Source organism: Podarcis vaucheri (assembly GCF_965113315.1).
Source record: "Podarcis vaucheri genome assembly, chromosome: 13".
NCBI lineage: Eukaryota > Metazoa > Chordata > Lepidosauria > Squamata > Lacertidae > Podarcis > Podarcis vaucheri.
This window is the reverse complement of record NC_138751.1, coordinates 20,017,502-20,155,947: the sequence shown is the minus strand read 5'-3', so window position 1 is coordinate 20,155,947 and position 138,446 is coordinate 20,017,502. Positions and strand designations below refer to the sequence as shown.

Here is a 138,446-nt window from a genome sequence, read left to right as displayed (position 1 = left end):
ACAAACACAGTAACAGGTCACACTGAGAACCTGCCCTTCTTTGAAGTTTCTTGGTGCTCTGTGGAGTGAATTTTGTTTGGCTTTTAGCAACTTACTTTATTGGGAAATGTACAGGATATTAAGAGAAATCCAGGCATGAACTTAGCCCCAGTTTTGGAGGAAGAAGCTAAATGTGTCAGAGAGAAAAGACTATCTGCAAACAGCAGGGTTTCGATTGCTATTCCAAGAACATTTAACAGACAAAGGGGGGAAGAAGCTTCTGGTATGTTGTTAGTGAAATGGTTCATTAGGTGGGGCTGGGAGAGAGAGGGAGGAATGATAACTAGATTTCTAGGGTTGCGATATTATATTCACTTACCTTTGAGTAAGCCCCACAGATTTCAACAGGGTTTCCTTCTGAGTTTTCATTTGTTTCGTTAAAAGCATTTCTGAACCGCCAAACCTTCATCCAGTTTTCTGGGGTAAGACACTTACCCCAAGTGCATTTTTCATGGTACAGATTACACATAAGTAAACCTACAGGGTAGCCCTACTAGAACATGGTTACAAATTGTCGCCTCCATAACACCCCCAAACTTTAGTCAGTTACCATTTCTTGTTTACTTCTGGAAACAAGCGTAAAATGTCCCAGAAATGCATTGTATTTTGCCATTGCATTACCCCGGCCAGAGTCAGTGGAGGCTTCTCCATTTGGGCAATTGCCTTTGGCCAGCAGCTACTCACCTGTGTTCTTACTTCCATCCAGCCCAGGGAGTGGTACTGCCTTCCAGCTTCCTCCTCCTCAGTGCTGCCTTCATAGAATTCAGCAGGAAGGAGGTTTTGGAGGCAAAACTATAATTACTTGGGCCTTTCTGCTATTGGTTCTGGCTCCACCTGCTGTTAACCTCTCCACCTTCTGACCTACCAGTCTCAGCAGGCTCCAGCCACCACTGATTGGTGGACTTCAAACAGTCTTGCCTCCCCCCCCCAAATAATCCTGGGAACTGTAGTTTGTTCAGGGTACTAAAATCGCCAGGAGCCCCCTATTTCTTTCAAAGAGCTACAGTTCCCAGAGGAGTTTAACCACCTTCCTAGGGAATTCTGGGAACTAGCTTTGCAAGAGGATGCATGGAGTTCTTTGTCACCAGCTGAGTGGTTAAATACAAGTTGCCAGATAGCAGCTGCTTTGTACATAGAGCCGAAAAAGCTACAAAGGGAACTGTGTTGGACTGCCCTCTTACATATTGCCCAAAGGCGAGTCATCTAACACTCAGAGAGCGGGGTGGGTTAATTTGTATATTTAGATCATGGGTAGGCAAACTAAGGCCCATGGGCCAGATCCAGCCCAATTGCCTTCTAAATCCGACCCGCGGACAGTCCAGGAATCAACATGTTTTTACATGAGTAGAATGTGTCCTTTTATTTAAAATGCATCTCTGGGTTTTATTTGTGGGGCATAGGAATTCGTTCATCCCCCTCCCCAATATAGTCCGGCCCCCCACAAGGTCTGAAGGACAGTGGACCGGCCCCCTGCTGAAAAAGTTTGCTGATCCGATATAGATGCAGATTTAGAAGAGAGAACTACAATTGAAACAGAGGTATGTCACACCATAGTTGAGAAGACTGGTCCAGGTGATCTATGCTCCTGCTTAGTCTGCTCTCAAGGTGGTCTCCCTGCTTGTGCCTCTTTACCTTTAAATCAGACTTGGACCAGACCAGCCTCTGAATAAAGGGCTGTCCTATGGAGAGTAGGGGACATGACCATCATGGAGAATGCTCTGCGCTCCCCCTCACCACCCTTTTTTTGGCACTGGTTCCATCTTTGTCCCACAGTCTTATTTAAAGGCCTTATTTAAAGATTGTTAGAGTGAAATGCCGGAAGGTGTGCAGCACTGCGCAGAAGTGAGTTATACCTAGATGTGTGTGTGATACATGCATTTCGGCAGGAAGAAAGTCACTCCAGGACTGGTAATACACAGTACAGTGGTACCTCGGGTTAAGAACTTAATTCGTTCTGGAGGTCCATTCTTAACCTGAAACTGTTCTTAACCTGAGGTACCACTTTAGCTAATAGGGCCTCCCGCTGCTTCTGCCATGCGATTTCTGTTCTCATCCTGAAGCAAAGTTCTTAACCCTAGGTACTACAGTGGTACCTCAGGTTAAGTATTAAATCTGTTCCATAATCCTTTAGCTGAGCTACCACACACACCAAGCACCCCTCTAAGGTGCCAAACCTGACATCACCTGTCCTGCCACAGATACCAGGAAGGTGTTACCTGAAACACAATACTCCAGACCCAAAACCCATCTCCAATGTGGAATGCAACCCTGCCTGAACAAATAAAGGTGTCAAGGGATGTCTTCCTGACAAAAGGGTATGTAGATATTATCATTGACTTGTGTGAAGGTGAATACTTGCACCATGCATGATTGACAGGGGCATGTCAGAAATCACAGATGCCTAACACCACCCCCTTTCTATGGCATGTTGGTGATGTTCTGATGACGCTGTCCCTATTTTATGGGAAACTTTAGAAAACTTGAAAGCTTCATGGTTCTTCTCTCTGCATGCTTTGAGGGTTTGAACCTTTGTTGAGACAAATAAAGATCAGGCCTCCTGGCTGCTGTTTGATTCTATATTTGCTTGGCTGTGTGTGTACTGCTTGAACCTGACCGATTCAGGAATCCGCAGGAGGAAGTTGGGAAAACGCTTTAAGTATAGTGCATCCCAAGAATTTGACTTTATCAGTGTGCAAAAATTCTGGGCTTCTCTATTAATTTCTATGGGGAGCTCCCTCTTCACGCTAAAGCACAAAAAAACCTCATGGCAACCGGAAGCTCTTCTGTAGTCCTCTCTTCCGTGGGTAGGCGGAACTTTACGGATCAGATCGTGTTGGGAGGAAGTTGTCTGAGTGACAGCAAAGCGGACCACTAATATTTGCTATTCGACAGGGAAAACGGCAAATAGATCAGGCGGACCAATAGAAAGCGCTAGCATTTTGGCGGGAAATTTCAAATGTCAGGATACTTAATAAGAGACGGTAGAGGGAACATTAGTCCATGGTGCCCCCGCTCCCCAGCAGCTATTAAAACGGAATAAAACAGCGACTGGCACCGTTGCCCCTGGTGTGACGAAGATCCAATAGAAACTGAGGAAGCGGAGAATTGCTGGCGAAGAGCAGTGAATGGCCCAATGGATGCCGGAAATGTGCATGAAGCATTGATAAGCGTCTTATTTGGCCAATGACAAGCCAGGTGAGGTGGGGCTTCTTGGTGTGGGCGGCAATAGTTATTTGACATCCAGTTATCCAATGGGAAAGGCAAGATGTTTCTGGAATTCCAGCGGCCATTGAGTTGGGCAGCGGTTCTTCCCAAAGGGCGCGACTGAAGGAGGAACATACGAAAATTTGACAGACACCAAATTCTCCCAATAGGGGGCTGGGGAACCGGGCCGCGTCCTCATTCGACTCTGTAAGGCGGGAGCAACATTTAACAGATACCAGCTTCGTCCAATCGGCTGAGGGGCGAGCCCCCTCCCGTGAAAGGCGGGAGTCTTCCCGGCCTAGTCGATCCAATAGGAGCCCGGGAGGGATTTTGAGAGGCACTTCCCTCTAAGCCAATCAAGCCCTGAACATGCGGGTGGGAAAGCGGGGCAGGCAAGGCTTCGCTCGAGGGGCACAATGGACGCACAACGGGAGGGAGGCGGGAGCTAGCTTTGATTGACGGCCCCGGCCGCCCAACGGCGCGTCGCGGGAACCGGGCCTGGGAGTGACAGGCTTTCAAAGCGGCAAATGGCGCGGGGAAAGGGGAGGGCGCGCGGCGTGATGCGGTCGCGGCAGCGATAGCCGCCGAGAGTGAGAAACAGGAGCGCGCGAGCAGGTAGGTGAGCGGAAGAAAGAATGAAAGGGATCAGAGCGGCGGGGGGGGGGGGGAGAAAGGAATGTCCGTTGGGGGGAGGCCTGGCGCGCGCGGGCTTCGGTTGGAAGGGGAGGGATGCGCGCGCGTCCGGGGGGGAGCGGTTCTAGGAGGGGAAAGAGTCTCCCCAGCCCTATTTCCCTCCCAATATGTGTGTGTGTGTGTGGGGGTCCTTGTGCGTGGGGATAAGGTGGTTGTGAGGAGAGAGGAGGCTGAGGTAAAAGCGAGGGCTTTTCCCTCGCAGTTAGGGCGGGCACTCGCCTCGCCTCGCCTTCTCTCACCTCACTTTTTAATCCTAAATCTTAACTGCCCCCCCCCAAACAAAGACTCGCACGAAAAGGACTCGCCCCAACGCTTGTCTTGTCCCAAGTTCCAGTCTTCCTTTTAAAAAAAAAGTCTTTTCCCTCGAAGAGCTAAAAATGCACCCCCCCACGTGCCCTCTCCTCTTTCATCCTAAAATGCCCCCCCCCACACACACACACTGTCAGGAAAAACTAAGAATACCGAAACCCTGGAGAGCATCCTCGGCTCCCTATTTCCTTTTTATTTCTTCAGTCTCCCTGAAACACTGAGAAGAAACCCCTCTTCCCCACATTTCCCTGCCTTTTGCCCTGTATTGTGACACCTTTTCTTTCCCCATTTCCAATCCTAATTACTTTCCTGCCTTCTCACACATATCTAGGACACTCACGTCCTTCCCCCCCCCCTCCTGCCAACTACAATCTGAAAGGAGGACTAGAAATATAAACAACTGCTCTATTACAGAGCTTTCCACACTTCTCATGTTGGTGACGCACATTTGAGACGTACATCATTTTGTGACACAGCAATTCAGTTTTACTAGCAAACCGGAGGTTAAACTAACCCCTTTCCAGCCCCAGGAGGAGCATGGGGAGCGTTCGCACAACACACCTACACACTGCAGCTGACACACTTAACGTGTCATAACACACAGTTTGGAAAGCTCTGCTGTATTAGTTAGACCAGGGGTAGGCAACCTAACGCCCATGGGCCACAAGCGGCCCACGGGGGTCATTTAACTGGCCCACGAGCCTCCCATGAACCAAGCCATCTTCTTGGCAAGTCCCTGCGCGCTGCGCTAAACCAGCATGGCGCGTGAACTCGCTTCTGTGGTGCCGGAAATCGCGTCTACGCATGCTCAGACGCCAAAAATTGCGCCTGTGCAGAAGTAGACACCGGAAATCATGTCTGCGCAGATGCAGAGGCTGGAAATCGCTGCTGTGCGCACTCACATGTGCATGTGATCCGGCCCACGGAGGGATCTCCGCTGGAGTGAGCCGGCCCAGGCGAGGTAAACCTTGCCGACCCCTGAGTTAGACAATTTGTCTGGCCTAGTTCAAGGCAATTACCTGGCCTCAACCCATCAGGCTTCGGGGCCAGAACACATGATGCTAGCACTGACTGCCCATGTAAGTGGTCTGCGCAAGGTGCTTCTTTCTGTGTGTAAAGTTACCATGTGTGGCAGCCTGTTGGCTTTTTGAGTTGTCATGCCCACAGTGACTGCCCTGAGCCAGTGAAGTACTGTTGTGCTAACTCTACAGGTGAGTGGGCCTATCAGTGTGGTAAATACGCTTATGTGGTTAGCCACATGAGGGGACACTTAGGTTACTAATTGGCAGGGTGGATAAAAAAAATCAATGATTTAAATCTTTTTTTTATCGGCTTTTTTAAAATTTAAATTGGATTTTTAAAATAAAATGCTTTTGAAGGATAATATTTTCTAAAGATAGTTTTCTATTTAAGTTACCTTATAGTACAAAGGCCATTCATCAGGAAATAAGAATTTGTTTTAAGTTTTTCATGTGTGCTAAAACTCAGTCTAAGGTTGTTGTTTTTTTTAAAAAAATTAACCACATCAGTTAACAAACATGGATACATATGCCATAATGTTAGAGTTTTAGTTAAATAAATTGTGGGTGACCTGATGGGATACCTGCCAAAGTCTTCAAAATGGGTAGAATTGAACTTGCACAACAACTTCACAAGCTCATCAAAAAAATCTGGGAGAGAGAAGAGATCCCAGCAGAATTTAGGGATGCCAAAATCATCAATCTCTTTAAAAAACTATTGCGGAAACTATTGAGGCTCCTCTCTATTAGCTGCAGCTGGAAAAATTCTTCCAAGGATCTTAGCAAACCATCTCTTAACAATATCCAAGGTGACCCTTCCTGAGTCCCAAAATGGTTTTCAGCCTTCTATGGGGACAATGGACATGATTTTAACCGCTCGACAGCTTCAAGAAAAATGCAGAGAGCAAAACCAAGCCCTGTATATGGGGTTTATTGACCTGACTAAAGGCTTTTGACACTAAATCGTAATGCCCTGTGGACTGTCCTTCTGAAAATTGGCTGCCCAGATAAATTTGTGAACATCATTCAGCTCCTCCATGATAATATGACAGCAACAATCACAGATAACAATGGCTCTCAAAGTGAACCATTCACAGTGGGATCAGGTGTTAAACAGGGTTGTGTTATCGCCCCAACTCTGTTCATTATTTTCATTGCCATGATCTTACACTTAGTCGAAGGGAAACTCCCCACCGGAGTAGAAATCATATATCAAACAGATGGAAAGCTCTTTAATCTGAGCAGGCTGGAAGCAAAGAGTAAGGTTACTTTAACTTCTGTCATAGAGCTTTAGTATGCTGATGACAATGTAGTGTGTGCGTGCTCAGAGGATGACCTCCAAACCATCCTAAATATCTTCGCAGAAGCTTATGAAAAGCTTGGCCTATCGCTCAACATCCAAAAAACCAAAGTGCTGCACCAACAAGTACAAAATAACCCCTCTGCAGTGCCACAAATCCAACTCAATGGTGTAACATTGGAAAATATCAATCACTTCTCCTACCTAGCCAGTTATCTTTCCATAAGGGCTGACAATGATGCCGAAATCCAGCATCACCTGAGCTCTGCGAGTGTGGCTTTCTCTCAATTGAAGTGCAGAGTGTTTGAGGAACGGGACATTCGCAGGGAAACCAAAATGCTTGTTTACAAAGCTATTGTACTACCAACCTTACTGTATGTTTGTGAAACATGGACCACTTATAAATGTAGCCAACTCCTTGAAAGATTCCATCAGTGGTGTCCGAAAAATTTTACACATCACTTGCGAAGACAGGCGAACTAACACCAGTGTACTGGAAGAAGCAAAGATCACCAGTGTTGAAGCAATGATTCTTCAACATCAACTTCGTTGGACTGATCATGTTGTGTGGATGCCTGATTATCATCTTCCAAAGCAACTACTGTATTCCAAACTTAAAAATGGAAAGCATAATGCTGGTGGTCAACAAACATGTTTAAAGACTCTCTCAAGGCAAATTTTAAAAAATGTAGTACAAACACCAACAATTGGGAAACACTTTCCTGTGAGCACTCCAATTGGAGAACAACCTTTACCCAAAGTGTCATGGGCTTTGAAGACACTCAAACTCAGGATGCAAGGGAGATACAGTGGTACCCCGCAAGACGAACGCCTCGCAAGACGGAAAACCCGCTAGACGAAAGGGTTTTCCGTTTTGGAGGCGCTTCGCAAAACGAATTTCCCTATGGGCTTGCTTCGCAAGATGAAAGCCCATAGGGAAATCTCCGGGACAGCCGGACTTCAAGGGAATCCCTTGGCCCCCCGCCGGACTTCCCGAAGCTCTTTTGAAGTCCGGCGGGGGTCCAAGGGATTCCCTCCCAGCCGCCCGCCTTTAGAAGTGCTCGGGGAAAGCAGCGCGCTTCGCTGCTTTCCCCGAGCGCTTATAAATGCGGGAGGCGGTGAGGGAATCCCTTGGTCCCCCGCCGGACTTCCCGAAGCTCTTTTGAAGTCCGGCGGGGGTCCAAGGGATTCCCTCCCAGCCGCCCGCCATTAGAAGCGCTCGGGGAAAGCAGCGAAGCGCGGTGAGGGAATCCCTTGGCCCCCCGCCGGACTTCCCGCAGCTCTTTTGAAGTCCGGTGGGGGGAGAAGGGCTTTTCTTCCGACCCCCAGCCTTCAGAACAGCCTTCTGAAGGCTGGCGGTGGGAAGAAAAGCCGTTCTCCCCCCGCCTGCCTACATAAGAGGTTCGAGGAAAGAGGCGAAGGAGCGCTGCCCCTTCACCTCTGTCCCCGGAGCTTGCCGTTCTCCCCCCGGCCTGCCTTCAGAAGAAGTCCGGGGACAGACTGTCCCCGGACCTGGTCTGAAGGCAGTCTCCATAGGAACGCATTAATTGATTTTCAATGCATTCCTATGGGAAACCATGCTTCGCAAGACAAAAAACTCGCAAGACGAAGAGACTTGCGGAACGAATTAATTTCGTCTTGCGAGGCACCACTGTACATGCTAAGAGGAAGGCACGCTTGGCAAATCCACACCATGATCAACTCCTGCCCAGAAACCAATGTCCCCACTGTGGAAGGACGTGTGGATCCAGAATTGGCCTCCACAGTCACTTACGGACTCATTGTTAAAACCGTGTTTATGGAAGACAATCTTACTTGGCTACAAGTGATCGCCACAGAAGATGATTGGTGGATGAAGCTTGGATACCTCAGAAACCCTCTGTTAGTTGCTTGCTTGGCGCTTTGAGAGCAATCCTTCACCTCTGTTATGAGCTAGATTCCATGGTTGATGGAGCTCCAAGCCTGCTTTCCAGATAGTCGTCTCTTGCTTTGGATACTTTTCTGAAGCACTGGGAGACAGTACAATACCTGAGTCAAGAATGAAGTGTCTCTTACATTGTAGAAATTTTAATGTCCTATGGAATGTGTCCCCTTCATGGATCACTGCCTTGCCATGGCGAAGGGGCTTGAATAACTCAGAGAAGCTATGAACTATGCCGAGCAGGGCACCCAAGATGAACAGGTCATAGTGGAGAGTTTGGACCAAACGTGATCCACCTGGAGGAGGAACCGGCAAGCCACTCCAGTATCCCTGCCAAGAAAACTCCATGGACAAAGACAACAGGCATATAAAAGTTATGACGCTGGAAGATGAGCCCCTCAGGTCGGAAGGCATCCAACATGCTACTGGGGAAGAGCGGAGGACAAGTGCAAGTAGATCTAGAGCTGATGAAGCGGCTGGGCCAAAGCCGAAACGACGCTCAGTTGTGGATATGCCTGGAAGCGAAAGGAAAGTCCAATGTTGTAAAGAAAAATACTGCATAAGAACCTGGAATGTAAGAACCATGAACCAGGGTAAGTTGGATGTGGTCAAAAATGAGATGGCAAGAATAAATATTGACATCCTGGGCATCAGTGAACTAAAATGGACAGGAATGGGCGAATTCAGTTCAGATGACTATCATATCTATTACTGTGGGCAAGAAACCCGTAAAAGAAAAGGAGTGGCCCTCATAGTCAACAAAAGAGTGGTGAAACTTGTACTGGGATGTAATCTCAAAAATGATAGAATGATCTCGATACGAATCCAAGGCAGACCTTTTAACATCACAGTAATCCAAGTTTATGCACCAACTACTGGTGCTGAAGAAACTGAAATTGACCAATTCTATGAAGACTTGCAAGACCTTATAGAAGTGACACCAAAGAAGGATGTTCTTCTCATTATAGGGGATTCGTATGCTAAAGTAGGGAATCAAGAGATAAAAGGAACAACTGGCAAGTTTGGCCTTGGAGATCAAAACGAAGCAGGGCAAAGGCTAATAGAGTTATGTCAGGAGAACAAGCTGGTCATCACAAACACGCTTTTCCAACAACACAAGAGACGACTCTACACATCGACATCACCAGATGGGCAGCATCGAAATCAGATTGATTATATTCTCTGCAGCCAAAGATGGAGAAGCTCTATACAGTCAGCAAAAACAAGACCAGGAGCTGACTGTGGCTCAGATCATCAGCTTCTTATAGCAAAATTCAAGCTTAAACTGAAGAAAGTAGGAAAAACCACTGGGCCGGTAAGATACAATCTAAACCAAATCCCTTATGAATACACAGTGGAAGTGAGGAACAGGTTTAAGGATTTAGATCTGGTGGACAGAGTGCCTGAAGAACTATGGATGGAGGCTCGCAACATTATACAGGAGGCAGCAATGAAAACCATCCCAATGAAAAGGAAATGCAAGAAAGCAAAGTGGCTGTCCAACGAGGCCTTACAAATAGCGGGGGAGAGAAGGCAAGCAAAATGCAAGGGAGATGGTGAAAGATACAGGAAATTGAATCCAGATTTCCAAAAAATAGCAAGGAGAGACAAGAAGGCCTTCTTAAACGAGCAATGCAAAGAAATAGAGGAAAACAACAGAATGGGAAGAACCAGAGATCTGTTCAAGAAAATTGGAGATATGAAAGGAACATTTCGTACAAAGATTACCATAATAAAGGACAAAAGTGGTAAGGACCTAACAGAAGCAGAAGACATCAAGAAGAGGTGGCAAGAATACACAGAGGAATTATACCAGAAAGATATGGATGTCTCGTACAACCCAGGTAGTGTGGCTGCTGACCTTGAGCCAGACATCCTGGAGAGTGAAGTCAAATGGGCCTTAGAAAGCACTGCAAATAACAAGGCCAGTGGAAGTGATGGTATTCCAGCTGAACTATTTAAAATTTTAAAAGATGATGCTGTTAATGTGCTACACTCAATATGCCAGCAAGTTTGGAAAACTCAGCAGTGGCCAGAGGATTGGAGAAGATCAGTCTACATCCCAATCCCAAAAAAGGGCAGTGCCAAAGAATGCTCCAACTACCGCACAATTGCACTCATTTCACACGCTAGCAAGGTTATGCTTAAAATTCTACAAGGAAGGCTCAAGCAGTATGTGGACCGAGAACTCCCAGAAGTGCAAGCTGGATTTAGAAGAGGCAGAGGAACCAGAGACCAAATTGCAAACACGCGCTGAATTATGGAGAAAGCTAGAGAGTTCCAGAAAGACATCTACTTCTGCTTCATTGACTATGCAAAAGCCTTTGACTGTGTCGACCACAGCAAACTATGTTGGGATACTGCCAGGGAGACAAAGTCCATCATGACCCCAAGCCGTCTGCCGGACGATCCATCGATCTCCCGTAGGCACGCAGTATCAGCAATTAGCGACATGAGATTCTAGAAAATATCTTGCCACATTCCAGAGCTCATGCACACTCTATCAGCAGATAATTCACAGCAAAAGTCACACTCAGGAGAGCATTATTTACAAGTTTTATTCAGCGTTGATCAGAACAAAGAAAGACATGACTGCCTGCTTCAGTGTCTCCAGACACAGAGAGAAAACGAAAGCAATAGGAAACATAAACATCCTGTGAACAGGAAATACGCAGACTCTGTGACTCTCAAAGCCTGCTCCCTTTTAAGGTGAAACGGAAATATCCTAACAAACTTTGGCAAGTTCTTAAGGAAATGGGAGTGCCTGATCACCTCATCTGTCTGCTGAGAAATCTCTATGTGGGACAAGAAGCTACAGTTAGAACTGGATATGGAACAACTGATTGGTTCAAAATTGGGAAAGGAGTACGACAAGGCTGTATATTGTCTCCAAGCTTATTTAACTTATATGCAGAATTCATCATGCGAAAGGCTGGGCTGGATGAATCCCTAACCGGAATTAAGATTGCCGGAAGAAATATCAACAACCTCAGATATGCAGATGACACAACCTTGATGGCAGAAAGTGAGGAGGAATTGAAGAACCTTTTATTGAGGGTGAAAGAGGAGAGCGCAAAATATGGTCTGAAGCTCAACATCAAAAAAATGAAGTTCATGGCCACTGGTCCCATCACCTCCTGGCAAATAGAAGGGGAAGAAATGGAGGCAGTGAGAGATTTTACTTTCTTGGGCTCCATGATCACTGCAGATGGTGACAGCAGTCACGAAATTAAAAGACGCCTGCTCCTTGGGAGAAAGGCGATGGCAAACCTAGACAGCATCCTAAAAAGCAGAGACATCACCTTACCAACAAAGGTCCGTATAGTTAAAGCCATGGTTTTCCCAGTAGTGATGTATGGAAGTGAGAGCTGGACCATAAAGAAGGCTGATCGCCGAAGAATTGATGCTTTTGAATTATGGTGCTGGGGGAGACTCTTGAGAGTCCCATGGACTGCAAGAAGATCAAACCTCTCCATTCTGAAGGAAATCAGCCCTGAGTGCTCACTGGAAGGACAGATCCTGAAGCTGAGGCTCCAATACTTTGGCCACCTCATGAGAAGAGAAGACTCCCTGGAAAAGACTCTGATGTTGGGAAAGATGGAGGGCACAAGGAGAAGGGGACGACAGAGGACAAGATGGTTGGATAGTGTTCTCGAAGCTACCAGCATGAGTTTGTCTAAACTGTGGGAGGCAGTGGAAGACAGAAGTGCCTGGCGTGCTCTGGTCCATGAGGTCACGAAGAGTCGGACACGACTAAACAACAACAACATGGAATGTGTTCCTAGAATGTATCAATCTTTGTGTACTTACTTAAATGTGTGTGTGTGTGTGAGAGAGAATAAATCTGGTAGTCCAAGTTTTCTTTTTTTAGAGATCAGTGATGAGGGGCTGAAAAATTTCCAGTGTTTTGTTGTTGTTATTATTATTATTGCAGAAAAATTTCCATTAGTATACATTAGTAACAATGAATGGGTGTCAGTTGCAAATATCATACAATTAAAGTCCAATTTTAAAGTTTTTAGTTTGTTTATTAAATGCAAATAAACATTCTGAATTAGATCATTCTTGAAGGCATCAGGAAATTCTCTGATGCAAATTAACCTAACTCATTTTCTCTCTCCAGAAAATCTACAAATGGGACTTGGTAGCTATTCTACTGTAGCTCTGGCCGACCTTTGCTCAGCATTGACCTGCCTGGGAGTTGTTTCTTCAAAGGCAGAGAGTTGTATCCCTGAACAAAGCAATGAAGTGATTATAGTCTATTTCTAAATGTAGGTCATGACTGCTGTCTGAAACGACATGTAGTGGGCAGTCAATGAGATGACCTCAGGTTCCTTTCTGAGCTGTATTCTGGAGATCCTCATGTACAACCAGGAAGCTAGTGAGTGACTTAAACTCACATGTTATTTTTGCTTGAAAAATTTATTATACATAAAGAAGTTAAGTGTCCCACAAAGGCATCAATGCATGTTCCCTTGGTGGAAAAATCCTAAATGGAAAAGTAGCATTTTATATTGGCACATAGCAACTGTGCAGAATTGTTGGCTGAAAAAAAGTTGACATCAGTTCCTAGCTAGCAGTCATTGTTCAACCCCTTCTCTTTTGGTCTCTTGTTGTTTGGGAACAAGTGTTCCTTTATCAGTGTCCCTGGCCCTCTGGAGAGAATGATACCCAACAGCTTGCATCCCTTTCTGTAAGTAATCCAATGTGCTCTGGTTTCAAGAAAGCAAGAAACAGCTGTACTCTGTCACAGCTTCCTAATTTCTCTGTGCCCAAGCACAAATGAGGGGAATTCTTTCCCTTCTTTAAGCCCTCTGCATGTGCCAGAGGATTTGGGGTAGGAATGAGTCAGGCTAGTAAATCAAGCTAATATCTGTAGGCCCCTGGTGAACAGTGCCTCTTTCCAGGGAGATCCATTGGATATTCCTTCGTGTGCTGTTGGATTGATGTTGGCTAAATACATTTAGTGACCCTTGCTATGAGGAGCATATTCCCACAGAAAGTTCTGGACAACTGATGTTCTAGAGTTGACTATAGTATACAACCATTTTGTGTATTTTGAGAGTATGTGAGGTTTAGTGATTTCAGGCTTTTTTGGGGTGATAGATTTTATTGTAGTATGGTTTTGTCGGCTTTTTTAATTGGAAAAAGTTAAGTATTCAGTGTTTACAAGAGGGGCTGTGTAGAAATATAACCTTTATAAAGTAAAAATATTTGAGTAGGAGGTTTTAAAGCTGATTTTGGGGGTGAGGAGGTAACAGAGATATGAGGTTGGATCGAATAGATTGGAGACAGAATTCCTGGCATGGTGGATTTAATCAAGTCTCTTATATGAGTTCCCACTTAAATAGGATGGCTTTAATAAGTGTCACATGCAGACTTTTCTGTAAAAAAAATACTATGATTGCAGTAAGACCAGTCCATTAAAAACATGTTTTCGTTAATCACTTTGTTGAATAAAGATTAGCCCAACGCAATCTAATTTTGTGGTTTATTACAAATGTAAATAAAGTCTTGCTGAGCTTGTAGTTCAGTTATAATGATTACAGTTTACAGTACCTAGCAAAAAAAGTGGTTACTGAGAATGCTATATTAATGTCATGAGCATATTGGAAAAAGAATAATGTGAATTTAAATAAACCTGTGGGCAGATCTGCATGCACATGCATAGGGAAACCAAAGATTTCAGAGAATGCAGATGTGGTTTATGGTCAAAACGTGTTTCTACATAATTCATTACCTTCTTTAATCTGAATTTTGGTAACTAGGGGTGGGAATTACGCACTGACCCCAACTTTCCTGTGTGTGTGTGTGCATCTTTGACTCTGTCTCCCTCTCTTGCACGTAGCACAGCTGAGTACAGCATGGTTCTGGAAGGAAGATGGGTTCTACTCGTGTGACTGCCAAGGAGCTATGCGAAATTGATGATCTAGCTACAACACTAATTCTCGACTCCTACCTCGGCTTTAAGACCCATAAGATGAACGTAAGGTGAGGGCCTAAGGTCTCAAAGACCCAAGAAGATTCCACTTGCAACACAGGGCAAAATAGAAATTGAGGGGGAGTGGTGAAGCTTGGGATTGAGGGGGAAAGCAGTATGTTTCAAAGCAAACCCAACTCCTCTCTCTTTCTTATCCCTTCAGCCCACTCCCAGCCATCAGAAGAAAGCACCATTTGCGGGAAGCAGTAGAAGCTTTCCGGAAGCGCAAGGACCTAGACATGGCATATCAGGCCTTGATGCAAGGTGGATGGGCCTGCCAGTACTTTGCGAAGCGGAGCCGTCAGCAGGAGGCTGCCTTCAAGACTCATGTACAACTCTTTTACCTCTTTGCTATTTCGGGAGAGGGAGGGTGAGAAAGATGTCAAAATCTGAAAGTGAGCATGGGAGGGATTGTTTTTGCTTCAGATATGTGAAAGAGCCCTTGGGTCGTATTTCACAGGAACCTTTACACCAACAGAGGTCATTAATTAGCAATGCTAATCCTCAAAATAGTTCTTCATGACACATACCTGCTGACACTGCTAGGTCAGTTAGTCCAGACACTCCACAAGTGATAACACTGAAATTCTTGATGTATCCCTCCAGCAGTTTTATGTTGCAGTTTCCCTTTTAAATGTGGATTTTAAAAAAATAATATGAGTGGCAGTTTTGGCTGTCTGTTCTTCTCTGAAGCACTTTCTCTAATGTCCCACTCCCCATCAGATCCTTTTTTTGCTCCGGCTGATGGAGAGGAAGACTATGATAACTCCTTGGTTCTTAGGAGAAGCATTGGCTAGACTTCTGATGAGGGGGTAAGCAGGGAGCCAGAATTACTAACTAGGAGCCAATTGTTTATCTCTTTTCTACAGATATTTCGTTACCTTCGCATCTTCCTTCCTGAGAGTGGTTTTGCCATCAAGCGCTGTACCCGGTATTCCCTGGAAATAAATGGTGCCCGTGTGGTTGCTACAAAATCATGGTAGGGTGGTGGTGGTTTGACACCCTTTCCATGTAACACCCTTCCACTTGCTAGTATTATGTAACCTTATATGGCTTACAGTAATGATGAAAACATTGAAATGCAATTTATAAATCATAAAAACAAGAACAAACAATGCAACAGAAAATAAAAACCATCTCAAATCCTCAAGCAATATCAATAGTATTTTAACGCAATTCTAAAAGTTTAAATTAAAACATTTTTTTTAAGTCCTGGGAAAATAAAAAGCTTTCCAGCTGGCACCAAAAACCACCAGGAAGATCTTTTTGGCTAGCAGTTGCTCCAGCTGACAAAGTGTGAAAGTGACTTAAGCAGATGTGCAGCGCAAGGAGCCCAGGGGCACCCCACTCCATCCAATGAAATCCTAAACTCTTAGTAAACTAAATAGAGCAACAACAACAAAAATGCAGGTAGAATGCAAGCAGGGGTGTAGAAACTTTCCAGTGTTTTGCACTGTTGGTAACATGTATGACTATCTCCCTCTTGGACAGAAGTTGTTGGTGTTCTGGAGGCTCAATGAGCTGTTGATTCTCTGGGAGAAAGTTCTCAAAAAGGCCCTACAGTGGTACCTCAGGTTACATACGCTTCAGGTTACAGACTCCGCTAACCCAGAAATAGTAGCTCAGGTTAAGAACTTTGCTTCAGGATGAGAACAGAAATCGTGTGGCAGCGGGAGGCCCCATTAGCTAAAGTGGTGCTTCAGGTTAAGAAGAGTTTCAGGTTAAGAATGGACCTCCGGAACGAATTAAGTATGCAACCAGAGGTACCACTGTATTCCCAATCTATAATGCAGGGAGGGAACTAATATTCAGTAAAGTGAACTTACATTTGCCCACCATTCTCACCTACTGTACACTTATGGGGAGCATGACAGCTAATCTATGATGCTTGTGTCTTTCTCCCTGCCTATAAGGAAAAAGAATGACAAACTGGAGCTCCTGGAGGGTTATATTACAGAGCTAACAGAGCCAGACGAGAGTCTCCTGCGGACTGGTGAAAATGACTTCAGCATCATGTATTCCACACGCAAACAGTGTGCCCAGCTATGGCTGGGGCCTGCAGCCTTCATTAATCATGGTATGTGAAATGTGCAGCTGGTCCTGGCTCTGCCTCTGAATCGTTGTTCCATAGATCTTCTCATAACTTCTGCACCTCCCAGAGTTGTAGTGTCCTACAGCCCTTTGACTCCATCTCTGCATTTTGTTTTTCCATTAATTTTACTGTTCATGTGGGCATACAATGTAGACTATGAATTACCATAATCTATCTGATGTGGGTGGGGGAATGAGGAACCAGGACCCCTGCCGTATTAGCAGTTCCCTACTTGGGGAACTTTTGCACACTTCCAGTGCTGATTTACATTTTGTTTAGGCAACATGGCTGCTTTTCTGCTACTCTAATTATAATACCAAGGTCTCCATGAGTGTTATTGAAAGCAGTAAATAAATGTGCAAAGGTCCAAGTAGCTTCTACAGAAGAAATCCAGACATGGCGTAGTGTCATCCATTTAGATCCATCATAGTTGCTTTCCTGTATGCATGAAACATACCATAACTGCTGGATGTGATTTATGTGCAGGTATAGCAGGTCCCAGATTAACACCAGAAAGTCCCTTTCAGTATGGAATGAAATTGCAACAAATTGTTTTTTAAAAATACTTTTACTGAAGAAAACAATTAAACCAATGTACAGTGGTGCCTCGCAAGACAAAGTTAATCCGTTCTGCGAGTCTCATCGTCTAGCGGTTTTTTCGTCTTGCGAAGCAACCCTCTTAGCGGATTAGCGCTATAGCGGTTTAGCGGCTATTAAAGGATTAGCGGCTATTAAAGGATTAGCGGCTAAAAGGCGCTTAGCGACTTAGCAGCTTAGAAAAAGGGGGGGAAGCGGAAAAAAATCGGAACACTCGCAAGACGTTTTCGTCTTGCAAAGCAAGCCCATAGGGAAAATCGTCTTGCGAAGCAGCTCAAAAACGGAAAACCCTTTCGTCTAGCGGGTTTTCCGTCTTGCGAGGCATTCGTCTTGTGGGGCACCACTGTATGTCCATAGAGTATCTCATTATAGTGCAAATTAAAATATTGAATTCAAAGGTGTCTGTTTAACTGCCTAAATCAGAAAGAACAGATATTCAATTCCTTCAGTTGAGTTTATCAAACTTCCATGTGTTTGTCTTGGAAGACAACACTTTTTGTTTCATAACTGTTTTTAAATTTTTCAATAAAGTTTGTAAAGGCAAACAAAAAAACCAATAACTTCAATCTTAGCAGCTTGTGGGACCCATCAGAAACCAATCCATAATAGAGAGGATCGAATAAGGTTTCCAGTACTCATTCCAAGCTGCTTGTAAAAGGTTCCTTTTCTAAATCTGGTGCATATTTTGATTTTTAGTATACACTTCCTAAGGATTCTGTCTATTTTGGTGAGTACAGGAAGAATGTAAGGAGGATTGGGAATGAGTATTAAGATAAGTGGGGTGTAGGAACAGGTTTGCTTAAGATGTATATTTATTTTTAATTAGCTTTCAAGTTGGTAGGCTTTTTGTTGGAATTAATTGAAAAGTGAAGGAATTGGTCATTCCAGTGAAGTCTAGGGTGCAATCAGTAGGTACATTCCATAGGAAACTGACTTATAGCAGTCAGACTATTTGATCATTGGTCCCAGCATTGTCTACTCTGACAACAGTTCTCCAGAGTTCTTCCCACCATCTACTACTACCTGGTCCTTCCAGCTGGAGGTACCAGGGACTGAACCTGGAACTTTCACTGAGCTATGTTGGGTCCCTTCATGAAAAGGCCAGTAAGAATTAGTTTTTTAGATTGCTTATTTTAGCACCCCATTTATGTGACCTTGAATGGAAACTTCTTTCCCCTCCCCAAGAGTTATTAATGGCTGAAAAGCCTACCCTTTTCTGGACTTCAGGTAACTAAGATCATGTGATCACTGAAACTGGATTTAGTTCTCTGTAGAAGGCAAGAAAAATCCTACACAGTGCAGTTGAAAGTCTCCTCCCTCTCTGAAGCACACTGTTTTGTTCAGCTCCCCATTCCCCAGAGGCTTTGGGATTTCAGCAGGAGCATCAAGCTAGTCTTCACAACCTTAGAAGGCTAGAAAGCTTAGAAGCTTGCCTTCAGAAAAAAGTGAGAGCGCTTATTGGGGTACTATGTTTAGACCCCACACCTGCCAGGACATGATTTGAGGGTGCACGATGCAGTCACCCTCCTGAAGCGAAGCAGCTTTCAGTGTGACTGGTACATGGATTGATGTCTGGCTGGGAACTTAATGAATGCTGCCGTGTTATTTCTTGACGGAAGGCTGGAAGGAGGTTAGGTTATTAGTGAAATGATAATTTACCCCAACTTGTAATTGCTTTGAGAGAAAGCAGGATGCATTGTTGAAAAGCAGCAGCATACTTTATCTTTATAACTTGTCTCTGCTTTTTTTTGAAAATCTCTTTCCACTACTGCCTATCCCCCACCCCATATAATTTGTCCCTCACCGTGGAACCTCTCAGACTGCAGGCCCAATTGTAAGGTAAGTCATTTTGGCTTATTTCTAGTAGAGGTGGCACTCCTTGTTTAAAATTCTGAGGCTTCGCATTTGATACAAGCCACACAAATTCATTCCTAGAAATCATTTATTATTGTGGCGTTTGCTTTGGGTGTAGGATATGTTGGAAGAGGTTGGAAAAGGAAGCAAGTAATACCTTGTAAATATTTGGGAGAGGAAGGAAGCTGTATGACTTACAAAAGTTCCCCCTGCTGAGTCCTGGCAGTTTCTCTCCTACTGCTTCTCCCACCCAGTTTCTCTCCTACTGCTTCTCCCACCCAGTTTCTCTTCTACTGCTTCTCAGGATGCTGAGTTTCAGCCATTGCTTCACCATCATAAAGGCTAGAAGCATGACCCTCATTCCCCATAGTTCAGGTCTAGAAAAAAATAAATTTCTTTGCCTCTTTTCATACTAGCGTGCTGTTTCTGAGAAGTGCCTAGAAGCCCAGTGTCAGGAATTTCTGTGTCTGCAAATAGAGTCTTGTGAAAATAAGAGCTGGGTCACTTGGGATTTCTGAGAGGGAGGAAAGAGGAGGAGTCTGCTTGTTGTCTCCCTCCACACACCCCCAGAGAGCATCCTGAACCTCTACATTTCTGGGTTTTTCCCCTGTTTCCTGCTGTTCCTTCCCCTTGTACATTGTTTGTCTCTGTACTGCAGTTTGTCCCAATGGATGGGAACACTGCCTGCGTCAAGGTGCTGCGGGACATTGAGCCAGATGATGAGATCACATGCTTCTATGGAGACGGCTTCTTTGGAGAGGACAATGAGTTGTGCGAATGCTACACTTGTGAAAGGTGAAGGCTGTGGGCAGTGAAGTCTTAAGGAATCTCAACTGGGGAATGGGTGGTATTTCTAGTGGTTTGATACTATTACCGTGCCTGTGAGTTGCAGACTGTCCAACTGCTCAGGTACAGAGAAGCTCCATCCTCAAGGGATAGGAGCGCTCCTGGGGTTGGTTGCTAGGTAGCACAGTTTGGATGGCAGCTATTTCCTCCTGGGCCGTCACATAACCTTTTAAAGAGCAACAGCAGCACCTAAGGATTGGGGGAGGATATTATACATACTCTTCCACAGGAGATCAGTGAATGATCTGATTTGTCCCCTTTCCCTTTTTCCTTCCTCCTTCCATAAAAGCCTATAATGGTTGCTATGTCTTGATTTTCCCTTATTGTTGGTTTTCTTGTAAAACCAGGCTTCGTGGGTGTGGGTGTGGGTGTACATTTATACACATACATACAAGCCAGAGTGAACTGCTTAGTAAATGCAGAGCTCCATTATTGTGCAGTTACACACCTCACCCAATTATCGACTGTTTCCTCTTTCAGGAAGGGGGAAGGAGCCTACCGCCTCCTGAATCAAACACCTCCACAATCTACCTCAATCAATGATAACTATCTGCTCAGAGAGACAGATGGCCGTCTACAGCGGTGGAAACGTCCGTCATACAAGCTGGCCCGACTCAGTGTGAAAGTGGGATGCAAGGCCCGGCGCAGGAAAGCAAAAATACATGGTGAGATGTATAAGAGTTGACTTGCTGAAACAAGATTTTGTGGGTTGCAGTTCTGTAAGGTAACATGTGGCTTGAGCATCTGCTCAATGTAGCCTTGCAAAAGAGATGAGCCTGCTAGTTTGCACCCATTTTCTCCCTCCCATGCCTCATCAAATTCAGCACAAGAAAAATTACTCTAGTGCTATTACAGTGATCTGTGGGGTGAGGAAAAAGAGTAGCGCTTTCCCCTGAGTTGAAGTGGTGTTAATAAATCTTCTTTGGTAGACACATGTTTCACATCCACACGTTCTGTGAGTCTCATGAATTAGGGCCTTTAGACAGTGGCAATAATGCATCTTAGTAGATTTACCCAGCAACTAAACATTCACACAGGTTTTTTAAATGGGGTGCTTAGTGTGTGTGTGTGTGTGTGTGTGTGTATAAATACACACACACACACACACACACACACACACGGAGAATCAAAATACAGTGGTGCCCCGCAAGACGAAATTAATTCGTTCCGCAATTTTTGTCGTCTAGCGAATTTTTCGTCTTGCGAAGCACGAAATCCCATAGGAATGCATTGAAAATCAATTAATGCGTTCCTATGGTCAAAAAAAGTCCAAACAAAGCCAAATTTGGTACAACAACAGTTTATTAACTGCTCTTTAAAGTCACACATACTGTAAAGAGCAGTTCAAAAATTTAAGGGAAAATAAATTAACTTTATAAACAAAACATGTCTTTGTTTTTAGTCAAAGAAAAAAAGTCGAGACGTTTTCGTCTTGCGAAGCAAGCCCATAGGGGAAATTCGTCTTGCGAGGCAAATCGCGAACGGAAAAAACTTTCGTCTAGCGAGTTTTTTGTATTGCGAGGCATTCGTCTTGCGGGGCACCACTGTATACAGTTGCAACACTTTAATGGGGAACAGCTAATGATGTGTATATTTTGGCAGTGGGGAATAGCTCAGCAACAATATGCACATTTTTTTTGGTTTGGGAGAATTAGCTAAGTATTCATGACTAAGCTAACACACACACATACAAGAAAGAGCAAGGATACAGGGTGTAAGAGGAGGAGTGAGAAACTGGAGGTGCACTAGCCTGCTCTTTCTCTCTGGGCCCACTTGTCAGAGCAGGTCTCAGTAATGCATAACTGGGCAGGGAGTACCAGGAGGTGGCTTCTAAAACAGTCACACACAGCACTGAAGATAGGAAGAGGGAGCAAATGTGGAGGCTACATTTTGTAGAGGAAAGATCTCCAGATTATAGTATATGTAGCAAGAAATAAATTTCCCAGCCATGGTAGACAATCCTGAAGAAGTGGAACTGGGGCATATAGCTCCTGGATTAGGTAGGAAATAAAGGGACAAACAGACAAGCCAGAACCCTGAAAAGGGACTTCTGAGCAGCTGGCACCAGAATCTCTACTTCAGCAAACAGGGATCCAAAGAAGCAGGAACCAGGAGAGACTTGAAAAAGCATTGAGCAGCTGCACCAAATAGGGAACCTGGGAGGCAGCAAAGGAAAAGCATGGGGAGATAACAGTCAGACCCTGGGTTCTGTGCAGGCAGCAAGAGTGATTTCAGCAAGTCAAGGTGACCGTGTAGTACCAGAAGTATCTGTGAAGCCTAGAGTTTATATACCCTCAAAAACAAGAGTTCCAGAGCAACTGCAATTCATGGATTTTGTTTTGCAGAGAAAAGTGGTGACACTCACTCTTCAGCTAGTTTTAATTAGTGGTCACATTTCCAGAGGGGGCCCCTATTGTAATGATAGCTGATGGTATCGTATTGCCCAAACCCATGTACTGTGCATATGACTTGCAGTATCACCTCTACTGAGGTGTCCAATTTAACTCTTAAAGGTACTTTTCAGGCAAAGGGTCCAGTGGTACCACTGCTTAAATAGGTTACAGCTTGGGATGGATGGTGTGGTGGGGAGCATTGCTCTTAGGGCTGACCTCCCTTCTCTTCCTCCAGCTGCTCTCCGCAGATCCGCCTTTCGTTGGTACCTGAGGATACTAAAGCCTTTATGTATCCCCCTGCACAACTGCTTGGGCTGCACAGCACGTAGCTGCAAGCTCAGTAAGCAGCCACTGGTGCATCTGCAATGCTGCCCTCCTTCCATGTTCCCTGCATCACATCTCCGCCGCTCTTCGCGCAGGAAGAGCAGCCACTTTGAGACCCAGCAAAGCTTCTTCTTCACAAGGACGTACAGTAGACCTGAGAGCCCGAGCTGGGCAGACCAGAGCGACTTGGTGGTGAATCTTGGCAAGAGAGTTCCCCTGCACTGGGAAGGTTTGCGCAGAGAAGCGGTGCGTGGGATTGGTGAGAGAGAACCACATAGCAGCAACGGGGAGCTTAGCCAGGGGGCAGAGGAGCACTACACAGGAGATGTGAAGAACCCCGCTGAGATCATGGGGTCTCATGGATCAGGATCTGGGGAACTATACTCAGGGGACCAAGAGATCCTTGGCTCTACAGGCTCTTCCTCCTCCGGCCAGGTCTTATGCAGAACAAGGAGCATGACCCGACGCCAAACTTGGGCTTTGCCCAAACCCCAAGTCTCACTATCAGCAGTAGACCCCAAACTTTCCCAGTATGCTCATGTCCGCTTGGAGACCCCCCTCTTTAGAGGCAGGCAGTACTGGCAGCAGCCCCCACCAGACAAGGGGAAGGAGGAGCCGACAGAGGAGCAGCATCCCCCAAAGCAAATTGTTTCCTTTCCCCCTTTTGTGCCACCCAAGCGGTTTCGACTGGTCGTAAGCCACGGCTCCATCAACCTTGAAGTGGCCTCCAACTCCTGTGAGGAGTTATCTTGATCTGGCTGGTCTCCAGCTCCCTCATCTGCTTGCGGAAGCTTGATCCTTGATAAGCCAGGGCAAAACCCACCAACCAGAATTTGCCTGAAAGCATCTGTTGACTTTTCCATCTTTGTCCCAATCACCTTGTATGGGGGTGAGAAACCATCGCTTTTGTTCTGTTGTGATGCTCACAAAGGGCTCAAGGATATATCTGTGCTAACAACACCATCCTGTGTTCCATTTCCTCTCGTTCTAAAGCAGATTTACTTTCCGTTTTTCCTCTTTCCGGGGTGCTCCCTCCATCACACTTGTACTCTCACTTTCCTTTTTAGAAGCACCCTCCACAACCAGGCCAAACCTTGATCCATTACCCCTGAAACTTAAGCCATATAGCAGGCTGCATGGATGTCTGGGATTGACTCTCCCTGTCATCTTACCGTGGAACTCCGCTTGCTTTCTCCCAGGCTCCTTTCACCTTTTGACTCCAGGTATCCCAATGCTCTAGTTTGTAGCAGTTCAACCATGGAACTACAGACACACATGGTGCTTTTGCTGTTTGTTGCCCCTAAGGAGGTTGTGAGGCTGGTGAGAGTGAAATGACTGGCGGGTAAAGGAAGCCTACATCTAATCAGGGAAGCCTCTTTAATTCTTTGTAAGAAAACCAGCAACCAGAAGTGCACATGCGCATGCAACCCATGCCTATTCAGCCCATTTAGCCTGATGACTGCTGTTTGCTTAAACAAGTTTATCTAGGGAATTACTCTTTCTTCTCTCCTCTTTCTCACTTTCTACCCCCTCCCACAAACTGCTTTTTAGGTGCCTACTGTTACAAGACATCCACTTTTCTAGTTTTTAAAGCTGCTTTTGTATTAGGTCTGTCTTGTCTCTCCTCCCTGCTGGGGCTTTTCAATGAATGTGTACTGGGGCTTTTTACACTGTTACTGACCTTTAAGGTATTCATGTTTTTATACTTAGATATGGCTGAGGTTAAATGGTTTTTTAGAATACCAGTGAGTTTGATAATTTTATGCAAATATTTCACACTGTAGTCAAATGGTAGAGAATGAAATAATTGAACTTTCCTAGCTCCGATCAGAGGATTCCTTGGCTCAGGGGCATTGTGATAAAGGACCTTCTTTCTGTGAGGTGCTGGCTTGGACTTGATAAATGGTTCTTACACATGTAGTAGTGGCTGGGTTCAGTTCAAATGTCATTGCAGTACAGTAAATAGATCATCTGTATTTTTGACCTGTGGTCCTGTCTGGCAGTTCTTGGGATTTCCAGCCGCTTTCTGAGCAACATTCAGCGGGGTACTTAGAAATCTAGTTGAAGATTAGCTGAAGATGAGAAGCCAACAGGTGGGCTGTATTGCAGCCAGTCTTTTTCGGAGAATGCTTGCTTCATTTTGCAGCCATTTTCATAGCGAGATTTGTGGTGTTGACTTTGGAAAAATCCATAGCCAGGAATCAGCAGGACCTGCTTTAACTTTCTCTTTTCTCCCTTCTTCGTCAGTTTTGTTTCCAATTTGGTGCATTTCAGTCTTAATGCCTTCTCCATATAACTTCTGAAAGAGACAGATGTGCATCTGTGAGCCACTGCTGTTTAAGGCTGCAATTCTATGCACACTTAGGAGTAAATCCTTTTAATTTGGTGAGAGTTCCTTCTAACTGTGGATAGCATCTGTCTTCTGGATGAGTTTTTGAGTTCTGAAACAGAAATCTGTCTTTAGAGCTGCTTCTAGAGTTTTGCTTGGTATCTGTGTTGGATATATATTATAATCCAGACCTTCTGTTTTTAATAGTTCTGCCAAGTACCAGTACTGATTTTTTTAAAAAAGTGATATTTAGGCCTTTGTAGGTAAGAGTTTCAAAAGCACAACTGCAGCTAGAAGGAGCTGTAGCTGCTCATTCTGTCACAATAAGGAAATTGTATTTATAGTGCAGGGATAATATTTTGAACTTGGTTGTGTGAGTGTGAGGACTTAGCTGTGGAGAAGGGTATTTTCCTTCACAACAAAAAGGCTGAAAATCCACAGACCTTCAGTCATGAGCATTTTCATTAATGGATCTGAGAGGGAGTCCATTATCTGTGTTGTGGAGAATGTTGGTAGATACTTGCAACTGCATATTCATGTGAAGGCATGATAATTTTGTTAAATAAACAAAAACATAAGAGAAACTTGCACAACTAGGTAACATAAACAACACTTTCTTTCATATATCTTTATGCTGGTAATTTGAGCTGTTTCCACCATCATTCATATTAATCTGCAAAGTTGCCTTTGTGCACATTCTCTATTCCACTCAACTTGAACTTCACATATGTATATACAAAGTAGAGCTGAAAAGTGTCGGTCTGTCAAAGCACACTAATAGTGTGTTGCTCATTAAAACAGTTGATATACAGCTGAAATTGCACATCTTTTCCTGCTCTCTTCAGTTCTACTTTATGTATGTTAATACATATTTCAGACGTTTTCCCCCCATTACTTCTCTAGTTGTTTAATACCAGTTTTGTTTGTTGTGGACAAACAATCCCAGTAACTACCTGCCTTCTCAGTAGTCACGCCCACCCTGTGGAACGCCCTCCTGTTACATGTCAAGGAAATAAACAACTATCTGACTTTTAGGAGACATCTGAAGGCAACTCAGTCAGATGGGCAGCTAATAAATTATCATCATCATCCTTATCCTTAATTGTTTAGGTACAGTGACTTGTGGTGCAAGTTATGTGGTTTATGGTGCTCATTTTGTGCTGATATGTGATTCTGTGCCAATAGTCTTGACACAAATTTTCACGTTACTATGAGATAGTAATCCTCTTGTTTGGAGAAAGAGTATGCTTCATCAGAACATACTACCAAACATTTACAGTAATAATATTGAGAAATATTACGAGGTGTGCATTTTCACTTGTATATCACTGTTTGTGCTAAAAGGGTATCTTTTTTTCCTGCCCCTTGCAGCTGATTTTGGCCCTTGCTGCTGGGAGCGCCCATGCTTCCTTCCCTGTCTGCTACTCTTGTCAGTTTGTGTTGTTCCATGTTTAATAGTAGCGGATTAGTGCACAGCCTTTAGGTAGTACTGCTGGGGCGGGGTGGGGTGGGGTGGGGTGGGTAAAGAGAACGGAAGGGGGTGAGATGATCAAGGGCTTTGTGTTAGGGAAAGGTTTGGGGTGGGAAGGGTGGATGTTGCTAGCCAGGACACTGAATGCTCCTGTTGGAGGACAGGCTGGGGCTCAGTTTTCACCTGTTGGTGCCTCATGTTTACCCATCTTTTAAGGTGGATTTACTCTTTAAGCTACCTCGCTTTGAGAGGGGGGGCATCAAGTCATCCCTTTAGGCTCTGTCTCTGATCTTCTTTGCTTTCAGTCCTGTGTCTGTTGAGTCTTTTCTCCATGGCTTTCACATGGGTGGAGGGTTGCTTGTCTTTAAACCTCAAGAGTGGTGAACCCAGTTTTCTTTGACTCTTGCATCCTATCTTAAACAGCTTCTCTGTCTCATTCCCATAAAAAACTTTGTCATAGCTAGCCCTTGTCATTCTGCCTCTGCATACTTCACTCTCCACACACACACCGACATACCCTTGTATGTTAGCATTGCTTCTTCCATCTTCTGTAAGGTTTATAAAGCATGCTTTTGGCCTGGAGCCAATCTGTTGTCTTTTCAAAAGAAGACCCCACCTCCCCTAAAATTGTGCTCAGGGAGGTGTCAAGGCACCTTGACCCTTGCCAGGGATGGAGGATGAAGAAACTGTGTGAACTGCCCTGAAATCTTTTGATGAAGGGCAGTATATAAATTTAATAAATAAACAAGCTAGGCACTGGGAAAGGTCTCTGGATGGCCGGGTTCCTCAGGGAGTAGTGGAGTGGAGAGCTTTAGAATATCACCATCTACTCTAATATTTGCAGTTTTGAACTGCAGTGTGTCATTTATAGAACTTATCTCTTGTGGCACGTTAGCTGCTAACTCCAGCTCAAAATCTCCTTTATAAGGGAATGGATTGCTTATGCCATAGTATACAGCAACTAAAGTGAAGCTTATGTCACTGCTCTACCTGCCTCCTCCTAATTTCCCCAATGCTTTTTAGGGCTTTTCCAGCACTTGTTCGTTCACTTTAGGATTAGAGTTTTTTATAATGAACTTGGGCAAGTCTGGATTTTTTTTTTTATTTTCACAAGAAAGAAGATGCTGGAGTGTATTCAACAGGGCTATATGTACTCTGCAATAAAACAAATATCTAGGCCAACATAAACCAAACTCTGAACCTGTATATATTGTGAAGATCCAGTTTTCCTACTGTTATTTTGTTTCTGTTTTGTTGGTCTGGACTGTGTACGGTCACTGGAAATTTTGAATAGGCTCCCTCCCACCCACTCCACCTTTCTGGCTTTTGATACTTCACATACTTTCAAACCTGTCATCACAGCCTTAAGGTCTAGAAACTTCCATGGAAGAGATCAGCTTGGCTTGCACCCAGTCTCAGATTTGGCATGTGCAGGATGATGCTGGAACATGTACAGTCCTGGCTTAGGAACTGGGAGTGGGTGGGGGAGGAAGGGGGCCTTTTTAATAGTGCTATATTGGAGAGGGTGGTTGGAGGGTGCTCTTGACTCCAGGAGTGGGAAGCTTGAGGCCTCAGGATAGTTCCTATCCCCGTGATCAGGCCGGTATCCTGTAGGGGCGTGAAGGCAGAAACTTGTGGTTTTGTATTTTTCATGGTGTGTGTATGTGTGTATTAGGGGAGCGTAATACTTTTTAAAATACTTGATTGGAATAAAGTCTTTTAAAGCTATTCCTCTGTCTTGGTGATGTGGCACTTAGTGCATGAGCAGGTCAATTGCAAGAGGAGATTGTAGTTGCATTTGCTGTTAACAGTTGTTTGCAGAGTATTGGATCATTTCAAAAGGCATGGTTCATTTGTCTTAAGCCTGGCATTCTCCAAGGGTAAAAAAAAAAATGCTTTTCTAAAAAATGGACTGGTTGATCAATGGAAGGATCAATAAATGCTTTTTAAAAAAAACAAGAAAATGGACCCAATAAACTATGAATGGCAAGAACTAGCAGGCTTGGCGTATTACTTCCCTACTTCCAGAAAACCCTGTAACTCTTAAGCACCTTTCAGTTTGTGGGCAACAGTACACTGGTTACAAGCCCAACAACACCAGACTCTTCTACATTCAAATGAAAGAGGGGGAAAAGATAAAAATGGAAATGAGAAAAGCATCTTAAAATGAATTACCAATCATCTCACCATTTGCACCATTACTCTGTAAAATTCTAAGAAGATTGGACTCTTAAAAACTTGGACTTTTCCCTAGTTTATAGATATATGATTGTTCTATGTGCAGCCAAGGAAGTATCTTCACCTGCCTAGCTCAGCTGTGAGCAACAATTTCTTTTGGCAACTAAGGTTTCTATATGAAGCAGTCCTTGATGACTTCTTAGTCCCAGGTCATAGGAACTGTCATTTCAAGTTAGGAATAGCAGAGTCGAGAGAGGTAGTTGCTTGCAGCATCTGAACTCTCTCCTCCATTTGGCTATTTACCGCCAACTCTCCTGATGCAAGGAGGAGAGGGAGGGGAAGACAATGTCAGATGCTGCCTTTTGCATTTGTTGGGCTTGTTCTGTTTTTTTAAATGCTTGGTTTGCAGACACCATATTTACATTTGATATGAGCTTCTTTGAGCGCTGCAGTTGAAAAGCGAAAGATAAATCTTTGACATAGGTAAGTAAATAAATAGAAACCTAGTCTACTCCTAGCATGGCTTATATTTTAACACTTGCTGGATCCAGGAGTTCAGGAGACTTGATTCAATTCTAACACTTGCTGGATCCAGAGATTATAGCTGTCTGGCACTCACAAACTCATAACAATGCAAATATTTCTGATGCCTTTTCAGCTTTCAGGTTTTAAATAAAATGCACACCTGTAATACAAACAGCCCTGTTATCCCAGAGTAGTCCAGTAGAGGGTGCCGTTGGACCATTTGAAAAGCTATTTCGCTTTTCTTTGTTTCACGTACAAAAGTACATCTGCTGCCAGAGAAGAGGTCTTTCTTCTGCACCAAAGCATCTAGTGATTTTTTTTGTTAACGACTGAAATTTGTAACCACACAACATGTGATTGGGAAAATGACAAGGCAGGCATTTTATATTGGATGCTACCTAAACTACAACAAAAACACACTAAATTAAGCACTTTTTTATATGAATAAGAAAGAAATAGTCCATACTTATGAGACACAATAACTACCATGTATTTTGTGGCTCTGATTCAGTCTGGATAAGCGGAATTCCATTTTTGTGTGTTAATTTGGCTATGAAAAAGGTGGGTGTTCTCTTTAAATGGAATTTGTGGGGAACTGGAATGGAGTCCAGCTGCTGTAGGCTCTTTCTCTCAGCCCAGCACCCATATGTGGATCTTTCTCTGCTTTTAAATAACATAGACTTATATAATATAGCCGACTCTCAACTTACGCATGGGTTACATTCCAAGGATAGAGCATAAAGTCGAAATTGCAGAGTCAAAAAACACTCTCTGACCACTGTTTGACCACTGGCTAGCTCCCCATGACACCTGACATGTGTTGATAAAATAAGCAGTGCTTGTACACATGAAGCAGCCTTAAAATGTTTGACCCCAGAACTCGGGGCATATGCAGCATCTCTGTAAAGTCTTGCCTACCGACCCTCCCTGACTTTGTCATGGGCCAGTGTGGCATAGACACAAGTTTGCGGGACTGTGGCAGGAGGAGCTGCTCGCTTGGTCCTTAGTGAGTTGTGGTTCAATACAGCGTAGGAGACTTCAGCAGGGTCTGCTTCTCGGTAAGGTTCTGGGGCCTACAGAGTGGGTCAAAAAAAGAAGAGATTAAGCTTGCAATCCAGGGGTAGATGATCATGTTAGACTACAACTCCCATCATCCTGACTATTGTCCATGTTGCTTAGGGCTGTCAGAGTTTGGAGTCAGGCAGCATCAAAAAAAGGGACACATTGCATATCCGTGATGTAATCTTAGATTAGGTTACAAGAGACTTAGTGCCACTGACCATAATTTATTTACTAGGAAAAAGTGCCTGGCATTGCCAGGGAATTCTTAGAAACAAACCATAGATTTTTAAATGGACAATATAATTTGTTAGTTTTAAGGCTGTGTAGAAGCCCCAGCCTGACCCAGGAAACATGTGATCCGGATCTAGCCCTGAATCAATATGTAGGAGGGGCGAATGTTTAGATTTTTAAGAAGGGGGATGTGGGAATGAAACACTGCACGTCTTTTCTCCTTCCTCCTACCCACACTGGAACAACAGGGTTCACACCTGCTGGGTGTCTGGTATCTAAGTGTTGATGAAAACTAATTTCTCCGGCTGAGGAACTGTCATGCCCAGTTTGGCAGTGATATCTCAAGGGGTGTCTGAATGCATAGAGCGCAGGCAGACAAACTACTTTCCAAAATGCATAGTAGATTGAGCACAGCCACAAAGGCAGCTTTGAAATTTAATATTAGGAATCAGGCTGAGTGAGACACGAGTCTAGCCTTCTACCATAGCTGTCAAGTGTCCCTTATTTGAAGGGACAGTCCCTTATTCCAGCGCCATGTCCCGCTGCTGTCCCTTATTGATGGATGTCCCTTAAATGATGTCCCTTAAATTTCAAAGGAAGCAGCCAGCCAGGGAGGAGGCCGGCTCCAACTGTGTTGCTTGGCTGTGTTGCTCACCCAATAAGAAGTCTAAGAACGACTGGGGGGGTGGAGCTTGCATGCCTTGTGTGGGGCTAGTTAATGCAAGCTGAGGGGGGGGGATTTGAATGCTGGACGTCATTTTGTTGCACGTGCTGCTGCAAACTTTGCAGGGCAAAGCCAGGCCGGGGAGCCATCTTAAGTTGAGGCTGCATAGGCCTTATGGTGCATGTGATTCAGATTCTATTCAATTGAACCTCTGGTTACAAAGTTGGTTGGACAGTGTTCTTGAAGCTACCAGCATGAGTTTGACCAGACTGCAGGAGGACAGGAAGACTGGAGTGCCTGGAACAGGTGAGGCTGCAGGTCCCTTATTTTGGCTGCTGGTCCCTTATTTTCAAATCTGTAAGTTGACAGCTACGCCTTCTACAGCTTGTCCTCCAAACGCTTTGAACTACAACTCCCATGAACCAGATATTGGCTATGTTGACTGGGGTCTGTTGGAGTTGTAGTTCAAAATAACTGGAAGGCTAGAGGCTTCAGAAGGTGTTTCCCATGTCTGTTTCATCCCCAGTAAGAAGGATGGGTTGGCGCTGATTAATTAAGAATGTGATAGCTCTGCTGAATCAGACCAAAAGCCCATCTAGTCTAGCATCCTGCTTCCCCCAGTTGCCCATCAAATGCCCACAAGCAGAATGAGCACAATAGCCCTTTCCCACATAGGATACTGATGTTTTTACTGTACATTGGCATTGCTTGGCCACGAAACATGGACTATTAAAATATTTCTAAATACTGTATGTAAAAAATGGAGACATATGCTTTTCTAATAATAGAGTTGGGATTTAACAGGAAGTTCACAATCATGATAAAGGTGTTTGTTCCTAGGAATTTTTCTTACCGTGTTCATTGTTTGAGGCATTTCATTGGCAGTGGAACCTGTAGATCAGATAGATAATTATGAAATTAGCTGCCTTGTCGATTTCAAATTAGAATTAGCAATACTGATCATTCCCTGCCCCGTCCCCCAAAATGTTAAACTTCCTCTTAGTGGAGGGAGCTTCTTGGGCCATAAATACTCTCCAAGATTACCAGTGAGGAATGCTAGAAATTTTATGAAATGGAAAGTAATCCACACCCGCCCCCATGGAAAAATAAATTCCACAGCTATATTTCCCTGCAGCAATTTTCCATTTCTATAAATAAATTTGTTTCATTAAAAAATTAACAAAAACTAAAAATAAATAAATAAAAGCCAAGTCATATAATGCATGGATACAATGTAAATATATTTGTGCAACAGGAATGGATTCAATGATGCCAGTCAAATATTAGTTTGCAATTAAACTTTCTTCAGGTGACTATACCTAGGAAGCACATATCATTAAGCATTCTGATCTATCATGCTGAAATCTGACTTGAATCTCAATAAAGGGAAGTGTATGCTATTGAGTTAGATAGACTTGAAAAAATGTACTGATGTGCCAATAAAATAACTTTGAGTAGGGAAGGACTGTTGCTTAGTAGAAAAACACACAGTTACATATTACAGCTTAGCCTCCACACATTCACACTTTCTGCCTTTCAGCCTTCCGGGCACTAGGGGGCAGTGGCCTCCTGTCTCCCTGCTTTCATTTAGCTTAGTGAGAAGGATGTCACAGTCAGAATGGCATGTTGGCTAACAGCTGCTTTCACCATGAGTTGAAAGTGCACAATTTGGCAAGAGAAAGGAGAGGGCAAGTTTTACATTTATGCGGAAGCATGCATAGGATTAGTCTTTGCAACACATTGGCTTCATTTCAAATGAGAATTTACTTATTCTAGTAATCACTGAATGGTTACTTAGCTTTTTTTCAGTTTAAACATGTGCAGGATTGCACTTTGCACTGTAAGGCAAGTGCTGCAAAAGCTCTAGAATTAAAATTTCACATTGAAACTTTATTTGCAGGTATAACGACACCCCCCCTTTAAAGAAGACTCTTCTTTTATATGGGGCCAAAAACACACAACACATGTGCAACTCAAGGTAGCAAAATTTTTCCGCATTCAGAGGTCCACTCACCTTTTCTTCTTTTCCTGTACAGTACAAAGATAAGCAGGAGCAGGAAGAGGAGAAGAAGGAGAAGGCCTGCTGCAATGCTGGCCCATATTATTGTCTTGGATTCTTCAGGCATATCTGCAAAATAATTCATGTTTTGAGTGCCAGCACTGTGGATGTTTTAACTTAGCACCTGCAGGCCGTGTCAGAAGCTGAAACAAACCTGCTGTCATAGAATCATAGAATTGCAGGGTTGGAATGGGCCATGTGGGACATCTAGTCCAACCCAGGCAGGGGTCACCAACCTTTTTGGGCACAAATCAGAGAAACTGGCATGGGCAGCTCACAACCAAGCACACACTGCAACCTATTCTACTGGACACAGCTTTTGGAAGCCTAATTTCAATGGAGGGTGGGAAGGGATACTGCAGGCACCGTGTTGCTGACCCCTCATCTACAGGTGAAACTCGGAAAATTAGAATATCGTGGAAAAGTTCATTTATTTCAGTAATTCAACTTAAAAGGTGAAACTAATATATGAGATAGACTCATGACATGCAAAGCGAGATACGTCAAGCCTTTATTTGTTATAATTGTGAGGATCATGGCGTACAGCTGATGAAGACCCCAAATTAACAATCTCAGAAAATTAGAATATTAAATGAAATCAGCAAAATAAGGATTGCAAATAGAGCAACATTGGACCTCTGAGAAGTAGAAGCATGCATATGTACTCAGTGCTTGGTTTGGGCCCCTTTTGCATCAATTACTGCCTCAATGCGGTGTGGCATGGATGCTCGCAGCCTGTGGCGCTGCTGAGGTGTTATGGAAGACCAGAATGCTTCAATAGCAGCCTTCAGCTCTTCTGCATTGCTCGGTCTCATGTCTCTCATCTTTCTCTTGGCAATGCCCCATAGATTCTCTATGGGGTTCAGGTCAGGCGAGTTTGCTGGCCAATCAAGCACAGTAATTTTCTGAGATTCTTAATATTATTATGATATTATTGATATTCTAATTTTCCGAGTTTCACCTGTACTGCCACAAGCCTCCCCCAAGTTGATGCATTTGATTCCAGCTCCCATCATCCATGGCCATGCCCGTCACCAGTATTGAGCCAAAAGGACCAGTAATCTGACAATCAACTTTGTTTGGCTATCTCTTTCCAACTTCTCAGGCAGAGCAAGGTCCTGAGAGTCTTTCTCCTGGTCAAGTTGGGACACTCTGTGTGACTAACATGGGATGCAAATGATAATATGCCCTTTCGAACGCAATCCCATTTCATTTCTGATCCTGCTTTTAGAGAAGTCGTGCCGGACGGAGCCTAAGAATCTGCTTCCCCTCCTCCCTTGCAGTGTGAGTCTCAGGCCCCTTGAAGCTCCTGCCTCCTCCACAACAGGGAGCGAGACTTGGACGGCAGGGGAAAGACAAGTACCCACCCAATCTTCTCACCTCTTACAACCAGCTCCGTGGCATTACTTGGCTCTGACCAGGCAAAGGGATTTCCCCGGCGGTGATATTGGCAGGTGTAGTTCCCTTCATCTTCCAACCCCACGTTGAAGAAAGGGAACTCGGCTCTGTTTCTCTCTGACTCCGTCACCTGCGATGTTATCAGTTCCCCGGATCTGTAGAGGGAGAAGTTCAGACCCTTTTCTGGCCCCTGGCACTCGATGGTGATATTCTGTCCTGGGGAAATATGTTCGTCGGGTAGCACTTTGATGGAGGGTTTGGACAGGCTGGGATCTGGGTGCAAATAAAACACTGTGAGAATGGTATGGAGGGAAGTGGCTTGATATTCTTCCACACACTCTGCTGCTTTTGATCAGATCAGCAGAAATATCTGCAAACTAGAACTATGCCCTTTTAAAATGTGGCTCTTTTGGGGGGTAGGTGGGGGTTATTTGGGTTACTGTCTTTATTTTCATTTTATATATGGTGATCTTTTTCTGTGAACCGCCCTGAGACCTCTGGGTATAGGGCAGTAGGTAAATTCAGTAAACAAACAAACCAAACCAAACTGACTTTTAACACATAATTAAAAAGTGCTTAGAATGGCTCTTTGCTTATGAAAAAATGGTTGTACTGCTACTGTTTTGTCTTTAGTTAAAAATGTCTAGAGCAGCTGTAGAAAATTATTGGCCCTCCAGATGTTACGGACCTACATGCCATTTGCTACACTTGCTAGGACCCAGTAACATCTGGAAGGACAAAGGTTCCTTCATAGTCTGCATATATCATCTATCTATCTATCATCTATCTATCTATCTATCTATCTATCTATCTATCTATCTATCATCTATCTATCTATCTATCTATCTATCTATCTATCATCTATCCAAAGTAATAATCATAAATAAATAAGAATAAAAATGTGCACCCCACCACCGAGATCATTCCGTTGTAACTATCCAACCTCCCAAAATTTCAACACCTCTTGCGATGGTTTGACCCCTTTCTGTTTTAGACCCTTTTGTGACAATAGGAGGATGTATTTTGAACCTTACTTATTCTGTTGATGTGTCGGCTGTCACTGAAATCTGAGCACAGTTCAACGAAGGCTGATGTGAAGCAATATCTACATTGGTAGAGACCCCCTTGGAATTCTTGGGCATTGTCAAAGGCAAACACAGCCTCCTTTGTTGCTGTTTTCTCTGTCAGTTTTCTCTGCTGCCTATTTGCACCCACTTGTATAAACAAAGAGAACAGCCTTGGTAAGTTGTCTTCTGCCTTGCAGCTGATTTTGACATTCCCCTTTTCGGCAAGCATTTCAGCTGAATTCACTGCGATGGAAGGCTTGGGATGCAGCTTTCCTGCACATGGAAGAGAACAAGGGTGGGATTTCAAAGAAGCAGTTCAGCCTTCTCAAATCAGTCCCAGGCAACAGACTGTCATATGGGAGAGGTTTGCATGTTCTGGGAGAATGCAAAATCCCGAGGATGGATCGGAGGGTAAAGGTTCATAAGATCTTGATGCTTCTAAGTTTTTTGTTTACAACTTCAGTTTAGAGATGGGTGACCTGGCACCTTCCACACGCCTACAACACCCATCATTGGCCAGGCTAGGTGGGAGACGGGTTCCTGAGAAGAGTTACTGTTTGCTGCAGTTCAGTGTGGCAGATCCAGGAAATCTTATAAGCTGAGTTACTGTACATTACTGTTGCCTATCTCAATGAACGCTGTAGAAAGAGTTAAGAACCAAGTATTTGGGATCATTGGTCTTATCTGCATCTACACTGAATATCACGTGTATCTAACTGTGTGATTGCAATTTTTATTTAAGACTCTCAGTGCTTTTTCCTGGAGGTACTTAAGGGCACCCAGTATTGGCACCTTTTTGCCCCGGTACTAGCACCCTTTTGCCCCCTCAAAGAAAAGCACTGGTTTAGAGATTAGGTGGAATTTATGGCAATATCTAGTACTAGTGGAGAACTCTTGATAACAACAACAACAACAACAACATATTTTTTTATATCCTGCTCATCTGGCTAGGTTTCCCCAGCCACTCTGGGCAGCTCCCAACAGAATGTTAAAAACACATTAAAACATCAAACATTAAAAACTTCCCAAAACAGGGCTGCCTTCAGCTATCTTCTAAAATTCAAATAGCTGTTTAAGTCAGATAGTTCTCTCTTCCCAGCTGCTTCTGCTGTTCTTAAAGTCATGATCTGGGAAAGGCTGCTAGGGCTGGAGGGAGGGCTGAGGCAGGCGGAAAAAGCCATTACTTGATGGCCAGCATACTGTCTCTCTATCTCCTCCCTCCCCTTACATGTCAGTTGTGAAAATAGCATAAAAAGGCTAAGGAAGGCTCTCACCTTTTATGAAGACTTTGACAGGATCACTACGAAATGAGCACCGTTGATCATAACTTAAGCAATAGCTACATGTATAGGTTCCGCCATCTGAAGCTCTTGCATTGGCAGTCTGAAATACAGCTGCACCCCACTCACTATTCCAATATGCTGAATCAGGAATTCGTGAATCTTTGTGAAGATAGTAGATTGCAGCGTGATGGTAAATACTTGCACACCGTAAGATGATATTTCCCCCCGGGCTGACCACATTTGTGGAAACCGCTGAGAATGAAGGTTTAGGGTAAAGTTGTTCTGGACCGAAACAGGAGAACAAAGGTGAGATTTGGAAGATGGATCACCAAAGAGGAAGACAAAAGAAGGCCCTGACTTTACCACATGCTAATTTGTATGTAAAGATCCACATTTATAAATAATTACTAATTTTTAAATGAAAATGCATTATTTCCACCCTAGTGGGGAAAACTGGTCAGGTGAGCTGTGTGTCTGCTCATTCCACTGTTCAACTGCTCATGGTGGGTGGGCAACTTCAAGACCCCCTCCTGCTTTCCTTTCTTATGGTTTTCAGAACTGAACTTGGACAGCTTTTGAAAGAGAGGACTGTCCTCTGTAATGGCCGCCTCATTGGCCTATCAGAATGAGTGGTAGAAGGCACTCTCTTCTACTGCATCTACTTGAGCTTTGTCATGCAAGTTCCCCCAGGGGCCAACCAGATGTCTGTGGGGAGTCCAGGAGCAGGACTGAGAGCAGCAGAGCATTCTCCACACTTGTGATTCTTAGCAACTGTTATTCACAGGTATCCTGCCTCTGGCCGTGCAGGGAGAAGGTTGCCATCATGTCTAGTTGCTCAGTCTAAGGTTACCCTGGGGAATTGCATTTTGTGTGTAGATTGTCTAAGGCAGGGGTGTCAAACTCAAATTCATCGGGGGCCGCATCAGCAGTTTGGTCACCCTCAAAGGGCCGGTTGTATCTGTAGGACTATGTAAAGGACATGTAAAGTGGAGGTTTCCTGTGTAGAACGGCCAGCACCGCTAGAGGGCAGACGTTCTCTGGCTTGTAGGCTGCCGTGCATGCGCTGAAGAGGCAGCTTTCTTGTGTCAAAAAAAGAAAGAAAGCGAGAATAAAAGGTGAAGGCTGGTGGCCGGCGGCGGCTACACGGGCCACATGACGAGGTCTGGCGGGCCGGATTCGGCCCGCGGCCCTTGTGTTTGACACCCGTGGTCTAAGGCAAAGGAATAGGGATGGGGTTCATACCATGGATAACATGGATTGGTATAAAATATAGATTATGAAATAATATGCAGTTGTAAATGTTGACAATTGGACCCATGGAGCAGGTGGGGAGAAGTCTCGAGATTCAGACTAGCCAAAGGTAATCTGTTCCGGAAGACCGTTCGACTTCCCAAATGTTCGACTTCCAAAACGTGCAATTGCCAGCTGGCAAAATCCATTGAAAAATGGGAGAAACACACCTCGGAAGCTGTTTGACTTCTGAGGTGTGTTCGAAATCCATTCATTTCCAGGTTGTCGTTTGAAAGCCGAAACGTTCGACAAACGAGGTTCCACTGTATAGTATATCAATATGCATTTGGATTGTTACAATTTTATTTTTTGTATAATCAAATTATTATTGTTTTTTAAAAAAGATTACCTAATTGGAAAAAAGAAGTAATAATAATAATAATAATAATAATAATAATAATAATAATAATCTATTATTTATACCCCACCCATCTGGCTGGGTTTCCCCAGCCACTTTGGGTGGCTTCCAACAGAACACTAAAATACAACAACCTATTAAACATTAAAAGCTTCCCTGAACAGGGCTGCCTTCAGATGTCTTCGAAAAGTTTGGTAGTTATTTTTCTCTTTGACATCTGGTGGGAGGGCATTCCACAGGGCGGGTGCCACTACCAAGAAGGCCCTCTGCCTGGTTCCCTGTAACTTGGCTTCTCGCAGGGAGGGAACCACCAGAAGGCCCTCTACGCTGGACCTCAGTGTCTGGGCTGAACGGTGGAGGTGGAGACGCTCCTTCAGGTATACTAGACTGAGGCCATTTAGGGCTTTAAAGGTCAGCAGCAACGCTTTGAATTGTGCTTGGAAATGTACTGGGAGCCAGTGTAGGTCTTTCAAGACCAGTGTTATATGGTCTCGGTGGCTGCTCCCAATCACCAGTCCAGCTGCCGCGTTCTAGATTAGTTGAAGTTTCCAGGTCACCATCAAAGGTAGCCCCACATAGAGTGCATTGCAGTAGTCCAAGCGGGAGATAACTAGAGCATGCACCACTCTGGCAAGACAGTCCACGGGCAGGTAGGGTCTCAGCCTCCGTACCAGATGGAGCTGGTAAACAGCTGGCCTGGATACAGAATTGACCTGTGCCTCCATGGACAGCTGTGAGTTCAGAATGACTCCCAGGCTGTGCACCTGGTCTTACAGGGGCACAGTTACCCCATCCAGGACCAGGGAGTCCTCCACAACCATCCGCCTCCTTTCCCCCTAAAACAGTACTTCTGTCTTGTCAAGATTCAGTCTCAATCTGTTAGCCGCCATCCATTCTCCAACCGCCTCCAGACATTCACACAGGACCTTCACCACCTTCACTGGTTCTGATTTGAAAGAGAGGTAGAGCTGGGTATCATCCGCATACTGATGAACACCCAGCCAAAACCCCCGATGATCTCTCCCAGAGGCTGCATGTAGATGTTGAAAAGCATGGGGGAGAGGACAGAACCCTGAGGCACCCCACAAGTGAGAGCCCAGGGGTCTTAACACTCATCCCCCCCACCACTTTCTGAACATGGTCCAGGAGAAAGGAGTGGAACCACTGCATAACAGTGCCCCCAGCTCCCAGCCCCTCAAGACGGTCCAGAAGGATGTTATGGTCGATGGTATCAAACACCGCTGAGAGATCCAGCAGAACTAGGAAACAGCTCTCACCATTGTCCCTAGCTCCCCAGAGATCATTGACCAGCGCGACCAAGGCAGTTTCAGTCCCATGATGAGACCTGAATGCCAACTGGAAGGGATCCAAATAGGGATGGGAGGTTCCTATACCTTTAATATTTGTACAGATCAGAGAAGGTTTGGTAGGCCTCTGTGGTGATTATGCAGATGTTAGGAAGTCGGATTTGGTTATGGGGGAAATAATTGCAGTTCGCTCCCATTCTGCCCCCATCCATCTCCCCCTGGGCCCTTGTTCATATTTATCACCCAAAGAGACTCACCTCCAGAGATCTGCCACTGTCCAGCCAGCAGGAATCCTGGAAAGGAGAAGATTGCATTAGCGGCAATACAGCTGAGCAGCAGGAACCACAACTGGGTCTCTGGTCCTTCCACCCGGCCGTTGCACAACCCTCAGTCCCTTCACCCTTTCATCTGAGATACCAACCGATAAAGATGTTGAAAGAGAGCCTCATGATGAAGGACCGCCTAGCCCTGTGGTCCAGTGTCCTGTGTCTCCCAAGATGTGTGCTGTCCCCAGAATGAAGATCTTGGAGGGAGGCTGCAACATGGCTCTGCAACACTGTTCTTCCCTTTGATGTGCACATACTCTGCGATGCACAGCTGAGCAGTGCTGGAAGTGCCTCGCAAGCCACTTCCCTTTTTCCCTACTATGCTGCAGTCATATTTTGCAAAATCAGCTTGGAGCAGATCATGTGCTTTCATATATACTTGCAATATTGGAAGGGACCACACGGGTCATCTAGTCCAACCCCCTGCAATGTAGGAGTTTGCTTGTTTTTTGCCCAAGGTGGGGCTCAAACCCACAACCCTGAGAATAAGAGTCTTGTGCTCTGCAACTGAGCTATCCTTAGCTGCGTTCTCCTCAGAGGTTAACTATATCACCAGAAGCCTTTCTGTTACGAATTATAGGTACCAACATTCCAAAGGAACAGAAAAGACTCTTTATGTACGCGACAACAGCAGCATGGATGCTACTAGCCCAGAGACAGAAAGAAGGAATGGCAAACTAAGATGTTAGCCTAGGCTGAAATGACAAAACTGACCAGAAAACTTAGAGACCAAGAAGACAAGAAATTCAAGAAAGAATGGGAGAAGTTTATAATTTATTTAGGAGACCACATCTGTAAGCAGATGAAAACATTAGCAGGATTTTAATCTCACTTGTAATGTAACAACTACTACGGACGATATGGATAGATACAAAGCATAGACTATGAAATAATTTGTTGTTGCTTAGTCATTTAGTTGTGTCCAACTCTTCGTGACCCCATGGACCAGAGCACACCAGGCACTCCTGTCTTCCACTGCCTCCCACAGTTTGGTCAAACTCATACTGGTAGCTTCAAGAACACTGTCCAACCATCTCGTCCTCTGTCGTCCCCTTCTCCCTGTGCCCTCCATCTTTCCCAACATCAGGGTCTTTTCCAGGGAGACTTCCCTTCTCATGAGGTGGCCGAAGTATTGGAGCCTCAGCTTCAGGATCTGTCCTTCCAGTGAGCACTCAGGGCTAATTTCCTTAAGAATGGAGAGGTTTGATCTTCTTGCAGTCCATGGGACTCTCAAGAGTCTCCTCCAGAACCATAATTCAAAAGCATCAATTCTTCGACGATCAGCCTTCTTTATGGTCCAGCTCTCACTTCCATACATCACTACTGGGAAAACCATAGTTTTAACTATATGGACCTTTGTTGGGAAGGTGATGTCTCTGCTTTTTAAGATGCTGTCTAGGTTTGTCATTGCTTTTCTTCCAAGAAGCAGGCGTCTTTTAATTTCGTGGCTGCTGTCACCATCTGCAGTGATCATGGACCCCAAGAAAGTAAACCTCTCACTGCCTCCATTTATTCCTCTTCTAAATGTTGACAATAGGACCCATGAATGGGATGGGGGGGGGGGGAGTCTGAAGGTTCAGAGAAATCTCATTTTATGGCTATGTATTTGATAGTGGAATTAATTTACATTTGTAAAATAAAAATGGTTTCAAAAAGAGACAGAGAGAAAACTAGATCACTTTTGGCTTTCACTGAGTTCGGTAATGTTATTTGCTCAGTTCAGAAAAGCACAACCAAAAAGATCGGGGTGGAGTGACTCCTCTATGTGGGAAGGTTGCAGCATTTGCGACTGTTTAAAGGGAGAGGTGACATAATAGAAGTTTATAAAATTACACACGGCATTGAGAAAGTGAGTAGACACCCCTCTCACACACTAGAGCCCATGGACATCCAAGGAAGCTGAGTATTTGAAAATTCAGAGCAGATAAACTGCTTCACACAGTGCATAGCTAAACTATGGAACTCACTGCCACAGGAGGCAGTGGTAGCCGCCAACTTTGATGGCTTTAAAGGAGGATTGGACACACTCATGGAGGGCAAGGCTTTCAGTGGCTACTAGCCCTTATGGCTGAGATGATGTGGGTGGCGCTGTGGTCTAAACCACAGAGCCTAGGGCTTGCCGATCAGAAGGTCGGCGGTTCGAATCCCCATGATGGCATGAGCTCCCATTGTTCAGTCCCTGCTCCTGCCAACCTAGCAGTTCGAAAGCAAGCAAGTGCAAGTACTGTAGCTAAATAGGTACCGCTCTGGCGGGAAGGTAAATGGTGTTTCCGTGCGCTGCTCTGGTTCGCCAGAAGCTCCCTTGGCCAATAAAGCGAGATGAGCACCGCAACCCCAGAGTCGGCCACGACTGGACTTAAGGGTCAGGGGTCCCTTAGCCCTTCTGGCTATGCTGTTCCTCTGCTGTCAGAGGCATTATTCAGGCAGCTCATTACAGAATCCAAGCCAGCTTTCTTTGGAAAGAAGTGGACAGGAGGTATGCCTCTAAATACCAGTTGTTGCCAATAGCAAATGGGAAAGTGCTGCTCCCCTCATTTCTGGCTTACTGGCTTCCCACTGGCATCTAATTGGCCACGGTAAGAAGAGCAGGATACTGGGCTTGATGGGATTGGCCTGATCCAGCAGGCTTGTCGTATGTGGTTCTGTGGCAGGGGCAAGACGAAGAGAGCGGGAGAACCAGAATTCTCAAAAATGCCTCAGAAAATTAACCCAGAGTATGAGTGGCTGCCACAGTGGTGAAGGAGCCTGGAGCTAGCAATGTTTCCCTCCCGAGTTTGCACATTCTCATTTGACTAATCCAGGGCCTGTAGTTACAGGAAGACAAATGACTGCATGTGTCGCCTTTCGTCTGCCACAGGCCCCCTTACCTAATCTTACAGAAAGAGGATCTCTTCATAGGACTGGCGTTTGCGTTTCCCCTGCCACTCCTCTTCCTGAGGCAACTTCCTTAATATTTGACTTTCCCCAACATGACACAGCATTGGAGATGTGACTTTTTTCCTTTTTCAAAAATTGTATTTTATTGATTTTCATTTACAAATGAATTGGATCTGAAAAAGGAGAAAAGAAATATCAACAACAACAACAACAACAACAACAGGTTGGGAGTACAGAACCATCACAAAAATGGGAAAAATATAACAGGAGCAATGCCAGCTGTGGTTCACTGGATATACATTAGTGGGATGAAAGTAATATTCCTTAATGTTCGGTGTGTTGCTTGTGGCTGGAAGCCATGCTTGATGGTTTGTGCATATTCAATAAAAGTTTGTAAGGCTGTTAGTTTGTCCTTAAGTATAGAATCCCATATCTCTGACATTCAAGCTTCAAAGAGATTTACATTGAGAGTCTTCCAGTACATGACCATTCTTAATCTGGCAGCAGCTAACACATGGGTAATAACATTTTACACTTTCCTTGGGCATCTAAAGGAAAATAAGATAACAGTGCTATTGTGGGGTCTGATTCCATAATCTGGTTTATGGTCTGGAGAACCTTTTCCCAAAAGGGAACAATCTTTGGACAGCACCGCCACATGGTGTAGAGTAATTCCAGGAAGTTTGCAATCTCGCCAGCATAATGGAATGAGATTTTGGCTGATTTTATACCATGGGATATGTGCCTTGAGGACCAGGACCATTCTTGGCTGCTCACATTTTGATCTTTCAAGATGTGGCTCCTCCTCCCCCCTCCCCAAAAAAACTAGAGTGGCCAACTGTAGGAAAAGGAAGTTGTGGCTACCATAATGGTAAACACACATCAAAAAAATGCTGCAGCTGCTGAAGGTTCCTCTTCTACACAACCACTCTCATAACCAGAACCCTAGTCTTCTCCTTTGCCAGCGGCTCCACAGCCTGACTATTGTTTCTAGGCAAAATGGCATTGAAAACATCTGTGGCTGAAGCCTCACAGTCTACAGATTTATCTGAAGTCAACAGTTGCCCGTGTGTGTGTGTGTGTGTGTGTAAAGACCACCTTGCTGTCATTTCCCCAATGGGGCTAAAGTTAAATGAACCTAAGCAGAACAGCCTGAGGGATTCCACCAAACAAACATCTTTCTTGATAGCTGTGAAAATCGGCCAATATGAAACCTAGAAATTTGTATATACAGTCATACACTGGATCCCGAACACCTTTGTACTTGGACATTTGGGCTCCTGAACGCCTCAAACCCAGAAGTGAGTGTTCCGGTTTGCAAATGTTCTTTGGAACACGAATGTCTGATGGGGCTTCTGCAGCTTCCGATTGGCTGAAGGAGCTTCCTGCAGCCAATCAGAAGCCGTGCTTTCGTTTCCAAACGTTTTTGGAAATTGAACAGAGTTCCGGGACGGATTCTGTTCAACTTCCAAGGTACGACTGTAGTCTACAGTTCTATGTTTTGCGTAAGGTAGTTTTGAGGTGTACTTGAAATGTGACAAATCTCTACTATCATTTCCCCCGGCAACCGATCCAAGTCTTTGTGGTTGCAGAGAAACAATCCATCTTCCAGCACAAGGGAAGATTCCCACCAATACGTAGTTTGGTGGGAGAGTGTGGAAGGAAAGTTATTGGTTGCCATTTGGCTAAGAAAGTCCATGATAATGGTGGACAAAGGACCCCCCTACATAAGAACCAGGGAGCTGGGAGATGGGGGTGAGATCCTTGTTTGGTATAGATTGCATCCAGTAACCAAACTGTTGGATACAGGAACAGGATCTGGAACAGGGTGGTGGTTTCTATGGTATTCTTCCATTTTTCTGTTGATATCATTTTCTCAGCTGTTCACTTTCAGTTATTTAATTATGTTGGCTTATTAATATTGTTTCATATAATGTTTAATTTAGACCCTTAAATTAGGGGGGGTTTTTTGCATGGTTTTACACTATGGTTTTATGGACTGATTTTTACGTTCTTATTTCTACTTTCTAATATGTTTTGAGTGGTTATACTTATTGTTTGCTTGACATTCTGTGAGCCACTTTTGGGCACAAGCTTGAGGGCAGGTGGCAAACAACGGAACAGATGATGGTGAGGGACCAAGTCTTGCTGTTGCTACTCCCCTGTCTTCCCATAAGGCCTCCGAAGGCTTTTTGGTGCCTGAGGCATGTGAGATGCTTAAAAAGACTCCCCAGAAACTGCTGGCAGAGCCAGGCTACCGTACATAAGTCAAATGAAAAGGACCTTTCCTGCAGGTTTGCTCTCTGAAAATATGGGGTGCAGGGAGGAAGAATGGGAAGGAAATGGCATGCTAGGTTGGAGAGTAAAATATTCAAAGAAAGTATTCATCAGAGCTCAAAGCCAAATGAGGTAGGATGGTATTTCCCAAGGCTGACTGTTTCCTTTTTTCCCTTCCCCTTTGAGGACTGACAGTAATTAACCTAAGAATAGCCCTAGAATTAAGGAAACCAAAAAGAACAGAAAGGGCAGAAATGAAACAGAGAGAGAGAGAGAGAGAGAGAGGGAGAGAGAGAGAGAGAGAGAGAGAGAGAGAGAGAGAGAGAGAGAGATATTTCTTGAACTGGGACAGAGGAAGAGAGAGTTGCCCATCTAAGCGGATGCAAGACAGACCAAACTCAAATACTGGGGATGTCCTCAGAGCAGGATGCTGAGGCTAAACATTGTGGCCCGAGACCAGAGCTTTGCTGTGGTCGCTGCTGCTGCTGCTGCTGCACTTTCCCTTTCAAACAAATAGAAAAGGAGCTGCCTCTTCTATCGCTGCTGCCACAATGCTTATGCTCCTCCTGCTGACTGGGTGCTGGTTTTGACCTTTAAAGCCCTATGCAGCCTAGGACCCACGTACCTACGGGACTGCCTCTCCTGGTATGCCCCACGGAGGACCTTATGGTCCACAAATGACAACACTTTGGAGGTCCCAAGTCGCAAGGTAGTTAGATTGGTCTCAACTAGGGCCAGGGCCTTTTCAGTACTGGCCCTGACTTGGTGGAACACTCTGTCACAAGAGACCAGGGCCCTGTGGGACTTGACATCTTTCCGCAGAGCCTGCAAGACAGAGCTGTTCTGCCTGGCCTTTGGTTTGGACTCGGTCTGACCCTTATGTTTCCCTCCCCTTATGGTTTTGATCTATGGGTTACTATTAAAATGAGGCTGCCTTTTAAATTGTATTTTTAACCTGTATTTTAAATTGGTTCCCCACCCCCATTATGGTTTTATTGTAATTTTACTGGTGTTAGCCGTCCTGAGCCCGGCTCTGGCTGGGGAGGGCAGGGTATAAATAAAAATTTGTTGCTGTTTTTGTTCAGTGCTCGCCCACAGCGAAGGGTGGAATTGAAACTCAAGAAGAAAATTGAGTCCCTGCAGATGTAAAGTACCCAACAGATTATGTCAAACTGTAACTTGTTAGCATACCAGGCCAAGAGGAGCTAAAGAAACTCAAAACAACAAAATCTGAAGTGTTCTGGAGCCCTACTAGTGAGGTGAGCCTACACGTGAAAGACCAGTTTTCTGAAGGCAGATTAGAAGTCTAGCAGTTCATGTTTCTGGAGGCTGAGCGAGAGGAAGATATGTTTCAATGTTTCCCTGAAGGGTGTACAATGTCCATCAGCTTGGCAAATAAATGTACCTTTGTGATTTGCATGTGTTACAGTGACTTTCAGTTTGAAAATTAAGTTACATTTGAGATTCTGTTCCAAACATAGTTGCAAGTATCTATTACTGGGTTACAGGGTAGTTTCAGGCAGAAGCGGGATCTATATCATCTGCAAAAGTTCACAAAGGGAGCGGGGGAAAGAATTTCCAATTCGTTTTGTCATCTATTTTCCTTTTTAAAAAGCTGTGTTTCCATTTATTGCATAGGAGAAACAGTGATAGAGCTTATCTGGCATAAATCAATACCTTCCTCTTTCAACTGGGCACCCCACAGCGTTGACAGAAAAGCCTACTTAGCTTGTTAGCGCTGTCAAATGACCGGGATGCTGTAACGCTGGTGGCCTGTGGAGGCGCTGTCTGTAATGTAAATTAATGGCTTGGGATTTCATAGGAATAATACTTCAGGTTGTATAAAATGGGGTTCATGAGTGAATGGTGGAATTTATAGAAATGGCTATCTATTTCTGTGAGTGAGATGTATTTATCTACATGTATCGCAATATGTGCATGGAGTATAGTGATTTTTTACAACAATAGCGACCCTACTCTACCAAACCAGCCTCGCTACTATCCAAATACTCTCTCCATGTCCACATCCAACTCTCGCTCCAAGTGCAACTCAACTCCAAACTCAGGTGACTCTCTAAACTTCTCCCATCTGCTTTCAAACTCCTTTGCAAACTCCGAGCCAATCACCACTCACTTCCAACATTCCAAGCAGACTCCCTCCCCTCCCCAACCCAACACATACCTTAATTCATATATTATACTGACCTACACATTTACCAAATATAAATTTCCCATAATTAATCTAATATTATTACATACATATGCAATATTATTTACATAAACACCAGAAAATCAAGAGGTGCCCTTGGATTAAATAAGAACTTAACACAATAAATGCATTTATTGGATATGTTAATGTTACCAGATTTTTTCCAATGAGTCCAGGGACACTGTTCAACTTCCTATTAAATAGATGGATTTTGTAAGGGGACTGATTTGTAAACCCGGGGACTGTCCCCAGGAAATGAGGACGTCTGGTAACCTTAGCATATGTACAAAAATATTGTAAACAAGTAGAAACATTGGCAGGCTTTGACTAAACCAGGGGTCAGCAGCCCTTTTCCACCATCCCTCAGACCATGTGGTGGGCCGGACTATATTTTGAAAAAAACAATGAACGAATTCCAATGCCCCACAAATAATCCAGAGATGCGTTTTAAATAAAAGGGGACATTCTACTCATGTAAAAACACGCTGATTCCCGCACCATCCATGAGTCGGATTGAGAAGGCGATTGGGTCCCCGGGCCTTAGGTTGCCTACCACTGGTAAACACTTGCAAATAGTTAAAATAAGGTAAAGTTTACGGAAGGAAATTTGAACTGAAACAATGAAAACTGTTGGTATGTAATTCAGATAAAATAACAAGCATAAGAAAAAAGAGGTTTAAGTATAATTATGCAGAATATATATATATATATATATATATATATATATATATATATATATATATTTTCAATGAACTAGGAAAGGAAATGGAGGCAAGTCAGGAGGTTAAAGAGAACCTCTGAAAAGATTATTTTTGTTTTTTAAAAATTTATTTCTTATATTTTTTATTTTAGTTCTTATATTCCATGTTGGATATTTTGCATTTCTCTTTTTTTCTCTTTTTTCTTTTGGATCAAAAATAATTGTTGAATTTGAAATTGTAAAACCAATGAAAATTTATTTTCAAAAAATTAAAAAATAAGAACTGAAAGGGATGCACTACATCATAATCTCATACGAACATGTGGTTTTATCTAAATTATTAATAAGAGAGGACTCCCAGAAGATCATACTTGAAAGTGATCTGCCCAGAATTATTCTGATGAGTTGTAGGGAAACAAGCAGTTTTCTGCATGTTTTGTGCTTTCTAGGCCTGCACTTCTCACCATAGACATATCTTCCTTGGCAGAGGCTGAGAGAAGCTTCTGTCCCTTCACAAATGAAATTATCTCCTAGCACTAAACCATATATATATGCAAGACCTTCTGCAGATGAATGCAGGGCATGTCCACAGCTAGATTGCCTGCACATGACTTGGGCAATGTTCAGATTCAAGGCACCAGTGCTTATTCTCATCCCATCCCTGTTGTAGAACAGCTCAGCCCTCCCACAGCAGATATTTGGCCCATTCATCAATCTGATCTCTGTTGGGTGTGAAATGTTTAAAGACAGATTTGTTCCTTCACCTCCCACGTTTCTCCTCCTATCTTTTTATTGCCCCCGCTTAGAGGAGCTCATCCAAACAGACTGTATTGAAACGGTGGTTGGTTGGTCCTTGTGAAAGGCATGAGGAAGCCATGCCTGGATCTGAGCACTTCTCCAACAATGTGAGATATTTGTCTGTTGCCCGTGCTTCTTACTAGGGGGGCATGGTTTGCATTTTGTTAAAATAACCTTTTACTAACCCAAAGATTCATTTGGATTTCCCATCCACAATTTCTAGAATGCATTAAAAAATTGGGGGTGGGGGGGTTACATCCCCAAATTCAGGACAGCAGAGGAATTTCTACCCTCTTTTTTCTTTCTTCACAAGTTTTTGCCATTGCGGCAGCAAGTGTAGCAAGTCTGCCAGGGCACGCTAGGGCGTCTGGAAGGACACTCCTTCCCCTTGTACACCCTTCCACATGGTCACATACACCAGCTACACGATAAACTGTTTATGACAAAAAATAAACCTTGTCCCCGGCCTTTGCCAATTAAACTTGGAATACATTGGTACCTCGGGTTACATACGCTTCAGGTTACAGACTCCGCTGACCCAGAAATAGTACCTCGGGTTAAGAACTTTGCTTCAGGATAAGAACAGAAATTGTGCTCAAGCGGCGCAGCAGCAGCGGGAGGCCCCATTAGCAAAGTGGTGCTTCAGGTTAAGAACAGTTTCTGGTTAAGAACGGACCTCCGGAGCGAATTAAGTACTTAACCCGAGGTACCACTGTATTTCATTTCATTTCCAGACTCAGGGCCGTCTTACCCATAGATGTTAGTGGTGCGGGGTGCCAGGGCACCAAGGTTTGGAGGGTGCCAGGTGAGAGTCCCGGGAACACTGAACGAGCACGCTGAGTGAGCGAAGGTGCATGCACAGCTTCCGCCGAGCGTCAGCTCATTTTTTCCCCTTTTAGCCTGTAGGCGCCAAATTCTGCAGAGTGCCAGAAGGCTAAAAGGGAAAAAACCCAGCCAACGCTCAGCCGCACACACCCTTGCTCGCTCAGGGCAGGCCCGCTCACTCGGCGTGCTCACTCACCCAATGGGTTGAGGCGCAGGCACAGGCAGTGCCTCTCCTGTTAGCTGTCTTTGAGCCAGGCATCAGGGGCCACGGATCTCCACAGGGCTGGCTCCCCCGGCCCGCTCATCACCCTCACCCACCTCCACCATGCAGTGCTGCACCCAGAGCCTCCGCCTGCCATGGCCACCGCAGCACCAAGCGACCAGCTGAGCTGGGAGGTGCCTCATCCAGCCTCCGCCTCTTCCCTGCCGGAGGAGCCCCAGCCGTTGCCCACCTCCTCCAGCCCCACAAAGCTGGGCATGGCACGGGCAGCGCCGTCCCGTCCCAAGAGGCTCCCTCTGCTGCTGCTGGTCTTCCCTCCCTAAAAAAAGGAGGCCAACAACTCTGGGAAATGGGGGGGGGGTATGCTTAAGAAGGCCCTGTCCAATCTTTGTAAAAAAAGCTCAAAAAAAGCACAGAAAACAGAAGCCTCCAGTATTCTCACCCTACCCCAGCCCCTTCCGAAAAGATTCCTTGCTGATATCACAGAATAGAAATTTGGCCTTCAGATGAACAAGAAATGAAACCAGTCTCTATGGGATTCCTGTGGCTTTGCTTGTCTCGGATGCCTCAAGGAAGGGTCTTGACTTGTGGAACTGAGTTGAGTCAGAGCTTCTCAGCCTTGCCTGCTGCACATGAACTCAGCCACGATCAGCACCAAGGAAAGCAGGACCAAGCCAGCAACGCCCAGGCGGATGATGATCTCCATGGATGTAAAAGTGTTTGCTGCAGAGTGAGACAGAGAAGAGTTACTACTCAATTGTTGGTTGTGATGAAGGCAGGGTGGGGAGGGAGATGGTCTCAAGGCTGCGGCCCTCAGCATACTTAGCCCCATTGAGTTCAGTGGGACTTACTTCTGATTTCTAAGAACATAAGAACAGCCTGCTGGATCTACCTGCCAATGGAAGCAGTCTTCTAATCTACTCCACTTGCCTTTTCCTTCTGACTAGAGCCAGAGAGATGATACAAAGCATACTAAGTCTGCAAGCAGTGGACCAACTGACAGCTCCACTAATAGGATGGCAGGGATACATGTTGCGTTTCAGTTTTTTATGTCACTGCAGGAGCATCCAAAAGTGGTCAGTTTGTGATTGGTCACTTGCTGGGTGTTCCGTTCAGAATTACTGGTCCATAATGTGGGCTTGGAATTTCATTGACCAATGGATTGGTTGGATGGTCCTGGCTGAAGAGAGCAGAAGGTCAGGTTCAGCACTGCCTGGGGGTCAGCTGGGAGGCTCAGTAACTCGATCCAAAGTCAGTTCTCATAAGAAAACCCGTTGTTTTTAAAAACAATATTTTGTTAAAAGCAAAAACTTCACATGATTACACAATTCAGGACTGCTCAGAAGCCAAGAAAATAACAAAACTATCTTATCTAGCTGGCTGACACAAAACACGCAAATTGTAGCAGGCTGAGCAGGAAAGCAAAATTCAGTCTAAGGTCCATACAGGCACTGATCATCCCTTCAGGATGAAAGCTCCCTCATACCAGCCCCAACCCAGATTTAATAAATATCTGCAGATTTGTTGTTGAAGGTTGTAAATAAACAACAACTGGGTCTATATGTACAGATGTTACAGATGTACTAGATGATAAGGCAATGTTACCATGAAAAGGGGGAGGGTGTTAGTATTGTAATGTCTCATTCTCACATTGCATAATGTTGCGGGTTGCCTTTAATTACTTAATTGATGTATGAGTATGGGAATTATTTAAATGTCTCCTCCCTCTCTCCTCTCTCTCTGCTCCTCTGCTGAAGAAGATGGATATGAGAGTTGTCTTGTTGTTTTGTTATTTGCTTTATAAATAAAACCTTTGATGTTACTATTTCAACCACAGTTGTGTCTGCTGCATTCTGCTGTAAAGGACTGAGTTTACTATCTGCAAACAGGCATTTAATGCTCACAAGCCCAGTGTTCTTCAATACAGTGGTACCTCTGAATGAATTAATAAACTTTATTACGGTCACAGACCAGGATAAAAAAACAAACAAACATATAAATAAAATAGCAGTTAGGGTTGTTGTTTTTAACTGATAACTGTTGGAGCAAATAAGGACAAAGAAACAAGCATAGGATAAAACATCTGAATAAAATACAAGATTAAACACGGATAATGGATGGATAAAAACTGATAATTAAAAAAGATAAAAACTAAAAACAAATAAAAACATGCAGTTAAAACAACTGTAAGAGCATGAGAACTAAAAGATTTGCAGTTAAAACAACTATAAGAGGCTGCAGAGTAGAAGGCTCTGAAATAGAGGACACTCACAGCATTAGAAACTGATGTGCAAATATGGTTAAAACAGACAATTAAAACAATGTACAACAATAAATTTAGTCACAATGTGCAACAATAAACTACCCCAGGGAGTTGACTCAGAGTCACCCATGGAACCGAGTTTGGGAATTTTCATGCCGGACTATTTTGAGTTGGGCGATTGTCTGCGTCTACAGATATGCACTCAGAATCTGGCGACCATCCAGGTCTTCTTCTGGACTTTGCCTAACAGCAAAAGGTCAAATCAAATTTCTGCTTTTGTGGGAGGTCGGCGAGCCTCACCAGTAGGGGATCAATGAACTTACTGCGTGCCTCTTTGTAAAAGGGACATTTAAAGAATAAGTGTTCTGGGCTTCCTATCTCTCCCAATGGACAGGTGCAGAGTCTCTGGGCATAGGGGACTTTTCTAAAGGCTCCATTCAGGACCGGCGAGGGAAGAGCTGCGCTTCTGGCAAGTGTAAAGGCCCTTCTTGCATTTCTAGATACGAGAAAGAAGAGATATGCTGCCGGTGCGGCTATATATCTCTCGATTTCTCCAATTTTATAGTCAGGGCACCTTGTGCAGTCCTGTTGTTAAGCATTTGCTTAACATCAATATACAAATGGTACCTCTGGTTACATACGCTTCAGGTTACATACGCTTCAGGTTACAGACTCCACTAACCCAGAAATAGTACCTCTCTTCAGTTTCAGGTTAAGAACGGACCTCCAGAATGAATTAAGTACTTAACCCGAGGTACACTGTATGCCATTACTCAGGAGATTAGTTGACAAAGAACACAGGTGGGATGTGACTCTTATCAGGGAAGGCCAGCTGCACAGCAGAGATGCCCTGGGATAACAAGAGGACTGGGCCTCACAAAGATGGAAGGCTTTGGAGAAAGCTCTCCTGGAGAAGAAAGAGAGCTGAAATGCGGAAGGTGGAACATCTGCAACTGTATCACTGCAAAATAGGAAACTTTTCTCCTGCTTTTGAAGAAGTCGTGCAGACAGAGACTAAGAATCTGCTTCCCCTCCTCCCTTGCAGTGTGAGTCTCAGGCCCCTTGAAGCTCCTGCCTCCTCCACAACAGGGAGCGAGACTTGGACGGCAGGGGAAAGACAAGTACCCAACCAATCTTCTCACCTCTTACAACCAGCTCCGTGGCATTACTTGGCTCTGACCAGGCAAAGGGATTTCCCCAGCGGTGATATTGGCAGGTGTAGTTCCCTTCATCTTCCAACCCCACGTTGAAGAAAGGGAACTCGGCTCTGTTTCTCTCTGACTCCGTCACCTGCGATGTTATCAGTTCCCCGGATTTGTAGAGGGAGAAGCTGAGACCCTTTTCTGGCCCCTGGCACTCGATGGTGATATTCTGTCCTGGGGAAATATGTTCGTCGGGTAGCACTTTGATGGAGGGTTTAGACAGGCTGGGATCTGGGTGCAAATAAAACACTGTGAGAATGGTATGGAGGGAAGTGGCTTGATATTCTTCCACACACTCTGCTGCTTTTGATCAGATCAGCAGAAATATCTGCAAACTAGAACTATGCCCTTTTAAAATGTGGCTCTTTTGAGGGGTGGGTGGGGGTTATTGGGTTATTGTTTTTATTTTTATATATTGTGATCTTTTCTGTGAATCGCCTCTGGGTATAGGGCAGTATATAAATTCAGTAAACAAACAAACAAACAAACAAACAAACAAACAAACAGGGAAAACAAACGGACTTTTAACAAATAATTTAAAAAATGCTTAGAATGGCTCTTTGCTTATGAAAAAATGGTTATACATAGGGACTGCTATTGTTTTTTCTTTAGTTAAAAATGTCTAGAGTAGTTGTAGAGAATTATTGGCCCTCCAGATGTTACGGACCTAGATGCCATTGGCCACACTTGCTAGGACCCAGTAACATCTGGAAGGACAAAGATTCCTTCATAGTCTGCATCTGTCTGTCTATCATCTATCTATCTATCTATCTATCTATCTATCTATCTATCTATCTATCTATCATCTATCATCTATCTATATCTATCTATCTATCTATCATCTATCTATCTATATCTATCTATCTATCTATCTATCTATCTATCTATCTATCTATCATCTATCATCTATCTATCTATCTATCTATCTATCTATCTATCTATCTATCTATCCAAAGTAATAATCATAAATAAATAAGAATAAAAATGTGCACTCCACCACCGAGACCATTCCATTGTAACTATCCAACCTGCCAAAATTTCAACACCTCTTGCGATGGTTTGACCCCTTTCCGTTTTAACACTACAAATTCTACAAACACCTTCCTGCAGCTTTCTTCAGAAGATTCCAAGAGAAGAAGAAGAAGAGTTTGGATTTGATATCCCACTTTATCACTATCCGAAAGAGTCTCAAAGCAGCTAACATTCTCCTTTCCCTTCCTTCCCCACAACAAACACTCTGTGAGGTGAGTGGGGCTGAGAGACTTCAGATAAGTGTGACTGGCCCAAGGTCACCCAGCAGCTGCATGTGGAGGAGCGGAGACACGAACCTGGTTCCCCAGATTACGAGTCTACCTCTCTTAACCACTACACCACACTGGCTCTCAGAGCCATGCACACCACACTCCCTCCTTCAATCCCAGCCAATCTGGAATATTTTATTCTATGCAAATTCTCCACTGGATGTACAGATGTTGAAAATGCAGAACACTCCCATTTTAGACCCTTTTGTGACAATAGGAGGATGTATGTTGAACCTTACTTATTCTGTTGATGCGTCGGCTGTCACTGAAATCTGAGCACAGTTCAACGAAGTCTGTTATGTAGCAATATCTACATTGGTAGAGACCCCCTTGGAATTCTTGGGCATTGTCAAAGGCAAACACAGCCTCCTTTGTTGCTGTTTTCTCTGTCAGATTTCTCTGCTGCCTATCTGCACCCACTTCTATATACAAAGAGAACAGCCTTGGTAAGTTGTCTTCTGCCTTGCAGCTGATTTTGACATTCCCCTTTTCGGCAAGCGTTTCAACTGAATTCACTGCGATGGAAGGCTTGGGATGCAGCTTTCCTGCACATGGAAGAGAACAAGGGTGAGATTTCAAAGAGGCAGTTCAGCCTTCTCAAATCAGTCCCAGGCAACAGTCTGTCATATGGGAGAGGTTTGCATGTTCTGGGAGAATGCAAAATCCCGAGGATGGATCGGAGGGTAAAGGTTCATAAGATCTTGATGCTTCTAATTTTTTTTGTTTACAACTTCAGTTTAGAGATGGGTGACCTGGCACCTTCCACACGCCTGCAACACCCATCATTGGCCAGGCTAGGTGGGAGACGGGTTCCTGAGAAGAGTTACTGTTTGCTGCAGTTCAGTGTGGCAGATCCAGGAAATCTTATAAGCTGAGTTACTCTACATTTCTGCTGCCTATTTCAATGAATGCTGTAGAAAGAGTTAAGAACCAAGTATTTGGGATCATTGGTCTTATCTGCATCTACACTGAATATCAAGTGTATCTAACTGTGTGATTGCAATTTTTATTTAAGACTCTCAGTGCTTTTTCCTGGAGGTACTTAAGGGCACCCAGTACTGGCACCTTTTTGCCCCCTCAAAGAAAAGCCCTGGTTAAGAGATTTTGTTGAATTTATGGCATTCGCAATACCAGAATGAACAAAGATCACGTCATTTCTGTAATATCTAGTACTAGTGGAGAACTCTTGATAACAACAACAAACAAGCAAAAACAACAAAAACAACATAAACATTTTTTTTTTTAATATCCCGCCCATCTGGCTAGGTTTCCTACCACTCTGGGCAGCTCCCAACAGAATGTTAAAAACACATTAAAACATCAAACATTAAAAACTTCTTTAAACAGGGCTGCCTTCAGCTATCTTCTAAAAGTCAGATAGCTGTTTAAGTCAGATAGTTCTCTCTTCCCAGCTGCTTCTGCTGTTCTTAAAGTCATGATCTGGAAAAGGCTGCTAGGGCTGGAGGGAGGGATGAGGCAGGCAGAAAAAGCCATTGCCTGATGGCCAGCATAATGTCTCTCTCTCTCTTCCCTCCCCTTACATGTCAGTTGTGAAAATAGCATAAAAAGGCTAAGCCAGACTCACCTTTTATGAAGACTTGGACAGGATCACTATGAAATGAGCACTGTCGATCATAACTTAAGCAATAGCTACACGTATAGGTTCCGCCATCTGAAGCTCTTGCATTGGCAATCTGAAATACAACTGCACCCCACTCCCACTTCCAATATGCTGAATAAAGACTTGGTGGATCTTTGTGCAGACGGTAGTTTGCATCTTGACGGTAATCACTTGCACACTGTAAAATGATATTTTCCCCCAGGCTGACCACATTTGTGGAAACCGCTGAGATGGAAGGTTTAGGGTAAGATTGTCCTGGACCGAAACAGGAGAACAAAGGTGACATTTGGAAGATGGATCACCAAAGAGGAAGACAAAAGAAGGCCCTGACTTTACCATATGTTAATTTGTATGTAAAGATCCACATTTATAAATAATTACTAATTTTTAAATGAAAATGCAGATTAGGAAGATGGATCATCTACAAAAGTCTCACCAAAGAGGAAGACAAAAGAAGGCCCTGACTTTACCACATTCGAGAACCAAGGCACGACAGTAATTACTAATTTTTAAATGAAAATGCATTATTTCCACCCTAGTGGGGAAGACTGTGGTCAGGTGAGCCGTGTGTCTGCTCATTCCACTGTTCAGCTGCTCATGGTGGGTGGGCAACTTCAAGACCCCCTCCTGCTTTCCTTCCTTATGGTTTTAAAAACTTAACTTGGACAGCTTTTCAAAGAGAGGACTGTCCTCTGTAATGGCCGCCTCATTGGCCTATCAGAATGAGTGGTAGAAGGCACTCTCTTCTACTGCATCTACTTGAGCTTTGTCATGCAAGTTCCCCCAGGGGCCAACCAGATGTCTGTGGGGAGTCCAAGAGCAGGACTGAGAGCAGCAGAGCATTCTCCACACTTGAGATTCTTAGCAACTGTTATTCACAGGTATCCTGCCTCTGGCCGTGCAGGGAGAAGGTTGCCATCATGTCTAGTTGCTCAGTCTAAGGTTACCCTGGGGAATTGCATTTTGTGTGTAGATTGTCTAAAGGCAAAGAAATAGGGATGGGGTTCATACCATGGATAACATGGATTGGTATAAAATATAGATTGTGAAATAATATGCAGTTGTAAATGTGGACAACAGGACCCATGGAGCGGGTGGGGAGAAGTCTCGAGATTCAGAGTAGCCAGAGGTAATCCATTCTGGAAGACCGTTCGACTTCCAAAACGCGCAATTGCCAGTCGGCAAAATCCATTGAAAAAATGGGAGAAACATGCCTTGGAAGCTGTTTGACTTCTGAGGCATGTTTGAAAATGGAACTATTCACTTCCAGGTTGTCGTTTGAAAGCTGAAACGTTCAACTTCTGAAGCGTTCGACAACCGAGGTTCCACTGTACAGTATATCAATATGCATTTGGATTGTTACAATTTTATTTTTTGTATAATCAAATAAAAATTATTTTTTTTTTGAAAAACACCTAATTAAAAATTAATAAATGTACATTTTGACCAAAAAAGAGAGAGAAAGAAATAGGGATGGGATGTTTCTGTACATTTAATATTTGTATAGATCAGAGAACGTTTGGAAGGCCTCTGTGGTTATCATGTAGATGTCAGGAAATCAGATTTGGTTGTGGGGGAAATCATTACAGTTTGCTCCCATTCTGCCCCCATCCATCTCCCCTTGGCCCCATGTTCATATTTATCACCCAAAGAGACTCACCTACAGAGATCTGCCACTGTCCAGCCAGCAGGAATCCTGGAAATGAGATGATTGCATTAGCGGCAATACAGCTGAGCAGCAGGAACCACAACTGGGTCTCTGGTCCTTCCACCCGGCCGTTGCACAACCCTCAGTTCCTTCACCCTTTCATCTGAGACACCAACCGATAAAGAGGATGTTGAAAGAGAGCCTCATGATGAAGGAGCACCTAGCCCTGTGGTCCAGTGTCCTGTGTCCCTCAAGATGTGTGCAGTCCCTGGAATGAAGATCTTGGAGGGAGGCTGCAACATGGCTCTGCAACACTCTTCTTCCCTTTGATGTGCACATACTCTGTGATGCACAGTTGAGCAGCGCTGGAAGTGCCTCGCAAGCCACTTCCCTTTTTCCCTACTATGCTGCAGTCATATTTTGCAAAATCAGCTTGCAGGAGATCATGTGCTTTCATATATACTTGCAATATTGGAAGGGACCACACGGATCATCTAGTCCAACCCCCTGCAATGTAGGAGTTTGCTTGTTTTTTGCCCAAGGTGGGGCTCAAACCCACAACCCTGAGAATAAGAGTCTTGTGGTCTACCAACTGAGCTATCCTTAGCTGCGTTCTCCTCAGAGGTTAACTATATCACCAGAAGCCTTTCTGTTACGAATTATAAGTACCAACATTCTTTTGGAACAGAAAAGACTCTTTATGTATGCGACAACAGCAGCACGGATGCTACTAGCCCAGAGACAGAAAGAAGAGAAATGGCAAACTAAGCTGTTAGCCTAGGCTGAAATGACAAAACTGACCGGAAAACTCTGAGACCAAAAAGACAAGAAATTCAAGAAAGAATGGGATAAATTTATAATTTATTTAGGAGACCACATCTGTAAGCAGATGAAAACATTAGCAGGATTTTAAACTCGCTTGTAATGTAACAAATACTACGGACTATGAAATAATTTGTTGTTGTTTAGTCGTGTCCGACTCTTCGTGACCCCATGGACCAGAGCACGCCAGGCACTCCTGTCTTCCACTGCCTCCCGCAGTTTGGTCAGACTCATGTTTGTAGCTTCGAGAACACTGTCCAACCATCTCGTCCTCTGTCGTCCCCTTCTCTTGTGCCCTCCATCTTTCCCAACACCGGGGTCTTTTCCAGGGAGTCTTCTCTTCTCATGAGGTGGCCAAAGTATTGGAGTCTCAGCTTCAGGATCTGTCCTTCCAGTGAGCACTCAGGGCTGATTTCCTTAAGAAGGGAGAGGTTTGATCTTCTTGCCATCCATGGGACTCTCAAGAGTCTCCTCCAGCACCATAATTCAAAAGCATCAATTCTTCGGCGATCAGCCTTTTTTATGGTCCAGCTCTCACTTCCATACATCACTACTGGGAAAACCATAGCTTTAACTATACGAACCTTTGTTGGCAAGGTGATGTCTCTGCTTTTTAAGATGCTGTCTAGGTTTGTCGTTGCTTTTCTCCCAAGAAGCAGGCGTCTTATATTTTCATGGCTGCTGTCACCATCTGCAGTGATCATGGAGCTCAAGAAAGTAAAATCTCTCACTGCCTCCATTTATTCCTCTTGTAAATGTTGACAATAGGACCCATGAATGGGATTGGGGGGAGGGGAGTCTGGAGGTTCAGAGAAATCTCATTTTATGGCTATGTATTTGATATTGTAATTAATTTACATTTGTAAAATAAAAATCGTTTCAAAAAGAGAGAGAGAAAACTAGATCACTTTTGGCTTTCACTGGGTTCGGTAATGCTATTTGCTCAGTTCAGAAAAGCACAACCAAACAGATTGGGGTGGAGTGACTCCTCTATGTGGGAAGGTTGCAGCATTTGCGACTGTTTAAAGGGAGAGGTGACATAATAGAAGTTTATAAAATTACACATGGCATTGAGAAAGTGAGTAGACACCCCTCTCACACACTGGAGCCCATGGACAGCCAAGGAAGCTGAGTATTTGAAAATGCAGAGCAGATAAACTGCTTCACGCAGTGCAATGCTAAACTATGGAACTCACTGCCACAGGAGGCAGTGGTAGCCGCCAACTTTGATGGCTTTAAATGCAGATTGGACACACTCATGGAGGACAAGGCTTTCAGTGGCTACTAGCCCTTATGGCTGAGAGGATGCAGGTGGCGATGTGGTCTAAACCACAGAGCCTAGGACTTGCTGATCAGAAGGTCGGCGGTTCGAATCCCTGTGATGGGGTGAGTTCCCATTGTTCAGTCCCAGCTCCTGCCAACCTAGCAGTTCGAAAGCACGTCAAAGTTCAAGTAGATAAATAGGTACCGCTCCGGCGGGAAGGTAAACGGCGTTTCCGTGCGCTGCTCTGGTTCGCCAGAATCGGCTTAGTCATGCTGGCCACATGACCCAGAACCTGTACGCCGGCTCCCTTGGCCAATAAAGCGAGATTAGCCCCGCAACCCCAGAGTTGGTCACGACTGGACTTAAAGGTCAGGGGTCCCTTAGCCCTTGTGGCTATGTTGTACCTCTGCTGTCAGAGGCAGATCTGGATCTTTCAAGATGTGTCTCCTCCTCCCCCCTCCCCCCAAAAACTAGAGTGGCCATCTGTAAGAAAAGGAGGTTGTAACTACCATAATGGTCACAGCTGTGTAAAACATGAGAACTTTCGTAAGCACACATCAAAAAATAAAAAAGAGAACTTTGGTAAACACACATCAAAAAAATGCTGCAGCTGCTGAAGGTTCCTCTTCTACACAACCACTCTCATAACCAGAACCCTAGTCTTCTCCTTTGCCAGCGGCTCCACAGCCTGACTATTGTTTCTAGACAAAATGGCATTGAAAACATCTGTGGCTGAAGCCTCACAGTCTACAGATTTATGTGAAGTCAACAGTTGTGTGTGTGTGTGTGTGTGTGTGTGTGTGTTAGTTAAATACCACCTTGCTGTCATTTCTCCAGTGGGGCTAAAGTTAAATGAACCTAAGCAGAACAGCCTGAGAGATTCCACCAAACAAACATCTTTCTTTATAGCTGCAATAATCTGCCAATATGAAACCTAGATATTTGTATATACAGTCATACATTGGATCCCTAATGCCTGTCAGCATCGCCCTTGAGCAGTTGCCACCAACTGGACTCACACACTTCAGCCCCAACTGGGCTAGGCGAGCTGGGCAGCACTTCCAGAGACCACGTTCTGCACAGGAACAAGTCAAAGTGCTGTGGACTCACAGCTTAGAGTTGTGAGCACCAGATTCACTTCCACAAGAAGACAATCGTCGCACAGCAGAGTATAGCAGAGTATAGCAGAGCATAAACGACGCGGAGAGCAGCTCTGTAGAATAATTACTTTTATTCTATCTATAACTATCATACAAACTATATACAGAGCTAAATGGAGTCTAAGCAAAAATGCTGAACTGCACTGAGTGTCTGCAGCTGCTCTTAGCAGCAACCTTATCTATTCACACAATCTCTCTCTAACACTCAGTCTCTCTCTCTCTTTGATGTGTGGCTGGAGCCGAATAAGTAGAGAGCAGGAACCGCCCCCTCCTCTCTGGAGAATCAGCAGAGACATCAGCAGATTCTTGGATATGGGAGGGGTGAAATCTCATCCTCCCCCATTTCATCCAACCATTCAAGAATCTAAACATAACTGCAATTTGCACACACACTCCAAAAGTTGTTCTCTGCTTACAACCTTGGTAACATATCTGCAGGTATCTCTCTCCCCCCTTATCTAAGACACTTTAAACAATACCATTAAACAATTACTGTAACCACTCTGTGTTCATTAGGAAAGAGTTAAAGCATAAACCTCAATCTGCAGTTTACACAAAATACACACTGTGAATACACAAATGAATAAGCAGCTTCTAGAAAAAATTTCACACACGTTTCTTCCTCTCTGATACAAAATGACATTGCTCATTTAGGCAGATTTAAACAAACCATTTTTAACTTAAACACACACTTGCTCCTTTAATCCTGATCCTTCTAGCATATTATCCATGAGCCACTCTGGGTCAGGTTAGGAAATAAATGCAGCGTTTTGTGCTGTTACTGTCAGCACACTTCATGCCTGGTTTAAAAACCCCTCCAGAGTTGCTTGTGACCGTAGCCTTAGCGAACTCTTCAGAAAACCTTTTCGGTGGTACACCCTTGGTTGTTCTCTCGGAACTCTCTGATCCTCTTGTTCTGGTGTCTCCTCCTCTTTGAGAGAATGGGGAGCTAAAGTATATGAAGCTGCTAAGTCTGAATCAGCGACAGACTCTCCTGAGGCTTTTGGGCTCTGATAATCTGTGCCATCATCAGGATTTACACCGGCATCAGAACTATCAATCACATCAGAACTTGCCTCCCTCTTAACTCTCTTTGCCCCTTTTGCACCATTATCACAAATGGGATGGCACTGAAAAATGCCAATTCTGTCCCATTTTGGATTGTAATCAATACTCCTGGTCAGCCTTATGGTTTTCGTGTCTGTAATCAGGACACAATAAGACCCTTTCTCGTACCCTAGGAAAACACCATGTTCAGTTTGTCACCCTGCGAGGTGTGCACCCAAACCTTCGATCCAAAAATTTAGAAATGCTTTAAACATGGCTTTCTTTTGTGAAGCATCTCGTATGGGGTGCAATTTACAGCAGACTGATACCTCCTGTTATACACGTAACAGAAAAATGAAAGAGCTTCGGCCCAATAGGGATTGGGCAGCCCCGAATCATGCAACAGTGTTCTGATTCCTTGTTGCAGGGTCTGGTTTACTCTCTCACATAAACCATTCAGCCAGGGTGATCTGGGCGTGGCAACCCTATGCTCAATGCCCTGTTCAGAAAGAAAAGCCTCAAACTCCTCTGAACAAAACTCTCCACCCCTGTTGGTGAAAATACAACGTACGTTCTCATTATGTACATTCCTGAGCCATTTACAAAACTGACGAAACTTGGTAAAGGCTTCAGACTTTTTCTGCAACATATAGACCCATACATATCTCGAATAGGAGTCTATCAACACCATAAAAAACCTTGAATTGTCTCTAGAGAGCGCTAGAGGCCCCACTAAGTCTGCATGAATGACTTTGTATGGTTTCTTGGCCTCTCTCCCAGACTCTGTACCTTTGGGAGCTTGCCTTGCCTTACTCTCAGCACAAGAAACACATTTCATGTAGCAGGGACATTCTTTCAACCTCATACCCTCAACCATATCAGGCATTTTTGCCACAGCCTGGAAATTCAAATGCGCATAAACTCGGTGGTAATAATGAATACATTGGTCATGCAACTGTCGCGTATTCCACGCGGCGTTTTCAGCAAAACACTAAGAGTTCCAGGTTTTTCTGTGCAGTCCTTTTTTAATGTGAGCTATATACAGGATATATACAAAAGAAACAGTCCATACAGAGTACTTACAAATGAATACTCTCCACCACAGCACCACCACACTACAGCACAACCACCACACCCCCTGTTAAACAGGCTTTCCTTTTTAAAACAGGTGATAGCCAATTACACTAATCACACTCCTGCTGAGTCACTCTGACCCAGCAGAGTATTGCATCATCCTGTTGAAGCCTGCAGACTTATCCAGTATCCTGCGAATCCCAACACTCCTCCTTAAGTCAAAGGCTTGAGACCCAATAATTTTCTTAAGTCTCGAAATCTAGGAGCATCCAAACATTTTGTATACAAATCTGCCACATTACATTTTGTGTTACAGTGCTGTACCTTTAACACATTTCTTTCCAAAGCATTTTTCACATTTCCGTATCTTATCGCAATATGTTTACTCTTGCTCTTAAAGTTCTGTTGGTTAGCAAGCTGTTGTGCAGCCATGTTGTCGCTTAGCACAGTGATTGGCATTTCAGAAGGTATTCCAAGCTCTTTTGTTAGGCAAGCAAACCACTCTATTTGTGATACACATTCGCTTATGGCTGAGTACTCTGCTTCACAAGTACTTGTGGCAACAAATGTTTGTTTCTGGGATTTCCACTGAACCAGGGCATTTCCAATATATATGGCATAGCCAGTGATAGACTTTCCATTTTCTCTGTCTCCCCAGCTGGCATCAGCGTATGCATACACTTGCTGATCATATCCTGTATCCAGCACCAGTTTGTAATCTTTTGTGCCTTTCAGATACCTTAGGATTCTTTTAAGTGCTACCCAATCTCTCTGAGCCGGTTCTGCACTTCTTTGGCTTAACATGTGCACTGCCAATGTTATGTCGGGTCTTGTCCAACAACTTAAATATAACAGAGAACCCAACAGAGAATGAAACGCTGTTGCATTCTCACATTTTTGCCCTTCTGGTTCATTTTTGTACTGGGTAGTTATGGGAGTGTCAACTTCATTTGCCCTCTCCATTCCATATGTCTTCAGTAACTTTTCAATTTTTTCCTTCTGATTCAGAGAGTAAACGCCCTCTTCATTTCTCTGAACCTCTACTCCTAAGTAATTCTTAATCTCTCCCAAATCAGTTTGTATTTGTTACCTAGGCTATTTATAAACCAAGATACTTGCTTTTGTGCAGTTGTTATTAGACAGATATCATCAACATACAAAAGTAAATAATAAACACTTCCTTGCACCATTGCTGAGTATAAACAGGAATCAGCCAGGCTTTGTTTGAATCCCATCTTTTTCAAAGTTGTGTCTATGCATTCATGCCATAGATGTGCACTTTGGTGTAAACCGTATAGTGCCCTTTGCAGTTTTAACACCATACTGTCTTTTTCTAGCTCATAACCTGGTATTTGCTGTAAATGTAAAATAGGAGCATTTAAATATGCTGAGGCAACATCAAAATGATTAACTTTTAACCCTCTCAGACTTGCCATTGCTAAAACTGATTTTACTGTTTCAGCCTTTGCTGTTGGGGCAAACACTTCATCATAATGTATCATTTTCCTCTGTGTAAAACCCCGTGCAACCAACCTGGCTTTCCTCTGACAACTACCATCAGACAGCTTTTTCACTTTAAAAACCCACTTACAGCTTATGGGTTTTTTCCCTTCAGGCAATTCTGTAGGTACAAACACATTGTTGTTTAGCAGAGAGTTATACTCTGCCTGCATTGCCTTTAACCACGCCTATTTCTCTAGAGTAGGTAACTCTTGCACTTCTTCAAAGTTTTCTGGCTCAGTTACACAAACCTGGTTTATGGTGGCTGGGAACCCATAACGGTCTGGAGGTTGACCTTTATTACTTCTTGCAGACCTCCTTGGTTCATTAATCTCACCCCCTGGGCTACCTTCAGGACTGCTTTTGGGGTGGATAGACTCTGGAGATCTACCTCCTCCTGTCCCTGTTGCACTTTCTTCTCTCCCCTGTTCCATGCTAGCAGCTGGAGAAAAATGCTCAACCTTTACTTCCTCCCTTTCAGTTTCTCTGGGAGAGCTGCCAATTCTTAACTTTGTTTCAGCTGCCTTATCAGGTATGCTCGGCAGTAAAACTTTTTCTGGCAGCAGGTTTGCATGTATCTTGGGCCAATTTCTTTGCTCATTAAAGCTGGCTGATCGACTATAACTCAAAAGGTTTTTATCATCTTCAAACCTGTAGGCTTTCGTACCACTTTCATACCCAAGAAATAGCAACTGCTGTGCCCTTTTCCCACCTTTTCTCCGGTTTTTCACAGGTATGTCAACACATGCCTTTGTCCCAAAGATTCTTAAATGTTGCAAACTGGGACTTTTGTTATAGAGAATTTTATAGGGTATGTCATCTAGTACCCTTGACCACAAGCGATTCCCAATATAATTCGCGGTCTTAATACTTTCAGCCCAGTACTTAACTGGAAGATTTGCATCTGCTAACAATGCTTTCATTTGTGTCTGCAAGACACTCCTCTACGCTCTGCTACTCCGTTCTCCTGAGGCGTGGCCACATTGGTAAGCCTATGTTTAATCCCTTGGGTACGCAACCAGTTTCTTAGGGAGTTTGCCATAAACTCCCCTCCCCTGTCTGACTGAATAGAGCACACCTTTTCACCAAGTTGCCTTTCTACCCTTCTTACCCAGAACTTCAAAGTTTGGGCAACGTCAGACTTTTGCTTTAATGGATAGACCCAGCCAAATCTAGAAAAATCATCCACTAGGATCAAACAGTACTTGTTGTGGGAGACACTAGGTGGAAAAGGACCAGTTACATCAGCATGGATCAACTCCAGTGGTTTTTTGGTTTCTCTCTGGCTTGCTCTTGCTACTGGGCAAGCCCTGCTTTTAACCTCTTTGCAAATATTACAGTCCAAGTAATTATCACAACTTTTTATGTTTTTCATCCCCCCACACAACTCCAATGTTTTGTTTAGCACCTTATAGCTAGCATGAGCCAAACGCCTGTGCAGGAGATGAATACACATATCATGGGTCGGGACATTTTGCACATTTGCAACCTTAGATTCACACTGCAGTACATACATATTAGTTCTAAGGCTAGCATTTGCCAACACTGCCCCATTTTGCTTTATCTGGCACTGGTCTCCCACAAAATTTACTTCAAAGCCTGCTTTTGCCAAATCAGGAATGCTCAGGAGATTGTTTTGCAAACTAGGCACACACAACACATTCCTGAATGTGTGTCCCAGCTGTGGGAACACAACCTCCCCCTCACAAACCACATTAGCTTTCTGGCCCGTAGCAAGACTTACATGTTTTTTGTTTGAAGCCCTAGCATCAGTTAGCAGTCCTTTTCTTTTACAGAAGGTTTGAGAAGCTCCACTGTCCAGAACCCACAGTTCCTCATTTTCTTGACCATCTGCAGACACCCAAGCGGTAGACTCCCTCTGCTGCCACTTGTGCTTCCGCTGTTTTTGTTGTTTTCTCGGGCAGTCCCGCAGCAGATGTCCACTGGACTTACAGCAAAAACACCTTTTTACTTTGTTGACCACCGGCTGGTCTGCAGCAGCTCCTCCTGGCTGTTTCTCCGGCTCCCGACACCTCTGCTCTTCCCGGCTGTTGTTCCCTCTGGGATGCTCCAACAGCTGGGCTGAGGTCATCTTTCTCTCTGCACGCCTGTCCTCCTCTGCATACAACCGTCCGGTCACGTATTCCAGAGTCAGCTTATCAGTCTCTACAGACTCGAGGGAGTTGACCAGCATATCATAGCTGTCATCAAGGGAACTCAGGACTATAAAGACTTTGTCCTCTTCCCCCACAGGCCTCCCTCTTAAGGCTAGCTCCTGGAAACAGCCTGTTAGGAATTTTAGGTGGTTTACCAGGGAGTCCCCCGGTTTCTTCCGACACCGGTACAGTCTCCTGGTCAGTGTTATCAGTGAGCCAGCTGTCTCTCACACATGGACAGCCTTGAGCGCATTCCACGCCTCACTTGCCGTCACCTTATCAGCTACGTAGACTAGCTGGCTATCGTCCACTCCAAGGATGATCGTAGCCAAAGCTTTCTCATCCTTTTCAAGCTGGGCCTCTGCTAGTGCCAGCTTTTCATCGTCGTCCTCATCCTCCTCAGGGGGCTGCGGTGGCTCTTCCACCACTTTCCACAGGCCCTCACGCTTGAGGAAGTATTGCATGCGGACCGACCAGATGCTGTAGTTCGTGGCCGTCAGCTTCTCTAACAACACACCAGTTCTGGACTGCTCCATCCCTGTAGCTCACCTCTCCAGCACCCACGGCTAGATAACTGCCACCTGTACTCTTGCGCAGCGGAAGCGTGCTGGGCCCATAACCCTGTCGCGTATTCCACGCGGCGTTTTCAGCAAAACACTAAGAGTTCCAGGTTTTTCTGTGCAGTCCTTTTTTAATGTGAGCTATATACAGGCTATATACAAAAGAAACAGTCCATACAGAGTACTTACAAACGAATACTCTCCACCACAGCACCACCACACTACAGCACAACCACCACACCCCCTGTTAAACAGGCTTTCCTTTTTAAAACAGGTGATAGCCAATTACACTAATCACACTCCTGCTGAGTCACTCTGACCCAGCAGAGTATTGCATCATCCTGTTGAAGCCTGCAGACTTATCCAGTATTCTGCGAATCCCAACAGCAACTTCTCATTCTTATCTACAGATAAATTGCAACACTCTTTCTGAGTTGCTTCAGCAGTACTCGTACCTGTAACAAAAGGCAATTGGTAAAGACCATTAACACACTTGGCATATAGAATGAGCTTGCCATCTCGACGAATTTCACAACGAGATTTAGCAAACACCACCTTAAACCCTTGTCGATCAAGCTGGGACACACTCAACAAATTGTCCTGAACATGAGGAGCATACAGGACATTCTTAATTGTTGCATTCAGGCTCTTTAAAAACACAGTTCCCTGAGCCAAACTCGTGAGAACAGTCCCATCTGCTTGATGAATTGCTTTCTCTTGCTTCTCAAGCTGAACAAAGAGACTTTCATCATTAGTCACGTGGTTGGTACAGCCAGAGTCGACAACAAAGAAACTCCGCTCACGTTGACTGGAGCAGCGAGAGATCAAAGCCTTTGAAGTAGCAGGTGCTTGGGGATTTCGTCCTCCTTCCCCTGTGCCTCTGAAGTTTCCCTTCTTCTTTGAAGTTTTCTTGCTGCACTGGAAACTCAAATGGCCTTGTGCTCCACACGAAAAGCACCGCTGCAACTTTAGTGCTTTAACAGCAGTTTCACTTTCCCATGCTGCTGGAGATTCAGGCACATTTTCAAGCACATTTTTAACAGCACAGTCCCAGCTTTCTTTAACAGCCTGTCTGCGATCCCACTCATTCAAGAGCATGCTAGACACATAATCTTCTGTTAGCCGGTCAGAAGGGCATCGTAGAAATCTGGGCAGCTACTCCATCATAAGACTCATCTAGGCTATTGATCATCAGCATTGCAAACATAGCCTCTGAAATAGCCAGGTCTCGCTGAACAAGGTCCTGTCTGAGACATTTTAACTGAGATAGATGGCTAGGCAAATCACCACCTTTCTCCAACTGCAACCTGCACAGCTTCTTGAAGAAAATCACACTGGAACCAGCATTTTGCCTCAAATGCATATCTCTCAGCTTATGCCAATATGCCAAACAGCTTGTGCAGTCTCTTAACCCTCTAAGTTCACCAACAAGTGGTCTGAAACACTCAAAACAATTGTCCCCCGGGCTTTCATGTCTGCAACATGCCACTCAGTCCAATCATCATCATCCTAGAATCATAGAATCATAGAATCATAGAGTTGGAAGAGACCACAAGGGCCATCGAGTCCAACCCCCTGCCAAGCAGGAAACACCATCAGAGCACTCCTGACATATGGTTGTCAAGCCTCTGCTTAAAGACCTCCAAAGAAGGAGACTCCACCACACTCCTTGGCAGCAAATTCCACTGTCGAACAGCTTATCGGGAGGGTCATCTTCTATCGTGTGAAACAGCTTCTCCCTCTGTAAAAGCGCTGTAAAATGCCCCAGACAGCATAGGTCTCGGGCGTGAGGAGAGGAAAGGACAGAGCCATCTGGCCAGAATGTGCACAGGCCATGTCTGCTATTACTTAGAACAAGACACTTCCCTCGTGCAACACAGATAGAGCCTTGGACTCCTTCAGCCACTCTCTCTCCCGCTCAGAGCACAATTAACAGGCAAACAGGGATGCTATCTTCTTTCTTTTGCAGTCAGCAACATACCTCCATAAATCAAGCAGCAGCAACAACAGCAACAGCGGCAGCTTGAACACTCTGCTCCAAAACAGCTCTGCTTCTGGGCACCACAAATCAGTCCAGCATGCAGCGTCCGTTCCACCATCCAGCAATCAGTAACAAAACCCTCTGGCGAGAAAGAGAGAGAGAAAGCTATTTCTTGAACTGGGACAGAGGAAGAGAGAGTTGCCCATCTAAGTGGATGCAAGACAGACCACACTCAAATACTGGGGATGTCCTCAGAGCAGGATGCTGAGGCTAAACATTGTGGCCCAAGACCAGAGCTTTGCTGTGGTCACTGCTGCTGCACTTTCCCTTTCAAACAAACAGAAAAGGAGCTGACTCTTCTATTGCTGCTGCCACAATGCTTATGCTCCTCCTGCTGACTGGGTGCTGGTTTTGACCTTTAAAGCCCTATGCAGCCTAGGACCCCCGTACCTACGGGACTGCCTCTCCTGGTATGCCCCACGGAGGACCTTAAGGTCCACAAATGACAACACTTTGGAGGTCCCAAGTCGCAAGGTGGTTAGATTGGTCTCACCTAGGGCCAGGGCCTTTTCAGTACTGGCCCTGACTTGGTGGAACGCTCTGTCACAAGAGACCAGGGCCCTGTGGGACTTGACATCTTTCCGCAGGGCCTGCAAGATGGAGCTGTTCCACCTGGCCTTTGGTTTGGACTCAGTCTGACCCTTATGTTTCCCTCCCCTTATGGTTTTGCTCTATGGGCTACTATTAAAATCAGGCTGCATTTTAAATTGTATTTTTAACCTGTATTTTAAATTGGTCCCCCACCCCCATTATGGTTTTATTGTAATTTTACTGGTGTTAGCCGCCCTGAGCCCGGCTCTGGCTGGGGAGGGTGCGGTATAAATAAAAAATTATTGTTGTTGTTGTTCAGTGCTCGCCCCACAGCGAAGGGTGGAATTGAAACTGAAGAAGAAAGTTGAGTCCCTGAGCACCCAATAGATTAAGTCAAACTGTTAACATACCAGGCCAAGATGAGCTAAAGAAACTCAAAACAACAAAATCTGAAGTGTTCTGGAGCCCTATTAGTGAGGTGAGCCTACAAGTGAAAGACCACTTTTCTGAAGGCAGATTAGAAGTCTAGCAGTTCATGTTTCTGGAAGCTGAGTGAGAGGAAGATATGTTTCAATGTTTCCCTGAAGGGTTTACAATGTCTATCAGCTTGGCAAATAAATGTACCTTTGTGATTTGCATGTGTTACAGTGACTTTCAGTTTGAAAATTAAGTTACATTTGTGATTCTATTCCAAACATAGTTGCAAATACCTATTATTGGGTTACAGGGTAGCTTCAGGTAGAAGAGGGATCTTTCTCAGTTGCAAAAGTTCACAAGGGGGGGGGGGAGAACTTCCTATTCGTTTTGTCATCTATTTTCCTTTTAAAAAAGGTGTGTTTCCATTTATTGCATAGGAGAACCAGTGATAGAGCTTATCTGGCATAAATCAATACCTTCCTCTTTCAACTGGGCACCCCACAGCGTTGACAGACAAGCCAAGTTAGCTTATTAGCGCTGTCAAATGACCGGGATGCTGTAACGCTGGTGGCCTGTGCAGGCGCTGTCTGTAATGTAACAGAATCTTAGCAGGAATCGAACCTGCAACCTTGGTGTTATCAGCACCATGGTGTAACCCACTGAGCTATCCAGGCACCGTAAGTTAATGGCTTGGGATTTCATAGGAATAATACTCCAGGTTTTCTACATGTTTTGTGCTTTCTAGGCACGAGTCAGAGTGGTTCTGCCCCTTTCCCCAGAAAAAACCCCACATTTTGGGGCTAAATTTGAGCAAATATCAATCCATGGAAAGCCCAATTGACATTTGCTCTAATTCGCTACTTAAGATTGGGTTTTCCAATTGGATAAGTCTAGATGAGTCCTGAGAGATTGTCTCTAGTCACACAGTGACAAAAAAACAACAACCGACAACAATCTTATCAAGAAACTTCCAGGACTATAAGCATAGTAATTCCTATGAGGGACAAAGAGGAGTCTCTAGCAACCCCCAATAATCCAGGGTCATTTAGAATTTAACATTGCACTAACAACAACAACAACTTGCACTAAAACCAGAAAAGGAGATTATTTATTTAAACTGTTTCTAGACAACTTTTCATTCTCATGAATACAAAATAGTCATGAAAAAAATGAAACATGCCAAAAATACAACAAAGTAATACATTATAGTAAAACGATTAGAGACATCTTAAAAGCATTATGTGATTACTGGGACAAATGTATTTACATGGGGAGACTATGCCTAATGTTACTGTTCCTTTAAGGCAGCTGGTTATTGGTTATTAGTTCCTTCCTTCCTTCCTTCCTTCCTTCCTTCCTTCCTTCCTTCCTTCCTTCCTTCTTTCCTTCCTTTGAGTCTTTGGCTCTCAACCATTCTCCATTAGGAAGGGAAGATGTACAGCCAGGGCCAGGGAATCTTTTTCAGTCTGAGGGCTGCATTCCTTTGTGACGCCTTGCCTATTGGCCTTCCTTGGTTCTGCCTTTGGCCACTGTCGCATAAGTACAGGACTCAGGGATCCCATCTGCACTGGGTGCTGGTTTGGTTTTCAATGAGCTGTGGCTCAGTACAGCATAGGAAACACCATCTGGGTCGTCTTCAGGCTCAGACTGCAAGGGCTGTGGAGGGGAAAAGAAGGAGATGCAATCTGGCCATTCCCTCTGCTGGAGTTACAATAAAAACAAAGGAGAGTGCTGCCAAGCAGCAATAGGGAACTTGTGACCCTTCAGACATGATTGGACTACAACTCCCATCATCCCTGACCACTGGCGATGCTGGCTGGGGCTGATAGGAGATGGAGTTAAAAAATAATAATCTGGCACCCCATCCCTATTCCAGAGAAACTTCAGGAATTTGGGAGAGCCATTTCAAGACATCCAAGGATACCAACCAATGATATCTGGCCCTCTGCCCCACCCCCAATCGAATCACTCCTGTAATCCCCTATAAATTGGACAGGTAGAGGATGTTGCATTGATGTTATGTTCGGTCTCCCTTCCACCAGGTTTGAGTGTCAGGAGTGTAAAGCATTGGCTTTACAGTTGTAAATGTTTTGTTTCATAGGAATGTTTCTTACTATGTTCACTTGTTGAGCTTCTTCATTGCCTATGGAACCTGTAGAGCAGAGACAGACATACTGTGAGATTCTTCACCCAGTTGGTTTCAGATTGAAGTTATGGATGCTGCTACCACCCCCTCCCACTGGCCCATATCGTACAACCTCCAAGACCCTTGTCTTGATAGAGGAAGCCACCCAATTCATCTCTGTTACTAGACTGAGGTTACCAGATGTCCCCATTTCCTGGGGACAGTCTCTGGATTTACAAATCAATTGAAGTTGAAAAGTGTCCCTGGATTCATTGAAAAAAATCTGGTAAGCTTATACTTGGCACTGAAAACATTCACTACTAAGGAAGCTGAAATAATTATTTTCTTCAATGGCATGAAGACTTTTTCTTTAAATGTGCTGAAACATATCACACAGATAAAGGGATATCGACTGTCAAAAGGCGTTGTTCTGAATCATGTGAGAACAACTGGTAAAAAAGATGATAGGACAAATCCTTTATAGTATATAATGAAGTCATAATGGCAAAAATCAACAGCACACCCACCATGTTCTGCTGTAAATTGACATAAAATGCAGGAAGAGAGGCAAATCATATGTAACAAATGTAAGAAATGCACTCTTATTTTTCACCACAAAGATTGCTGTCCTAATTCTGGATCTGATGGGGTGGTGGTGGTGGTGGTTAGAAGCCAATGGCCTCCTCTGCAACATGGGAAATGTGGTGGAAGCAATATTAAAGGTAAAGGGACCCCTGACCATTAGGTCCAGTCGTGGCTGACTCTAGGGTTACAGTGCTCATCTCGCTTTATTGGCCGAGGGAGCCGGCGTACAGCTTCCGGGTCATGTGGCCAGCATGACGAAGCCGCTTCTGGCGAACCAGAGCAGCGCACGGAAACACCGTTTACCTTCCCGCCGTTTACCTTACCTATTTATCTACTTGCACTTGGACGTGCTTTTGAATTGCTAGGTTGGCAGGAGCAGGGACCGAGCAACGGGAGCTCACCCAGTCGCAAGGATTCAAAAGCAATATTACTGCTTGTTAAATGTTTGGGAAAAGTCAGAAGCCCAAGGCAGTATAAGTTCCTCAACTATGTTTATTTAACATTTGTCACTGACAACAGCTCACTCATAGGAAAACAAGAATCAAAGTGACTGGACAGCACAATAATAATATTGAGCATGAACTGACTGTTGACAGTTGAAGTGCATGCGCTTACGTGCCATTAGAACGTTCGTCTATCAACCCTTATACAATTGGTTAGAACGCGCCTTGTAACATAAAATGTGTTAAACCCAATACATAACACTGCTGAAGGAAGCCCTGAAAGTGGGCTGTTTTGAGGGTAGGGAGAGCTGAGCCAACCAGGCAGTCTCTGAGAGGAAGTTGGATGATAAAGCTTCCCACAGATTGACTCCCAACCACCCAAGATTGAAGATGAACGAAGAGGCAGTGGGGGAAATGGGGTGGGGAAAGAGTACTACGTCTACGGGATTCTACACTGATGGTAGTAATAATAGTGTGTGGTTGGTTTACATGGAAATCAGCAGTAAATGGACCACCATAAAACAATCCAGAAAAATCATCCAATAAAGGGGTAGAATTTATAACTCTTCTGTTAGATCACTGTATTAAATCCATTGTACTGGCACTTGGTGTGTGTGCTGTCAATTTTGTGCTATTATTTATCACAAGCATCTTACTTTTGTTTGTTCATTGGTTAACAAATATTACGTAAATAAATACATAATAATAAGAAGAAGAAATTTTGCTTTGCTCATGCCTGCCCACCAGCTTTTGAGATTTCACCAGACATCGCCCCAAAACCTTCAAACCTATCTGCTCAACTATAACGGATAAAAGTCTATGTTGTTGTTGTTGTTTTTAAGAGAAACCTTTTCTCCCTAACAGCAACTTGGAACGTATTTTTTTTTTTTATAATATTTTTTATTAGTTTTACAAAAGTTTTTATAACAGACAAACACAAAAAAGAGAACAAACAAACAAACAAGTATAATTTCATAATGTCATTTCATAAACTTCTTTCCTCGGACTTCCCCATACCTCCCCTTTCTGCATCCTCATGTCCAAATTTTATAGCAACTTATAAATGTTTTTTCCAACTCTAATTCGTCATAGTCCTTTCTTATTCTAATCTTATATTACTGCAACCCTTTCTCTCTATAGAATCTCGACATTCTAAACTTCATCAAGTTTATAGTAGTCCTTAAGATAAATCTTGAATTTCTTCCAATCTTCTTCCGCAGTCTCCTTTCCCTGGTCTCGAATTCTGCTCGTCATTTCCGCCAATGTCATATAGTCAATCACTTTCATCTGCCATTCTTCCACGGTGGGTAGATCTTGTGTCTTCCAATACTTTGCGATCAGTATTCTTGCTGCTGTTGTTGCGTACATAAAGAAAGTTCTATCCTTTTTTTGCACCAATTGGCCGACAATGCCCAAGAGAAAGGCCTCTGGTTTCTTAAGAAAGGTATATTTAAATACCTTTTTCATTTCATTATATATCATCTCCCAGAAGACCTTAATCTTCGGGCATGTCCACCAAAGATGATAAAAAGTACCTTCAGTTTCCTTACATTTCCAGCATTTATTGTCAGGCAAATGGTAAATTTTTGCTAGCTTAACTGGGGTCATGTACCACCTGTATACCATTTTCATCACATTTTCCTTTAAGGCACTACATGCCGTAAATTTAATTCCAGTGTTCCACAACCTTTCCCAGTCAGCAGACATAATATTATGACCAATGTCCTGTGCCCACTTAATCATAGCTGATTTAACTATTTCATCTTGTGTGTTCCATTTCAACAGCAAGTTATACATTCTTGACAAATTCTTAGTATTGGGTTCTAGCAGTTCTGTCTCGAGTTTTGATTTTTCCACCTGGAAGCCAATTTTCCTGTCTTGTTTAAAAACCTCCGTTATTTGATAATAGTGGAGCCAATCTTGTACTTTGGGTTTTAGTTTTTCATGGCTCTTTAATTTCAGTTTCTCTCCATCCTGTTCTAAAATCTCACAATACTTTGGCCATCCGACCTCCATATTAACTTTCTTATGGGCCTTCGCCTCTAAGGGTGACAACCATCTAGGGGTTTTGTTTTCCAACAGGTCTTTATATCTCATCCAAACATTGAACAACGCTTTCCTTACAATGTGATTTTTAAAGGCACTATGCACTTTGATTTTGTCATACCATAAATATGCATGCCAACCGAATGCGTTATTGAAACCTTCTAAGTCCAAGATATCTGTATTCTCGAGGAGCATCCACTCTTTCAGCCAGCAGAATGCTGCTGCCTCATAGTACAATTTTAAGTCCGGCAGGGCAAATCCCCCTCTTTCTCTTGCATCTGTTAATATTTTATATTTTATTCTGGGCTTTTTGCCCTGCCAGACAAATTTCGCAATATCTTTCTGCCACCTCTTGAAACAGTCCATCTTGTCAATAATCTGCAAAGTTTGAAACAAAAATAACATTCTAGGCAATACATTCATCTTAATTACTGCAATTCGGCCTAACATTGATAATCTCAAATTTGACCATATTTCTAAGTCTTTTTTAATTTCTAACCAACATTTTTCATAATTGTCCTTATATAAATTCAAATTTTTAGATGTTAAATTAACCCCTAGGTATTTCACCTTCTTAACCACCATCAAACCCGTCTCTTCTTGAAACTTATTCTTCTCCATATCTGTCAGGTTTTTCCCTAAGACTTTAGTTTTTTGTTTATTCAATTTAAATCCAGCTACCTGGCCAAATTGTTGAATTATCTCCAACACCTTTTTCGTGCTAGTGTATGGCTCTTGTAAAGTCAGAACTAAGTCATCTGCGAAAGCCCTTAACTTGTAATGTTTTGCTCCGACCTGTACACCTTTAACTTGCTGGTCCTCTCTAATCATGTTCAGCAACACCTCCAGGACCGAAATAAAAAGCAATGGGGAAATTGGGCACCCCTGTCGTGTTCCTTTTTCTATCTTAAGTTCCTCAGTTATTACATTGTTTACAATCAACTTAGCTTTTTGTTCGGAATATATTGCACCCATACCATTCTCAAAACCTTGTCCTACCCCCATCCCATGAAGGTTCTTTTTCATAAAACTCCAAGAAATGTTGTCAAAGGCTTTCTCCGCATCCACAAATATCAAGACTGCTTTAGTATTTATGTTCACCTCTAACTTTTCCAAAATGTCTATTATATTCCTAACATTGTCTGAGAGGTGTCTCTTTGGGAGAAAGCCTGCTTGGTCTCTATGAATCTTTTCCATCAATACTCTTTTGAATCTTTTTGCTAAAATGTCTGCAAAAATTTTGTAATCCACATTGAGTAACGAGATTGGGCGGTAGTTCTTCAATTGAGTCTTTTCAGTCTCTGTCTTTGGTATGAGTGAAATATATGCTTCTTTCCACGATTCAGGTGCCTTTTTTCCCTCTAAGATCTCATTACAGACATCCTTTAACGGTTGTATCAACCATTCCTTTAACGATTTGTAATATCTGGAAGTCAGTCCATCTGGCCCTGGAGATTTGCCCAATTGCATGTCCTGAATGGCACCCTCTATCTCTTGTTCTGTTATTCTCTGGTTTAGATCCACCTTACTTTGAGGAGAGATTTTTTGTAATCCATGTTTATTAAGGAATTTATCTATGTCTTCTTCATTTTGTAATCCTTGGGAATAGAGTTTTTTGAAATAACTCACAAAACAGTTTCTTATCTCATTTGGTTTAGATATGGTCCTTCCATCCACTTCCAAACTTGAAACTGTATTTAATTTCTGTCTTTTCTTGAGTTGCCATACCAAGAGTTTGCCACATTTGTCTGCCGACTCAAATGTCTTTTGTCTCATTTGCTTTATTTTCCACTCTATCTCTTGGTTCATCAATTCCATATATTGTGTTTGATACAATTTAATCTCCCTCAAAATCTCCTGGGACTTTGGTTTTGACCTTAATTTTTTCTCTCCTTCTTTTATCTTTTCCAAAATTTTTTCTCTTTTCTCCTTCTGCTTTCTCTTCTTTATTGAGTTTTGTTGAATCAAAAACCCTCGCATCACAGCTTTACTTGCGTCCCAGATCACTCTTCTTTCCACATCGCCCCTTAGATTGATTTCAAAATAGTCCTTTAAGGTTTTTTGGGCCTTCAAGTGGAACTCTCTATCTCGAAACAGGGTGTCATTCATTCTCCATCTAAACTGACCAGTTGTTATAAGTTTCATTTCCATCTTCACGGCGTTATGGTCGGAGCAGGTTTTTGGGCAGATTTCTACCTTCTTAATCTTCGGAGCCATTCCACTAGTAATCCAGATTTGGTCGATTCTGGTCCAGGTCATCTTTGCTTGGGAGAAAAAGGTTCCCTCTCTTTCAAGAGGGTTCCTTGTTCTCCAAATGTCTATTAAGTCCATATTTTCAGTCATTTCAAAAAAAGTCTTCGGGAGTCTCCCTTCTTTAGTGAGTATCAGTCTTTGTGTCTTGTCCATGTTTGTAGAAACTACACCATTCATATCTCCCATGATTATCATGTTATATTCCAAATAGTCCATCAGGGTTTCATGAAGTTTTTTGAAGAATTCTGCTTTACCTTCATTTGGTGCATAAATCCCAATTATCAAAAATTTTTCTCCTTGTGCTTGAATCTCCACCGCTAAATATCTTCCTTCTTCATCTTTAAAAATCATTTTTGGGGCCCACTTCTCTTTTACATAAATCACAACTCCTCTTTTTTTCACTTTGTCCGACGAGATAAATTCTTGTCCCAATTTTTTATTCATAAGCAGTCTCCTGTGGGCTCTGGTTATGTGAGTTTCCTGTAAACAAATCACGTCCAGTTGTTCTCTGTACAAAATGTGGAATACTTGTCGTCTCTTCAAAGGCATGTTCATCCCATTACAATTCCAGCTAAGGAATTGCAGGGCCATCTTGTTATTTTTCTGGTATTCCTCCAACTGCTCCCAATTGTTGTTCCTCCTCTGTTGGTGGTGGAAGGTTCTGTCCAAATGAGAGGTTCAAGATATCTATTACACTCCTTTGCTCAGCAATTGGGTCTACAGTTCCTTTCTGTAGATCTTCTTGATTTTTATGCAGGAAGCTGTCTTTATCCTGTGTCGTCTTTATTTTCACCTTCTTCCCCCTATAGTCAAAGGACAGTCCCTGTGGGAATTCCCACCTAAAACGAATGTTGTTCTTCTTGAGCAGGTAAACCAGGTCCTTATAAGAAGCTCTCAAGTCCAGAATATGTTTAGGGATATCTTTAAAGATCTGTATCGGTGAATTCCCAATTTGTAAGGCCTTTTCGAAATGCAGTCTTAATATTTTGTCTCTTTCCTCCTTCGATCTCAAGGTGATCAAGCAGTCTCTCGGTACCTTTCTATTCTGTCTTCTGCCCAGTCTGAATGCCGTTGTGATTTTGATTTCGTCTTCCTCTAAGTCTTCCCAAGCATCAGCAAACTCCTTCGTTAAAAAGTCTGTGAGATTGTCTCCTTCGTCCTCTGGAATTGATCGTAATTTCAGATTCCTTTCTTTTCTTTGTAGTTCCCACAGTGCCAGAGTTGCATCGTGGTCATAGACCTTCCTGGCAATCGGTTCTAATTTTTCCTGAGTCTCTCCAGCAATAGTTCTGGCTTCCTCCGCAATTTGACGTGTGGCAGAGTTCTCTTGCGTAAGCTTATTTATAGATTCTGTATTCAAATCAAGTCTTGCTGTCAAGTCTGTCAATTTCTGTGAGTTCTCTGTCAATTTCTTAGTGTTCTCTGCCGTTTGCTTTGTTAAATTCTCCAGGGATTGATTTATTTTAAGAAGGGCTTGCGATACTGCATCCATGGAGACTGCTGTACCTCTTTCTTGTCCTGTTGTCACTGTAGAAGTTATTCCTGAGATCGAGCCTCTTTTCTTGTGTTGCTGCAGCTGTTGTTGATATTGCCTTGTCTTGGCTCTCGTGCTTATCTCGTCTGCTGGGCCACTCATATCCCAAGGTCGTTTCCCACAAGAGCCTTCTCCTAAGAAAATTCCACTGTCCCAAAGCGTAGCAACTTTTAGTTTACCCTCTAGAGGGAGCAAATCAGAATGTCCGCAAACCGAAATAAAGAGTGTTAAAAAGCAAATTTATCAGGAGGCTTCTATAAGTATAATGCAACACTTTCCCAGTAAATAGAGTCCCAGCCTTCCCTGATATAATGTATCCACAAAGTCCCAAAACTTTGTAACAAATAAACAATAAAGCTTCCACTTTGTTACTTTCACAGGAATCTGAAGTCAGTTCAGTGTTCCTTTGTTTTATGAGCAGTTCGTACCAGGTTGGAGGCTGCAGAAAGTTTCCTTTTCCTTTAAATTAGTCATGCAGCTTATAAAGTCACTTTTTCCTCCCCTCTGCCCTGCAAGCTGGAGGGGATAGTCAAAGTCCAAATGTCGGGTTCAAGCATTTAAAAACGATTTTCCCTTACGGATGCAGCTTAGTAACTTTCGTTGCTTTGATTATCATGCAGTCGGGGGAAGGCAGACTTCCTTAATTTTTGCCTTTCCCGTTTTCAGCCTAATTTCAGGTAGTTTTAATTCGAATAGAGGTTCAGTCTTACTCACGGGTCTTTTTTGTCCAGATTATTCAGGAAGGGAATCGGCGCTCTCCACTAATGGCGACGCGGCTTCACTCTGCGGGCTGGGTAGCGATTCTCAGCACCGCGCTCCCCCGTTGTCGTTCCGGAGCCTTTAAAAAGGCTCTTTCTGCGGTAAAGAGGGGGCGCTTCGGGTGCCCACCGAATCTCCTTGTTCACAGGATCCGTTCCTGTGATTTTAGGGGTCCCCCGCTTGCCGAAGCGGGTCAGACCCGAACTCGCAGAGCCGTCCTCTCTCCGGAGCTCGGAGAGAGAGCAGCCATTAGCGCTGGCGCCGAACCGGAAGTCAGCAACTTGGAACATATTTAAATATATCTTCTCATGTGGGACTTTAAGGGGCACAGGATGTAAAGATTTAGCACCTTTGAACCACAGCTGTTTTGAAGCAACCCATCCAGAAGCTCACTCACCCTTTTTCCTTTTCTTGGACAATATGAAGGCAAGTAACAGGAGGAGGAGGACCAGAAGGAAAACACTGGCAGCAATGCCTGCCCACATGGCTATTGAATATCCACCTGTAAAACCATGAAAAGGATACCTCGAGTTGGAATGCTGCCGGTGCTTACCAAACCACATGCAGACACGTCCAGAGGCTACCCAAAATTATTGTTCTGCTATTTCATCTATCTCTCCAGCCTCCATGTAGCCCACCCCCCTGTTCCTTTGCAGGCATTTCCATATCCCTTTTGACAAAGCCCTTCCATTCATTCTACTACACATCACGATTCTCTTCTCTTCTCTGTCTCACTTTCTGCCTCTCATACACCTTCCCCTATATGCTAGTCTCGTTTGACCAGCAACCAATCCATGGTGGGGTGGCAGGGTTCACCCGTCACTGCTGCCAGGCGTGCCACCTTGCCCCAGTGACAGTAGGTGCCTGGGGTGTGCCGACGTCACCGCGGCATGTGTGCATGGGACATTAGCATGCCTGGTCTTTCCAAGAGGCGGTTGTCCCACACAGCAGTACAGCAATGGAATCTAAGGCATCTCTCTCTGCCAGCCTTCAGCCAGCCTGCCCAAGATGGATCCCAGTTTGTTACCCTGTCAGCCTTCCAGACTCCTAGTCACTGTTCACACCTCAGGGCAAGTGGGGGGGGGGAGTTCTCTTGCATTGCCAATGGCTCTCAATGGCCCTGTATTGTTCCTTAATGGCCCTAGCCAAACTGTGAGGTGAGTGGGGCTGAGAGACTTCAAAGAAGTGTGACTGGCCCAAGGTCACCCAGCAGCTGCATGTGGAGGAGCAGAGACGCGAACCCGGTTCCCCAGATTATGAGTCCACCGCTCTTAACCACTACACCACACTGGCTGTCTTGCTGATGCAGACTAAGCATCCTGTTCCTCCCAAGATTTATTTTCAGCTCCTCCCTCCCTCTGCAAAAGCAGTGGACACACCTCCCCCAGATGTTGTGTAACCAAAATAAACAGAACAAGATGGAGGAAAAGGAAAGCAGAACGAGAGAGGAAGTGTCAGACAGGATGAATATAGATAATGACAGAGAGAAAGCAGTGGGAGGAAGGCAGTGGCAGAAGAAGGGGGGTGAGGTTCACCCCAGGTGTCATCACTGAGGGGGGAGTGACAAAATGAGTTTAAAAATAATAATAATTGGGCTCACGGAACTTTTTAGGAGCAACATGGTGGCTTAGGTGTCTGCAGGTTCCGCGCTGCCTGAAACGGCAGCGTGGGACTTGCTTCTGCCTACTGCCTCTCCCTCAGCCACCCTACAGCTGGGGGGGGGGAGTGGCAGAGAGGCTCTGCCCCCAGCTGCAGGACACGCCCCCGCACCTGGCACCCAAGCGGCTAGCTACTCCGCTGGAGGCAGGGGAAATAGGAGAATGACAGAAATGTAGCAAAAATATTGAGGTGCCTTGAAAATAATGGGGAAGCAAAGCAACTCTCTGTCGCAAATTGTTTGATGATGAAATTATCTTCCCAATAGTTGGGTACTGAGGCTTTCTCTTACCCAAAGCATAACTACGGGGTTAAACCCTGCGCGGGAGGGGAGGGGGGAGTTTCCTCTATGCTGTTCTTCCATTTTTATTTTACCATCTACAATGGTGCTTCTAATGTAGGGATGAAAAACCTGGTGATTTCATATTCTCTCCCTTTTCCCAAACTTCATTTTGTGCTATTTCTGCATCAGTTGGGCTCACCGAAATGGAAGGCTTGGGATTAGCTGTCCCTAGGGGAAAAGAGATGAAAAGCAATGTTTAATCCTTTGATTTTTATGCAGTAGTCTGGCTCTGTGAAATGGGAATGATTTGCAAGCTATGGGGGAAGAGAAAAGATGGAGCACAGACCCCATTTTGATCTTTACCATGTATTTTTGTAACATATGAGTAGATTCTGCCTGACTTGCTTTCACTGCTACTTTCTGCTTCTATCGAGCCCGAAGCTTTATGTAAGTAAACACTATTTTTATTCTTACATAACAGACTTCTATGTGTTTATTTTGTGTAGAGGGATAAAAAGGGGAAGATCCAATCTGCTGAAGCATCCTGGATAATTACTAATAAGGTTAAGCGACCGTGTCCCAGAAGTTCCCACAGTTCATGCTGCAAAAGGTAAATTTAAACTCTGCTAACTAGATGTTCATTGGGACATGGGTGGTGCTGTGGGTTAAACCACAGAGCCTAGGACTTGCTGATCAAAAGGTCAGCAGTTCGAATCCCTGCAACGGGGTGAGCTCCTGTTGCTCGGTCCCTGCTCCTGCCCACCTAGCCGTTTGAAAGCATGTCAAAGTGCAAGTAGATAAATAGGTACCGCTTCGGTGGGAAGGTAAACGGCGTTTCCGTGTGCTGCTCTGGTTCGCCAGGACCTAATGGACCTAATGGTCAGGGGTCCCTTTACCTTTAACTAGATGTTCAACTCACACAAGTGAGCAAGAGGACAGATAATTAATAAGATAGCATCACATCCTGCCCTCCAAATCCACCCAACACCCTGTCCCCAAAATCATGAACTTTCAGGAGGAATTCGAAAACATTTGGTGGCTGAAGAGCACTGTTACAGGGCAATCTTGAGATGAAATAATTGTGTTTAACTGTAAATGCCTTTCTTTTTCTTTTTTTAGAATGCTTTGTAACACTTTTTCAAAGGCATGCGTGCAAGACTGCTCCTGCTAAAACCAGCCACTTGAGAATTGCCTTCATCCTTGAAAATTGCCAAGACATGTAAGTGGGATGCAAAGCAGGAGAGAGACCCTAAAGTCCACTGTATAGTTTAGTCCAGTCTTTGCCAAGCTGGTGGCCTCCAAATGTTTTGGACTACAACTCCAAGCAGGCTCTGCTGACTAAGGCTGATGGGAGTTTGTCTTGCCAAATGCAAGGTGGTCCTTTTAAATGAGATTCAGAGGCAAGACAAACACAAGTGAGTGAGAAGATGAAAGATTTTATTCTAAACAGCAAGCAATATATACATACCAAGCAAGCACCTCGATCTGCTACCCTAAAGTAGTGGTGAAGTAACCCCCCCCCAGGTAGCCTCAGGTTGCACGGCCACATGGCCTTCAGTCCGTGCCCGAGCTTCTCCCTAAACAGTATGCCCACAGTTGAAACAAAATTTTAAAAATTCATTCCAGCAGCACCTTAGAGACCAACTAAGTTTGTTATTGGTATGAGCTTTCGTGTGCATGCACACTTCTTCAGATACACTGAAACAGAAGTCACCAGACCCTTATATATAGTGAGAGGGTGGGGAGGGGTATTACTCAGAAGGGTGGTGGGAATGGGTGATTGGCTGATAGGTGTGGTAAACCTGTTGATGACTGTTAATGACTGCAATTGGTCTTACAGAAAAAAGCAAGGGGTGGGATGGCTAAAAATAGCTTTATCATGTACTGTATACAGTGGTACCTTGGGTTAAGAACTTAATTCGTTCCGGAGGTCTGTTCTTAACCTGAAACCGTTCTTAACCTGAGGTACCACTTTAGCTAATGGGGCCTCCTGCTGCTGCCATGCGATTTCTGTTCTCATCCTGAAGCAAAGTTCTTAACCCGAGGTAATATTTCTGGGTTAGCGGAGTCTGTAACCTGAAGCGTATGTAACCCAAGGTACCAGTGTAATGAGATAAAAATCCAATGTCTCTTTTCAGACCAGGTCTCTCCATGGTTTTAAGTTTGGTAATAAGTTGCAATTCAGCAACTTCTCTTTCCAGTCTATTTCTGAAATTCTTTTGTAATAAGACAGCTACTTTGAGATCTTGTATAGAATGTCCTTCTGGTTTCTCTGTCTTGTGATTCCTGGTGTCAGATTTATGTCCATTTATCCGATTTATAGATAGCTAATCTGTGTGGTTTGCCTGACCGCCTACGTGCTACTAGCAATGTACAGATTATTCATTAGCCACCTCTCCCAATGCCTCACTTTCTTAAAGCAATGTCCAACATCCAAAGAAGGTACCCAGCAATATCACTTCCTTCCAACAGATTAGGACTAGGAAATTAAAGGCTGTTCTTCAGCCATCAAAGAGCTTAGAGAGGGGGAAGCAAACAGAGGCAGGAAAGGAAACCATGTTAGAGCACTATCTCCTCAAAATACAAATATATTCCAGATAATTTGCCCAGAGTTGTAGACCAAAACACACGGGGGGCACCAGATTCGCAAAGGTTGGTTTAGTAAAAGCAGTCCCCCCGCCATGATTTATACATGTGGGAGATATAAAGTCTCGTTTTATGTGTCATTTGGGAAAACGGCGTATCAGGATTCAGCCCGGCTCTCACCTTTTATGTTGACTTGGACACCATCACTGAAATTTGAGCATATGTTTTCGTTGTGGCAATATTTACATCGGTAGATTCCGCCATCTGATTCTTTGGCATTGGAAATGTGAAATACAATTGCATCCTTTTCTATCTTCTGAGTTGCTGAAGCAGAATGGTCTGAATCTCCTTTGTACAGAAAGTGTCGTGCAGATTGATGGTAGCCACTTTTGCACTCCAAGTTGATATCTCCCCCCAGGTTGACATTTATGGGGCCCTTTGAGATGGAAGGTTTTGAGTTATATTGTCCTAGATCAGAGAAGGAGAATAAGGTTGAGATTTGGAAGGTGGAACATCTACAAAGGTGGGAGACATTTGCATGCTCTGGGGATACCAAAGCTTTGATCAGAGGGTGAAGGTCCACAGAACACCCGTTTTTGTTGAATAAATTGAATAATAATAATAATAATAATAATAATAATAATAATAATAATAATAATAATAATACCCCACCCATCTAACTGGATTCCCCCAGCCACTCTGGGCAACTCCCAACAAAATTAAAAGCACAATAAAACATCAAACATTAAAAACTTCCCTAAACAAGGCTGCCTTCAAATGTCTTCTAAAAGTCAGATAGTTGTTTATTTCCTTGACATCTGAAGGGAGGGCGTTCCACAGGGTGGGCGCCACTCTGCTTGGTTCCCTGTAACCTCATGTCTCACAGGGAGGGAACTGCCAGAAGGCCCTCGGAGCTGGACCTCACTGTCCGGGCTGAACGATGGGGTGGGGGTGGAGATGCTCCTTCGGGTATACTGGGCCGAGGCCGTTTAGGGCTTTAAAGGTGAGCACCAAGACTTTGAATTGTGCTCAGAAATGTACTGGGAGATTTCTATGTCTCTCTCCAGGGTGACTTGCAGAAAAGAAGAAACAAACACCAGCAGTCTATATAACACAGTGCTTTTAAAATGGCAGGAATATATCATCCTCCGCATGCCTTCTAATCTCAGTCCTCAGATACGTCAGCATGGCAGGAAGCATTCCTTCAGGTCCCAAGTCTCAAGCCATTGAGGGCTTTATTCCTACAAGTTAACCTCGAAATCAATTTGGATTGGATGTTCCTGTACCTTTAACATTTGTATAGATCAGAGAACATTTGGTAGGCCTCTGTGGTTATCATGCAGATGTCAGGAAATCAGATTTGGTTGTGGGGAAAATCATTGCAGTTTGCTCCCATTCTGCCCCCATCCATCTCCCCCTGGCCCCATGTTCATATTTATTACCCGAAGAGACTCACCTCCAGAGATCTGCCACTGTCCAGCCAGCAGGAATCCTGGAAAGGAGATGATTGTATTAGCGGCAGTATAGCTGAGCAGCAGGAACCACAACTGGGTCTCTGGTCCTTCCACCCGGTCGTTGCACAACCTTCAATCCCTTTACCCTTTCATCTGAGATACCAACCTATAAAGAGGATGTTGACAGAGAGCCTCATGTTGAAGGACTGCCTAGCCCTGTAGTCCTGTGTCCTGTGTCCCCCAAGATGTGTGCTGTCCCCGGAATGAAGACCTTCGAGGGAGGCTGCAGGGTCTGAAATGCAACACAGTTCTTGCAACACAGTTCTTGCCCATGAAATTCATGCACAGCTTAGCAGCACTGGAAGTGCCTTGCAAACCACTTCCCTCCCCCCCCCTCCACATTGCAGTCATATTCTGCAAAATCAGCATATATAAGATCATGTGTTTTCGGATACACCCACTAGGCAGACACCCTGGTCACACTGTTTTAGACACTAGGTAAAAAAACAAACCTTCTCTATTTCAGCAAGAATATCCAGGCATATAATTAGCTATGTATGCTCATTTTATAAATATGTTGATTTTATCCGTATATCACTGATAATTATACTTTTTAATGTAAACTGCTGAGGGATTGGTTATACATTCACAGAGTTCATAAATTTTTCCAAATAAATAAATCAAGTAGTGAAAGACTACGGCTTCGGCCCTGTATACCTGAAGGAGCTTCTACCACACACACACACACCCCTTGGGCAGTAGATAAGCAGAACAAAGAGAAAGGAGTCTCTTACCAGTTCGATATTTTAATGATCACAGGGAGAGAACAAAGAATCCATTCCTTGGAATGAAGGTGCTCCCAATTAAGGGTCCCCCCCCACTTCCTCCCTATTCCTCAATGTCACTACCATGTCTTGTAACCAGATCTTGTGACCACTGTGCTTTCTGTGCTGCCACCTTATCTGCTCTTCTTGACCTTGGGCTGAGCTGATGAACACATTCCAGAGAAACTGAGTCTGTTAACTCTCTCTCTCCCAGTGCTTCTCCTCCTAGCTGTTCCCCATTTGGTATTTCCCAGCTTCTGCCTTCTGAACTATGTCCCTCTGCAAACCACTGTTCCAAATCTATACTGTCCTCCCGCTCCTGGGAAGAGTCAGGATCCTGATCACTAGTAGGGGGAAGGGTAGGCTCTTACCATTTCTCCCCCTTGTAGCCCTCTTCAGCACGGTCCCTAACAACACCCCACTTCTCTAGCCCTGATTCTGGCAAGCAGGAGGCAATATTACATCAAGACACAATCCAGCCAGGCAAAAGCCCTCAAGATGGTGCAGAGGATCCTTGCCCATGGAGAGCCCCAAGGGCCACACCCAGGCCCCGCAAGTGAGGTCCCCTCCCCTATTTTGGCCTCTTTCCATATTACCAACAGTAAGGAAGAATCTGCAGAAAGGATGTGGTCTTCCAACACAGCTGTGAAAGCAGCTGCCCCATTCTCTTTTTTTATAATAAATTTTTATTAGTTTTTCTTCACAAAACTTGATGTTATTCTATTCACTTTCAATATCATAATTTCTTACATTTTGTCCGGCCTTTTATTTTCTACTGTATTATAACTTCTTACATTACAATCATTTACTTATTCACCTTCCCTTGCCTATTATCCAAATCCGGCTCGTGATTTCATTGGGCTGCAGCTTTTTCTCAGATAGTCCAAAAAGAACCTCCACTCTCCGACGAAGTTCCCATCTTATTGATCTCTTACTTTTGCTGTCAGCTTTGCCATCTCTGCATAGTCCATTAACTTTAACACCCACTCTTCTTTCCACTTCTGCGCATACAGGATTCCGGCTGCGGTAGTAGTTTACACAAACAACTTAACCATCTCTTTAGGAACCTCTGCCCCTATCATCCCTGGGGGGGGGGGGATGCTTCAGGCCTCTTGGGAATAGCTATTTTAAACATCTTTTTAAATTCATTACGTATGGCCTGCCTAGTTCTTAGCTGTGAGCAATAGTTTCTTTCCGTGAATAAGGCCACCTTATGAAACTCGTCTCCCATGTCGTGCAAGCTAGAAATAAGCAAAATGTCCATAACACTCGGGGATAAGCCAAGGTCCCAGAAGTCGCTGGATTGTAAGAGGTCCTGCTTATTGGCCCTCCTTGGTTCTGCGTTGGGCCACTGTTGCATAAGTACAGGACTCAGGGATCCCATCTGCATCGGGTGCTGGTTTGGTTTTCAATGAGCTGTGGCTCAGTACAGCATAGGAAACACCATCTGGGTCATCTTCCGGCTCAGACTGCAAGGGCTGTGGAGGGGAAAAGAAGGAGATGTAGCCTGCGGTCCTGCCATTCGGTCTGCTAGAGTGACATACAATGGAAACAAAGCAGGAATGGAGAAACTGCTACTCTCCAGATCTTACTGGATTACAACTCCCATCACCCATGGCCTCTGGCTATGGCTGATGGGGGATGTAGTCCAACAATATCTGCCACAGGTCCTCCATCCCTGGTCCAGAGAAATCCCAGGAATTCGGAAGAGCCAGTTCAAAAAATGGGCATACCTGGAGATGGGCACAGACCATGCGGAGGGTGGTACTTGGCCCTCTATCCCACCCCAAATCAAATCAGCCCTGCCATCCCCTGTTACTTGGAAAGGCAGTGGCTGTTGCATTGAATTAGAGTCCTCCTCCCCCGGTTGGAATGTCAGGGCTGCAAAGTGTTGGCAGGAGGTTCACAGTCATAAAAGTTTTGGTTCATTGGAATATTTCTTACTATGTTTGCCGGCTGAGTTCTTTCATTGGCCATGGAACCTGTAGAGCAGAGATAAACACTGTGAGATTTTTCACCCAATAGGTTTCTGAGTAAAGTTATGGATGGTGTTTTTCTGTCCCCACTGGCCCATATACAGTGGTACCTTGGTTGCCAAACTTAATCCGTTCTGGGAGTCCATTCAACTCCCAGCACCATTCAGAAACCAAGGCGTGGCTTCTGATTGGCTGCACTGCTGGTTTACATGCAAATCAACAGTGAAAGGACGCCACAAGAGGTAAACAACAAAAACATGAAACAAGCCTGAAAAATCTTCAAATAAACAGCTGGGAGTGGTGGAATAACTCCATGGTGGTAACGGCATTGTGTGACTCACAAGCGAGGAAGTAGCAGCAGCGCCACTAATGTGGAATGGATCATAGCTGAAATGGATGGTCAACTATCCCTTGAACAATTATATTCACCATGTGAATTTATAACTACAGTGGTACCTTGGTTCCCAAATGCCTTGATACTCAAACAACTTGGAACCCAAACACTGCAAACCTGGGATTAAGTGTTCCGGTTTGCGAACTTTTTTCAGAAGCTCCGTTTTGAGTGCCACACTTCCATTTTGAGTGTTACGCTTCCATTTTGAGTGTTACGCTGAGGTCTGTCTGTTTTTGCTATTTATTTTGCGTTTTTGTGGCTCTTTTTTTGTGACCGTGTAGAATCCAGTTCAGCTATTGATTGATTGATTGATTGATTGATTGTGTGACTGCAGTACATTGTTTATTGCTCTCATTTTGTGGATCAATGGTCTCGTTAGATAGTAAAATTCATGTTAAATTGCTGTTTTAGGGATGGTTTTTATAAGTCTGGAACGGATCAATCCATTTTGCATTACTCTCTATGGGAAAGCACGCCTTGGTTTTGGAACAGACTTCCGGAATGGATTAAGTCTGAGAACCAAGGTACCACTGTATTCTGTTAGATCACTGTATTAACTTGTGAGTATTTTAACTGATGAATTGATTTCTACTGGCACATGGTGTGCACGCTGCTGGCTTTGTGCTATTATTTATCACATATATATTGCATAGATAAATAAATACTTTAACCCTATTTTGTTTTTAAAAGAAGAGTGTTCTCTCTCTGAGATTGCAACGTGTCTTGACACCTGGGGCTTTAATCTTCTCGTGTGGAACTTGAAGTGGTACAGCTCCCACAAAGTGAGCATTTATAATCTCAGTTTATGCATGCTTTGATCTCAGCCATTGCAGAACAACTGATCCAGAAGCTTACTCACCCTTTTTCCTTTTCCTGGACAATACAAAAGCAAGGATCAGCAGGAAGAGGACCGAAAGGAAGACACCGGCAGCAATGCCTGCCCACATGGCTATTGAATGTCCGGCTTTTGAATTCCCACCTGTAAAACCATGAAAAGGACACCTAGAGTTAGAATATTGTCAATGCTCACCAAACCCCCCACAGGCAGTGCCCAGAAGCTCCCAAAAAAGACCCTTCTATCAGTTCATGGAGCTTTCCATTCACCCTCTGCACAACCATCTCCCAGTGCTGTGAATGCAGCACATCTTGATTCCAGTAAGGCTTTGGACAAAGTTCCCCATAATATTATTATTGTGAGATGCTGGTAAAATGTGGGTAGAGGATGCTACTGTCGGGTGGGTTTGTAGCTGGTTGACTGACCAAACCCAAAGAGTGCTCACCAATGGGGAAAAAACACACTGAGAAGTATGGTGCTGTAGGGTCCAGTCCAGGGCCCAGTGTTGTTCAATATCTTTATAAAGACTCGTGGACTGTCTGGATGCAGAAGAGAGGTGGGAGGCATCAGCACTCCCCAAGGGAGCCCCCATGGGAAGATGGCTCAGAGCCAGGGGACTGGTGGTGGGACAATGAGGAGTGGTCAGAGGGAGGAAGAGCCGACTGTGAGGAGGAAGGGTCATACACAAGTGACAGGGTTTAGTGAGCAGGAAGAGTCTGGGGCAGAGGGCAGTTCAGAATTAGAGGCAGAAGAGGGAGTTGGAGAGGTGTGGGGCCAGGAGACAGAGAGGCAGGATGCTATAGAAATCAGGGAATCCATAATTTACAAATGTTGAAATGATACCCAACTGTGATGTGAAGAGATACCTCCTTTTAAAACTAAGGAATGGTGGAGCCAGCACATGTTTCCAATTTCATTTACAATTGCAGCAAATTAAAACCTGTATTGGTGTAATTTGCAAAAGATGCATACAGTGGTGCCCCGCAAGACGAATGCCTCGCAAGACATAAAACCCGCTAGACGAAGAGACTCGCGGAAAGGATTCTTTTCGTCTTGCGAGGCACCACTCTGTACAAGGATTAAGACAGGATCTTCTTACCTGTTACTTTGATGTGTACTTCATCACTGTAGCTTGAGCATTCTTGAGTGTTCTCGAGCTTTAAGCAATAGCTACAGCGATAGATGCCCCCATCTGATTCTTTGGCATTGATAATAGGAAATAGAACTTCTCCCGATCCCATCTTCTTGCTTTCATAAATATTTGAAGAATTTTTTATGTGTAGAGTAAACTCTGCTTCTTGCTGTTTTTCGGTCTTACAGTGGATGTTGGCATTTCCTTCCAGAGCAATCACCTCTCCTGGGCTCACTGAGATGGAAGGTTTGGGAGAAGCTTATCCAGGGGGAGAAAGAGAAAAAGAGGGATGCTTAATCCTTTAATCTTACACAATAGTCTGGCTTTGCAAAATGCTATTGGGGAGCAAAGAAAACCATATGCTATTCAGAGTGTGAATATTGATAGGATGCATTTATGCCATTACTCAGGAGATTTGTTGGCAGAGAACACAGGTGGGATGTGAGTCTTGTCAGGGAAGGCAAGCTGCACAGCAGAGATGCCCTGGAAGAGGGACAGAACCTATTGGGGTAGGATTGCTGTGGACCCCCCATTGTAGGCTTCAGGTTGCATAGTAACGTCCATTGCCTTGTCGGTTGACTAGGACCTGGGTGTTTGACAAATAGAGTACAGAGCAGGGGGTTATATAGTGTGCTACACAATCTGCATTCCATTACGACTTTGGTTACAGAGAATGCATTTTAATCTGGAACGAAATACTAATGATTAAATAGAAATGGAGATAAATAATCCCTTTTGGTAGGTACATATTTCGATCAGTGCAGTTACAGTTCAGTTATATAGTTCAATCAGTGCACTTTTCCCCCATTTGATTGGCAGATGGTATAAACCCAACACCCATTTTAGCGTCATTTGTAAAACTGTCACACAGAGACTCTGCCAAGCCCTCACCTGTTACGTTGATGTAAAGTCTGTCACTTAGATATGAACATGGGCCATTGAAGCAATACCTACAATGATAAATTCCTCCATGTTCTAGTTTGGCCTCAGAAATGAAAAAATCCATTGTATAAGACGAAGATTTCTCAGATCGCACATGCTTTGCAGGTTCTCCCTTGTAGAGATCAAAGGTGGCTCCGTAATGTGGACTCCGACATTGGATGTAGAAATTCCCTCCAAGGGCGACATTAGGACTGGGAATCACTGAAATTGAGGGCTCCGTATATTGCCCTGATCAAGAAAGAGAATGAGAAGGTGGTTTGAAGGTGAAACACTTGCAACAGCCTCCTTCTGTCAAGTTGGAGGCTTTCACCTGCAGCTGGAGAATCGAATAGAGTGAGTTTGTACAAAAATTCAAACGGCAGTGCTGGATGACCCTGCTTTAGCATTATCCAACAGAGCAGGCGTTATCCAGCTGTGGTCCCTGAGTGGCTGCCTGCCCATGAGCTTCATTTAGGGGGCCTGTGGCCTGTCTGAGAAAAAACACACACCTACAAATCTTGTTACATCCGGCACAGTGTATTACAACATCTACAACAGGCATAAAATTAATTACCGTAAGTCATCCTCCAAGACTCTCACCAATTTTCATCTGATCCATGGCCGGAGGAGGGGAGTTTGGGATCTGCTACAATGCAGCCCATATTCATCGGTTTGTGTAAATTTCTGGTCAGCAAGGTTTTTTGTTTTAAAAAGCAGCTTTATCATCACTCAGAGATGCAGTAGTTTGAGGAAGAGTCAAAAGAGAACAGAGTCCAAAAGGTAGCAAGTACCTTCCTTGGAAATGTGGGGTGTAGACATAGAGCAGTCAAGTCCAGCATTCCTTGTTTCCTAGAATGGACACACAGAGGAAGGTGACTCCAAAAAGGGAGGACTTCCTGCAATACCTGTTGGGAGCCACTCCCTCTGAGTGTGACCAGGTAGATAGGTGTGACCCAAGAGAAGCCATATAAAAGGGCTGGGCACACAGCCATCTTCCTCTTTTGAATCTCTCTTTTGGATCTCTTTTGACCTACTATTGATCCTGCTGTTCAAATGCAGCCTCATCCATAACAAAGCATGTAGGCCACATGTTGTATGTCTGAAACTGCACTTCTCTTGTCTACATTTTCCTGCAAATGAAACCGAAGCTGCAGCTAAAGCCTGCCTTCAGATTGCTACTGAATGTGAGTAAAGTTTATTCTTATTTTAATAAGATGGCTTTGTGTTGTTATTGTTTTAAGAGGGAAATAAAGGGGAAATGACCAGGAAGAAGCGTGTCTGTACAAAGGGCATCCTGGATTGCTGAAACCAGCCATCAACAAGCTTCACTAGGCAGAGGGCCTTCTCAGTAGTGGCGCCCATCCTGTGGAACACGCTCCCATCAGATGTCAAGGAAATAAACAACTATCTGACTTTTAGAAGACATCTGAAGGCAGTCGTATTTAGGGAAGTTTTTAATGTCTGAAGTTTTATTCTGTCTTTAATATTCTCATGGAAGCCTCCTAGAGTGGCTGGGGATAACAACAACAACAACAACAACAACAACAACAACAACAACAACAACAACAACATTCCTTGCAGTAAATAATTGTTGTTGTTGTTGTTTGCTGCAAGGAATGTGATCTGCTCTATGCTCACTAGCATGAGTGAGGAAGGAGCATATCTAATAAATTTATCCTCTCCTACCTTCCTGAACATTCCTACAGAAACTTCAGAGTGACACATGGACAGCTGAGATGGACACAGTTTGTCTAAAGACAAAGGAGAGTGGGGCACTTGCACCTGTCATCCTTGCACACTACAGGGAAAGTGTGGGAACTCCAGCAGTAGTGAGAAAAGCAAGTTTGATTGTGGGAGGCCCTGGCATTGAACTCCCATTCTGCCCTATGCCTCTCTCCCACTCTTGGGATTATTTCGTTGACCCAAACTCACCTCTAGCCATTTGCCACTGCCTGGTCAGCCAACACCCTGGAAAGGAGAGGATTGTGTTAGAGGCGAGACATCTGAGCAAAAGGATCTGAAGCTGGGCCTCTGAGCTCCCCACAGCGCCTTGGCCACTTGCTGTGCCCCCACCATCCTGCAAGGTGGGATACTAACCAAGAAAAAGGATGCTGGAAAACAGCCTCATGGCATGGGTTCTGCTGCTAGCAGGGCGTCCTGTTTGCTCCTATCTTTGCTGTGTCCTGAATGACGGTCTTGGTTGGCAGCTGTTGCTGCTGAAATCCGGCAACTTTCTGTTTCACAGCGGATCCTCAGCACAAATCGCTTCTCTCTGATTTGATATTCTGATCATAGTCCCCTCCCTAGACTGCCTGATTAACCATATCTCCTATTATGTCACAACTGTGGGTTGCACAATGGAAGGAACGGAAGTGAACAGATGAAACTTCTGCATTCTTTGGAAAAAATAGTTTAGCATAGATTGTATGTCCTGCGCTTTTTTTATAGCTGTTGTCCTGAGACAAAGGCAGTGGTGTAGCATTGGGGGAGGGGCAGAGGGGTGATTGTCCCAGGCATAAAATTGTATGGGGCACAAAATTTCAACACCCAGTGCTGCCTCGATGCCGTTGTGCATTTCCGTCGCTGGGCTCTATTGAAAACAGCTTCTGCATCCAAACCAGGAAGTGACCTCTCCAGACAATGGAAAAAGTCTTTTCTTATCTCTGCAGCTGCAATCTCCCAGGTGACATGGATGGTGTTAAGCAGTTGAATGTGCATGTGTCCTCTGTCCATTTCTCTCCCATCCACCCCCCTCTGTACAGCTCCGGGCGCAAGCAACCCATGCTATGCCACTGGGCAGAGGGATTCTCAGCAGTATTGTGAGGGCGAAAGGAATCTAGTACTGCCAGTCACACGTCATTGCAAATTCAAGTCCTGGGCAGCCCACTGGGACTTGACAACTTGCCTCTGTTCAGCTTTTAGGTGTGGGATATTTACAATGCAGTCAAACCAACGATTCATGTTTGCTAGATGGGCCCATGATGGGAACTGAAGCTCACAGAGTTTACCTGTAAGTTTGCTAGAGAGGACTTTGCGAGTGGCGATCCCACTGTGCCCTAAGAGGGAGAGGGTGTGGCCCTATATATTCTTCTTACCTGGGCACCTTCTCCTTTGACTCTCTTCACTCTTACTCTTCATCTCATCTTATCTCCAAGCCAGAAATGAGAACTGCTAAGTCTGAGCTGTAGTTCAAACTCCATCTTAAGCTAGACTAAAATATGTCTAACTGAATTACCATTTTAAGCCTGCAGAGATACAAAACTCCTGTATCTCTTATTCTGCAACAGATACTCTGAGTTAGTAAACGTTGTTTTTACCTTTTGCAAGACTGTGTGAATATTGTTTTAAGGGAGAGAAAAGGGGGAAATAGCAGGAGAATCCAGAAGCAACCTGCATTACTTAAACTAAAAAGCTAAAACTAGCCTAGCTAAGCTTCCCTTTTAAGCTGCAAAGGGATGTGCCCTGTTGAATTCACAAACATAAGAAAAGAAGTATAATATCTAATAAACCTATCATCTCCCAGCATCTATAGACATCCCTACATAAGGTAGCCCAAGTCCCATCTTCCCATGAAACAAACAGCCTCTACCCAACCACCCCCTGATTCTTGTCTGCTGTTTCTTGGAAGTGTGTTCTTCAGAGGCACAGTTCTCAGTAGAGTACAGAACTGGTTGGGGTCAGGAAAGCTGGGCAGGGGGGAATGTAGGGGAGGAAATTTCAAACACGTGTGTGTGGGGGGTGTCATAGGGCTGCCATATTTTGAAGAGCACAAAGGAGAAGACATTTGCCAACTATGGATCGCTATGATGACCCTCATTTTACATACACATGAAAATAAAACAACAACAACAACAACAACAACAACAACAACAACAACAACAACTTATTATTTATACTCTGGGCGGCTTCCAAAAAAATTAAAATACAGTAATACATCAAACATTAAAAGCTTCCCTAAACAGGGCTGCCTTCAGATGTCTTCTAAAATGTCTTCTAAAAAGAGGACATGTCTGGGGAAAAGAGGACATACGGCAGCTCAGCCTTCTTCCTTGTGAAATCTAAATTGACTCCCTCGTAGTCTTTCACATCGCCTCCTGCTTGTGAAGTGCAGTGCGGGGTGAGGGAAAATCAGGCAAAATTGTCCTTGTAGCTCAGTATGTTTTCTCTACAACTATCCAAGTGAAAAGAGCTGGCTCATGTGGAAACCAAGAGGGCAAGAACAGGGCAAAAAATAAAAAAGCTGTCACAAGCAGAGTCTGAAAAAAATCCAGACTAAAAGGGAAGAAGTAGTGGCATCATCTGTCATCCGACTCATGAGTCAGCCAGAGGCAGCGACCAGGAAGCATTGTGCCAAATATTGCTACTCTGGATTGGATCCTGGGAATCTGTTCCAAATGAACAACCAAGTGGATTTCCTTCCATCTGTATATTCAACCGCCACTGTGGCACTGACTCTTGCACTGAAAGGTTTCAATCTTTGTTCTTTATAACATACTTTTTTAAAAAATAAGGGCACACATATATGTGTGAATAGATACATGAATGGCTCTGCAATATAAATTGTTTAGATATTCATTGATATATACTGGTACTCCCCCCCCCCTTTTCCCCTGAAGTGCCAAAGGCATCCTATATCCATTAGGCCTGCACTCCTAACTACGTTATGCTAACCTAAGAAATAAATCCTAATTCATTCAGTGAGGCCTACTCCCAGGTAAGTGGGGTTAAGATTTCAGTCTTAATCTGCTTCCTATTGTGAATTTGAAACAGCAACTAAATGCAACATTCACTATTGTTCTTTTTTGCACGGAAAGAAATGTTATCATGAAGCTACTGGGAGAGGTCACCTGGACTTTGGGGGATTGTTGTCCCCAGTAGCCTGACGACACCCAGCTCTAGTTCTCCTTTCTGCCCAAGTCCAAGGCAGCTTTCTTGGTTCTCAACTCGGTCTGTCATCACTAAAGGGCTGGATGAGGGCCAACAAATTGAAACTTAGTCCAGGCAAGACTGAGGTGCTCTTGGTCAGTGTCAAGGCTTCAGTGAATCCCATGGTGGCCGCAAGGAAGCAGATAAAAGAAAAGAAGAGTTCTGACCAATTAGTTTATTCAACAATCACAGCGAGAGACAAAGGGATGTGTCTCTCTCTCTAGAAATGGTGTCGCTCCAAGTCAAGTCCCACCCCCTTCGTCTCTCTCATACTACGTCATCCTCATGCCGGTTGGTCTGGGCTTTCTCTCAGCTCTCTGTTCAGCTACTCTCGCAGCCCGCCTAGTCCTGGGCGAGGGGGGCTCAGGAATGCTTTCCAAAGACAATGAGTCTGTCGGCTGCCTCTCTCCCATGGCTTCCCTTTCTTCCTGCTCTTCCTCTTCTAGGATTTCCCAGCTTCTGCCCTCTGCAGACTGTGGACTATGCCCTTCTGCAAACCACTGCTCTAAATCGACACTGTCCTCCTGGTTTCGGGAAGGTTCAGGAGAAGGGGGAGCAGCCCCCCCACTCCTCCCCAGTCCAGCCCCTGACAGTCAGTCAGAAGGCAGGACAGGGAATAGGGATTCAGTTTGTGCTGGACGGGGTAACACTCCCCCTGAAGACGCAGGTTTGCAATTTGAGTGTGCTCCTGGCTCAGACCTAAGCATAGATGCCCAGGTTTCAATAAAAAGACAATTTTTTAAAGGCTAGCAGTGTAAACATGCATTTGGGAATCTGAGTACAGAGTATTCAATCCACAGAGTTGAAGATTATCTTTTTTGAAATATTTTTTATTTTAGTTTACAAATATAGAATTGCAATGGTACCTTAGTTTGCAACCATTTTGGATTACAAGCACATCAAACCTGCAAGTGTGTGCCCCTTTTTTTGGATTACAACCCATTCTTGGGGGGGATTACAACCCTTTTGGGGGGGGAGGGGAGGCCCCATTAGCGAAAGTGCGTCTTGGGTTACAACCGGTTACAACCGGAATGGATTATGGTTGTAAACCAAGGTACCACTTTATAACAATCCAAATACATATTCATATATATAGATTACTCTGAATCTCACGGCTTCACCCCACCCCCTCCATGGGTGTTAATATCAACATTAAAATCTGCATATTATTGCATAATCTATCATTTGTATCAATCTATGTTATCCAAGGTATCTGTTACATTACAAGTGAGATTAAAATCCTGCTAATGTATCCATCATTTTACAGTGGTCTCCTAAATAAACTATAACTTCCCCCACCCCATTTCTTTTTTTGAAGTTTTTTGTCCTCTTGGTTCTTGAGCTTTCCAGTCAGCTTTCCAGGGACTTTGTCTTCTTTCCATCTCTGGGCTAATAGCATCCGAGTGACTGTTGTCCTGTACGTAAAAAGTCTTTTCTGATCTTTTGAAATGTCGGTACCTATAATTCCTAATAGAAAACCTTCTGGGTTTTTTTTAAAGCAAAAGTTATTTTAAACATTTCCCCCCATTTCATTATATATCATCTCCCAGAAAACTTTTATTAGCTTAGACGTCCACCACATATGATAAAATGTAGTGCTGAAGATTCTCAACACTGGATTAGGCGATGTTCTCAACCGCAGGGCCAAACCGCCTTAGTGATCCAGGAGCCTAAGGAAGAACTCTACAGAAAGGAGGTAGTCAGTGGTCAAAGAAGAAGAGTACATACATACAGGTTCTCTCGGTGAAGAAGACTCTACTAGGAAGCATTGTCGTGCTAGAAATGTCCCTGCAAACCAAGGATCAGCCGAGGTCCCAGAAGTCTCTACATCCTAAGAGGTCCTGCTTGTCAGTCCTACTTTGGTCTGCCTTGGGCCAATGTTGCGTAAGTACAGCTTTCAGGGATCCTGTCAGCATCGGGTACCTGTTTGGATTTCAGGGCCCCGTGGTTCAGGGCAGCGTAAGAAACTCCATCAGGGTCTTCTCTGCTGTCGGATTCCAGGGGCTATGGAGGGGGGAGGAAGAGGGAGATATTTAGCATTCAGTCTCTGCCACTACATCTTCTAGAGCAGGGGTCAGCAACCTTTTTCAGCAGGGGGCCGGTCCACTGTCCCTCAGACCTTGTGGGGGCCCGGACTATATTTTGGGAGGGAAAATAAACGAATTCCTATGCCCCCACAAATAACCCAGAGATGCATTTTAAATAAAAGCACACATTCTACTCATGTAAAAACACGTTGATTCCCGGATCGTCCGCGGGCCAGATTGAGAAGGCGATTGGGCTGCATCCGGCCCCCGGGCCTTAGGTTGCCTACCCCTGTTCTAGAGGGACAATGGGAATGATGAATGAGAATGTGTAAATGACAGGAATTTGAACAGCAACTTCCAGAGAGGAGCAAATGGCATCTGTGCAGGGGCATCGGAAGGGGCGTGTGGTGGGGGCACTCTGCCCCAGGTGCCATGCCAGAGGGGGGTGACAAAATTCCCCCTGGGAGGTTCATGCCAACGGGCCGTGAATGGACCCCCCCCAGGAACTCCCTGCCCCGCTGCTCTGGGTGCTGCAGGAGTGGCAAGCTCCGCCACTGCAACTGGGGCTGCCACTCCACTCTCAAGAGGATGAGTGTTACTTGGCACTCTGCACATGCTTACACATCCACAGTCAAATGAGCCTACTGCTAACAAATAAATAAAATGTTGCCGGACAGGATCACACTTTCTTTTTTTTTTACATAACTCTGCAACTGTAAGGCTAAAGGGGTACATTTGGAATGAGGCTTCCCTCTCCACAAACTTCTGGTATAAAACTGAGCTGCTTTATACACTGTCAGTGAATCCGAAGAAGAAGAAGAAGAAGAGGAGGAGGAATTTGGATTTGATACCCCACTTTATCACTACCCTAAGGAGTCTCAAAGCGGCTAACATTCTCCTTTCCCTTCCTCCCCCACAACAAACACTCTGTGAGGTGAGTGGGGCTGAGAGACTTCAGAGACGTGTGACTGGCCCAAGGTCACCCAGCAGCTGCATGTGAAGAAGCGGGAATGCAAACCCGGTTTCCCCAGATTATGAGTCCACCACGCCTAACCACTACACCACACTGGCAGAGATGTTCTTTTTTCCTTCTTAGATTGAAGGGTCTGGAGTGTAGGAGGTTGGCAGGATGTCCACAGCCATAAAGGTTTTTGTTTACAGGGAAGTTTTTGTTGCCAAGAAAGCTTACTATGTTCGGTGGTTGACTTCTTTTGTGGGCTGTGGAACCTGCAGATCAGAAAGAGAGTATGAGATTCTTGTCCCAATCTGTTTCAGAGCAGCATTGTGGGTTCTGCTCCCTCCCCATGTACCCTAACTCTTAAGACCAGCCTTCCCTAACCTGGTGCCCCCCCAGATGTTTTAGACTACAAGTCCTATCAGCTCTGACTATTGGCCATGCTGGAGTTGTCATCCAAATAACACACACAGAAAATTTTTCTTCTGCTAGAGATGCGAAAAGATAACTTGCTGTTCAGGTCACTGAAAACCTATACCACTAGAAAAACAGTTTTGCATGCTTTAATCTCAGCCATTGTAAAGCAGTCCATTCAGAGGTCCACTTACCCTTTCTGCCTTTTCTGTACAATATAAAGGTAAGTACCAGCAGGAAGAGAATCAGAAGGAAAAGTCCAGCCGCAATGCTTGCCCACAGGATGACTGCAAATCTGTCTGTAAAACCAGGTGATAGTTAGAATGCTACTAATGCTTATTGTGCAGTGTCCAGTGGCTATTAGGAATGATCCTCTTATTGGCCTTTGGATCTATCAATTAACCTCCACAAGACCACCTCCCAGTTCCCATACATGCATCCATTAGCCCCCACATGACCACGTCACTCAGGATGGCATTTGGACTAGTCATGATGGCCGTGCATGTGCTATACCTCCACCACCACAGGCAGTATACCTCTGAACATCTGTTGCTGAAGATCATGCGCACGAGAGGGCTGTTGCATGCATTAAGCTGCTTGTGGGCTTCCCATAAGCTTCTGGGTGGCCACTCTGAGATGAGAATGTTGGGCCTTGGGTCTGATTCTGCGGGGGTCATTCTTACGACAAAAGCTTTCTATCTACTGCACAGTATGGACACCCACCATCTTTGGCTGTGAACACACCAGAAAGCTAAAGAACTTTTAAAGCACCATGCTTTCCCATCAATAATCCTAGGAAGGCCTTGGTTTTCACAGAAGCTACTCCTTACAGACTTAAAATTCCCAGCATTTTTATCAAACCACAGTTCTCTGGATTCTTTTGAATGAGTCATGTGCTTTAAATGGTGTGTATGCCATCCACCCACCCACCCATATCTCTCTCTCTCTCTCTCTCTCTCTCTCTCTCTCACACACACACACACACACACACACTTTCCTTGACACTGGGAATATATGTGCAGATGAAGCAATCCCGTGAGCACGACAAATTGGGTGGGGTAACTGCTGCCATGCCAGAAAGGAGAGCACCAGTTTTGAAGTTGGAATGATCCACGTGACTGGTCCCAGCAAGATTAAATCACCCGTATTCTCCAAGAGGATGCAGGGCCAGCCCAAGCTATTTTTCTGCCTAAGGTGAGGGACAAGGGGGTGCCATTCCTCCCTCCTTCTCCATGTACTAAAACTCACCAGCTTCTCTAGGTTATGCAGAGCTTGCACTGTGGGAGGTGGTTTGGCACCCAACTCTGTCCTCTAACACTTCTCTCCCACTGCATCTTCTGTCTCAGGCAGGGCAGCTGATTTACTCTGCCTAACAGTAGGACTGGCCCCGGATTCTGTGGGGAAGCAGTTCTTTCATACTGCCCTATGTCTATGAAAAGGACATCCACCTGACCTTTCAGCTTCCTCCTTAAGTTCTACAAGTTACCACTCCAGCACATGCCTCCCATCTGTCTTATTCAAGAATGTACTTTTCCACATCTTTATAGTTCAAACATCTTTCAGTCAAATGGTATTGGTCTCTTCATTCCCTAGACATACAGAAACACGGATCTCATGGCTGGATCTCATTTATTTCCAGGGCCATGAATATCCTTCCGGCCAATGATTACATGACACAAGTGCAGAAAGCCATATCACATTCCCATATATGCCCCAAGTAAGTGAATATTGAGATGGGCTTCCTGCTATCTCCATGTACCTCCATCTCCCATGCGCCTCACCTCGGATGCTATCATCTTCATTTCTGATCTTGCCTCTAGTAACCGGTTGCTGATGTAAACCCAAACGCCCAGTTCCTCCATTCCTTGTAATGTGGCTCAAGGCCTCCTAGGGTGGTATTTGGCTTTGACAGCCATAATCCCTAGAGCTCATGCACAGAGAGTGAGAGTTAGGAGAAAGGTGGGAGAAAGATCTATGGAAGCTCCTCACCTGTCACAACCAGTTCCATGGAGTCACTTGACTCTGACCAAAGAAAGGAGTCACCTCTGCGGTGATATCGGCAGGTGTAGCTCCCTCCATCCTCCAACCTCACTTCAGAGAGAAAGAACTTGGTTGCAATTCTGTTCCCTTCCGCCTCCTGTGATGCTAGCAGGTTGTTTGATTTGAACAAGGAGAAGGTCAGATAACTCTTTGCCCCCTGACACTCAATGCTGACATTCATCCCAGTAGAAATCTGCTGTGTTGGTGTCAGAATGATGGAAGGTTTAGAAAGCCAGGGATCTAGTGTTAGGAAAAATAAAAGATTAAAACAGCCAAGAAAGGACTGAGACATGTTGCTTGTGGTGCATTTAATGCATCCTGCTAATTTGCATCAGATCAAAAGACCTTTTTGCTATGCACAAAATCACCTTCAATAGACATATACTGGATATACTGTGCAGGCACACTGTGCAAAGAGAGTAGCATCCAAATACTTTATCTTCCAAATTATTTCAGCTTCATCTCTCCCCCCCCCATCTTTCTACCCCTTAATGGTGCAAAGACATGTTTGAAAGTATGGGCAAGGTGAATCACAATCTCTGAAGCTATAGGGCAGGAAACGAGGCTGAAACATATGCTAGTCCCTGAATATTATCCCTGCCCCATCAAAACCAGTAGCTGGGGAATAAATAATACAGAGCGCATAAGAAAATGTGCTTTATACTGAGTCAAACCATTGGTCTTCACCAGAGGCCTGAGCCAATATGTGCCAATGCCATAAAATCGGCCAAAAAATTTAACAATTTCTCCTTCATTTTCAGGTGATGGAGTGAAGGAAAGGCAGATGAGAAATTTGATTTAACAGAGACTTAAAGGCAGATCTATCTAAGCTGCAGCTTCCAAAATAATGCATTGCAACCCTAACAAAAATATGTTAACTTGGATTATTGACTATGAACCTGAGTGCCTCTGCTTTTCAAAATAGAAAACAGCATATAAACATACATCTTCTCAACAGTATATTAAGATATATTAAGACATGTAATTAGCTAATTAATCATTATTTTTTCAACTATATCCCAAGACACTCAAGCCAGCAGAATGGTTCTTTACCTCATTTTGTCCTCACAACAAGAGTGTGCTTGAATCTCATCCAATGAGTTTCACACCTGAATAGGGATTTGAGCCAAGTCCTAGCCAGAACCATCAACTGCTTCATCACACTGGCAATGGACTCTCTGACAGAAACTTTCACCTTTTGGTGAAACTACAGTTCCCAAACTACATGGAGGAAGCCATGACTGCTAAAGTGGTATAAGAGTCTTTGGTATGGATGCGACCCAAGAGAGAATCTCACCTGTGATGTTGATGTACACTCTGTCACTGTAGTTTGAGCATCGCTGATTGAAGTCCAAGTCTGATTGGAAGCAATAGGTACAAAAGTAGATCCCCCCATCAGTTCGTTTAGCATTGAGAATGGGAAATAAAATACTGCCTGGTTCCATCTTCTGGATCTCACGGCTACCCCAAGAATCTTCTCTCAGCAGAGTGAATTCTGCCATTGGGTTCTCTTCACTCTTACAGTGGATGGTTGCATTTTCCCCCAGGGCAATTATTTCATGCGAACTGACTGAGATGGAAGGTTTGGGATAGAAATGCTCTGAATGGGAAAGAGAAGAAGAGGGATGTTTAAGGGCTGGTGCAACTCCAACATTCAGCAGAAGGCAGAACTACAATCTTCTAGGAATGTAATACAGAAAGAGAATGAGAGATATGTTAAGCAATGCATCATTTCCTTCTGGTTGAAGATGCAATAAATTCGACCTCCACTTTATTATCATTTGTGAAACTGGCACACCAAGATGGAGCTGAGCCCTCACCTGTTATGTTGACGTAAACTCTGTCACTGGAACCTGAGCATTTTTGAACTTGGTCTTGAATGAAGCTATATGAACACCAGTAGCTCCCTCCATCTGTTTCCTTGGCATTAGGAATGTGAAATACACTAATAAAAGAGTCAGTCCTAGAAAACAAATGCCCCGGAGTCCCTTCCTTGGAGAAATAGAAAGTTGCTTGTTCATGGTATTCATTTCTACAGTGGATGAAGAATCGTGTCCCTGGGATGATGAGAGGACTGGGACTCACAGAGATGGAAGGCTTTCGATAAAACTGCCCTGCAAAAGAGAGAGAGCTGATATGCGGAAGGTGGAACATCTGCAACTGTATCAGTCTAAAAAATAGGAAACTTTTCTCCTTCTCTTGGAATATCTGCTCACCTGGGACAGAGAAGATGAGTGGCAATGCCATGTGTAACGGCCTGACTCTTGTCGCATTTGGCAAGAAGGGAGGGGCATTCTGGCAGGAACGGAAGTGGGGGGACACAGTGGGGGGCATGCAAGGAGTGGCACATTCCCATTTTGCCTCAAATGGTGACACAGGATGGCCCCCTCCTGTCTTTATGCAACACCCATGTGCTCCGTGGGGTTGTCTGCAGAGACATTCCCACCTAGACATATGTAACCAGCCGCAATCACGCAGAGTCCTTACATGTGTGTCCACACTGGATTCTCTGCAGACAACCACATGTAGCATGTGATTGTTGCTGAAGGAGTGGGGACATTAGGGTTAGGGATTAAAACGAGAAACTGCTTTGCTTTCAATGTAACTGATGCCCTGCACATGAATAGGTCTAAGGATAGAACAAAATTCTCACCTGTTATGTTGACATAAACGTTATTGCTGAATTCTGAGCATGTATTTTCCGTAAAGCAATATTTGCACTTGTAGAACCCGCCATTGGGTTCTACATGTTTGGCATTAGAAAGGGGAAAATCTGTATAATATAAAGCAGTCTTAGAATCCACAGCCGCTGAACTCCCTTCCTTGACAAGGTAGAAAGTTGCTTCTGAGTTATTTTCAGTCTCACAGCGGATATAGAATTTTTCACCTAGGATGACCCGAGGACTTGGTATCACTGAGATGGAAGGCTTTTGATGAAGCTGTCCTGGGAAAGAAAGATAACAGGAGTGAGATGGGAGAATTGTAATAGACCTGTATCAGGATACAAAAATCCACAAAAGTGTGGTACGTATATTAATCAGTAACATTTTCCAATTGACATATATCTATATTTTCACATATTCCTCATCACCAAGCTGTTTTCAAAAGAAGTAGGAATCATATTTTGAACTGAGCAACAGCTGTAGGGCCAGCAATATAGCCTTCAACCAATGAATCACTTCTGAGATAGCAGAGAGGGGGGGCTCTTTAACTTCCCCTTCCCTGTGTGGGAATGTTCTGGGGTGCAGGAGAGGATATATTGACTAGTTATATCCTTATCCAACTTGTGCTAACAAGTTCCCAAAATATCAGCAGAGTTTATAAACATTCCCCTTTAAGTTCGCAACGGTAACGTGTGCACAGGTTCTCTAGAACCTCTATAATAATTACTCTGGTAATTTCCCCTTTGTTCCCTCTTAAAATACAAGACACAACACAGTCTTTATAAAAGTATAAAAGAGTTTACTCACGATCTGTTCACAATATGATCCCAGACGGCAGACAGGCTTAAAAAGGTAAAATACACTTAGAATCTATCTTATAGGGAGATAGCCCTCTCCTCTCTTGGCTGAGAGCCAAGAGGGCATCCTGCTTCTTCGAAAGGTGATGGCAGAGAGAGAGAGATGGCTGCCTGCCCTGTGCTTTTCTCATTACCTGCACAGGTGAGGCCACACCCACCTCTGGTCACATGCGGAGGAAGTCCGTCCCCAGGAAGTTTACCTGCTTGCTGGACAGACATCCCTCTCCATGTACACTCTAGGAATGTTGTCACTGACTGCTTCTGTGTTTACATCCCACATACCCCTTCTCAGGCAATACAACATATACAAAACATAAACAACTTTATTCAACCACCCAGAGTCCCAGCTTGACACGTAGATTCTGGAAACTCTCTCTTGGTAGGGGTTTCGTCAGGATGTCAGCAGTCATCTCTTGGGTGCTGCAGTAGGATAGCTCCACAAGTCCATCCAGGATCATCTGGCGTATGTAGTGGTACTTAACCCCAATGTGTTTTGTTCTGGCCAGGAACTTCTCACTCTGCGTCAGCTTCAGGCAACTTTGATTGTCCTCTAGCAAGCTGACAGGCCCTTTTCTCACCAACCCAAAGTCCTTTATGAGTTGATCAAGCCAGGCGATCTCTCTGCAGGCTTCTGTTGCTGCAACATATTCTGATTCTGTGGAAGATAATGCTACACAGCTCTGTTTATAACTGCCCCATGAAACAGGTCCATCTCCAAACATAAAAACATGACCACTTGTTGATTTATAATCAGCATTATCCCCAGCCCAATCCGCATCAGTATACCCAACCAACTTAGGGTCTCTGACGGCTGGTAACCTTAATTTACAATTCATGGTACCCTTCAAATATCGCACCACCCTCTTTACACCTGCCCAATCATGCTCAGTGGGAGAATTCACTTTTCTGCTAAGAATCCCCACAGCATTAGCTAAGTCAGGTCTACATGTGGTAACTAAATACAAAAGTTTACCAATCTCCGACCTGTAGTCATTGTTGTCTGGCAACTGCTTCGAATCCTGCTGATTCTTCAGGAAGTCAGTAGCCATCGGTGTAGCAACTGGATGTGCGTCTTGCATCTGCATGTGCTCAATTAGCTCGTGGATCTTCTGTCTTTGGCTGAGAAGAAATGAGCCGTCCTCTTCTCTTTCCACCTGGATCCCGAGGTAGTACTGGACATCTCCTAGCTCCTTGACCTCCACCTCCTTGCTAAGGTGCTTTACTATCTGTGTATAGTCTCTCTCACTTGCTGTGGCAATAATCAGGTCATCAACAAATGCTAGGATATATGAGAATTGTCCATTATTTGACTTACTGTACAAGCACTTGTCAGCGTCGCCTTGCTTGTACCCAAGTTGCGTCAGCATTTTATGCAACTTCTGGTTCCAGGCTCTGGCAGCCTGTTTAAGTCCATAAAGTCCTTTCTGCAGTTTGCACACTAGATGTGCCTCATGTGGTTTTACAAAACCCTTGGGCTGCTTCATGTAAATCTCTTCTGAAATCTGCCCATGTAGAAAAGCGGTAGCAATGTCTATGTGTTTCACCCTCATTTTCTTGGAGGCTGCAATGCTTAAAAGCATTCTTACGCTGCTGTACCTCACAGTTGGTGCAAAAACTTCATCATAGTCTTCACCAAAACGCTGTGAAAATCCCTGTGCCACAAGTCTAGCTTTGTAGCGCTGCACTTCTCCTTCTGACCCCTTCTTAACCTTGAAAACCCATTTACTGCCAATGGCCTTCTTACCGGGAGGCAGCTCAGTGAGTGTCCAGGTCTTGTTCTGATGCAGTGCATCCATCTCCTCCTGCGCGGCCTTCCTCCAGAGACTGGCTTCTGCAGCTGGCATCTCCTGTATCTCTTCCCAAGTGGAAGGTTCCTGTGGAAACGCCGACCCTGCAAAGTAGGACAACCGTAATGGTGGGACACCTTTGTTGGTTCTGGATGAGATCCTGACCTCTGGTTCTGCGACCGCATCAGCTTCCTCATTCTCCTCCAATGCAGGCATGTCCCCATCTGAGTCCTCATCTTCGTCTCTGGTGCTGCCAGGGTTCTGGTCCTCTGCATCTTCTGGTGCGTCGCCTGTAGGGGGCACTGTAACACTCGAAGGCAGATAATTACTTTGTGGGGTCTCAAAAGGGAAATATACAAACTCTTGAGTCCTTTCCGACTCATCTGAAGAATCCACAACAGTGTTCTTAGTGTCTACTTTTCCATATTCATCAAAATAAACCGCATGGTATGCATTCGTCTTACCAGTTTGTAAGTCCATAATTCTGTATCCTTTGCCTCCAGAAGCATATCCCACAAGGATACCTGCTTTTGCCCTGGAGTCAAGCTTGTGTCTGTGTTCCTTGGGCACGTGGAAGTAACACGGACTTCCAAACACACGTATGTGCGACAGATTGGGAGCTTTCCCATGCCAAAGTTCAAATGGTGTGCGCTCTGACCTTTAGTTGGCAGTCTATTCTGCAAATAGACCGACGTATACACTCCTTCGGCCCACAGCTTTTGTGGCAAACGTGCATCCTTTAGCATGCACCTTGTCATGTCCATAATGGACCTAAACTTTCTCTCAGCTATGGCATTCTGCTGTGGTGTGTAAGGAATTGTGGTTACGTGTGCAATTCCTTCTTTGGCCAGGAGAGCCTGCATTTCATTTGAGCAGTACTCACCTCCATTGTCGCTCATTAACACAGCTGGAGCTCTCTGGAATTTGTTCTTGACCATGGCAATGTTTTCCTGGAGCTTGTCCACTGTCTCACTTTTCTCTTTGAGGAAATATACAACACAAAATCTTGAAAAGTCATCCAGAAATATTAAAATATATCTATTCTTTCCCAGTGAGGGAACATTCATGGGTCCACATATGTCAGTGTGCACTATGTCAAGCACTTTGTTGCTTCTTTGTTCTGCACAACGTGGAAATAAAGGTTTTATAGCCTTCTCAGTAATACAGCTTATGCACTTTGCTGGAGCTTTGTTGCTCTGCTTTACCTGCAAACCTCTTACAAGATTTCTTTTCTGTAGATCCAGAATGACGTTGGTGTCCCTGTGTCCAAGCCTTCTGTGCCACAGGTCCAGATCTGCTTCATCCTTCTGGCTGGAATGTGCCACTTTTGCAGACTGGTTCTCTGAAAGATCAAGCTCATATACACCATTTATTAGCTTTGCTTGAGCAAACACTTTGCCATTTCTAGTCACTTTACATTCTCCATTTCCAAATGTGACCTGGAAACCTTTCTTGTCCAAAGTGGACACGCTGATTAGATTGCAGCTCAGCTCTGGAACGTACAAAACTCTAGAGATTGTGTTCTCAATGCATTCATTGTTTATATTGCATTTCAGGCTCATGGAACCTGCACCTTTTGCTTTAACAATGTTGTCATCTGCAATCTCAATTTCAGATCCTTCTTCATCATTTATTTCATTAAAATAGTCCTTTTTATATGAAAAATGCGAACTGGCACCTGAATCTAAAATCCATTTGTTACGTTTATTTTCACGATTCTGGACAGCTAAATTCCTTTCTTGCAGTAACCATGTGCATTCACATTTCCCCTTCTTTTCCCCTTTTGGCTGAAAGGGGTGGGGTTTCTTTGCCTTAGGAGCTCTGCAGTTCTTTGCAATGTGTCCTTCTTTGTTACAATTAAAGCAAATCACTTTCTTAGGCATCTCTTTGGACTTTGTACATTGCCTAGATGCATAACTACTGTCCTTGCTTCTAGCATTTCTCACTGGAGATTCAGCTCTATCTCTGCATTCTTCTTTTAAATAACAATCAAGTCTTTAAAAGTCAGACCTTGTCTATGATCCATCAAACTTACAAATGCGCTAAAGCGTGGTCCAAGTGATGATAACAAAAATGCTATCTTTGTATCCTCATCAAAAGCTTTGGGAGTCAGATCAATTCTTTGAATAATCTCAGTAAACTTGTTGATGTGCTCTGTGAATTCCTCTTTTGAACTCATCCTCAATCTGGTTAATTTACACACCAAGTTTCTGAAGCTGTTTATGCTAGATTCTCCATACACACGCTCAATATCTCTTAAGATTTGAGATGCATCATCTGTACTATTTATTAATGATAGCTGCTCATCACAAAGTCCACTCAAAATTATGTGTCTAGCTTCGCTGTTCATGCGTTTCCAAGCACTTATCTTGGCTAAATCTTCCTCAGACGATCCTGTAGGCTGAGGCTTTAAAGCTTCCAAAATATGCTTATAATCTAAACATGCTATCAAGCGCTGCTTCCAGTGTATGAAATTGTACTCATTCAGCACAGGCATTCCTAGCTTGGCATCACTATCAAAAGCTGCTCTAGCCATCTTTAAATCCAAAATTTGAAAATTCTTCAAAATTTCAAAAATTTCTCAAAATTTTAAAATCAAAATCTCAAAATACAAAACAATTCTTCACTGCCTTGGGTCACTGTGAACTCTGAGGGAAGGGGGGGTGCTTAATCCCCACTGCACAATGGAACAAAGGACCATGTGCTTACCAGGAAGTTAACTCAGAAAAATACTACTCAACTCAAAATCACAATCCAATGCAATCCTTCAAAAATACGCAGAAATATGCAATACTGGGGCCACTAACCCTTTGTGGGAATGTTCTGGGGTGCAGGAGAGGATATATTGACTAGTTATATCCTTATCCAACTTGTGCTAACAAGTTCCCAAAATATCAGCAGAGTTTATAAACATTCCCCTTTAAGTTCGCAACGGTAACGTGTGCACAGGTTCTCTAGAACCTCTATAATAATTACTCTGGTAATTTCCCCTTTGTTCCCTCTTAAAATACAAGACACAACACAGTCTTTATAAAAGTATAAAAGAGTTTACTCACGATCTGTTCACAATATGATCCCAGACGGCAGACAGGCTTAAAAAGGTAAAATACACTTAGAATCTATCTTATAGGGAGATAGCCCTCTCCTCTCTTGGCTGAGAGCCAAGAGGGCATCCTGCTTCTTCGAAAGGTGATGGCAGAGAGAGAGAGATGGCTGCCTGCCCTGTGCTTTTCTCATTACCTGCACAGGTGAGGCCACACCCACCTCTGGTCACATGCGGAGGAAGCCCGTCCCCAGGAAGTTTACCTGCTTGCTGGACAGACATCCCTCTCCATGTACACTCTAGGAATGTTGTCATTGACTGCTTCTGTGTTTACATCCCACACCATGTTGACATTGGAGGAGGACAGGGTGGAGAGGAAGTGGAAGAGTCCAGAACCTAAGGTCCTTTATGTCACTCGGTTGCTCACTCTCCTGCATAAGCCAAGACACAGGAGACAGGCAGGACAGCGCCAGTTGCGATTCATGCAGCCGGGAAGCAATGAAAGATAAGGTTCTCCCTTAGTATCTAGTGATGTTTACAGTGGGAGGGGCAGAACTAAGGATCCCTGTGTCTAAACAGCCCTTGCACCCAAGAGAAATAAATTGACGTGGATAACTGGGAGGACGGTTTCCTTGACAGGTTGTCTAGAGACAAATAAATATGAGCAGTTCAACTTTTCTAGAAAAAGAGGTACCAGAAATCACCATGAAAGCCTCCCTTGTTCTCTGAGAATGGCAACTGCACCCACCTAAAAGGTGCCGGAACTGAGTTCTGACTGGGGAAAAAGCCTTGAATATGAGACAGAGAAAGTCTACCATGAGAAAAGTAGTCCTGGTTGGAGGAGTCTACGGCATTTAGTTCCCATTCTTCTCACCCCCTATTTTTTATCACCATTCTCACAGCTGACTGACACTCACCTCTGGAGATCTGCCACTGCCTGCTCAGCCAACACCCTGGAAAGGAGAGGATCCATTTAGAGTCAAGATATCTGAGCAAAAGAAATGGAAGCTGGGCCGCCAATCTCCCAGGCCTGCTCTTGCAAACACTCTGATCCCACCGCACTCCAAGGAGTGATACCAACCTAGAAAGAGAATGCTGGGAGGGAATTTCATGGCTTGGCTTCTGCAGCCAGCTGTTTGTTCTGTTTGCTCCTAATTCTGCTGTCTCCCAAGTGAAGGTCTCAGCTGGAGGCTGTTGCCGCTGAAACCCAGCAATGTTCTGTGATGCAGCTCTTCCGCAGAACAAATGACTCCTCTCTGATCGGCCAGTGCTGTTGTCCTTCTTCCGTTCCCACAGCTGCCTGACCAACCACATCCCTTATTAGTTTGCATCTATCTGATGGTTGCAAAACCAGAGGAAGTGAAGGACTGAGTGTTTGGCGTGGAACACAACTCCTATTTTTTATTTTTCTAGTTCTCAGAGAGGGAACATCTCAGTAGTATTGTTGGGGGCAAAAGAAATCTAGTATGCCCAGTTGTACATCATGGCAAATTCAAGCTCTGGTCAGTTACTGCCTCCTCCCCAAAGATATTGTGCCTATGCTGTCACTTTGGACCCTCTTGGTCAAAAACGCACATATAAGGAACAATTAGGAGACCTGGTGGTATGTCCCTCTGTAGAGACTCACAGATACATAGTGAGTGAGTTGTTAGTTTAAGCTCCACAGAGGCATTGGGACTGCAGTCATGATGGCTCACCACTGCAGAGGAACGACCACCTCTCAAATACTTATTTCTGTCTTACTCTGATGCTGTCCTAGGCCCAGCTCTGACATTCATGGTTTTCTTCTATATAAAAGAACCTCAGCAAGCCTCAGGCTCATGTGCCTCCTCCAGTGTGGTGTAGTGGTTAAGAGCGGTAGACTCGTAATCTGGGGAACTGGGTTCGTGTCTCCGCTCTTCCACGTGCAGCTGCTGGGTGACCTTGGGCTAGTCACACTTATTTGAAGTCTCTCAGCCCCACTCACCTCACAGAGTGTTTGTTGTGGGGGAGGAAGGGAAAGGAGAATGTTAGCCACTTTGAGACTCTTTTGGGTAGTCATAAAGCGGGATATCAAATCCAAACTCTTCTTCTTCTTTTGTCAGGTAGGATATTAGAAACTTCCATTTCCATTTCGATTAACCAGAGTTCTCCCTGACTTCCAAATCATAGTTTGATTGTGGTGAAATCTTTCCATTAAAATAAAATGAAAGTCAAATTTTAATCTACTTCCTTCGATTTTTCTCCGTTAACAAAACTAGAAGGTTACTGAGAGACCTCAGACTTAGCAAAGCAAGGAGCCCAGGAAGCTGCCTCAGAATGAGTGAGTCAGTTGGTCCATTGAGCCCAGTATTGTCTGCAAGGACTGACAACAGCTCTGCAGGATTTCAGGCAAGATTCTCTCGGTATTGTACTTGGAGATGTCAGGAATTGAACTGGGAATCTTCTGCATGCAAAACGGATGCTCTGCTACCAAGCTACACTCGTTCCGCATTAGAAAGGCAGGCAGTCCCTTCCCTTGAAGTTAACGGTGACAACCACTGTGTGCAACATCTGACTCTGTGTTATACTCCATTTCCTCCAAAAGCAGGAGAAACAGAAGTGATACAAGGGGGCTCTGCAGGGTTCCTCTTTCTACAAAATAAGGGTCTATATTCATCTTTCATTGTAGGCTGAGCGGACGATGAGGCAGACTTCCTGGAATCCTCTGAGAATGACTTCATGTCAGGAGTTGCCTGAGATGTTTTGATGCCTGAAGCCAAATATTGTGCAGCGACACTGTAATAACAGGGCAGGGCATCAGGTTATCTCAGAGACTCTGAGAGAGGGAGGTAGTATTCTGCAGAGCTTTGACAATGGTCTCTCTCCACCCCCGTCCCTAAAATAGCACCCCACAATAGCTTTGGACATTTCCACCCTTCCTATAAACCCTGCCCCCTGCCTTTGCCACCCTTGAATTAAACTAGGGATCTTTCCTTTCCTTCAGGGGATATGCACTAGCATTCTTCCATGCTGGCTCCACACAACAGTCTTCCGCTCTCATACCCCGAAAATCCTCTCATTTCCCCTGCTGGATGTCAGGAGCTGCTTTCTCACTGAGGATGGGCATCGTGGAGTTTGCTACTCCTGCCCAATCACAGTTCAAAGCAACAGAAAAGCAATTACCTAACTCACAGTCACATTGGTTTTAGATGGACGGGTATGCTTTTTATTGCTTTTCATTTGATACGGTTACTATAAGAGATAATAAAAAAACAAAGCAAAACACCCAGACAAGGAATAAAATCATAAGTTACAGAGTTAATACACATGATTCGCTTAGTTATTTCAATGTGTTTTCTCTGAGAAGGGCTTAGCTGAAGAGTAAGTTAAGTCTTCGAAACTCAGGGCCGTCTTACCCATAGATGCTAGTGGTGTGGGGTGCCAGGGCGCCAAGTTTTGGAGGGTGCCAGGTGAGAGTCCGGGGAACACCGAACGAGCGCGCTGAGTGAGCGAGGGTGCGTGTATGCTCCTGCTGAGCGTTGGCTCAGTTTTTCCCCTTTTAGCCTGCAGGAGCCGAATTCTGTGGAGTGCCAGAAGGTGAAAAGGGAAGCGGGAGCAGTGCACAAACCCTCGCTCGCTCGGTGCAGGCCAGCTCGCTCGCCTATCGGGAGGTGCAGGAACCCCTCCTGCTAGCCATCTTCATCTTCAAGCTGGGCATCAGGCACCACCATAGGCGCCGACTCCATGGGGCCTGAGGGGGCTCGAGCCCCCTCAAAAAAATTTTTGGGGGGGCTCAGCCCCCCCAATAATTTCGGGCGCCCTTCCAGCAGAGCGCCGCCGCCGCCCCTCGCCAGCCAGCCAGCCAGCCGCGCGCCCTAGTCTGAGAGCCCCGGCCGTCCCCCGCGAGATTAGGGAATCCCCGGGGGTGGGGGCTCCTGCCTCGCTGCTTCGTTTCAGCCCCCGCGAGAACAGGGGAATCCCGACTGGCCACACCAGGGGCGTGGCTTGCCCTATTTGGGGCCGGAGCCACTTTATTTGCATATTCATGAGCTTATTTATTATTCATGAGCTTTCCCGGGCCCCCCCAATATTTTTTATAAGTCCGCGTCCCTGGGCACCACGGATCTCCACACGGCTGGCTCCCCCGGCCCGCTCGCTGCCCTCACCCGCCTCCACCATGCAAGCGCAGCACCCGGAGCCTGTGCCTGCCATGGCCACCGCAGCACGAAGCAGCCAGCTGAGCTGGGAGGTGCCTCATCCAGCCTCCGCCTCTTCCCTGCTGGAGAAGCTGCCCCCCAACCATTGCCCTCCTCCTTCAGCCCCGCAAAGCTGGGTGCCTCGCCGGCAGCGCGTCCCGTCCCAAGAGGCTCCCTCCGCTGCTGCTGGTCTTCCCTCCCTAAAAAAAGGAGGTTGACAACTCCGGGAAACGGGGCAGGGTGGGGTGCTGCTGCAAGGATCTTTGCACCACGGCGCCGGATATGCTTAAGACGGCCCTGTCCAAACTTTTTTAAAAAGCTCAAAAAAATCACAGAAACAGAAGCCTCCAGTATTCTCACCCTACCCCAGCCCCTTCCGAAAAGGTTCTTGGTGTTATCACAGAATAGAAATTTGGCCTTCAGATGAACAAGAAATGAAACCAATCTCTATGGGATTCCTGTGGCTTTGCTTGTCTCGGATGCCTCAAGGAAGGGTCTTGACTTGTGGAACTGAGTTGACTCAGAGCTTCTCAGCCTTGCCTGCTGCACATGAACTCAGCCATGATTAGCACCAAGGAAAGCAGGACCAAGCCAGCAACTCCCAGGCGGATGTGGATCTCCATGGATGTAGAAGTGTTTGCTGCAGAGGGAGACAGAGAAGAGTTACTACTCAATTGTTGGTTGTGATGAAGGCAGGGTGGGGAGGGAGATTACTCCAAGGCTGTGGCCCTCAGCATACTTAGCCCCATTGAGTTCAGTGGGACTTACTTCTGATTTCTAAGAACATAAGCCTGCGGGATCTACCTGCCAATGGAAGCAGTCTTCTAATCTACTCCACTTGCCTTTTTATTCTGACTAGAGCCAGAGAGATGATACAAAGCATACTAAGTCTGCAAGCAGTGGACCAACTGACTGCTCCACTAATAAGATGGCAGGGATACATGTTGCGTTCCAGTTTCTTGTGTCACTGCAGGAGCATCCAAAAGTGGTCAGTTTACGATTGGTCATTTGCTGGGTGTTCCATTCAGAATTACTGGTCCATAATGTGGGCTTGAAATTTCATTGACCAATGGATTGGTTGGGTGGTCCTGGCTGAAGAGAGCAGAAGGTCAGGTTCAGCTCTGCCTGGGGGTCAGCTGGGAGGTTCAGTAACTTGAACCAAAGTCAGTTCTCATAAAAAAACCCTTTATTTTTAAAAACAAGGCTTTATTAAAAGCAAAAACTTCACATGATTACACAGTTTAGGACTGCTCAGAAGCCAAGAAAATAACAAAACTATCTCATCTAGCTGCCTGACACAAAACATGCAAATCATAGCAGGCTGAGCAGGAAAGCAAAGGACAATCTAAGGTCCGAACAGGCACTGGTCATCCCTTCAGGATGAAAGCTCCCTCATACCAGCCCCAACCCAGATTTAAGAGAGTGCTAATTATGGTGCTCACCCTCTCCATCCCAAAGGAATCAACACCTGTTCCCATCACAGGTCTTTGATTAGCATTCAGCACTGGCCGTGAGACCTTAATGAGGAACATCTGCATTAGAGCTCAACATTCCAGAATTTCTAACAACCTCCCATACAACCCACAAGCTAGCCTTAAAAGGGACTATATCAACAAAGGAAGTCCCATCCAGCATATAATACGTATTGTAAAAAAAAGGATCAACAGCACACGTACCATGTTCTGATGGAAATTTGACCAAGAAAATGCAGTAAGAGTTAGGCAAATCATATACAGTGGTACCTCAGGTTACAAACACCTCGGGTTACAAACACTTTGGCTTACAGACTCCGCTAACCTGGAGGTAGTACCTCGGGTTAAGAACTTTACCTCAGAATGAGAACAGAAATCAAGCGGGAGCAGCGCGGCGGCAGTGGGAGGCCCTATTAGGTAAAGAGGTAGCTCAGGTTAAGAACAGTTTCAGGTTAAGAACAGACCTCCCGAACAAATTAAATTTGTAACCAGAGGTACCACTGTATAATATATGCAAGACATGCATTCCTATTTTGCACAACTAAGACTGCTATCCTAATCCTTGATCTCATGGATGGGTTTGGATTGAAAAGACATCCCTGTTCACTGGCCTCCTCTGCAACCATGGAAAATGTTGTGGAAGCAAAACTTTTGTCAGAGGAGGTTCCTAAAGCAGGATGTTTTGAGGGTTGGGCAGAACTGAACCAACCATGCAGTCACTAAGAGGAAGCTGGATAATAAAGCTTCCCATAGATTGATCCCCAACCCCCTAAGATTGAAGATTAATGATGAGACAGTGGGGTGAAGTGGGGTGAGGAAAGATTGCAAAATGAATTATTGGAATCAACCCCAAAGAAAATAGCAGCAATAGTGTATTGCTGGTTTACATGCAAATCAACAACAAAAAGACACCACAAGCAGTAAACAACAAAAACATGGAACAAGCCTGAATAATCTTAGAATAAAGGGATTTAAATGGTGGAATAACTTCATGGTGGTGCCGGCATTGTGTCATACACAGGGTCATACACAGGTGACAGGGTGTAGTGAGCAGGAAGAGTCTGGGGCAGAGGGCAGTTCAGAATTAGAGGCAGAAGAGGGAGTTGGAGAGGTGCAGGGCCAGGAGACAGAGAGGCAGGATGCTGTAGAAATCAGGGAATCCATAATTTACAAATGTTGAAATGATACCCAACTGTGATGTGAAGAGGGAGAGATACCTCCTTTTAAAACTAAGGAATGGTGGAGCCAGCACATGTTTCTAATTTCATTTACAATTGCAGCAAATTAAATCCTGTATTGGTGCAATTTGCAAAAGATGCATACAAGGATTAAGACAGGATCTTACCCGTTACTTTGATGTGTACTTCATCACTGTAGTTTGAGCATTCTTGCGCGTTCTTGAACTTTAAGCAATATCTACAGCGGTAGATGCCCCCATCTGATTCTTTGGCATTGATAATGGGAAATAGAACTTCTCCTGATCCCATCTTCTTGCTTTCATAAGTATTTGATGAATTTTTTATGTGTAGAGTAAACTCTGCTTCTTGCTGTTTTTCGGTCTTACAGTGGATGTTGGCATTTCCTTCCAGAGCAATCACCTCACCTGGGCTCACTGAGATGGAAGGTTTGGGAGAAGCTTATCCAGGGAGAGAAAGAGAAAAAGAGGGATGCTTAATTCTTTGATCTTACACAATAGTCTGGCTTTGTAAAATGGGAAAGATTTGCAGGCTATTGTGGAATATAGAAAACCACGTGCAACTCAGAGTGTGAATATCGATAGGCTGCATTTATGCCATTATTCAGGAGATTAGTTGGCAGAGAACACAGGTGGGATGAGACTCCTGTCAGGGAAGGCAAGCTGCACAGCAGAGGTGCCCTGTGAGAGGGACAGAATAACTTCATGGTGGTGCCAGCATTGTGAAACTCACAAGCAAGGAAGTGGCAGCACCACTACAAAAATAACACTAATGTATCATAGCTCAAATAGATGGTCAACTATCCCTTGAACAGTTATATCCACCATGTGAATTTTTAACTATTCTGTTGGATCACTGTATTAACTTGTGAGTATTTTAACTGATGAATTGGTTTCTACTGGCACATGGTGTGTGTACTGCTGGCTTTGTGCTATTATTTATCACATATATATTGCATAAATAAATGTCAGGATTTACAATGTCCCTCTCATACCAAAGATGCGGCAAGCTGGCAGTTTAATTGCGCTTAGATTTATTAGTATTTACACAGTAGTATTTACACGCGGGTGGCGCTGGGGGTTAAACCACAGAGCCTAGGACTTGCCGATCAGAAGGTCGGTGGTTCGAATCCCCACTGTGGGGTGAGCTCCCGTTGCTCGGTCCCTGCTCCTGCCAACCTACCAGTTCGAAAGCACGTCAAGTGCAAGTAGATAAATAGGTACTACTCTGGTGGGAAGGTAAACGGCATTTCCGTGTGCTGCTCTGGTTGGCCAGAAGTGGCTTAGTCATGCTGGTTACCAGCTCCCTCGGCCAATAAAACGAGATGAGCGCCGCAACCGCAGAGTCAGCCATGACTGGACCTAATGGTCAGGGGTCCTTTACCTTTACACAGCAGTTTCAGTCTGAGCTCACAGCTCAATCATCTGACAATGATGACTTTGAGCTCACTAAAGGGCGGGTTCTTCTCCAACAGGATATCCTCCATCTGCCGCCCCTCCTCCTGTTGGACTGATGCCAAGCCTGGACCCTACTCCTTCATCGTGTCTGTGGGGACTCGGGGGCAATTTGCCCATCCCCCTCAGGAGCCATGTCTAAAGTCACAGTTCCTCTGAAGCTGCCTCTGTCTCACTCACGCTCTCTTGGAGATGTACAGCCAGGATTACAGGACAGGAGGGGCTTCCATCACTCTCAGTACGGGAAGGAAGGAAGGAAGCCTCTGTTTCCCCCAGAGACGTGTTGTCGAAGGTTGTAAATAAACAACAACTGGGTCTATATGTACAGATGTACTAGATGATAAGGCAATGTTACCATGAAAAGGAGGAGGGTGTTAGTGTTGTAATGTCTTATTCTCACATTGCATAATGTTGCAGGTTGCCTTTAATTACTTAATTGATGTATGAGTATTCTTTTGCCAGAGAAGTTTCCTAAAATGGGCTGTTTTGAGGGTGGGGCAGAACTGAACCAACCATGCAGCCACTAAGAGGAAGCTGGACAATAAAGCTTCCCATAGATTGACCCCCAACCCCCTAAGATTGAAGATTAATGATGAGACAGTGGGGTGAAGTGCAGTGAGGAAAGATTGCAAAATGAATTATTGGAATACAGGATATATCTTCATTGAGGCTGGCAACTGGAGTTTGAATGATACCAGGTTTATCTGCTCTACCACTTCAAAGGGCCGCAACCGCCTCGCCTCTAACTTCCTGCACCTCCCCTTCATTGGCAAGTCCTTCATCGACAACCATACCTTATCCCCAACTTTGATCTCCTCCCCCTGTTGTCTAAGCTCATCAGCGCTTTTCTTGTACGCAGTCTCAGCATTGTCCAGTTTTCCCCTCAGTAGTTCTTGTAACACCTGCAGCTTCCCTATGGGCTGCTCTGCTGCTGACGTATGATTCCCAGCATCTTTACCAAACCACAGTTCTCTGGATTCTTTTGAATGAGTCATGTGCTTTAAATGGTGTGTATGCCTGCCTGCCATCCATCCATCCATCTCTCTCTCTCTCTCTCTCTCTCTCTCTCTCACACACACACACACACACACACACACACACACATGCACACACACATACACACACTTTCCTTTACACTGGGAATATATGTGCAGATGAAACAATCCCAATCCACGGCAAACTGGGTGGGGTAACTGCTGCCATTCCAGAAAGGAGAGCACCAGTTTTGAAGTTGGAATGATCCATGTGACTGGTCCCAGCAAGATGGTTGATTAAATCACATGTAGTTTCCAACAGGATGCAGGGCCAGCCCAATATATTTTTCTGCCTGAGGTGAGGGACAAGGGGGTGCCATTCCTCCCTCCCTCTCCATGTACTAAAACTCACCAGCTTCTCTAGGTTATGCAGAGCTTGCACTGTCGGAGGTGGTATGGCACCCAACTCTGTCCACTGCATCTTCTGTCTCAGGCAGGGCAGCTGATTTACTCTGCCTAACAGTAGGGCTGGCCCTGGATTCCGTGGGGAAGCAGTTCTTTCATACTGCCCTATGTCTATGAAAAGGTCATCCACCTGACGTTTCAGCTTCCTCCTTAAGTTCTACAAGTTACCACTCCAGCACCCTACCTCTCATCTGTCTTATTCAAGAATGTACGTCAAAATGCAAGCACATCAAAATGCAAGTAGATAAATAGGTACCGCTTCAGCGGGAAGGTATACAGCATTTCCGTGCGCTGCTCTGGTTCACTAGAAGCGGTTTAGTCATTCTGGCCACATGAACCAGAAGCTGTACGCCGGCTCCCTCGGCCAATAAAGCAAGATGAGCATCGCAACCCCAGAGTCGGCCACGACTGGACCTAATGATCAGGGGTCCCTTTACCTTTACTTTAAGTGAATATTGAGATGGGATTCCTGCTATCTCCATGTACCTCCATCTCCCATGCACCTCACCTTGGATGCAATCATCTTCCTTTCTGATCTAGCCTCTAGTAACCTGTTGCTGATGCAAACCCAAACACCCAGTTCCTCCATTCCTTGTAATGTGGCTCAAGGTCCCCTAGGGTGGTATTTGGCTTTGACAGCCATAATCCCTAGAGCTCATGCACAGAGAGTGAGAGTTAGAAGAAAGGTGGGAGAAAGACCTATGGAAGCGCCTTACCTGTCACAACCAATTCCATGGGATCACTTGACTCTGACCAAAGAAAGGAGTCAGTTCTGTGGTAATATCGGCAGGTGTAGCTCCCTCCATCCTCCAACCTCACTTCAGAGAAAAAGAACTTGGTTGCATTTCTGTTTTCTTCTGCCTTTTGTGATGCTAGCAGGTTGTTTGATTTGAACAAGGAGAAGGTCAGATAACTCTCTGCCCCCTGACACTCAATGCTGACATTCATCCCAGTAGAAATCTGCTGTGTTGGTGTCAGAATGATGGAAGGTTTAGAAAGCCAGGGATCTAGTGTTAGGAAAAATAAAAGATAAAAACAGCCAAGAAAGGACTGAGACATGTTGCTTGTGGTGCATTTAATGCATCCTGCTAATTTGCATCAGATCAAAAGACCTGTTTGCTATGCACAAAACCACCTTCAATAGACATATACTGGATATACTGTGCAGGCACACTGTGCAAAGAGAGTAGCATCCAAATACTTTATCTTCCAAATTATTTCATCTCCCTCCCCCCCCATCTTTCTACCCCTTAATGGTGCAAAGACATGTTTGAAAGTATGGGCAAGGTGAATCACAATCTCTGAAGCTAGAGGGCAGGAAAGGAGGCTGAAACATATGCTAGTCCCTGAATATTATCCCTGCCCCATCAAAACCAGTAGCTGGGGAATAAATAATACAGAGCGCATAAGAAAATGTGCTTTATACTGAGTCAAACCATTGGTCTTCACCAGAGGCCTGAGCCAATATGTGCCAATGCCATATAATCGGCCAAAAATTTTAACAATTTCTCCTTCATTTTCAGGTGATGGAGTGAAGGAAAGGCAGATGAGAAATTTGATTTAACAGAGACTTAAAGGCAGATCTACCTAATGTGCAGCTTCCAAAATAATGCATTGCAACCCTAACAAAAATATGTTAACTTGGATTATGGACTATGCACCTGAATGCCTCTACTTTTCAAAATAGAAAATGGTATATAAACATACATTTCCCCAACAGTATATTAAGATATATTAAGACATGTAATTAGCTAATTAATCATTATTTTTTTAACTATATCCCAAGACACTCAAGCCAGCATAATGGTTTTTTACCTCGTTTTGTCCTCACAACAACCATGTGAGGTAAGTTAGTTGGCAAAGAGTGTGGTTCAATGTCATCCAGAATCATCAACTGCTTCATCACACTGGCAATGGACTCTCTGACAGAGACTTTAACCTTTTGGTGAAACTACAGTTCCCAAACTACATGGAGGAAGCCATGACTGCTAAAGTGGTATAAGAGTCTTTGGTATGGATGCGACCCAAGACAGAATCTCACCTGTGATGTTGATGTACACTCTGTCACTGTAGTTTGAGCATCGCTGATTGAAGTCCAAGTCTGATTGGAAGCAATAGGTACAAAAGTAGATCCCCCCATCAGTTCGTTTAGCATTGAGAATGGGAAATAAAATACTGCCTGGTTCCATCTTCTGGATCTCACGGTTACCCCAAGAATCTTCTCTCAGCAGAGTGAATTCTGCAATTGGGTTCTCTTCACTCTTACAGTGGATGGTTGCATTTCCCCCCAGGGCAATTATTTCATGCGAACTCACTGAAATGGAAGGTTTGGGATAGAAATGCTCTGAATGGGAAAGAGAAGAAGAGGGATGTTTAAGGGCTGGTGCAACTCCAACATTCTGCAGAAGGCAGAACTACAATCTTATAAGGAATGTGATATAGAAAGAGAATGAGAGAGAAGATGCATCATTTCCTTCTGGTTGAAGATGCAATAAATTCGACCTCCACTTTAGTATCATTTGTGAAACTGGCACACCAAGACAGAGCTGAGCCCTCACCTGTTATGTTGATGTAAACTCTGTCGCTGGAACCTGAGCATTTTTGAACTTGGTCTTGAATGAAGCAATATGAACACCAGTAGATCCCTCCATCTGTTTGCTTGGCATTAGGAATGAGAAATACAGTACTAAATGAATCAGTCCTAGAAAACAAATGCCCTGGAGTCCCTTCCTTGAGGAGATAAAAAGTTGCTTGTTCACGGTATTCATTTCTACGATATTCATTTCTACAGTGTATGTAGAATCGTGTCCCTGGGACGACGAGAGGACTGGGCCTCACAAAGATGGAAAGCTTTGGAGAAAGGTCCCCTTGAAAAGAGAGAGAACTGATATTCAGAAGGTGGAACATCTGCAACTGTATCACTCTGTAAAATAGGAAACTTGCTCTTGGAATATCTGCTCACCTGGGACAGAGAAGATGAGTAGCAATGCCATATGCAACGGCCTGACTCTTGTCGCATTTGGCAAGAAGGGAGGGGGCATTCTGGCAGGAACGGAAGTGGGGGGCGTGCAAGGAGTGGCACATTCCCATTTTGCCTCAAATGGTGACACAGGGTGGCCCCCTCCTGTCTTTCTGCAACACCCATGTGCTCCATGGGGTTGTCTGCAGAGACATTCCCACCTAGACATATGTAACCAGTCGCAATCACGCAGAGTCCGTACATGTGTGTCCACACATTGGATTCTCTGCAGACAACCACATGTAGCATGTGATTGTTGCCTGAAGGAGTGGGGACATTAGGGTTAGGGCTTAAAATGAGAAACTGCTTTGCTTTCAACGTAACTACCAGTCATAGGCGCCGACTCCATGGGGCTTGAGGGGGCCCGAGCCCCCTCAAAAATTCGTTTGGGGGGGCTCTGCCCCCCCAATAATCTCTGGCGCCCCTCCAGCAGAGCGCCTCCACCGCCCCTCCCCCAGCCCAAAATGCACAGGGTCGGGCTGCATGCCTCCTGCCCTCCCTCCCGAGCAAAAGCTCCACCCAATTTCCTTCGGAGCTGATTAATAGACGCAGCACGCTCTCCCCTATTCGCTCACGAGGAGGCGGCGCCACTTTATTTGCATATTCATGAGCTTATTTATTATTCATGAGCTTTCCCGGGGCCCCCCCCATATTTTTTATAAGTCCGCGTCCCTGCTACCAGTATGCCCTGCACATGAATAGGTCTAAGGACAGAGCAAAACTCTCACCGGTTATGTTGACATAAACATTATCGCTGAATTCTGAGCATGTATTTTCATTAAAGCAATATTTGCACTTGTAGAACCCACCATTGGGTTCTACATGTTTGGCATTAGAAAGGGTGAAATCTGTATAATATGAAGCAGTCTTAGAATCCACAGCTGCTGAACTCCCTTCCTTGACAAGGTAGAAAGTTGCTTCTGAGTTATTTTCAGTCTCACAGTGGATATAGAAATCTTCACCTAGGATGACCCGAGGACTTGGTATCACTGAGATGGAAGGCTTCCAATAAAGCTGTCCTGGGAAAGAAAGATAACAGAAGTGAGATTTGGAAGGCAGAGCAGTAGCAGTGGGAGACTTGTAGACTTGTATCAGGGTACAAAAATCCACAAAAGTGTGGTACGTGTATTAATCTGTGACATTTTCCAGTTGACATATAACCTAAGGTCCTTTATGTCACTTGATTGCTCACTCTCCTGCATAAGCCAAGACACAGGAGACAGGAAGGACAGCGCTAGTTGGGATTCATGTAGCCGGAGGGCAATGAAAGAGAAGATTCTCCCTTAGTATCTAGTGATGTTTACAGTGGGAGGGGCAGGACTAAGGATCCCTGTGTCTAAACAGCCCTTGCACCCAAGAGAAATAAACTGAAGTGGATAACTGGGAGGACGGTTTCCTTGACAGGTTGTCTAGAGACAAATAAATATGAGCAGTTCAACTTTTCTAGAAAAAGAGGTACCGGAAATCACCATGAAAGCCTCCCTTGTTCTCTGATAATGGCAACTGCCCCCACCTAAAAGATGCCGGAACTGAGTTCCGACTGGAAAAAAAGCCTTGAATATGAGACAGATAAAGTCTACCATGAGAAAAGTAGTCCTGGTTGGAGGAGTCTACGGCATTTAGTTCCCATTCTTCTCACCCCCTATTTTTTATCACCATTCTCACGGCTGACTGACACTCACCTCTGGAGATCTGCCACTGCCTGGTCAGCCAACACCCTGGAAAGGAGAGGATCCATTTAGAGTCCAGATATCTGAGCAACAGAAATGGAAGCCGTGTGAGATTTTGACCAACTTCGGCCCATCTGAAGCTGATACAGGCTCATCTTATCTTGAGCCTAAGCAGAGTAGTCCACACAGCAGAAGGATAAGCAGGTAAATGTGCTACATTGCTAATTTTATTTTATTTACACTCTATGCTGAGAGAATACAAACATCCATGCTGCCTATGCCGGGAGCAGAGAAGCAACTGTCTCTCTAACAAAGAAACCGAGAGAACAGTGAAAAACAGGAAACCAGTGTACGTCACATCCGGTCTCCCATTCCCGTGGGAATCCAACAGTAACGTGGACTGTGGAATGCAAAACAATGTCTTGTGACTGCAGTTGCTGCTCAGTGAGGGAAATAGAAACCAACACTCTGACCCCACCGCCCTCCAAGGAGTGAGACCAACCTAGAAAGAGGATGCTGGAAGGGAATTTCATGGCGTGGCTTCTGTAGCCAGCTGTTTGTTCCGTTTGCTCCTAATTCTGCTGTCTCCCGAGTGAAGATCTCAGCTGGAGGCTGTTGCCGCTAAAACCCAGCAATGTTCTGTGATGCAGCTCTTCCGCAGAAGAAATGACTCCTCTCTGATCGGCCAATGCTGTGGTCTTTCTTCCGTTCCCCCAGCTGCCTGATCAACCACATCCCTTATTAGTTTGCATCTATCTGATGGTTGCTAAACCAGAGGAAGTGAAGGGCTGAGTGTTTGACGTGGACCACAACTCCTATTTTTAATTTTTCTAGTTCTCAGAGAGAGAGCATCTCAGTAGTATTGTTGGGGCAAAAGAAATCTAGTATGCCCAGTTGTACATCATGGCAAATTCAAGCTCTGGTCACTTACTGCCTCCTCCCCAAAGATATTGTGTTTGTGCTGTCACTTTGGACCCTGTTGATCAAAAAAGCACATTTAAGGAACAATTAGGAGACTTGGTGGTGTGTCCCTCTGTATAGACTCACAGATACATAGTGAGTTGTAAATTTAAGCTCCAAAGAGGCATTGGGACTGCAGTCATGATGGCTCCCCACTGCAGAGGAACGACCAGCTCTCAAATACTTATTTCTGTCTTACTCTGATGCTGTCCTAGGCCCAGCTCTGACATTCATGGTTTTCTTCTATATAAAAGAACCGCAAGCCTCAGGCTCATGTGCTTCCTCCAGTGTGGTGTAGTGGTTAAGAGCGGTAGACTCGTAATCTGGGGAACCGGGTTCACGTCTCTGCTCCTCCACATGCAGATGCTGGGTGACCTTGGGCCAGTCACACTTCTCTGAAGTCTCTCAGCCCCACTCAACTCACATAGTGTTTGTTGTGGGGGAGGAAGGGAAAGGAGAATGTTAGCCGCTTTGAGACTCCTTTGGGTAGTGATAAAGCGGGATATCAAATCCAAACTCTTCTTCTTTTGTCAGGTAGGATATTAGAAGCTTCCATTTCCATTTGGATTAACCAGAGTTTTCCCTGACTTCCAAATCATGGTTTGATTGTGGTGAAATCTTTCCATTAAAACAAAATTTGAAAAATAAAATGAAAGTCAAATTTTAAACTACTTCCTTCGATTTTTCTCCATTAACAAAAGTAGAAGGTTACTGAGAGACCTCAGACTTAGCAAAGCAAGGAGCCCAGGAAGCTGCCTCAGAATGAGTGAGTCAGTGGGTCCATTGAGCCCAGTATTGTCTGCAAGGACTGGCAGCTGCTCTGCAGGATTTCAGGCAAGATTCTCTCGGTATTGTACTTGGAGATGTCAGGAATTGAACTGGGAATCTTCTGCATGCAAAACGGATGCTCTGCTACCAAGCTACACTCGTTCCACATTAGAAAGGCAGGCAGTCCCTTCCCTTGAAGTTAACGGTGACAACCACTGTGTGCAGCATCTGACTCTGTGTAATACTCCATTTCCTCCAAAAGCAGGAGAAACAGAAGTGATACAAGGGGGCTCTGCAGGGTTCCTCTTTCTACAAAATAAGGGTCTACATTCATCTTTTAATTCAGGCTGAGCAGACGATGAGGCAGGCTCCCTGGAACCCCTCTGAGAATGACTTCATGTCAGGAGTGGCCTGAGATGTTTTGATGCCTGAAGCCAAATGTCGTGCAGCGGCACTGTAATAACAGGGCAGGGCATCAGGTTCTGAAAGGGCTTGCTCTCATTGCAAAGCTTCACTGCCAGGCCAGGGGCAAACCTTGCAAAGGCTTCCAGATCGCCTCACACTCGCCGAGACTGTGAGAGAGGGAGGGAGTATTCAGCAGAGCTTTGACAATGGTCTCTCTCCACCCCAGTCCCTAAAATAGCACCCCCACAATAGCTTTGGACATTTCCACCCTTCCTATAAACCCTGCCCCCTGCCTTTGCCACCCTTGAATTAAACTAGGGATCTTTCCTTTCCTTCAGGGGATATGCACTAGCATTCTTCCATGCTGGCTCCACACAACAGTCTTCCGCTCTCGTACCCCGAAAATCCTCTCATTTCCCCCGCTGGATTTCAGGAGCTGCTTTCTCACTGAGGATGGGCATCGTGGAGTTTGCTACTCCTGCCCAATCACAGTTCAAAGGAACAGAAAAGCAATTACCTTACTCACAGTCACATTGGTTTTAGATGGACGGGTATGCTTTTTATTGCTTTTCATTTGATACGATTACTAAAAGAGATAAATAATAATAATAATAAAAGCAAAACACAAGACAAGGAATAAAGTCATAAGTTATGCAGTTAATACACACGATTCACTTAGTTATTTCAGTGGGCTTTCTCTGAGAAGAACTTAGCTGAACAGTAAGTTAAGTGTTCCAAATTTACATAAAAAGCTCAAAAAAAGGTGCAGAAAACAGAAGCCTCCAGTATTCTCATCCCACCCCAGCCCCTTCCAAAAAGATTCCTTGGTGTTATCACAGAATAGAAATTTGGCCTTCAGACGAACAAGAAATGAAACCAGTCTCTATGGGATTCCTGTGGCTTTGCTTGTCTCGGATGCCTCAAGGAAGGGTCTTGACTTGTGGAACTGAGTTGAGTCAGAGCTTCTCAGCCTTGCCTGCTGCACATGAACTCAGCCACAATCAGCACCAAGGAAAGCAGAACCAAGCCAGCAACGCCCAGGCGGATGTTGATCTCCATGGATGTAAAAGTGTTTGCTGCAGAGTGAGACAGAGAAGAGTTACTACTCAATTGTTGGTTGTGATGAAGGCAGGGTGGGGAGGGAGATTACTCCAAGGCTGTGGCCCTCAGCATACTTTTTTTTTTTAAAAAAAAAATATTTATTAACATTTTCATTTTCAAAAAAACACCATACATTTTTTACATTTCTTTTTATCACCTATATTTTGACTCTCTCAAGTCGTCAAGTTCCTCCCATCCCTCCAAATTGACTTTCTAACTTCCAGCCCTCAGCATACTTAGCCCCACTGAGTTCAGTGGGACTTACTTCTGATTTCTAAGAACATAAGAACAGCCTGCGGGATCTACCTGCCAATGGAAGCAGTCTTCTAATCTACTCCATTTGCCTTTTCCTTCTGACTAGAGTCAGAGAGATGATACAAAGCATACTAAGTCTGCAAGCACTGGACCAACTGACTGCTCCACTAATAAGATGGCAGGGATACATGTTGCGTTCCAGTTTCTTGTGTCACTGCAGGAGCATCCAAAAGTGGTCAGTTTGTGATTGGTCACTTGCTGGGTGTTCCATTCAGAATTACTGGTCCATAATGTGGGCTTGAAATCCAACCAATGGATTGGTTGGATGGTCCTGGCTGAAGAGAGCAGAAGGTCAGGTTCAGCACTGCCTGGGGGGGGGGGGTCAGTTGGGAATGCATTGGCAGATTGTGAGGACTTGCAATGAGGAACTCAAGAAGAGGACCTGGAGGAACCTGAGCCTGAGTCTGAAGCTACCGGTGGAGATGGTGGCAGCAGAGGAAGGTGGAAGGGCAGGATATTACGTACCGTATTTTTGCTCTATTAGACTCACTTTTCCCCTCCTAAAAAGTAAGGGGAAATGTGTGTGCATCTTATGGAGCGAATGCAGGCTGCACAGCTATCCCAGAAGCCAGAACAGCAAAAGAGATTCAGAATATTTTTTTTCTTGTTTTCCTCCTCCAAAAACTAGGTGCCTCTTGTGGTCTGGTGCGTCTTATAGAGCGAAAAATGCGGTAAATGAACAAATATCAGAATATCAAAGAGGGATAACGTGGTCCCAAACACAATCATGTAAATACAACCATATGCTTCCCACAATTTCCAGGGCTGTCTCCATCTCCCTCAGGCTTCAAATGTACCTCCTTATTCATTCCTGAACCCACACTTACTTTTTTTAATAACAATTTCAACATAACAAAATATCAAAACATATCATATTCATTATTTTTCCCCTTCCCCCACTTCCCCATCAAACCCTCCCCCACCCAGACTTCCCTCAGCTCCTCTCTCTGATTTCTCAACATATTATTCTCTGCAAATTGTAAAATTGCATAAATCCTTATATTATCTGTCTACTATGTTAACAATCAATAAATTTGTGTATGTTTATTCAAAACCTGCCAAGGAGTCCAATTCATTTTGTTGCCTTTTTAAGTAGTTTGTAAAAAGTTCCCATTCTTCTTTAAAGTCACAGTTGTCCTTATCTCACAATTTGTATGTCAGTTTAGCCAGTTCTGCATAGTTCATCCATTTCTCTTGCCACTGCTCTTTTGTCGGGGCTGAACCCACACATACTTAGCCATTGCCAGTGGAGTCAACTCACCTGGTTACTCCATTCTGTGCCATGTGGCCATGGTTCCGCCATAGAGGTGTTTGGCTTTGGTCGTCACAATTTCCCAAACTCCTGCTGTATACATAGAAGGAAGGAAAACAAAGTCACAAAGCCAGGCTCCTCACCTGTCACAAGTTCCAACCCCACTGCGTCACTTGGTTCCGACCACTGAAAGGCATGTCCTCTGCGGTGATACTGACAGGTATAATTCCCTTCATCCTCCATCCTGATCATGGAAAGAGAGAACTCAGATGTGTTTCCATCCGATTCTGCCATCTGCCATGCTATCAGGTTGCTGGACTTGTGCAAAGAAAAGTTCAGGCCATTCTCTGGTCCATGACACTCGATGGTGACATTGAAGCCTTCAGCAAGTAGGTCCCCAGGTCTCATTCTGATGGATGGTTTGGAGAGGCTGGGATCTACGTGTTGGAATAAAAGGGGAGGCAGGGAGTAGCAATGTTTATGGTAATCAAGGAATATCTCCTGCTAATGACCATGTCAGTCAATTCATCTCCTACTCAGCCAGTCTCATTCTGCTACTATAATACAGGCATATCTCAGAGATATGTTGTGGGTTTGGTTCCAGACCACCGCAATAAAGCAAATATCACAGTAAAGTCAGTTGCACATTTATTTGTTTGTTTCCCAGTGCGTATAAAAGTTATGTTTACATTATGGTCTAGTCTATTAAATTTGAAATAACATTATACTTTTTTTAATAAAAAAAAACAGCAACAATGTACATGCCTTAATTAAGAAAGACTTCATTGCTGAGAAATGCTATCACCTGACTTTTCAATGATTTGTAAAAATCCTGGGAATCTCAGGTTTTGCCAGGTAAAAGTGGGTTTCCGATTCACTTTGATACATGCATTTGATATGTTTGGGGCAATGTCAAGTCCCAGCTCAGAAGCCAAAGCGCTAAACCAGAATTCTAATGGCCAGGATGTCAGTGGCAGCCATTCATACCTCTTCCCTGCCAACCCCTCCCCCCATTATTCATAGAAGAATTATATGCAATAAGGAAGCATGAGCACTAGTCACAAAATTAATGCAGAGAAAGGAAGTATATACATATTTTCATAATTCAATCAGGTTACAGAGTTCCATTCATGCAAAAGTTTGGCTTTCAAACCAAAATCAATTTTTTTCCCCATTCTTGCATGCATCACAGTGTGGTTGATCTCCACTCCATTTTTGGTAGACATTTGCCACCTGATGGTCAGAAGGTAGAATTGAAGCCTGTCCCATCTCAAAACTTTCAGGGGCTTATGGGCAGCTCTGGGAACCACTGCAAATAAACTGAATGTGTGCAGTATTTAGAAGGCTCCTCCATAGCCTGTAGTTCTAGTATTTCAGAACCTAAAGCAGCTCCAAACCAGGATTTATTTTCACAGGGTGGACAGACTCTCACTAAAAAAACCCTTAAAGGCCTAATCCTGCACTTCAGTTTCAACCGGAGTTGCTTAAATGAAACAAGCCTTTGTTTGCTGCCATTCTTCTTCATATTCCTATGTCCATGACCAGATGGGCCACAGCTTACTGGGAAATGATTTGCAGGGAGAAGGTGCCGTGTTCAGTCCTCAGCATCACTACATATGACTGGGAAATACCCCCAGTCTGAAACCCTGGAGAGGTCAGTGTGTAGGCAGCCTGTGTCTATATATCCTGCTAAATTCAGCAGCAAATAATGTGTTTCAGCCTGGAATGCGCCATCTGAGAAGATTGCTAATGATACTCAAATGCTGGCATAGCATCGGAAAGAGCCTCTTTTAAAAACACCTTGTATGTTTTAGCTAATGCAGCTTTCCCCTTTGATATATCATAGAATAGAATCATAGAATCATAGAATCATAGAGTTGTAAGAGACCACAAGGGCCATCGAGTCCAACCCCCTGCCAAGCAGGAAACACCATCAGAGCACTCCTGACATATGGTTGTCAAGCCTCTGCTTAAAGACCTCCAAAGGAGGAGACTCCACCACACTCCTTGGCAGCAAATTCCACTGTCGAACAGCTCTTACTGTCAGGAAGTTCTTCCTAATGTTTAGGTGGAATCTTCTTTCTTGTAGTTTGGATCCATTGCTCCGTGTCCGCTTCTCCGGAGCAGCAGAAAACAACCTTTCTCCCTCCTCTATGTGACATCCTTTTATATATTTGAACATGGCTATCATATCACCCCTTAACCTCCTCTTCTCCAGGCTAAACATGCCCAGCTCCCTTAGCCGTTCCTCATAAGGCATCGTTTCCAGGCCCTTGACCATTTTGGTTGCCCTCCTCTGGACACGTTCCAGTTTGTCAGTGTCCTTCTTGAATTGTGGTGCCCAGAACTGGACACAGTACTCCAGGTGTGGTCTGACCAGAGCAGAATACAGTGGCACTATTACTTCCCTTGATCTAGATGCTATACTCCTATATAGCTGCAGGAAATACAAAATCCATGTTAGTGCCATTTATTTTGGGGGTGGTGGGGTGGTAAAGCACACAAACAGCCTTACCTCTTATGTAGATATATATGCTGTTGCTGAAATTTGAGCACAGTTCACAGAAGGTTGACTTGAAACAATATGTACACCTGTAGATTCCTCCGTGGAATAGTGTGGCGTTGGCAATAGCAAATACGACCCCTTTTTGCCGGTCTTTCTCCATTACAACATGAAACAAAGATGGACCCACTTTTTGGTAGAGTTGGAACTCTACATCTTGGTAGCCTTGACTGTTACAGTGGATCGTGACATTTCCTCCCAACTTGACGATATTACTGGGGCTCACTGAGATGGAAGGCTTGGGAAAATGCAGAGCTGGGTGAGAAAGAAAAGAGAACTGAGATTTGGAAGATGTGGAATCTGCCGCAGGTTCCCCATCCTGGTTTAATGTATCGCTGGAGAAGGAGGTAGAGTGAAAGAGGAAGAAGAAGAGTTTGGATTTGATATCCCGCCTTTCACTCCCTTTAAGGAGTCTCAAAGCGGCTAACATTCTCCTTTCCCTTCCTCCCCCACAACAAACACTCTGTGAGGTGAGTGGGGCTGAGAGACTTCAAAGAAGTGTGACTGGCCCAAGGTCACCCAGCAGCTGCATGTGGAGGAGCCGGGAAGCAAACCCAGTTCACCAGGTTACGAGTCTACCGCTCTTAACCACTACACCACACTGGCTCACAGGACCTTTCCACTCCTGACAGTACCCCTTGGGAGAACTACACACACACACACACACACACACACACACACACACTGTACATATATATGAGAATGCTAGTATTTGTGGGCTTCCCATGAAGCTGAATGGTGGGAGATTCAGCACAGGTAAAAGAAAGGACTTCTTCACACAATGCATAATCAAACCGTGGAACTCATGGAACCCACAGGAGGCAGTGATGGTCTCCCGCTAGGACAGCTTCAAAAGAAGAGTGGACAGATTCATGGAAGATAAGACTACTAGTCACGATGGCTATGCTCTGCCTTCATGGTCTGGGGCAGATGTTACAAATCACAGGAGAGGAGAGGATTTCTGCATGTGGGTTGCCCAGTGAGGCATCTGTTTGGCCACTGTGAGAACAAGTAGCTGAACTAACTAGATGGCCCATTGGCCTCTTCCAGCAGGACTCTTCTTTAGTTCTTATGCTTTTTAGAAGAATGTGTATAAACTGTCATTGAAAGAAAATCAAGGTGGTGTACAGTAAAATCATTCAGAAACACCATAAAACTTTCAAATCTTAAAGTTATAAAAGCATAAAATCCAGAACAAATGACCAACACTGAGTCAACTTAAGGTAAAGGTAAAGGGACCCCTGACCATTAGGTCCAGTCGTGACCGACTCTGGGGTTGCAGTGCTCATCTTGCTTTATTGGCCAAGGGAGCCAGCGTACAGTTTCTGGGTCATGTGGCCAGCATGACTAAGCCGCTTCTGGTGAACCAGAGCAGCGCACAGAAACGCCATTTACCTTCCCACCGGAGCAGTACCTATTTATCTACTTGCACTTTGTCATGCTTTTGAACTGCTAGGTTGGCAGGAGCAGGGACCGAGCAATGGGAGCTCACCCTGTCACAGGGATTCGAATCGCCAACCAGTTCAGAAACACCATAAAACTTTCGAATCTTAAAGTTATAAAAGCATAAAATCCAGAACAAATGACCAACACTGAGTCAACTTAGTTCTCTAAAATGTTTGGTGAAACAAATGTGTTTTCAGCAGACTGAAGTCTATCGAGATTGTAGGTGTCTGTCTGACATTAGTAGGAATAGTGTTCCAAATTGCTGGTGCCAGTACACTAAAAAGCCTTGGTTTGCATAGATTAGAAACTATACTGCATTTTCCATAGGCCATGGCATCTTTTGTCTTGGCATAGTGCACAGCTGCATAAGGACCCAGGAAGGAGACACAGACAGACTCTCTTCCCCTCTCCTTCAGCCCCCACAGCTGGGCTGCTGCAGTGGTGCTGCTGCCACATGGTAAGGCTTCAAAGGGAAGGATGGCAATATATTTGTGAGCTCAGAAAGGCTGAGAGGGAGGATGAGAGGGAAGACAGGAATTCTTCCCTGGCTCAGATTTTAGTCTGAGCCAGAGAAGAACTTAGGTTTCATAAATTCTCTTCTATTTTTATTTTCCCCCCCGAAGCTCATTTCCAGACTCAAGTTTAGAAAACTTCATGTACATCTCTAAATTTGACTCAGCCAGCTCTCACCTCTTATCTTGACCTTTACTCTGTCACTTAAACGTGAGCAGCTGTCGCCAGAGAAAGAGTTGAAGCAATATCGGCACCGGTAGTTCCCACCATCTGATAGTTTGACATTGGTGAAGAAAAATGCAACCTCATTCCACTCTGACTTCTTGACCACTGAAGCATGCAAAGATGAATCCAGTTCTCTGAACAGAACAAATGTTGCTTGTGCATAGTCTTCACTGCGCACCTTGCAGCGGATGGTAGCATTGCCTCCCAGGGGGACAATTTTACTGGGGACTACTGAGATGGAAGGCTTGGGATAAGATTGTCCTGGGCAAAAAAAGAGAGCAGGAGATTTACAAAATATCAGTAACAGCAACAACCTCCCACAACAACAACAAAAACCCAACAACACTCCAACCCAAGAGTCTTTTCGACACCTTCAGTTTTTGTAGCTGGAGTCAGGGGGAAAGGCCTGCAAGGCAGGAAACAATTCTTCCAGGAATCACAGCCAAGATGGCCTCCTCATTAATTCTTCAAGAAAATTCATCAGCATTATTGGGTTGGAGAAATGCCTTTCAAAATCCAGAGAAGTACGAATTTCAAAGAATGACTGTGTTTTGGTTCACACATGATTTGAAGAAATGTGAATTATTAGACAGATTTAACACAGTTGACCAAGTTTTTTCCCCATCCCTATACCCAGACTAATCTGTAGGTTCTTTCAGGTGAGGCCTTGGGATCTGGGTTGTCCAATATCCACAATCCACACAGGGCTTGTGCCAATTTTGGTGCATTTTGCTGCTAGTCCAAATAGACTAGTAAAATTGATATGAGTGGCACAGCAATAGTGGCAAAACACAAAGCTTGCCAACTGACCAGGAAGTGGGAGAGAAACAGCAGCGAGACCTTTAACATAGTGGTGTGGTCTCTGAAGAGTGTATAGAGCAAGGAAGGTTGGTAGATCTTAACTTCTCATGCATGTGTAAGAAAAAAATAGATTTGGTTAGGAAAAGGCATGTCATTTAGCTTCTATTCACATTCACATTCATTCTGATTACGAGACATATTAAAGTTCTTTTGTCTTGGACGCAGCTCACCTTTCAATGTCTTCCCAGTTAGCCACCATCCTGGAAAAGCAGATGATTCCATTAGTGGAAAGATAACTGAGCAACAGAAACGAGCATCCCATTCGCTGGTCTTTCCACCCTCCTATTTCCCCCTCTACAATACCAACCCAAAAAGATGATGGTGAAAGAAAACTTCATGGTGAGGGCTCTGCTGCTGGTAGATTGTCCTATTCTGCCTCAGTGCCTTCCATCAACCGACTGAAGATGCAGGGAATGTCTGCATCTTCTAAAGCCCAGCAACCCTCTGTAACATCCTTCTTCCCTTACCGGTACAATTTCTCTGTGACCAATAGCATGGTCATCACCTCTACGCCACCTAAAAAACCACTCCCCCCCCTTCCTGGTAGCTGTGCAGTCACATAATGCAAAAGATAAAAAGGAAGCAAAGGTCTCTCCAAAACCAAACTCCCATTTGTGGCCCACCCTTGATACAGACTGTTTTGCCTCGAGAAGAACTCCTCTATACATGTCTCACATCTCCTTTCTGACCTACCTTTTGAGGAAATGGTGCACAAAAGTGTTGGAGCCCTGTGCCTCCTTCCTCTCCCCACCTGCCTCCACTAAAACGACTTAGCACTTAGTTGCTTCTATGGGTGCAAATGCTGTGCCAAGAGACACCCAGGGCTGTGTCCTTTGCCTCCTATGAAACCCTCACTTGCTTATGGTCTTCACCCTTCCTACACAGTGTTTAATGTCTATACAGTGGTACCTCAAGTTACATACGCTTCATGTTACAGACGCTTCAGGTTACAGACTCTGCTAACCCAGAAATATTACCTCGGGTTAAGAACTTTGCTTCAGGATGAGAACAGAAATCGTGCAGCAGCAGCGCACCAGCAGCAGGAGGCCCCATTAGCTAAAGTGGTGCTTCAGGTTAAGAACAGTTTCAGGTTAAGAACAGACCTCCAGAATGAATTAAGTTCTTAACCCAAGGTACCACTGTAATGAGAAGTGCTGAACCTTAAGTCATGGTGGGGCTTAACCTCGCTCCCAAAGCCTTAAAGTCTCTTCTCCTTAGAAGGCTTAGGCCTAACTCTATCAGGCAAATACATACTCCTCCTCCATTACTTCACATATTCCAGGTGTGTGGGGACCTTGGGCCCTCCAACTGTCACTGAACTACACCTCCCATCATCCCCAACCATTGTTGTGCATCCCCTGCCATTGGCCATGCTTGCTGAGGCTGATGGGATTTGTACTTAAGGAGTAAAGGCTCAGTAACAACAACAACAACAACAATTTATTATTTATACCCTGCCCATCTGGCTGGGTTTCCCCAGCCACTTTGGGTGGCTTCCAACAAAATATTAAAATACAGTGGTCTGTTAAACATTAAAAGCTTCCCTAAACAGGGCTGTCTTCAGGTGTCTTCTAAAAGTCTGGTAGTTGTTCTTCTCTTTGGCATCTGGTGGGAGGGCGTTCCACAGGGCAGGTGCCACTACCGAGAAGGCTCTCTCCCTGGTTCCCTATAACCTCACTTCTCGCAGTGAGGGAACTGCCAGAGGGCCCTCGGTGCTGGACCCCAGTGTCCGGGCTAAACGATGGGGGTGGAGACACTCCTTCAGGTATACTGGACCGAGGCCGTTTAGGACTTTAAAGGTCAGCACCAACACTTTGAATTGTGCTCAGTAAACACATCACCTGGGTTTCCGATCCTCCTGTCTGGTCTCTGGTCCCAATACCTTTCAGTTGATCATACCAGCCAAGAAGGAGGATGTTGAAAGAGGAACTCAGGTTGAGGGTTCCATAGCCAGCAACTCTCCATTGCACCTGCCGTACTGTACCACAAATGAGGCTGCAGCTTCTCAAACATCCAGTGCTCTGTGACACAGTTTCCCCCCCTTGACATGCAGATATTCTGTAGTCTGACAATATGGTTGACCTCAGTAAGCTCACTGACAAGCCACATCCCTTTTTAGGTTGCAACCACAGGTGTGGGGACAGGAGGGGGGGGGAGAGGCAGCAAGCAGCTTTCAAAACCGCATTGGTGATGCTGCGGAGATTTAAGTGTATTCAGGTTCTCTGTTGCCCTACCATAAAAATTCCACATTGCTTTGTTGTTGTTTTTTAAAGGGTAGGAAAGTAAATGGAATGAAAAGTGTGGGATGAACAAATGATTTATTTCCTATTTTCATTGCATTTATATATTGCCTTTCTGCCAAGGCACCCAAGGTGGTTTACAGTTTTAAAGTATTAAAATAAATAACCTTGGTTGTCGAATGCCCTGGAACTCGTACGTTTTGGCTCCCAAACACCGCAAACCCAGAAATGATTGTTCCG

At 44.5% G+C, this 138,446-nt stretch overlaps 4 protein-coding genes across 11 annotated transcripts; 1 reads left to right on the top strand and 3 right to left on the bottom strand.

Annotated features, from left to right (window-relative positions):
* Nucleotides 1–3,728: 3,728 nt before the first annotated feature.
* On the top strand, nucleotides 3,729–28,099 carry KMT5C (lysine methyltransferase 5C). 3 transcript variants are annotated; one of them, XM_082197002.1, is made up of 10 exons: nucleotides 3,729–3,858; nucleotides 12,761–12,870; nucleotides 14,334–14,476; nucleotides 14,629–14,794; nucleotides 15,335–15,444; nucleotides 16,379–16,542; nucleotides 18,974–18,993; nucleotides 19,667–19,803; nucleotides 20,335–20,519; nucleotides 22,483–28,099. In XM_082197002.1, exons 3-10 carry the CDS (start codon nucleotides 14,367–14,369, stop codon nucleotides 23,322–23,324), a joined length of 1,734 nt encoding a protein of 577 aa, XP_082053128.1. In that variant the 5' UTR covers nucleotides 3,729–3,858; nucleotides 12,761–12,870; nucleotides 14,334–14,366; the 3' UTR covers nucleotides 23,325–28,099. The 3 variants fall into 3 exon arrangements, with proteins under 3 accessions (XP_082053128.1, XP_082053127.1, XP_082053126.1); XM_082197001.1 differs by having other exon boundaries at nucleotides 3,752–3,858; nucleotides 12,609–12,870; XM_082197000.1 differs by lacking the exon at nucleotides 12,761–12,870 and having other exon boundaries at nucleotides 3,759–3,862.
* Nucleotides 27,636–59,003, bottom strand: LOC309517668 (immunoglobulin superfamily member 1-like). 2 transcript variants are annotated; one of them, XM_082197039.1, is made up of 8 exons: nucleotides 58,237–59,003; nucleotides 58,073–58,108; nucleotides 56,377–56,667; nucleotides 55,031–55,336; nucleotides 53,431–53,721; nucleotides 33,046–33,159; nucleotides 31,885–31,922; nucleotides 27,636–30,147 (listed from the first exon to the last, which is right to left on the bottom strand). In XM_082197039.1, exons 1-8 carry the CDS (start codon nucleotides 58,397–58,399, stop codon nucleotides 29,989–29,991), a joined length of 1,398 nt encoding a protein of 465 aa, XP_082053165.1. In that variant the 5' UTR covers nucleotides 58,400–59,003; the 3' UTR covers nucleotides 27,636–29,988. The 2 variants fall into 2 exon arrangements, with proteins under 2 accessions (XP_082053165.1, XP_082053166.1); XM_082197040.1 differs by lacking the exons at nucleotides 53,431–53,721; nucleotides 55,031–55,336; nucleotides 56,377–56,667; nucleotides 58,073–58,108 and adding exons at nucleotides 34,471–34,761; nucleotides 35,523–35,828; nucleotides 36,830–37,120; nucleotides 40,051–40,086 and having other exon boundaries at nucleotides 58,237–58,991.
* A 12,709-nt stretch (nucleotides 59,004–71,712) lies between these two features.
* LOC309517640 (immunoglobulin superfamily member 1-like) lies at nucleotides 71,713–126,649 on the bottom strand. 5 transcript variants are annotated; one of them, XM_082196953.1, is made up of 11 exons: nucleotides 126,060–126,649; nucleotides 125,570–125,605; nucleotides 105,454–105,744; nucleotides 104,621–104,914; nucleotides 104,098–104,400; nucleotides 102,750–103,040; nucleotides 92,409–92,687; nucleotides 91,485–91,775; nucleotides 90,410–90,529; nucleotides 89,125–89,162; nucleotides 71,713–72,288 (listed from the first exon to the last, which is right to left on the bottom strand). In XM_082196953.1, the coding sequence occupies exons 1-11, from the start codon at nucleotides 126,088–126,090 to the stop codon at nucleotides 72,130–72,132; spliced, it is 2,133 nt and encodes a 710-aa protein (XP_082053079.1). In that variant the 5' UTR covers nucleotides 126,091–126,649; the 3' UTR covers nucleotides 71,713–72,129. The 5 variants fall into 5 exon arrangements, with proteins under 5 accessions (XP_082053079.1, XP_082053076.1, XP_082053078.1 ...); XM_082196950.1 differs by lacking the exons at nucleotides 92,409–92,687; nucleotides 102,750–103,040; nucleotides 104,098–104,400; nucleotides 104,621–104,914; nucleotides 105,454–105,744 and adding exons at nucleotides 118,125–118,415; nucleotides 121,585–121,875; nucleotides 122,910–123,212; nucleotides 123,427–123,735; nucleotides 124,616–124,906 and having other exon boundaries at nucleotides 126,060–126,620; XM_082196952.1 differs by lacking the exons at nucleotides 102,750–103,040; nucleotides 104,098–104,400; nucleotides 104,621–104,914; nucleotides 105,454–105,744 and adding exons at nucleotides 121,585–121,875; nucleotides 122,910–123,212; nucleotides 123,427–123,735; nucleotides 124,616–124,906 and having other exon boundaries at nucleotides 126,060–126,614.
* Nucleotides 126,650–128,020: 1,371 nt separating this feature from the next.
* On the bottom strand, nucleotides 128,021–136,496 carry LOC309516713 (T-cell-interacting, activating receptor on myeloid cells protein 1-like). Its single transcript, XM_082195506.1, has 5 exons — nucleotides 136,137–136,496; nucleotides 135,058–135,366; nucleotides 132,874–133,176; nucleotides 130,502–130,795; nucleotides 128,021–128,766 (listed from the first exon to the last, which is right to left on the bottom strand). The coding sequence occupies exons 1-5, from the start codon at nucleotides 136,186–136,188 to the stop codon at nucleotides 128,657–128,659; spliced, it is 1,068 nt and encodes a 355-aa protein (XP_082051632.1). The 5' UTR covers nucleotides 136,189–136,496; the 3' UTR covers nucleotides 128,021–128,656.
* Between the last annotated feature and the right edge of the window lie 1,950 nt (nucleotides 136,497–138,446).

Excerpts from the sequence above, each read along its gene's own strand:
- LOC309517668 (XM_082197039.1), bottom strand. The coding sequence starts at position 58,399 with ATGTGCACATCAAAGGGAAGAAGAGTGTTGCAGAGCCATGTTGCAGCC. Across the intron at positions 33,160-53,430 it reads CACGGAGCTGGTTGTAAGAG|ATATGCCTGAAGAATCCAAG; the intron begins GTGAGAAGATTG and ends ATTATTTTGCAG. Across the intron at positions 31,923-33,045 it reads GTACAGGAAAAGAAGAAAAG|GTTCCACTGCCAATGAAATG; the intron begins GTGAGTGGACCT and ends TCTGATCTACAG.
- LOC309516713 (XM_082195506.1), bottom strand. The coding sequence starts at position 136,188 with ATGGAATCATCTGCTTTTCCAGGATGGTGGCTAACTGGGAAGACATTG. Across the intron at positions 130,796-132,873 it reads CATATATATCTACATAAGAG|ATCCCAGCCTCTCCAAACCA; the intron begins GTAAGGCTGTTT and ends TCCAACACGTAG. Across the intron at positions 128,767-130,501 it reads GGGGTTGGAACTTGTGACAG|CAAACACTTTTACATCCATG; the intron begins GTGAGGAGCCTG and ends CTCACTCTGCAG.
- LOC309517640 (XM_082196951.1), bottom strand. The coding sequence starts at position 126,090 with ATGAAATTCCCTTCCAGCATCCTCTTTCTAG. Across the intron at positions 118,416-121,584 it reads CATGGAATTGGTTGTGACAG|CTTCTCCCAAACCTTCCATC; the intron begins GTAAGGCGCTTC and ends TCCCTGGATAAG. Across the intron at positions 91,776-118,124 it reads AGTACACATCAAAGTAACGG|CTTCTCCCAAACCTTCCATC; the intron begins GTAAGATCCTGT and ends CCCCTGGATAAG.
- KMT5C (XM_082197002.1), top strand. The coding sequence starts at position 14,367 with ATGGGTTCTACTCGTGTGACTGCCAAGGAGCTATGCGAAATTGATGAT. Across the intron at positions 14,795-15,334 it reads AGGCTGCCTTCAAGACTCAT|ATATTTCGTTACCTTCGCAT; the intron begins GTACAACTCTTT and ends TCTTTTCTACAG. Across the intron at positions 18,994-19,666 it reads ACTGCAGGCCCAATTGTAAG|TTTGTCCCAATGGATGGGAA; the intron begins GTAAGTCATTTT and ends TCTGTACTGCAG.